This window comes from Aythya ferina (genome assembly GCF_964211825.1).
Source record: "Aythya ferina genome assembly, chromosome: 5".
Classification (NCBI taxonomy): domain Eukaryota; kingdom Metazoa; phylum Chordata; class Aves; order Anseriformes; family Anatidae; genus Aythya; species Aythya ferina.
This window is the reverse complement of record NC_140301.1, coordinates 23,825,494-23,969,672: the sequence shown is the minus strand read 5'-3', so window position 1 is coordinate 23,969,672 and position 144,179 is coordinate 23,825,494. Positions and strand designations below refer to the sequence as shown.

The 144,179-nt window shown below is 36.2% G+C and overlaps 1 protein-coding gene across 3 annotated transcripts; it reads right to left on the bottom strand.

Moving 5' to 3' along the window:
• Window positions 1-29,207: 29,207 nt before the first annotated feature.
• Window positions 29,208-139,928, bottom strand: STXBP6 (syntaxin binding protein 6). 3 transcript variants are annotated; one of them, XM_084520492.1, is made up of 6 exons: window positions 139,546-139,866; window positions 100,609-100,792; window positions 50,672-50,802; window positions 48,743-48,908; window positions 37,400-37,557; window positions 29,208-32,383 (listed from the first exon to the last, which is right to left on the bottom strand). In XM_084520492.1, the coding sequence occupies exons 2-6, from the start codon at window positions 100,760-100,762 to the stop codon at window positions 32,360-32,362; spliced, it is 633 nt and encodes a 210-aa protein (XP_084376618.1). In that variant the 5' UTR covers window positions 100,763-100,792; window positions 139,546-139,866; the 3' UTR covers window positions 29,208-32,359. The 3 variants fall into 3 exon arrangements, with proteins under 3 accessions (XP_084376618.1, XP_084376619.1, XP_084376620.1); XM_084520493.1 differs by lacking the exon at window positions 139,546-139,866 and adding an exon at window positions 139,052-139,179; XM_084520494.1 differs by lacking the exons at window positions 29,208-32,383; window positions 37,400-37,557 and adding an exon at window positions 41,639-43,494 and having other exon boundaries at window positions 139,546-139,928.
• Between the last annotated feature and the right edge of the window lie 4,251 nt (window positions 139,929-144,179).

The following is a 144,179-nucleotide window of genomic DNA, read 5'->3' as shown; positions in this document are numbered from 1 at the left end:
ATGAAGGTCATCTTAGACAGCAATTGAGTTAGTCCTTTGTGAATGCAAACTGCAATTTAACACTGGACTTTAACAACTAAGAGATATTCAATTGTTCATCACCACCACCTCTTAACGCTGTACATTAACAGCTTCTTCCACCAGGTGGAAACAGTGCAATTCACCACTGGGCTTCTTTCCTAGTCTTGCCTGCAGTGTCTGAGACACCTCATGCAACATGCCCTATTTGAATAAGCATTGCATTCTGAATTAGACTAAGCAACTAGCTTTTTTTTTTTTTTTCTTCTTTTCTTTTTTTTTTTTTTTTCTTTTCATAAATTACAATAAAAAAGCTGGATGACAATATACTTGCTCTTCTGTTTTACACTGTTGTTTCTCCTGTTCTCATGTCTTTAAAAGCAGACAAATACTCATAAAGTCACAAAGCTGAGAATTTTTGAACTGCCATCTCTTTTGTAATTTTAGGTACAACATGTCTTTTACTGTGTTTTATACTAATTTTCTTATTATGGGATGTTCTTTTTGAATTATTAACATAAAAATCTGTCAGAATCAAATTGCTTGCTTTTCTCAAGATTTTTATCACAGCTGAATCATAGAGATGCATCAAAGTAATACTGAAATCTGTGGACTTATTCTAGTGACTCCAATATGAATTGGATTAAATCCAAGGAAAATAACTTTTTGAACAAGAACTTCAGTAAGATTAGAAAAAATTACTTTGTCACCACAGCTGTCAGCTTCTAGTTACTCTCACTTACAAATAAAATATTCATTGAATTCTCTTTGATATCAAGACTTTCTGTGACAGGTAAATTATTGCTTATCCTATCACTTTTCCTTTTACAAACCAACAACATTTTAGATCATGTGATATAAGTACATTGTTATCAATAAAAAGATTTTTATTTATTAACTCACAAGAATGTCACATTTTCCCATCTCCCAAAAACAGGAAATAGCTCTACTGTTAACAGAAAAAAAAGAGCTGTCAACATTTTTTGAAGTGATGATGAGCTTTGCTACAGAATACAGCAGAAATGGACCATGAGTAGAAATGTTCCTACATTTTCTGCATTATTTTGTATTTATTTTTATAATACCTAAGAGGTATTATTCAGACACATACTATTCCAACTTTGACATTTAGCATGGTGGAAGCATGTATTCCAGTCCTAGCTCATCTTCTGTTCATTCAGTCTCTACCTACAATCAGATTTATGTCTTATAATCCCACCTATCCCCTTGCTAGACTTCACATTGCTTCTATATATACATAAGTAGGAGCTTGGGCATCTGGAGGATGACAACTTGTTACAGGAGACAGTGTATGGTTACCTGCCCTGTGATTGAGCAGTATCAGCTTTGTGAACCATTGACATTAGTGAGATCTAGAACAGAGGAGCAGATACAGGTCACAGGTTGAAGCTTACTTTCTACAAGAGGAACAAAAAAGAGAAGTGCTGGCAGAGAGAGGCACATCCCAGGTGAGACAGCTCTTTTATCTTTGGGCTGGTGCATGTCAAGCAGATGCTTAAGCAGACCTTTTTGACTTTGAGAGGGGAGAGAACAGAGGAGCTTCATGCTTATGTAGTTAGCATTAGTCCCACCCAGAAAGCTGTAACTCTAATGGAAGACAGGGCTGTCTCCCAGCTGTAACCAGGATGTCTGTGTCTGGACCAGAAGCTTGCCAGGCCAGAATCCAAAAGAGAGACCCAGATCACATAGTGAAAGTGGTGTTAAAACAGATTGTAGTTTTTTAGTGAAGAAGAAATAGAGCAAGAATGAGGCTGGTATTATGCTTTTAATGTATATACAAGAGAGCATTGAAAATGTTCCAGGGACATTAATTATTCAGAAGCAGTTATAATACATTAAAATGAAATGAAATGAAATGAAATGAAACGAAATGAAATGAAATAAAATAAAATAATAAAATAAAATAAAATAAAATAAAATAAAATAAAATAAAATAAAATAAACCACAACAAAAACAACAAAATGAAAATAAAAAAAAAATCTGTATTCAACAGTTACTTCCTGTTTTTCTCTGCAAGAGACAGTATTTATAATCAGAAACCATCTACTATTTAATGAATATAAAGAATATGCTCAATCATTTTATTTTGTTCATGTGTAGGTTACATATCTAGTCAAATTATGCTCATAAAAGGTAACTTTCTGGAACTTTTAACATAAAGACTCAAAATTATCCACAAGAAAACTAAGTCTTTGAAAGACATACTTTCTCTCATCACAATTATTTGTCTTCTGGAACGCTGAACCAATATAGAAATATATATGTATACTTCCAGGTATGGAAATAGAAGTGCAATATTTCCCATAGGTAATCATATTAATAATTAAACCCAATATGTTGTCTATTTCTATGGACATAACAAGAAATAATTTTTCACTTTCACTGAAACAAAATAGTTGATAATAAAGCAACCTCCACAGTTTCCACTCTGAAGTAGGCAGTTTAAGACAAATATTACTGTTAACTCAGATGTTTCATTTAAATATCTTTACATTACTGTTTGTTTAAACATTTTTTCTCCAGTCTTAGTAACTAGATTTTAAATTTCTCCAAAGAGTTACAGATTTAACGTAGTTTTCAAAAAGCAGTTGGGTGCTGTCCATCATCTTCTTTGTAATTGTAATGTATTAAATAATTTCAAATGAATTTGAGTCAGTTGGTATCAGCTGTCCTGGTTTCTTGTGCACCCCCAGTCTATTTGCTGAGGGCAGCATGAGGAGCAAAGAAGGCTTTGATACTGTGAAAGAACTGCTAGCCATATATAAAACATGGGTGTTATTGGCATTAAAACCGTTTTGGTCACACATCCAAAACATGACATCATACTAGCTGTTCTAATGAAAATTTACTAACTCAGCCAAAAAGAGTTCAATGGTACAGAAGTCAATAAATTGATTTTGTCAATGGCAGCCTCAAGGTTTCACAACAGTGAAGCAAAATTAATGATGACAAAATAATAAATACCTGCTTGGACTTTCTGACCCAATGTAGCATGGCTGCCTGAGGGAAGAGAGGTGAAGGAGAGAGAGGTCATTCTTCACCTCCACTCTGGAATGTTCTTTTGCTGCCAGACCTCCTTTGTCTATCAGCAGGAGGATGAGAGAAAACCAAGGCCAGGAGGAGATGAGCAGGGTATGTTTTCTCATTATTGAGGCAGAGAATACAGTAGATATAAATAGATAAGTAGATATATCTCTGCACAGCAGATGGTGCTTTGAGTAGTTGCTCTGTTGTCATTGTGATTTTGCTGCCTCTCTGCTGCTGCCTTAGGCAACTATTTGGTCTGGACCTACAGCTGCCCCTGCCTTGGCACATATGCTCCTTACAGCTCCTTACAGGTCTCATACCAAGTTTAGAAATTCAACCTGGGAGCTGTCTCATGTTCAAATCATAATATAAATCTGAAAAAAAAAATATTTTAAATAATTATCAAACTCAAAAGTTTTGTTTTGTTTTGTTTTGTTTTGTTGAATATAGAATATATCACTAATGCAATATTTTAATTCAACCATCAGTGAAACAGTAATAAAAATAAGATAAAATATAAATAAGTGCTTATGTTAGAAGGCTGCTTTTTTTCCTGACACTCATATTGAATTTAAAATGGGAAATTAGCTACTCTGAAGTTATTTTTGTGAATGTTTAATCAAAAATTATTTAAAATCTATATTGAAAGGAATAAATGTAACAGCTATATCAAACAAAATTCTAAAGACTATATGCTAAAAGTGTCAAAAAAAATGTTTCACTTACAAGAAAACATTCTTGAACATTTCACTTACAAGAAAAAGTATAAGTGAGGATGTGCCAAATGTTTGTAAATATTGCAAAGGTTTTAGCAAAAGAGCTCCTTGTGAGTGCATGAGGTATGAGAAAGGAGAAATAAATTAATATTTATTCATATACATTAAATATAAATATTGTTACGGAATGACACTTTAAAAAGAAAAAAATATATATGTTGACTACCAGTGAAAGATGCACATTCCTGAAAATACTAACAGATTTTGAATCTATGTGCCAAGGAAAGTGGTGGGACCAGTCTTGAATGATAATAATTTTGTCTTGATAATCTATTTCTGGGCAGCCAAGGGCCCAGACAAAATCCTCAGGGCATATAAATTAGGACCAAAATAATTGACAGTAACAGAGGTTTCAATCATAGGATATAATGTATGTGGAGAAACTGGAAAAGTAGTACACCTCTGTTTCCACTTTTCCTTCTCAGTGAAATGAGTACTTGGCAAAGACCTTTTCCTTCCTTTAAATGGAAGCTTTTGCTTTTAGATCTACAAATTTATTAAAGCCACATCATCTTTTTCCTTTGTGTCTCAGGGCCCTCAGATGTAGAAAAAATAGCAAAACCCAAACTACTTCTGGCATCTTGTTCTGCTGACTCAGAAACTTGACACAAGTAAACTGGAACTTCTAGGGAAAGAAATTATGGAAGAAGCAGACCTATCTGAGCAGTCTACAGCATATGCAATTCCATCATTCATGTTTACAATCAGTCAATGCAAGAAAATGTACCTTTTGTCCACAGACCACATTCCCTCAAACCATTGCAGTTCTAAAACTATTTTGAGAACAAGCAGGACAACATAAATACAAATAGATGGGTAGACAGGAAGCATGCATGAATTAAGGGACAGTGATGGCAGTTAGGTCATAATTCAAGCTCATACCATTCATGCTCGGAAATTAAAAGACCTTTGATCTAAGGTACCCCACAGCAGATGATGAGAAATGTGAGGATGTAAACTAACTTACTCAGTCCTCTTTGATTTAATATAAAACTTCTTGTGCACATCCATTTTGGTTTAAAAAGGGACAACTTTCACTTTATTCTAAACTGATTTCATCCCATGTTCTCTATGGGATTTTGTTATAAGGTGGCAAATTTTGATAAGTTTATTTCAAGGGAGAGATTGAGCGACAAAGTGAATCAAAACATATACACTATATATGTATATATGGCTACCAGACCACTGATGCTAATGCTTGTGGTGGAGAATCCAGAAATGGATAGGCAAACAATGGTAATGGAAGAGACCAAGGGTTGGTTATAAAATGTACTGACCTGAATCAGAACTTAATTGCACTCTTCACTTTGATGGTGTGATGACCACAAATTCAGGATGTTCATAATTTACATGTGACTGTGTTCCAGTGATAATATGCACATTATCCTTCCATCTAGCAGACAATACATTGAATTGAGAAAATGTGTTCATCTGAAATTATTCTACCATCTAAAAGCAACTGGAAATTATAAGAAATTCAAAACAGGGGAATTAAACTGAATAAAGTCACTGAATAAATGGCTGTTCAGATGGCCTTGATGTCATAATTCTTATGACATAAAAAAAGCTTACTGTGTTAGTGCCTGACAAATACAGAGTAACTTTCTGTTTCGAGCTTCCCTGGTGAGTCAGTGTGCCTCTTTTCTTTATTCTATATTACTGATGTGTTTAATTTGATTGCAGTTGTAACTTTGATTTGATAAGGGTATTGTTCAATTTTGTTCAGCATAATTTAAGTAACAGAGGATAAATTAAGACATTCATATGTTTAAAATCTGATTATTTATTAACTTGAAATCAAACTCATGAAAGCATACGGGTTTATCTTTTCTATCAAAATTTCAGTAAGATTATCCAACCCCACAAGGTTAAAATGATATCCTAGTTAATGAATCTGTAATCTGATACTAAATTGCTTTCAAACTTTCATGTATCTCCTTCAATTAACATATTATCATCATCATTCTTTGTCATAAAAAAGTAAATGTTTTGCTTTCTTTGTATTTAAAAATCTACCAGGTGAGATGTAGACGTATTTGCATTGGCAGAATTCTCTCTTCTTCAGATACCTTGTTCTCTCCCTTTAGCTTACAAATCAAAAATGTTCTGTTTATTTAAACTGTCCTATATCATAGAACTATATCTGCACTATCTATATATCTATATCTATATAGCACTATATCTGTTCATGCTGAATGAAATGAAACACAAAGTTTTTCTCATGTTTCTTCATGTTTCATGGGATAAACTGAGAGTATTAATGGAGTATTAATATATATATTGGAACTTGGCATTGCTGAAATCTGCAATGGCCACAAGATTACTGATTAGATTATTCTAAGTACCTTAGAAAGTAGGCAGTAAATAATCTCTGCAGTTGGAAGTGTAATGTTTTGTTTGTTTGGTTGGTTTTTACCTGCAGAAACAAAATGTGATTTTAACATGGACTTCAGTCTTGTTGAAAAGACTTCACTCTACAGGCCAGATAATACTTTTTCCAAAACAAGTGCAGTAGTAGAGCTCAGTGACACTAGAGGATCCTGTCAAATTGTACCTGGATAGGGCCATGTTCTTTTGTGTGCAATGGCTATGATTCTCAAGAATAGCCAACATGACTAAATGCATAAGCTTAAACACTGACACAGTCTTTTTCAGAGCTGGGCTCAATATGATGTAGAAATTAAAGACAAACTATTATTTGCATAATAACATAATTTACTCAAAAATAGCTATGTGTCAGGTTTGCTTTCACTATTTTAGACAAGTAATACTGAACTGCCGTTTGACTCAAGAAAATAGATGTTTTAAGTTTTTTTATTATTATTATTATTATTATTATTATTTTTTAACAATACTAAAGCATCTTTTGTTATTTGTTTTTCACAATATTTGATCCCCAGTGATTTCCAGCTCTTCTGGAGAAATATCCACTTACATGTCAGAATTTGACACCAAATTCAGAGATTTACTTTATTACTCCTGGGCTTACAATCTTTATTTTGTTTTGCATTGACTTTCCCCCAAGTACATCTCCAAATGGATTAAAATCGAATAGCATTATTTGTGACAAATCTGCTAATGATGGAATAAATGCATTTGAAATGACTGCGTTTATTTTTAATAATAAAATAATCATGGTTAAAGTGGCTTCTGAAAATAATATTCGCTGATTTAAAACTTTTGGACAGAATTACATTAATGTACTTACAACCAATCTCTCTTGATGATTGCTAATAATATTATGATGGAATAAGCTGGGGGAGGAGGGAAGAGGCCACATCAACTTTCTGAAGTCCTTTTGCTGACAGAGGTTGTGGGAGTGAAGTGAAGTTCAAATTTACCTCATTATCTATTGTCTCTAGGGTTCCTTTAAAGACAGTAAAAAGCAAGACTGCCGCTCTAAATCATCTTATATGGAGTCTGGACATGGTCTTGTCACACATGTCCACCTGGGATCTAGAAAACCCACACTCTGCTTTCACACACTCTCCAGTTCCTGTTCAGGGTCTCAGAATCACACCAACATACCAGCCTCCCACCTTCTACTTTTTTTTTTTTTTTTCATTTTACAGATTCACAAAAAGGCCGTTGAAGGAAAAAAAAGAAAAAAAAAAAAGAGAAAAAAAAGAAAAAAAAAGGCTTCCTCCCATGAAACTAGAGTGTGATAACATTGGCTAGCAAAGAAGACCACTGTTGTCAGTTGTTATCCCAAACCACCACAGTACACACTATGCTTTCAACATATAATATACTGCATAATACACAATATGCAAAGTGTAAGAGAGTTTTCCTCTATATATTTTAAGCAGTTACTGTTTACATATAAGATCTTTTCTTTCCTCTCCAAATCACTGTTTTTTCTACTGGCAAAGGAAGGTTTTCTTTAGAGTAGAATTGTTATCACATGAGAAATTTGTGTAGTCGTATACCTCAAAGTTCCAATAAATTATGTAACACTTTCATACAGATGTGGTATACGACTGATTGTTGAATAGCTGGATTAGGATTTCTTACTTTCTCATGAAGGTAAAAGGGCCAAACTTTACCATAAATTAGGGAATTATGAATTATTTTTAAACTATCACATAGTTTTCTAATTTAAATTCAAAGATAGCCTTAAATTTTTCAAAAGGATTAAAGCTCTCCAGTGTCCTTTTCAGAAGTTACCATTTCAGCTAGGGCTATATCAACAAAAAGCTGTAAGTATCTAATGTGGTTGCATGAACATTTATTGCCAAATTTTACGTATTAAATTGAGATGCATAAAATTTCATGCCCTCTTCCACAAGGCCTGCCTCAGTTAAAATAATTCTTGCCAAATGTAAATAACTACAGCTATAACTCTCTTGCCAAACATAAATAACAGCAGCTATAACTTTCATCTAGCCCATTATGACATTCATTAATAAGATGTATAGTTCATTTCACCTGTGGTACTGGTACTGGAAGTAGCTGGCATTCATCTGTCTAATAAATGTGAATGAGAAGGGGATTGTGATATCCTTTTACCACAGAGCTTAATGGTTACCATAGGTATAAAAATTCCAGCTTTGTATCTTTTAACTGTTGTTGCTTGGGTAAGCTTGATTCCACATTATCCTACAAGCAGAAAAGTTACTGTTTATAGGCAAAGGAACACAATCTTTCTTGGTGAAGACATTCCATCTTGTACATAACAAATATCACTGCAACAGGAACTGAAACGTAAGGAAGAAATTTTCACTGGTTTGCTGGAACTCTAAGGTGTCAAGATCCTCCTTGTACTTTCTCTACAGACAGACAAAAGGAGGTTTAAATGCAAAATGTTAATGCCATTGTAGAATACAAATCATAGTTTTTAGCACTTTAAAGAGAGAAGATGCAAGATGACTAGCCCAAACAGGAAAACAATTCAAAAAAGTTGCTGGCTTGACTGCATACAACTTACAGGCAGCAAACACTGCAGTCCTTGCAGGTCCCCAGGGAGTTTCCATTCCCTCAGCTCTGTCCAGTCCACTCCCAGCTCCTCCCAGCAGCTCTAAGATCTCCTCTTGGCCTTTCCTCTACACTGCACAAGCCCTTTCTCATACATTCTGTGCTCCAGAGCCCACCACCTTGGTTCTAGCTGCTGGACTTGCTTCAGAACGTCAGTAAGTGTAGGTGTCCCAAGGAGCCCAGAATGAGACACAGAACTTCTGGTGCAGTCTCACAAGTGTCAAAACAGAAGAGAAGGATCATTTCCCCAGAGCTGTTTCCTATATTTCAGCAGCTTTTTTATTTTATTTTATTTTATTTTATTTTATTTTATTTTATTTTATTTTATTTTATTTTATTTTATTGTATTGTATTGTATTGTATTTTATTTTATTTTATTTTATTTTATTTTATTTTTATTTTTTTTTTATTAATTTTATTTTGTTTTATTATTTTTTTCCTACTTTAACACATTGCTGACTAGTGTCCAGCTCTTTATTCATCAAGACCTCTACGTCCTCTTCTGCAGAGCTGTGTTCTAGCTGGTCAGTCTTCAGTCTGTACTGTTACATGGTCCTTCATACTCTGGGGAATGTTTGGCAAGTTGTTATATTCACAAGATTGATATCAGGCCTGCATTTTGGGAAACCGTAAATGGTCTTCTAAGATTACCTCTAAAACAAAGTTACTGATGCACAAGAGGGCAGTATGTCACAAGAAAATCTGGCATTGAATTTATAAAGTACGCGTTGCTGCTGCTTCTAGCATAGGAATGTTTTGGGGCTGATACGTCAACTCAGTTATTTTAAAACCAGTCATTGAGCCAATTCAATGAACCCAAGGATATGAACAAATTAAACGTTTTCCTGCATTTTCCAGCCTTTACATCTTTATTGACTACACAAGTTTTGTATATATTATTTCATACTAATGCATAAAGGGAATTCTGCCAACAGTGATGGTACTATTACACTGCTGCAAGCTGCAGCCAGCACACGATAATGGCAACAATTGACTCAGCAGCATGAGCTATCTCTGACACTCCAAGGTCACCTTTAAACAACAGCAAAACAAACTTCCAAAAACATGTTTTCAGACACACTGAGGAGTCTGGAACAGAGTTTCTCCTTGGGTGGAATTTTAGGAGACATGAAAAAGATTTGTGAAGAATGTCCAGACATAGTATGAGATTCATATAATTTCCAGTGAGATTTTTTTTTTTTTCCACACACTTTTGCGCTTATCATTAGAGAACTAAAACATCTCACATAGAGAACTTCTAAAACATTTTCAAAACCACTTTGGAACTTCTATTAGTTTAATTTGGTAAATAATATTAGAAGATACATTTATTTAATATCAGGATTAATTTTTCATTGTAGGACTAAAATAATCTGACATGAAATATTTCAGAAAGGCTGTCATAATCTGACTGCCCAGCTCCTAGGTCTCACTCATAGTCCTCCTTCCCAGAACAATCTGTATTGAGAGCCCAAGGCATTAGGCCGACAGCAGGCTCAAAATCTTGAAAGGTGTGAGGGCTGTAAGATCTATGAAGAGTCTCTGCATCCCAACAGTATACCTGTGAGAAGTTTCAGTCTGTGCCACATGAAGTCAACATAGCTTTGTAGGTAAATTCTGTTTTGCCAGCCTTCCTGACAGTATTATACTGACACTTTTAGCGACACATTTGCTGCCTGTGCCTTTTGACTAAGTAAATAGTTTCTGAGCCAGTTACAGGTCAGATAGCACCTATACCAATTGTACCAAGTTTTCTCCCTGAGTAGTCAGAGCTCTTGAGTCATGGATCTCTGATTTTGAGTTTGAATTCTTCATTGAAGAATTCTTCATTCTTCAAGAAAATGTTTCAACCACATGACACAGGCAATCCACTAACTGGCACTAACTGGAGTTAAACAAAAAACTTGCTTAGCCTGCCTATCAAGCTCGAAACAAGTTTCCTCAGGAAACCCACTCAGTGTGAATAGCAGATGGCATTTATCAGAAGAGATGCTCAGACAATGGAGTAGGACTGAACAAAAAAAGGCACACCATTCATAATCATGAATCCATAATCAGGTACAATTCCTGTCCCTATTTTTTATAGCAAATTATCCTTCTTTGTGGTAAGTTCCAGAGACAAAGGTTTTGTCTGTGTTAATACATCAAACAAAACAAACCAACCAAACAAACAAAATCAGGTAAATAAAAGCTGAGGAATTGAATGGAAATTGCATATGCACCATGATTTCAGTTGAAAATGCATTGAATGAAGGAGGAATTGTGGATAAGGAGAAAGACCATAACTCATATATGTTTGTTTTACCTTTTATTTATTTTATATATATATATATATATATAGTTTTATTGTTCGTTTTCCATTTAAAAAGGTTGTGGTAATGTGCTTTCAGAAGAAGAAAAAATGACACTTAAATGATCTGAATATTCTATTGTAGAAAACAAAATGAAAAACTGGGCAGAGAATGGTTCATGAATTTCAAAAAGAGCTCATGAATTTGCAAATGTGTCTGCTTAGTGCAGATAGTAGAAACACCTCCTCAGACATCATGCTCCATAATGTACTTTGACACGGTCACTCGAGAAGCAGTAAATGAACTGTAGTCCTTGTCCAGAATGCATGATCAAAAGGGAGCAGCCCCGGTTGTGCCAGGCTTAATACACACGCACACACACACACACACAAAATAATAAAAATAAAAAGGCCTTAAGGAACCAAGGCAAGCTTATCCAGTCTCTAAAAGGATTCCATGAACTGTTCAAGGACAGCAGCCTTTCCAAAACAAGTAATCCAGAGGCTGCAAACCAATTTCAGAGAACAGGAGACATCTATCCTTTGAACCATCTGGGCACATGAAAATGTTCAGTCTGAACAGCTATTAGCAGGATGTCAAAGTAGATTGTGTTTCAGAATCTTCACGCTTTAGGACTGTATTTCGTAATAAAAAGTATAGAAGTGGACTCTTTCTTTGTACAGAAAAATATTAATAGCCCAATTCAGCTTTTTTTTTTTTTTTTTTTCTTTACTTGATGTATTTAGATGAAGTATTAAAATATAGCTCTACATCTCAAGAGTTTCTGAACTATAGCTCCAAAGCAGAACAGAAAAATCTCAGATGTCACTCACACCAGCAAACTCTTCCTTTCCTAATGCCTGACTTCTAAGGTAATTACTTTTTTATTTCTGAGCTCTAATTTCTTTATTAATAATACTTTTCTTTTTAAAACACAGCTTCCAGACTGCAAAACAAAGAATTACATGTTTTCAGAATGTTGAGACTTACATGTAAAACAGTGACATTTAAATGTAAGTAAAGAAACGTAAAAGTATGACTTGACTCTTCTGAATAATTCTTTTATCAGTGGAACTCCATATACTTCTGGGATTATTTATAACAAGATTAATACAATATATAAAATTTGTAATAAAATTTGTAATAGTATCTCACTTTGTCTGCTCAAAATGAGATAGACTTATCTCATTTTGTCTGCTACTAGCATGATAACTATATAGATGTTACTCTGTGTACATTTTTTTTTATTTTTTTTTGGTCATGGAAGCTGATCCACATGGAAATTTACTGGTGTTGCACATATACACCCATGACTTTTCAGGATCCAGCTGTAATGTACAATAGCAATTTCCCTTACATTATACAAGTCTATTATTTTGGTGAAAAAGAGAAAAAAAAGTAACGCCATTAATTTTTGTAAGAAAACATTCAATACATCTTAAAGTTATGTATGGTTGCTGTAGACCTGTGATTATGAAACGATTTTTCATCTTTCCTTCTTAACACCAGTGTAACACACATGGCTGTGAAGAAAAGGTTATATGTATGACCCGGTTTTATGCTGACAGTCCAAAACCAGTCTCAAAAAAGTAACAACCATGTCTCACTGTAACAAACATTTCCTTGCAGATCTTACATACTCTGTACTTTTAAAAAATGCATATTTAATATTTGTCATTTAATTGCATACAGGACAGTATTTTACTTTTTTCTTAAATTATTATTATTTTTTGATGCAGAATCCAAAATCAGAATTGAAATAATATTTCTAAGCTGTGATACCATCAATTAAGGTGAACAAGAGGAGAGCAGACATGTAAATATCTCTTGAATATAATGGCAGAGGATGAACTTTACTGATAGTAAAGAAAGAACTCAGATATTATGTGAATTAATTTTTATTAACAATGGTGCACTTTCTTGTACATCACCACCATTTTACTGTATTTGGACACCATTTGGATCCCATAGATCTGTTATTTCCATGGTACAACAGTTGTGATTAAAGTTTCTGGAACTGATATATCTAGCAGGATTTTCTAAAGATATTTAAACTCTACATTATTAATATTGTATTATGCAGAGGAAAAGGAGATAAAAGATATGTTTAATTACAGTTGATTTTTCACCTTTAAAGAAACAGCTATCAAAGTAGCTAATGGCTACTCCAAACACAATACAGGTAATAGCTTGCATTAAAATTGCCCATTCGGATTAAAAGGCAATAAAATAGAAATATTTAGAGATTAAATTGTTGACTAAATAGTTGAAGATCCATTCACTTCAATATGGCACTTCAATTAAATCTGGACTCAAATTAAAATGAATTTTTTTTCAGGAAAATAACTTCTGTTTTTGAAAGAGAAAAGTTTCTTATTGCACTATCAAGTTTACTGTTTTCATCTATGTTTATTATTTTCAGGGTTAATGAGACAGACTTTTCTGAAGGTAGCTACTGATTCATCAGGGCTACAGCACTTTTACTGCTGTCATTAATGTCTATATTCTTAGGTTTCGTGTATTGGTGGGAATGACCGATACAAAAGGAAATAAATAGAGTGAAAGATAGAAGGGGTTAGTGTCTAATTTGCAGAAGTCATTTCCTAGTATTGCTTAACCTCTGCCACTGAAGAAATGAAGAACATAGGCAGTTAATTCCTTATATTTTCTTTCTTTCCTGTCATGGCTCTTAGCTTTGAAGGAAAACACTAGGTGAAACAAGAAGAAATAAAAGTTTTATTTCTTGCATTCTTTCTTAAAATAATTATTTTGTAGCTGAATGCACACAACATGTACAGAGAAAATCAGGGGCAGTATGCATAACTAATACACATCACAGTCATATATTAAATCAATAAACTTTAATTTGACCATTTTAATGGCTGTTCTTCGATACAGTTGCAAACATATATATATTTTTAATTGTCCTTTGTTTCAGAAAACAAACAACGAAACAGCAATTCTGATTTTTTTCATCTCAGTGTGTATCATGTCAGTCCATACCTTGTGTGTTATCCATCATTCGAATACTATTCTGAACAGTGAGTGATGAGTTTTGCTACAAGTTCTCTGTGGAATTTATCCCTGTACAAAATCCAAGTCCTTCACAAAGAGTATTGATTTTCACAGTACTTACTATACTGTGAAACAGTATTTCCCACTTTGAAGATGATAGACAAAAAACATCATTAGCTCCAGGTTCATAAATTGGAACACTTACTGAAGTTGAATTTTTGTGCTGCCAAGCATTTTCTAATACCTACTGTTGCTGAAGTAGAGCTGTATCTGTATATAGTTGGGAAAGTGCAACTCAAGTTATTCTGGGTATCAGAAAGGAACACTGTAGGAACAGAACTGCACTATCCAGGGAAGCATTTACCTGAAACCGTTTACCTCATTTTCCAGACACTATGTTTGTAAAAGGCCAAAAAGACGAAGTTGGACAAGGCTGCTACCTTTGCAATACTACTGTACCTGGAATTAAGCCAAGTTGCTACCTTTGCAATACTATCATACCTGGAATTAAGCCAGAGATCTGTGGAGAAAAAACAAGTTGGTGACATGATTGCAAAATACTGAATCACAAGACTAAGAACATCAGTTTCAAAATGACAGTACATAAAGACACTGTCCCTTCCCAACTTTTAAATTATTGATCTTAGATATTTAGTGTGCACATGGATAGATATACACAGACACGTACATATGCTCTACTTATCATAGAATGGCTCGGGTTGGAAGGGACCTTAAAGATCATTTAAATCCCCCTCCCCCAACCATAGGCAGGGATGTCACCCATTAGATCAGGTTGCCCAGGTCATCGTCCATCCTGGTCGTGAACACCTCCAGGGATGAGGCATCCACATCTTCTCTTGGCAACCCGTTCCAGTGCTTCACTACCCTCAGGGTAAAGAATTTCTTCCTAATGTCTGGTCTAAATCTATTCTCTTTTAGTTTAAGACAATTCCCCCTTTTCCTATCATTACCTACTCGTGTAAAGAGTCCTTCTTGATCTCTTTTATAAGACCCCTTTAGGTGTTGAAAGGCCACAATGAGGTCTCCAGAGCCTTCTCTTCTCCAGACTGAACATTGCAAGCTCTCTTAGACTTTCTTCATAGGAGAGTTGCTCCAGGCCTCCAATCATCCTTGTAGCGCACTTCTGGACTTAAGGTCCACATCTTTCCTGTGCTAGAAGCCCCAGGCCTGGATGCAGTACTCGGGGGGGGGCCTTACAAGTGCAGAGTAGGAGGGCACAATCCCTTCTCTTGATTTGCTGGCCACCCTGTTGCTGATGCAGCCCAGGAAAAAGTTGGCCTTCTGGGCTGCAAGCACACACTGCTGGCTCATGTTGAGCTTTTCGTCTACCAGAACCCCTGAGACCTTCTCTGCAAGGCTGCTCTCAATGATTTCTTCAGCCAGTCTGTACTCCTGTCTGGGATTGCCCTGACCCATGTGCAACACCTTGCACTTGGACTTGTTGAACCTCATGTGGTTCACATAGGCCCACTTCTTCAGCCTCTCCAGGTCCCTTTGAATAGCATTTCTTCCTCATGATATATCTATCTATCTATATATTATATCTATATTTCTCTCTATGATTTCTCTCTATATATCTATATGATTTCTCTCTATATATCCATATTATATATCTATATCATATTTCATATATATATGCATTTATATGCATAAAAGCATCTCAAGCCTAAAAGTTTTCCCAAACATTTTGACATAATTACTATTAGTTTACTAGTATATATGTTTTTTATTTAGTTTAAGATAGGAGAGGAGTAATATTACATGCAATTAAGATTGCAAAGATAATTTGATCAGAGATACTTTGATTGTGGATTAAGATAAAGACTACTGAAGATGACAGCTTTGCTTTTACAGACTGCACACTGGGAACTGTACTGAACAAAAGTGGTCTGACTCCATCTTGAATCTCCTGTCTAAATGCTACATTTCTCACTATTAATATGTATGTGATAACTACAGTGAAGTTATTTAAGTAATTGAATAGAAAAATATTAAAGGAAACAGCAAGACAAATTGTCATACTTCTTATGTTCAACATTTGATCTACATTTTAATTGTATATGATACAAATGTAGAGTTTTCTTTTGCTTCTGCACAAACAGCCAACTAAGAGGATGAAGTTCTGTTAATCAAGATATCTTAAGCTGAACTTTCCTCTCACATACATTAGTGTAAATGCAGTTACTGCATCACTGAAGATGATATGGAAGTGGTTTTAATGATGAACACAGATGTGAGCTTAGAAGTACTGAGGTGATTTGTCTGCAGGATTGAATTAATACCTTATCCTAAAAAGAAGGATCTGCTTTCTGAAAACAGCGGGTACCAGAGAGTAAAAACACAGGATCCAGGAATTCAGTATTATTTGACCAAAATCACCCTCCCTTAGATAAAGAGTTTTATCAGGTACAAGTGTAGCTCCTTAAGCATACTTCCAAAAATATCTTTAAAGTGTTATCCTTTTAAATTTGAACTCCATGGTAGAAAGGACATTTTTTTTTTTTTTTTAATCCCGTTTCTTTTTGATACATTCTAACAGGAAGAAGAAAAATAGATTTCAGCAAATGCACCCACTGTTCCAATCACTTGCAGAACAGTAGGAGTTATTTTAATGGACATGATTTAAACTAGACCTTTACCAAGCATGACCTTCTATTTAAACCTGCAAAGTATAATGTAAAAATTCTTATGCTAAAGTATAGCAAAGAAGAATGAAAAAAAATAAAGGTGAAGAAAAAAGTTTAACTAATTAACTGCAAGCATAATTTCTTAATACAATATTTTATTAATGTAATTAATCATGTTTCAAAAAAAAGTGAAAAAATATCATGATTAGTAATTCATTTCTGAACACTCTTGTTTTTTAAAAGACAAAACTAGCAATTGGATACATATTTTCAGTTTAATCTTTTGATATGCAGTAACAACAACACTTACTTCCTTTCACTGGAGTTAAGAAATGGCCTATTTGATCACTGATTAGAACCACAGGTATCCTCGCAGGGTTAATCTTGTTTAAACAGAAATGCAGCTCAAGGTATATATGTGAGCATCAACATTCAGGAAATAAATGTACAAGATATAGACCAAAGTCTGTAGGACTGAATTAAAATAATCAACAAATATTTACTCAAAAATTTTGCATGTGTTTTAAGAGGCCTGGGAACTGGGTAAGACGCAAGCATAATTAATAAAAAAGAACAAATCCTAATATTGGGTAGAATGTATTCAAGTAGATTTATGTGACTATTTCACAAAATTTGCAGAAACCACAGTGTAAAACCTTCAAATGCCTGGAAAGTTTGCAATCTATTTTTCATATTTACTTTAAAAATGACTAGTATGGATCATATGGTATCAGACATGAATTTCTTCAGATGGAAGTTCATTTATTTGGCTAAATAACAGATAGATTATAAGCAATTTTAGTGGACAATCTTCCAACCTCAGTTCCTGAAGGCCTGTTGTGTTGTTATCTCTTCACCTTACCTCTGTTAGTTGAGGTAATGTGGTCTCCAACTATAAAATCAAATGACTTTCAGAGGCTGCTGGGACTGGGACAACCTCTAGTTCAAACAAGGAGGTATTCCTTACCATCACTAGCTTTTGCAAAACTGGCATCAGAACTCTTGGACCAAAATGGCTGGCTCTTTACTTTCATCCCAGCAGGCAACATGAGATACTGATTTGCACAACTTCTGTGTGATTCCTAGAGACATTTATTGCAATGGACACAGCTCAAGATATTTAATATTGATATATAAGCTTCAATCTTATCTCTGTCTTTTGCTCTGGATGTTTTGAAATATAACACAAAAGAGTAGTTTTTCAAAATCTTCTGTAGGCAGCATAAAATATGTGTATGTGCAGTTTATTAATCACTTTCTGAGATTCTTTGCATTTATAATTATATTTCTTCATTCATACTTAATAATAAATATGAATAAAATAAGAAAAGAAACCATTGTAAAATAACACACTAATTCTGCTGGGTACAAAGTTGTGGTATTTTTGGTTTCTGTGGAGCTATGCAATGTTGCTTGATTTTTATTTTATTTTTATTTTTCACTTTTTCGACATAACTGTTCAGTTACACTTACCAAGATCTTAACGTGTCAGCCTTGATGAAAGACAACTGAGAACTTCAGACCCTGCTTACTACATTCTGTGACACAGTCCAAGACCATTTAAAAGTGTGATAAGGCAGTCAATTTTACTGTTTTTCCTTTTCCTCGATCTTCATATTTTTAATTCCTCATAGTTTTTCATAACTTTTCATTTCATTTTTTTTTTCATAATTTTCAAGGTTCCTCAGAACTTCTCTGCATAGAGAGTGAAGTACTTCAGAGTAACCTGAACAGATTTTTCTACTGTGCCCTATACTGAACTGACACTTTAAAGCAGTCCTCAAGGAAAGGTCAATTACAATCTAATTTAAATCACAATGTAATGAGTACATTTAAGGAGCCAGTACAAGGATAATGATTACGTAAAATACAGTTTGACTGAGTCTATTTAAATGAACAGCGAATAGAAAAGAGATCAGAATTCACAGAACCATTAATACTATGGATAAAAAGGATATTGAGGTTGCCTGCCCCCAAAAGAAGATAAATATATCTCTAGCATTTCTGGTTTCAGAACTCACACCATTTATTTTGTAGTCTTCATCTCTGACAGCAACAATAATCAACACTGATGTGAAAACAATGGCATCTAATTATTGCCACTTAAGTGGACTGAAGTGAGCGTGCTTACATTTATATCTAATAAGAAGAGCCAGGACAACCTCATGACACAGCAAACCAGTATCTTGCTTTGAAATAAGTTACACTCAGAATAGTGTTTTTTTTTAACAGTTGTCATTTACTCACAACTAGATCTCAGCAATCACAGAACCACATCTTAACTCCACCACCAAACCCCAAGCAAACATTGTTTGTTATGCTAGTACTTGCTGGAAGTTAAAAACTATTTCTAGGCTCTTTTGTTCATCAGAATGATAGCAAAATCTTCGGACCTCAGAGTATTAGAAATGGAATATAGGAATAGATGTAAGACAACTTCCATTGTCAAAATAGAAATTCTGAACACATCAGACCTAACATTTTGAAATCTTTAGAGGTCTGAGATACAGGCATATCATATTGTAAGCAGGAAAATAGAGCCCTTATGACTACTGGTTAAATTCTTTTCTTTGTCTCTCTCTGTGGATCTTGAATTATTTCAGAAATAGCAAGTCTATTAACATAGTCATAATAAAATATACAATAAATGAACAGAAATGCTACTAACTTTGTCTTGGTTTAGTTTTGGCCAGGGCGAGGTTTTGTTGTTTTTGTTTTCCTTTTTCATATCTCTACACTTGGTGGAGTGCTATCTGTTAACTCCTAAATTACACACCCAGATGAGAACACATTGTTGTATCAGAGAGAGAATACTGCTCTTTTTTCCATACAGGAACCTCTGGTGTCCAACTGTCATCTACCTCTACTGTCTTACAATGTATGTAAACATGGTATTGATATTATGATGCTTTTTAAAGAACAGTACAGACTCCTCTTCATTTTTTTTTTTCTTCCTCAGATTAACATACAGTTCGAAGACACTTCTGAGATACTTCCAGGACACAGGTAACTAAACCACTTCCAGGCATTTCTTACTCCTCTTTCTCGATGTCCACATTTTCATGGTGCGTAAGATTGGCTGACAATTCAATATCCCACTGTACGTTCTCATTATTTTTTTAGTGACGTATTCAGATATCATTGAGCTTAATAAATGCTACTTGAGTGTTCTTACAGTTATATTATTCATCTTCTGCCCTTTATTTATATTACTTGGAATGTGCCATTAATATCTTTTGTTGTTGGGATTTTTTAGCCTGTTTCACTCCCAAATACAAACTTAATATCTATGCATTTGAACCAAAAAGCATTTTGAGACTTACCATATTCATGGCTCTTTTTTCCAAGAGACAAGACTCCTTTACTACTTTTTCTAAGTCAAGTGCCTTGTCTGCTAGATATGCAATACTGTCAATATAAGTTTGTTATGACTATGTCCTTTGCATTGTATTCCTATATTATTTCTAGCAACTTTATTTAACTTATTTTTCAAAATAAATTCAAAATCAATATTTCAAAATTGATTTTTTTTTTTTTTTTTAATGGCAGGAATGATTAACTCTTCTTTGTGTAACTTTGCTTACCACATATAGCAACTTACATAAATGCCACATTTATCTCTGAAATTAGATAAAATATCAATGTAATTGTTTGGGTAATTAGAGAATATACTTCACACAGAAACTTGGTTTGGCTTCTCAGCTGAAGGTCAGAGTTATTATCTCCTTGAACTGCATCCTGCACATCCCAATCAATCTGTCAGAATTCTATGCAGCCCTTTGCTGCTGCATAGAAGTAGAATTTAACAGAAAGAAGCTAATCAATAGTAGATATGTAAGGCAAGGTGAAGAGCCACATTACTTGTGAAGAATGTTTAGGAAAAAATAGTTAACTAACTCCTCTACCTGACTAGCAACCTCAGTTTTGAAGGACACTTACTACATTATAGTTCAGAGATACAACTGAAAGAACAGATTAAATTTGGATGAAGAAACCACTCTATTTTTTCTACATAAAAAAAGTAACTAATGCATTAACTTAATTCTATTTTTTTGCATATTGCATTTAGAGAGTAAGAAATATACATATTCAAAAGAATTTAGGGATTTTAGAGCTTTGTTTAACTTAAAATTTATATCCCAATAATAGGCAATCAAATTATGTAATAGATAAGTATGTTGATAAGTATGATGATTTGTCAGTTACAATTAGTTAGCAAGAACAATCCCAGATTCCTCATGTTTCTTAACAAAATAAATTTGTTTCTATTGTTTCTCTTCATATTTTCTTTGTTATTGTAACATAGAAAAAAACATTTGTCCTAGCTTAACGTACAGAATGTTATTGAAGAACTATAGAAAAAAAAATGCTGTTAGAAGATGGCAGAGCATAAGCTAAAACAGAAGTGACAATGTAAAATAATTGCATCTGAAACAGAATGACCATGAAATAAGAGGTGACAACTACAACAGTAAGTTAGCTGGTATGGTCATTAAGTTTTCCCTTTTTAATTTAATTTTATTTTATTTTCTACAAGTGACTATCCTAATAATTTATACATTAAATATTGTACTTGGGAGAGAAACAGCTTTTTCAGAACCATATAACAGACATTATAACTGTCTAGCATAGCTGTGGTGGTTGTTAAAAGACCACTGATAAATAGAACTGTTTATCAGTTTTAATTACTTCAAAAGACAATAGTCATGATTTAATAATTCCATGTAAAAAATCACACATACTGATTTAGGATGAAAAAAGAAAAAAGGATAATGAAGCAATATTATTTTTGTATTTTTCAGTTTTTTCTTCAGGTAATAGTCATGCTCAGAAAATTAAGGAAAAAAATATTTATATTTGGCAGCTGACTAATTAAAAATAGTTAAATTTGAGAATTTAGTTTACATTGACATGAAGTGGATAGCCTTAATCATGACTTTTCATTACTTTAAAGTATATATGATCATTCATAGCCTCACTTTAATATTTCTCACCAGAAAACAGTATTGTTTTGGATCCAGTATCGGACCAGTCACGTAGCTTGAAGCAATAAACTTAAAATAATTTATAAATCCAATTGCATAAAAGGAAGAGTCTAGTCTCTGCATATACATGGATACTTGAGGCAGTTTCAAAATGTCTTGAAAATATCCAAAGTGCCATTTCATCAATCTTGAATTTGATGTCATATTGCACCGCATTTTTGTTATAAGAGGTCAGATCTGATTTTTTATAAAGGTAATGAACTAACTGTTGATGGCCTCACTTGAATAATTTTATTGGAAGGCTGTAGGAATATTTATATTATTTCAATTCCAAATGACTAATAAATATTAAAAACAAAACAAAACAAAACATATACTACATCAATATTTTTATGTTTCAGCCCTGCTCCATTATTCTAATTATGCATATGAAATAGGAAAAGAGAAAAACTCATGAGGAGCTTGTGGAAGATACTGCAGAAGGTTGACAAAATATGTCTAATACACACAGAAAGTCATCATCAGCAAAAAAGCAATTAAACACATACTATCATAAATGAAAATATTTCAGAGAATTTCTCTTAAAGCAAATGGCTGATGAACATGAATGCCTACAGCAGAAGTCACAATGAGGGTAGGATACACCTTTTCAAAGAGGGTTTGAAATACTTGAAAATATGTAAATATTTGTTGAAGAGGAACACATCTTATGTAAATTTTGACACACATACTTGACAGTATATGTTACATTACATAATAAAAAATGTTGAGATGATAAATCAATAGAACTAGAGTGAGGCTGTTAAACTAAGGTGGTTAAAAATATAGTAAAAAAAAAATAACACACAAAACAAACCAAAACAAAAAAACACATACAATTTCTTACCACTATTTTTTTTCTTTCTCTGATACTTCATAAAGGAAATAATCAGTTTCTCACTTGACAGAGCAGTTTTCCATATGTAGCTTGCTCAAATAACTTTTAATCTCTGATAAATTATAAATTTCTAAAACACATTTTGCACCCTTAGAAATGAGAGTATAGTTGTACACCCTTTCAATACCAACAACTGAAGGATCAACTTTTTTTGTAGATAGCACTTAATTTAGGACAACAAAATGTCACTATGGCAATATATATTTTTTCTAGTTAAGAGATTCCAGTTATTTTTGGATTCTCCTCTAGGATCCCATTGTCTACATAGTACACAGGGAACAAAGCACATTATCGTTATTGCTCCTATTAATCAGCATGATAGAATTATCAAACATTATAAGAAATTGCATTTTCCTTTTCATTGTAGTAAATAGGCCAATTAACTCAATAAGTGCCTTTTGACAGTAGAAATGGTACCTACTTATGGTATTCTCTCTTTTCAGCTCAGCATACTTTCTGCAGAGAACATTGTTCCTTTCTTTATTCAGAACTGTTCTGACAGGGTCTTGAAAAATCCACAAAAAGACTAGGTTTACATGGTTAAATGGAATTTACTGCTTAAAACACAGAAAAAGCTAGATACCTACATGAGCAATTTAAGCACATCTGTTTTATTAGTGAAGCCTAAACCCAGTTAGTGGTCAGAATGTAACTAGGGAGCTCATTAAACCATGGTATCAATTGCTTCTAATGTACCTATAACATCTTCCTAGGGATCAGCCACAACTGATAGGGTGAAAGCTGTATGATTTGCACCTTCTTGCTGGAAAATATTCTTGTATTTGATTTGAACATATGAGTATTTTTATAATGAGTAGTTAACCCACAGGTATGTCTGGCAAATAGGCATTTTCATATAATAATATGTTTTTGCTAACTTGATCCATTAAAATGAATTTTTAACGCTCATCTGTACATGTAGTCTAGTCTTCAGTAAAAGACACGTTAAAAGTGTACCTGCATATTTTCTTTGTTTTTAGAAGCATAATATGAAATCTTTGAAGGTTTACCTGGATGGCATGTTGGTTTTTACAAATCCTATTCAGAGACTCAGAGATTTCAGGACAATGTACTATACTGAAACTCACAGAAATCTCAGAGCTGAAGCTGTGAATCATGTTCCAAAACCAAGGGACCTAATTCCATGGTCTATCCATCAGTCTTCCTGGACTGAACAGGATTTAAGGAGAGATTAAGTTTCCCTTGACCTTTGTCTTGTTTGTGTAGTTGAATGTGTATGTTCAAGGCAACTGCAGTGCAAATAACAGTGGAAGATTATCAGTATCCTGCCTGAGTTTCAACTTTTCTATGAGTCTATGGTAAAGAAAATGAAACAGTAGAGGCATTGCTTTTAAGTTGTACATGTGGCAGGAATCTGTAACTTTATATAGCATTTTTTGATGAAGCACAAAAATTGTCTAGGGAGTCTATGATTTTTACAAACAAGCCTACATCCAATCGTTCATACAAAATAACCCTTACCTATTATTCACTGCCTAGAATGCTTCTGCTCAGTGCTCTCTTGGGATTCCAACCAGTCATTCTCTTTATTCCTTTCAATTTTAAAAAATAAAATACCTTATTACTACCATTCCCAAAGCCTTTCCATCATTGTTTCACATTGACTTTCTTAGCAACAAAAATCCTGAAGGTATTTTACTTGGAGAGATTTCTAGAATTCCCTGATGCACTTGCAATCTTACTTGTGGAATTACTGCCTATCTGGCATAATGCCAGTCTGCTGCTTTACAGTCCTTGCATTGGTGAAATAATGGTTTAAAACTCAATTTTTAGCAAAACAAAAAATAATATTTATTTATCATTATAAAGAATTTGATTGGAACTTGGCAACACCACAATGGTTTGATAAATCATCGGAGAAATACATGAGCTAACAGTCACTAAATCCACCATGCACTCATATAAAAACTGTTGTAAATTAACAAAAAGGAAGTGAGAGCTTTGTGTCATTCAAGAAGTAACATTTTTATGAATCTCAGAACCAAAGAAGTCTGAAGACAGGAGATACTGAAAGTTTTCACGTAACCTCACTACAGGACAAGGAAACAGCAGAGCTGGTGAAACAATAAACTATCAACACTGCAAAGATATTTTTGTATGGAAGGGATAATATTTTTGACCAGTTAGAATGAAAATTAAGACATTTAACCCAAATGAAAGGTAAATGTTATGTTAGCATTTGATTAGAAATGGAAAACGTACCAACAGTTTAGTGCATGTAAATTGAAAATGGTCCAGTTAATGTTGTTATGAGTATAACTTAAAATGAAGCCCTGCCCTGTTCATTAGAGACAGCTAAGCTATTATAATAAGATAAGCATTACCCACTTTTCTATTTGTAAATATTTCTGCAAGATCTTAGGAAATTTAACAGTACATGATTGCCTTATTTCTTTCTTGACAACCATAAATCACATCCTGTTCACAGACTGTCACTTCTTCCCTCAGATATAGAGTTTTGCAGCCCTTTGAGAGCCAGGTGTTACAGTCTATCCTAATTTGTTTTCCATAACATTTTGCCACATTTTGTTCACTGCATGTCTGCCCTATCGGGCATCATTCACACACAGGTAGTGGTTAAGTCTTCTTTTCTATGTTGTGCTTTCATAGCACAGTGTCTTTCACTTCAATTCTCAATCCCAATGCCTTATTTCTCAATTCCAGAAGTAGGGACAGGAAAGAATTTGAACAGCTTTTTAAATTTATTCATCTGAGTTAAGAAAACAACTTAAATTTGTCTTCCTGAAATACTGTATGCAATATGAATTGCTATGGCACATACCACTACAGTATTGCAGAATATGAATATTTTAAATATTTATTAGGATTTGGCTTCTTTTCCTTGAATTATATTGTCCATTTAGGAGGGAGGGTTCAGTGTGCTTCAAAAGGGCAATATTTAACGCAAGTTGATACCAACAATGCAGTCTGTGTGGCTCTGACACAGATGCTTTTGTCCCTTACACTAAACCAGCAACTGTCAGAGAACTGCTTGAGCAGTTCTTGTGGTGCTTGTAAAATCCAAGTAGAGAAGTGATGCAGTTTTACTGCCTTCTTTGCCCAGCCTTCCCTAGTGTTGCGACCCCCGGGTCTCTCTCCAGAAAAAAAAATTTGCAACAACTGGTCATGCTTCATAGGCTTTGCAGAGTGCATACTATGAAAGATATACTGCTGGAGCAGGAGAAAAAAAGAAAAAAAAAGGAAAAAAAAAAGTCTTTGCCAGAAGCCTGCTGTTATTTCTGATGCACAAGAGAATCTGGTTTTTATATTCTCGGATCCCTATTATTATATTATCCTGACCATTATTTTATTTTAAATTACTTGCTTGCAAACCTTAGTTTATAATAATAAAATTATAAAAAAAATAAAGATGATATTTCTCTTTGAATTGTTACAGAAGGGTGAAAAATGTTACATTGAAGATAAATATGTTGTATTATTACAGCCTCTGCCCAGACTTTGGAAAAAACCTTTAGTAAGATTAAGGAAGAGCATGACTAGCCTAGCACTATGTACATCTAACATTTAACAAATCTTGTCCTCCTCAATCTTTCACTACAACTTTGCCCTTATAGAGAGTTCTCATTTTATGTGCAATACACATCTCCGTCTTCATCTACAAACAGTAACAAACTGCAGTCAATAAATAACACAAGAGCTGTTAAACACCAAAGGGCAAGCAAGGGCTAAAGATCATGCTTCAAAATGGTCTTAAAAAAATGAGAGGCAAGCCATGGAGCCACCTCTTTGGATGAGGGAGTTGCAAGTGTGCCAGTAAGAGAGAAACATGTTACTGAATATGGAAAGACTGTTCAAAGACTGTTTACATGTAAAGACAGAGGAGTGCGTTCTGTGAAGCATTACCTTGTCAATGAACATGAAAACATACCCTACCACGCCCCACCTCCTTTTCCTCTTTCAGTGCTGTTGCAGAGATTGAATAGAGACTTCAGAAGAAAGGATTTTAACACTAAGATGAGGTAATTGGCAACATCTAGCTGTTAATGATGCTTCCCTCATGAATGGATGCTAAGGGTTATGAAACCTTGCCTGGCAGATAAATGGTACCTTTCTCAGCCATCTGTCTTACAAATGATCCTGTATGTACAGCTATTATTTCAGCCAGACACTGGCAGCTCTATGACTGTTCATGTTCTCCATGAAGAATAGTACCTGTCATCCTGTTTGAGTGCTCTGACTTAAAAGACCTGTTTTCAGCTTGTCGGAAATGCTGAAGGACTGCACGTGGAAAAGCAACAGAAACGAACAGACGAGATAAAAACCCATGGCACTCATTTCTCAATACATAGGTGTAAAGACTACTTGGGAACATCCTGAAAGAATTTTGCTAGAACTGGCTGCTAAAAGCACAGATGGTTCTCTGCTGACTTGTGAGAAAACACTAATGGCAAGCTCTCCACCACTGCTGTTCTTTTTCCTTGGAGATGCTTGGCTCACTTGAGCTCACAGAGCTCACTTGGCAGTTACTTTATAACCTCTCCTGACTTGCTCAAGATGCTCCTCATCTTGTCCACTCTCACCTCAGAATTTAGCTGCTCTTGATTTGCAGTATGAATAGTACTCATACTTTATCCCTAAAAAGCAATATTGGAATGCTTCAGACTGAGCTAAACTCTCTTACAAGGCTCATACAACTGAATGTAGCAATTTATTATTAAAGCCAAATGCTTTTTATCAGAGGGCCAACCATAGCTGCATAAAGGATCTCACAGCTGTTGTAAATGTTAATAGATGTCATGTTTAATAAAACTGGTAAACATTTTGGAAAGAAAGATGATTCTCATTAAAATCTTAATACTTCCCACAAATACTTTTTTGTAGAAATCCTTCTTTTCTGATCATGCTATAAATTTATTATGCAAGGAAAGCTTTCCTGTATCTTTCTGAAATGCGATGGGGGTGGGGAAAGACAAAAAAAAAAAAAAACTGACTCATTGATTTGACTGGAAACCAGCTTGTTAATTAATTTTAGTTCCATACAAAGATTTTCATTTTGATATATTATGAAACATTACCAAAATCTGTTTTTTTTTCCAGGTTTCCTTTCTGTTCTATTCAGAAGAGAACACTTATGATCAAACAAAACTTTGTCCTCACATCTTTAGCAGCAACGAAATTCCAACACAATATGGGCTAGAACGTCAGTTCCCCTGCAAAAGCAACTATCATTTTAGCTACCATCAGAGAGCTGTGAAAGGACTTAAAACATCATTTGGAATTTTGTTAGATATCTACCTTCTGTGTTTCTAAAGCCATACAATTTCCCTAGCTAACAAGTTTACTTTTATACCCAGAATACTTAGGCCTAACATTGATGATGAATCAAGATACATGAAACAGTACGCTTACACTCAGTCTGGAGTTACCCAGTCATTGTGACAATACAGACTTTATGAGACAACAGCAAATAAAAAGAAACACTCAGAAAAAAAAAAAAAAAAAAGAGAGAGTCGAAACATATAACATCATACAGTGCTTCATATGACACACAAAACAAGCTGAGGTTATGAGCTACGAACTGGTTGCTCAGTTTTAGAATTACTGGAAAAAAAAAAAAACAATTTTTAGGTAAGTCCATGTCCTTAGCCCACTGGTAGTTGACCACTTTCATGTGATTAGTTTTGAAAAAAAAATTAAAGCAATTTCTTAACCTGAGACATCCTTAGTGAATATTGGTTACATCTTACTGATCTGCTCACCACTGTATAGAAAAGAACTTCTTTACATTGGCCAAATTATGATTTGTTAATTATAATAAAATGCTCTTCTGATCAATTTCTGTTCTGATCCACCAGAAATCTATTTCTTTTTAGTAAAAGTTTCAAGCAGTTTGGGCACTGAGCACATACTGTGTTCAACATCAGACTTTTGACAAGCGTTCTAGCAAATTTCTCTTAGTAGCTGAAATAGTAGAGACCTTGTAAAAGCCTGGAAAAAAAAACAAACAGATGGCATCAGAATCAGTTCATACTTGATGTAAATCTACAAGCAGCCCTCATTTTAATATTTTGTTAATAAAATAACATTGCTTCTCTGTGTTTATAGAAGTTTAAGAACACAGCCTTTATAGCTTTATTCCCACCGGACAATCAGAATTGCTTTTATTTTGATTAAAAAAATATCAGTAAAAGTAGATGAGCAAAAGAAAACAACAATTTATCAATAAGTATTTTATAGAAAATTGAAATAAAATTTAACATGGAATTCTTTTCAACCTGCTTTTACGTTGGATTCTTACTTGTGTTAAGTATGGTCTGGAATCTCCTTGGACATGAAATCATTCTACCTAGTTCCCATTACTCTCCCCCCCCCTCCCGAAACCTTTCATCTTAGTGGAAACTAATTTTTTGTTCAGTTCTGCTAGAGTGAAATATAATTCTCCTAGAGTGAAAGAGAAAGATGTTTTTTAAAAATCATTTGTATTTTGAATGAACAAATTCTAATAGACATATAGAAAAAATCCAAGGACAGCTTTCTTTTGATCACAGTTAAAGTATTTAATGACAAAACTATGGTTTCCAGTAATTACCCTAGAGAGCAGGTCCCACTCTTATTTATTTTTTTACCCATAATGGCACAAAATTTCTACATCTCTGAGAACTTCTTGAGGAATTGGTTACAATAGATACCAGCAAGTATTACAATTCTGCCATATCATAGCAAAACCTTTAAGATCACTTTTTAGAGAGCACATTTTGGTTAATATTTCACATAATGCACAACTTTTGCTAGACACAAAAGTAGCCTTTTAAGACAGAGTTTGCAGTACAGTAGTTTCAAGTCTAACAATGCATTATTTTTATTCTTTGCAGAACTTTAAAAGGATAAAGAAACTATTGATATTGTTACAATTTACAAATACATTCTTTCATATGAAACATTAACCTGAATCATAGTATATGTTATGTACATGACTATCTAATACTATATTGTATACACTACAAGCTAAGTTCCAGAAGGAAATTGCAATGCTCTAAGATTTACCTTCGGATAGACATTTATACACCTCTAATTTTTTTCTTCTAAAAACTACCAAATATAGTAGTTTAATGAATAGCAAGAACAAAGTGAACACACAAATAACCCCCTTTTCCTTCATTCAATAACACTAGGTTACTCAGAATTCCCACAGTAAATGGCTTTTGATGGTGAGATAGAAGTCCTGAGTTATGATACATAACACGATACATTTTACTGGAGGATATATAAAAAAAATATCCTGAAAAACTATCATTAAGATTAAAGCAATGCCTTAGAACAGTTCAGCTCACAAATGACCTAGAACTTAGCAGTGCAGCTGTGACCTTGACCTGTTCAGCTGATACTCATGTAAACACCTGAAAACCTATGCCTTTTTATATCAGTTTAGACAAGTAATTCTTTTCAGGTTTATCTGATCTGGGGTTTCAACATTTCTTCTGAATTATTGACAAGCTCAGAAGGCCAGCTAGGTGGCAGCAGTTCAAAGTCTATTCCTTCTCTCAGGAGACGGACTTGGAAGTTAGCAGCAGGATAAAGTTTAAAAAAAAAAAAAAAAAAAAAAAAAAAAAAAAAATTGTGGTCAAATATGTACTCCCAGACTGAATTCTAATGCAGCTATTTTTAAAAATTCATCTAACATTTTGTTTCTAGCAGAAATTTAATTTCCAATGAGGGACTGTTTTCCTGATTGATTTGCAGAAATATCCATAGTCATTACAATGGCACTCAGAAAGCTACTGACATGTCCAGGGCAAGCATTAATTGTAAGTAACTTGACTGAGTGTGCAGAGCTCATGTTGTTAATGAGCCTGTTCTGACTTGTAACACAGAGCTGGCCAAACTCCTTTTCAATTGACAGTGCACAATGTGGTAACTGTTAGAGCTGATGCTAAATCTGTCTAAATGATCGTATGGTACTACACAGATGACAAATTTATGCCTTCTGTCAATTCCCACTGTGATGTTAAATAACAAGCTTCATATAAAACAGTTTAAAATACATGAAAAAGTAGACGTAAAGTTTGAATGCAATCAGTTTTAACAATGTGATGTCTCTAAATTCATATAAGAATGTTTCCCTAAAGCCAAACATCTTTTAACGATGAGTGTTTCCAAGACAGAATTTAAGTTGCTTCAGCTTACAGTAACCAAGATATTCTCAATGACTACAGCAGCTTTTATCTTTCTTTCAAGCACTGCTCTGAAGACTTTAGACTGTTTAAAGTGTCATTAATAATGCAAATATCTAATTCTACATTGAAAATGAAAACTACAGTACATTCATTTAATGACAGCTTTCTGGATCTCTGGTAAGATGAGGACAGAAGATTCTGATGTGCATTGCTTTTAAAGAGCTGCGTCTCTGGAAGATGAAGGCTGAAACTTCTGCTAGGATTTCTATTTCTTCCTTAATGGTGTAAAACAAACAAACAAAGCATTTTTTATTATTATTTTTTTTAATTTTAAAGCATATTAGAATGTTTTAAAAATGTTACGAAATCATCTGTGAAGTAAAAAAGAAAAAAGAGTAACCTGCTTATCTTTGTAAAAGATTACAGGCCATATATTGCATACAGTGCATATAATATGATGTATGAAGTCACACTTCCAGCGATAATGTAAATGTTGAAAAATGAAGCAAACTAGAAGGTACGATTCTAATATACTGAGACATGCTTTTTCAAAGCCTCCATTTTAAAAATCAGATGATTAACTAAAGACAGAAGTCATTCTAACCAAATTTCTCATGAGTGTTCCCAAAAAATCTTACTTTATGAAAGATTATGAAAAATATGATGTGGAAAATGAATTCTCAATTATGTAGGCCTTTAGGCCAGAGAATCATAGGTATAAAGAAAATGAAACGTTATTTTACAGCAGATTGCTAAATACTAGACTGAGGCACAGCTATATGTGTTTAGACGCATAATTTACTTCCTTTCTCAGTGTTGAAACTTCAAGAATACATTCTTTATGTTTCACTCTACTGCTCAAATAATCCATCTGGAAGGTAAAATAGGAATATTCAAAATGCCTTCAAATGATTCCCCTATGAAATTCAAATATGCATATCTGAATGCTGGTGATGGCACATGCAAAACTTCCTACACTGGGTAGGATAAGAGTGTTTTCCAGGACAAAGCAGTAATCTCCACCATAGTTACAATCTCAGGTGATCAACTCCAACATTCAAATTCTGTTTATGCTACATAAAATGAAGGAAAGTGTATCCCTTCTTTGGATTTTATTTCCACACAAACGTCAACACCCAGTTAACAACTTTGCTATACAATATCAGGAAAAAGTATCATACAGTATCAGGAAAGAGTACTGGGGAAGAATATTATTATTTTAATCCTGATCAGCTTGTCATTTGGTCCAGTTCCCGTTTGCTTTAGGCTCCTGTAACAACAGAAATACAGGTACAAAGTACTGCTGGACTGTGTAGCAGTATCACAAAAAAGGAACAAAATGTAAGTCAAAAAGGTAGAAATGCAACATTTTTTCCTGCACAGAAATTTGAAAGAATGCATTTCCACTGAACTGGAAGGAAAAAAGCACACAAGTCTTAATCTCCTGTAAAAACTGCTGAATCTAGACTTTTCAGTTTCTCTCAGGAAGATTTCAGCATTGGGCAGTATCTCAGCATTTGTGCTTCATTGCAAGCTGGAAAAAAAAAAAAAAAAAAAGGAAAAAAAGAATTAGAGAGGCATTATTTGTACCAATGGCTATATAAAGCTAACATGGCTGGTTTGGATCAGAAGAGTTTCTAAACTGGATTCTCCAAAAGAAGCCAGAAATCGTGAACTTCTTTGCACAGAGATAGGCAAACAAATTGTCTCTGTGCTAGATATCTAAAAGTTTCCGTTTGCTATGGTGAGGAGGCAGAATTTATCTGTTTTCAGAGCTATGTCTCCCAATGTTCCATTATTTTGCTATGTGTGATGAGAACTATGTGGGTAAGCAAGAGCCTAGATACAGAGACATGCATGTAAGAAAGGTCATTTAGGCCTAATGATTTGGATTATTACAATCAGAAATTCTAGAGAGTTTAAAACACCTGTTCAGCAGCTCTGCTTTTACATGATGATGAAAAATTAAAGATTGATTTTAAGGATTTTTTTAAGGATTGTCTTTCTACCTCTACAATTACTGAATAGTTCAAATAATTAAAAATGGACTGAAAACTAGGAATAAGAGAGAAGAAAGAGCTAAAGTGAGATAAATCCTGTATAAAAACTGTAGGCAAACTGACTTTGCCAAATCAACTAGAGAACTTAGTTTTAGACTCTGTATAATATAAAAAAAGATATCTGTAGATAATAGCATGCTATATAAAGCTGAGATGAGTTGTCTAGAAACCTGAACTGGTAGGTGCAGCTAACATGTCATTTGCTAACAGTGAAATGACGACTAACAAATAACTCAAATTTAATTGACACGAACCTTTCATACTCAAGGATCTAGCCATAAAAGACTAGGGAAATAGACTAGGGAAATTGTAGGCCCTCTCCATAAGGAAATGGGAGACTTGGTTACCTGGGATATGGAAAAGGCTGAGGTACTCAATGACTCTTCTGCCTCAGTCTTCACTGGCAAGAGATCCAGCCACATAGCCTGGGCCCCAGAAGGCAAAGGCAGGGACTGGGAGAAAGATTAACTGCTCACTGTAGGAGATGATCAGGTTTGAGATCATATAAGGAACCTGAAAGCTCACAGGACCTGATGAGATAAATCCATGGGTCCTGAGAGTTGGCTTGTATAGAACTGCAAAGTACCAATCCAGGACTTCTGGTCCTAATGCAACAAAGCAGCAAAAGCCCGGTGGTTGAGATAACATTAGACTCTTAATGACGAGGCCATCAGGAATATAAAAGAGTTTTGAGGGAACAAAGAAGGGTGATTCAGGAGACTACAAGCAGTCTCAGGGTTTCTTGTTCTCCAGCCATTGAGGCATGGAAGTTTCTGGGTGTTTGCTGTTGTTATTACATTCAAAGTTGTTTGATCAATGAAAAGTTGTTTTGAAAAGAACTGCTGTGGAGAGAAGGGTATAAGAGGGGAACCTGCCTTCAAGATTAAAAAAAAAAAAAAAAAAAAAAAAAAAAAGGCAGCACGATGAAGTTACATCAATAAGGGAGCAGGAAAAAGAAGTGAAGAGGAACAGGCTCACAGAATGGAGACCAGGACGGAAACAGGCACTTTGATTGCCTCATGAAGATAGGTTCGGCCAAACTCAGCAAACTGCTCAGAGAAGCTTGTACAGAAAGTCGCTGGAAATAGGCGCACTGGAGCTGGAGAGAAGCTCGAGCTGAGAGAAGCAGACCTGCGCACACAACTGCCCCTCGCTGGTAAGCAGTTGTGCATTACGGGGAATCATACGTCCTTAGGAACAAAGACTGTCCTGGTAACCTTACAGCTTATTCTCCTTATTAAAAATTGGACAGATTATGAGCCTGAAATATGGAACCAAATTGAGGTCAAGGTGTGGGACTCTGCAACTAAAAATGGCAAGGTTGCAGTGGGACTGCTCGGCACCTGGCGAGCAGTCTCTGAGGCCTTAAAGAGCCATGTGGGACCACAGTCAGAAACGTGTGGTTTACCAGACAGTGAGGGAGCTGCGGGCTCCTTTACTGATCTGACTGCTACGCCATGGGCCCCCCACAGCTACTGCCATCGAAGGCTTTTGCTGTTATGCCCCCTGCTGACCTGGACGTGCCTTTTGACCCAGGCCCAATTGGCCTTGAAAAGGAGATGGATATGTTTTTCTTCGATCCGGGAAGAACGGGATACATAAGGCCTGAAGACTGAGTTGCTTGACAACTTAAAGCAAGACATACTGTTCAAAGGGAATGGAAAATGGAGACTTGTATGTAATCAAGAAAAGGAGTGGAAAATGGAGACTGTTGAGTCATGGAACTTGGAGGATTGTTTGTTACCTTTTCTGATGATTAAGGAGGCATTGGGGAGGCAAGGACAATCCCCAGACAAGGACTGTATATCTCAAAACAAGACACTGGAACTCATGATAAGGAAGCGACAGATGGACAGAGAAACAAATGTAAGGACTATAAATCTCAAAACTGGACATTGGAATTCATTATAAAGATACAACAAACGGAAGAATTAGCAACAACCAGCTCTTGCAATTAAGAAACCTGCCAACTCAGCAGATTCCTGGCCAAAGGTGAAAAGTACACTGTGAGGAAGACTCGGGGTCTTCCTCCCAAAGACCCCTGCCCACAATTCTTGGGAGGCTCTATGCAGGCGCAAGGTGCCAAAAGGCTAATTAGCATGAGAAGCGAGGGAAGGCGGGGATAGGTGATGAATATGTATAGGCGCTTGTAGAATATTGGTTGATTGTATAAATTCAAGACTGCTTTCTGCTTTGGGTATGCACGATAGGTGGAGAGATGCCCCGTGCATCCAGCGCTGCAATAAAGAATATACCACTTAAAGGAATTTCGGCTTCAATCTTTGAATCACTGAATCACATATGGATAGGTGTACTCAAGTTTAGTAAGTCATGAAACTCAGAGGATTGTTTGTTACCTTTCCTGATTGTACGTATGTATAGGCATACTTGTGTTTAGTATGTAAAGCAATGTTCTGTATATTTATAATGTTTGATGTTTGTGTGTGTGTGTTGGTGGAGCGTAGACTCCCCACACACCCAGCACTGTTTACTTGCCTTTTATACCTTTTAGAAATATATTTTAGAAATATTTGTTTTATAAATATTACAAAATTCAGATTGAGTTGAGACCTCATTTATAATATTTAGCTTTTTTTTTTTTTATTATTTTTTTTTTTTGAAAAGCATTCTGCCTGCTGTGGATGTATTATAAAGTCAACAAATCAAATTCTGTAGATGCCCACAACTTCTGTCACAGAGATAGATGGAAGTTGAACACCATTATGCACATGCAGAAGCAACAGGCACAGTATTATCAATATCTTCCACAAAAATAGGCAATACCCATATGTTCCTGAGATGGAACTGTTACTCAAAATCCTCATAACATTTGCAGATATAAAAAGATACCTCTTCAGAAACAGTCACAAGCCTATGACTTCTAATCAAAGGTGGATTAACAATAATTTTACTGTATTGCTGCACGCAGTGTGTTTTTGCAGTCTGTACAGAGCCGGACAGTTTCACAACAGTTTACCGATACACAGTTGAATTTTAAAGCCTTCTCAACACTAGCATTATCTCATTCCATATGCACCAGATGTTTAAAAAAAAAAAAAAAAAAAAAACACAACAAAACGAATAAAAAAGCAAACAAAAAACTCCCCATAAAAAAACACCAAAAATATGCCATAAATTATTGCAAAGTTTATATCTGAAATGCAGTTATTGATAATAATTACTGCAAAAGTACTGATTTCTTTTTCCTCTGATTGTCCTCATCCTCATTTTTTTTCCTATTGTTTTTGCCATGGCCTTTTAACAGATGACTTTTTAATCACTGTAATGTTAAATTTACACTTAAGGATATTCTGAGCAACCTAAGATATTCTTATATCCTTACATAAAAGGGTGTCGTGGTTTTGTTATCATTTATCAACATAGCACTTAATCAGTTTGAGTCATACTGAAAAGGAATATCCTCAAAACTTGGTATATAAATGAGATACAATAAAGTAAAATAAAACAAAAATAAGACTGCCAAGAAGCAGATTGACTGGAATTTTTACTAGTAGTAAAACCAAGATATCTTAAAATGTACGTAAAAAAGGGGTGGGTATTCACATCAATGTAAAAAGGTGTGTCTAGACACAATAGGTGTGTCTAGCTGCTCTTCAGATTTGCTCTTCCGTATTACTCTTTTTTCCCCTACTTCCTCCACTGTGACATCAGGCAGACATTTAATATATGACTAAAGAATGTCTGAAGCCTCAGTGAAATGTTTCTTGACCACCAGCTCATTAATTTTTTTGTCACACTAATGTAGCAATGAACTGCTTCCCTATCTAAAGCTAAAAAATAAAAAAATAAAAAAAAAAATTGCCAGATTAGAGACTGGGATCAGAAACTAATAGATTAAAGAATCTATGCTCTGAAGAAGTTAGTTCCTATTTTGTGTGAGCAGCATCATCAGCATTTCTGATTGTAAAGCAATCATTCTTGCAGGAATAAGTAGCTGTTTCCTTAAATCAGAAGGAAGATCTATCTTCTCCCATCTCAGTGTTAGAAGGAAGCATGAAGAAATTCATACTTAATAACAGAATTCTGGAAGAGCATCCAGAATGCTCTTTGACAGTATTTGTTACTCCCTGCTCTCCACTTAATCACAGAACAGACAGTAGAATTGCAAAATTGGATCCTAATATGGAATATTTTTTGTAGCAAAAAAACCCACACCAAACTAAAACAAACAGCCTGAAGGTACCAATTGTTCCTATTTACAACGTCTTATAAAAGGAGTGGAAAGATGGATTTGAAATATGCTTCAGAAAGGTTAGGACAGGTAGTTTCATTTCAATCCAAGTAGGAATTCAGTAAACCTCAGATCCATTCACAGAATTTATAAATCAGAAATCAGCCAAATGAGGAACAATTACAAGGAAAAGTGTATGCTGTTTCTAAACAGCGACTGACTATATTTCTTTCTAGAGCTTCCTCATGAGAAAGGAATGTGTGACTTGGAATGTGAGAGCCTTGTCCCAAAGTCCTACCTTGTGTGCAGTTTCTGCAAACTGCTGAGCACTGTTTTTCAGCTCCTCTGTCTTTTCTTCTGCTCGACCTAGCCTTTCACCACGCTCATTCAAAGCTTGACTTGCCTTCTGCACTGCACTTGTCACACTGTCTGCTGCTGAATGGAGTATGCTGTTTCCTGCAATATCAAAATAAGCTGTTAAAATACACAAATGCAGATATACTTTATATTACACACAAAGTATAAATGTAAATAATATATTTTCATTTATAATGTTCTTGAGTTAACGTGTTATCTGCCAGTTTGTCATGTTTGTCATCTAGTTCAGTTATTGATACGGGGATAAGTTACTGTTTTTTCAATCAAATTGTGTCATAAAAAAGACAGTATTGCAACGTAGTACTTGGGAAATATAAGGAAACAGGTTTTTTTGGACTTTTTTTTTTTTTTTTTTCCAGTGTTGTGCTCTTACACCATTTCAGGAGCTTACTCTATTATATCCATGACACAGATTACAAGTGCACAGCTTCTTCCAAACACTCTTATCTTTATATAGAGTGACTTTCTTTGAAACAGTCACACTATGTCCATGTAGAATAAATGAAAAACTCTGCAGGACAATTCTGTAGGAGTGCACCGTTTTCTTCTGTACTATAATCATAATAATCATCTTTCATTTACAATTCCACCCAAACACTATTGCTACAGTCATCTTATGCTGCTTTGATCTATCTTCATCCCTTCTCCATGTGAAACAGTGGTTATGCTCCATGTCACAGCATACTGAATTAAATTGAAACCTTCATATTTAAAGCCAAAGTAAGACTCAGTATCATCTAAACCCTTAGCCTTATCGTCCACATCTGCTTAATAATTTATCTGATTCTTCTCTGGCATACAGTGTAGGAGCCCCAAGAAACGGCTTATTCTCTTTCTTGAAGGAACTGACAATGAATGTTAACAACACATACAACAGTACAAACTGAAAACTCCTTATGTAAAGTTGCATATCATCAGCATGAACTGGTATATGTATTAGAACCCATGCATAACAAAAAATTATGTCCTATCCTTTATTCTTTTCAGCAAAAGGACTAGTAAAAATTAAACTTTCCACAATACGGTAGTATGAGAGTTCCTTGGTAGCTTTCATTAGAACTCCAAAAGCTTTAAAACAATCTACGTCACAGGGAATCAATTATCTGGACATATACAAAGGCACTGTGAGAGTCAGAAAGCCAATACACAGAGTATTAACCAGGAGGCATACTGTCACTGCTAATTTTCTGAACTAGAACCCTGAATGTTACATTCACCCAGATCCCTTTTTTCACAGAATTAAAAACAAATATACAATAGTTAAATGCATTATGCTGGTGAAACTATAAAACTAGTTCAATACACAAAACTTATGTGAGCACCACAGCAAATCTGTGTTACAACAGTCTGTTATTCTTACAGACATACAAAGACAACTGAAAATAAACACCTACCTACTAATTTTATAATTAATCTGAAAAGTGTTTCTACTGAAAAATATTCTCAGGTTAATAAATAAAACCCCAAAATTATTTTTGAATGGTTATTTTGCTACTAATTTTCATGAGGAAAGCCAAGAACAAAAGATCCATTGAGACTAATGTTACAGATAATACTTCTTTCCTTCGAAACTGCAAACAAACAATGAAGAGTGAAACCAGAATTTGCTCCAAGTAGCCTATGATACAGCAGCGCAAGCTACATGCACTAATTCCTGTGAAAAAACAATATCTTCCAGATTTATTGAACTAAATAAAAACTATTACTAAGTTATTGGGAAGGGGGGGGAGAAGGGGAGGAGGTGGAAGGGACCTAAGAACCTACACACATTGACTCATGAATGATGAATCAATTAAAGAAATATCAAGCCAACACTTGATAGGCATGCCATGCGATATCATGCCTGCCAATGTTGTTACACTATTCACATTACTAATTAAAAACACAAAATGTATAGGATGTGGAACATCTCCAGATGTTTTTATTTATTTACTTCAAGTAAGGAAAAAATAAGTTGCGTTTAGAAAAGAAAATTGGCATTAATACTGAAGAGATGAATATTTAAGAATACTGTGTGCTGGAATTTGTCAAGATGGAAGTAAAACTTGATCTTTTCAAGTGGTTTCTCTTCAGCCCCTGAGGAGTCTGACAAAACCAGTGAAACCACTTTAAATATCATGCACTTTCTTACTTCAACAGTTCTTCAGTCAGTCGTTACTTTTTTCATAATTTGCTTGTTTAAAGCCAGTTCCACTGATTTTTCTAAGAAGCTTATTTTGGCTTTTGTTCAGGTCACTTTTCCTGTAAACACATGTACTGGGCAATAATGCATTGGAAATGGTTTCCTTTTTTTTTTTCATGGCTTGATCTAAAATCAGCATTAGTTTTCTTGGAAAATATTTCTAAAAGCTCCCAAACACTGGATTAACTCTGTTGGTACTTTTCACAACCAGAAAGCTGCCACTGAATTTAAGGGAATCAAAGTGTGTAGAGAGCTTTATAAAACTCATCACCATCTTAAGACATCGTCTTAAAATTTGTTGGTGAATATTAGTTAATACAGATTGCTGAGCTGAAACATCAGCAAACCAAAAAAATAAAATCCATGCTAATCTATGAGGAACACAGAAATCCATATCTCAGTAGCCTACTGAATTTAATCAGTGTATTTCTAGAGCATATGTAGGTGGTTTCTGGTATGATTGACTCTCCTTACATTTGTATCCCTGAATAGCAAAATTTGTACTGGATATATTGGAGAATCATTCCTATGAACTAATCACATAGCATTCTTCTTATAACTTGTAAAAAATTCAAGCTTTTCTTCAGGAGGTAACTACATGATGCAAAATTTCTAGAGAAGTTAGTTCTCTGACTGAATACCAAAACTGCCTGAGCTGTACCCACTTAGATATAAACTTCTCCCCGTCGACTGACAATCACTTAAAAATAAATAGATAAATAGAGTAGTAGTCAGTACCTCTTTCCTAGAGTCTGGTAAAACTGTCTTTCATCCTTGCTTAGTTTCTACTGATGTGAAAACTATTAACATTTTTTTTTTTTCTGTCTCTTTGAAGGTTTCAGGTCTCATCTATTAGATCAGATATAGAGTCCCCTCAACAACAGACTTGAAACCCCTTTTCATGTAACATCTTCTCAGGAAAGAGATTTTGTAACACTTGCAAGTTGAGATAAATATAACCAAAATATGTGTATGGATCAGCTGATGTTCTGGGTTGCTTTTAGTAGGAGGCCACTTGCATAATTCCCAGAATGTTCATCTAGAAGGTCCTGTGTTTGCAGATTTTGCATGCCTACAGTCTTCATTGTATGTAGAGTCACATACTTGTGGTGTTTGTTCCCCCCCCCAACCCCCCAACCATGGTATGCATAAGTGTTCCAGTTTCTGAAGCATATGCAACTTTCTTTAGCTGTGTAGAGCAGATCCCAGCAGTTAAGACTACAGACTTTTCTCTTTCAAATAAACAAGAAAGGAAAATAGAGAAGTAAAGATACTTCATCATTTTATGAAAGGGCAACCTGTATTTTTAACCCAGCAGTATTTGCTGACTCATGCACTAGGTGGAGCAAATAAATACTGCCAGATGACATGGGGAAAATACGCATTTATATTGAGTTTAATCTAAAGAATTAGGTTAATATTAATTTCAAATATCAGCAAAATGTGTATGTTTAGGTCAATTTCAGTCAAACTAAAATCAAGAAAGATGTTGGATTTCATTCAATGTTTTTCAACAGTATGTTTGCTATATATAAAAGCACAGAAGCATACTACTTATTTTTAGTTACTCAAATAAGTGGCTTAATAGGGTGGCTTTTAATATAGCTTTCTTTTTTCTCTATGATATTTTGTCCTTTTATCTGAAATTGTCTTATTTTCTGACATTCAGATTTCCAAACTGATTAATAGCTACACAGCTTGGTAATCCAGTTTGCTTAGCAAGTCAGACATTTCATTTTGAATTTCTTGTAGCAGAATATGAACTGCTGGAATTAAATTCTCCTTTCTCCTTCGAAAATTCTGTTAGTGACCTGTACAATTATACATAACAGATTGGGCCCAAAGATGCAGAAACAATGGAGAGGCAGAGTGGCCTTTGGGAAAGTGCTTCAGACCAGTAATTCTGGAAACATTACTTGCTGATGGACAGAAAAACTGAAGAAACAAAACTTTGCAGGAAGCACCACACAGCTCCTGTCAGCCTCATTTATAATTTTTATTTTTCTTCTTATGATCACAAGCTGCATCAGAGAATGCACAAAGAACATTCTTAACCTGTCATACACAGTACCTGAAAGATAAACAGACACTATCATCAATCAGTATGGAAATTGGTCTATTTAATGATGAAACTAATTGGGCTCCTGAGATATCATTATTGCAGTTTGCATGATCTGTTTTAACACACATTCATAAAAGGTTCAACCCATTCTCTATTAGCCATATAAAAATTATTTCAGTTTAATCCAGAGCTTTATCTGTACAACAGTGATAAGACTTTACAGTGACTGATTTGTAAACACAAGCATTTAATTTTTAATTGCACATGCATTAACACAGCATTTAGCAATTACCTTCTGTTTCCAGAAGGAAATAACCATGAATTGCTATGGTAATTAAGAAGTTCTGTTCATCACACCAAAACTATTTATATAAGAAAATGAGCTATATATTGTTCCCACTGAATGGCATAAAACTGGAGCTGCATCAATGAATAAAGTACAGTTAAAAGTATAACAGCAATCAGTTCAAATTTATTAACAAGACCGCCTGTATGACAATGTATGATTTACACTAGGATATACTGTTGTCACTACAAGTTGAACAGAAGTTTGGAAACAAAGTGAAGAATGGCTTTCCTTTATTTTTACTGTTTTGTGTTTTGTTGACTGCACTGATCACCTAAGAGCCAAAGGCATTGTGTAATTATAGTATCAATACAAATCTAAGGGTCTTGGGAGAGAAGAGAAAGATATTGAACAATTTGCAGATAAAAAAAGAATTTTTTTTTGTAAGCAGTAAAATAGTCTGAAGAAGGGAAGAAGATATACAGTATAGTGCTATTTAGTGCTGTTTTTCCTTTAGAAAGCACTTAGGAAACATCTTCACCACCAAATTCTCGCCCTCCCAAAATCACCCCCCCAGTTAGTCTCTAGATAATTTCAGTATTTAAATTATCAGCCAGAAAGGATGACCAAGTGTTCTGAAATACAGAACATTCACTAAAGTAGTACCTTTACTAAACTTATTAATTTAATTACAATTTAAAATACTTGAATCAGCAGACTGACATCAGAATATTATTTTCTCAATTTATCTTTGAAGAATAATGTTAGGAGTGGAAGGATATACTATTAAATAATCTGTTCAGGTCAGAACAGCAATGACATTCCTAACTGCAAGCTTAAGAAGACACTTGAGAGAACTGTACTTTCAATACCTTCCTGTCCAAATCCAAAACTGGCTTTAATGCACCATTTCAGCTTTAGTCCTCTAGAGGGAGGGAAGGAGAGGAGAAGGACAAGAAAAAAATATTGGTTATATAGATACATACATACATGTAAACCAAGGTTATGTGCTGGTAGGCCTTCCCAAAGAGGCAAAGAAGTCATTTGATGTTTATCTTGTCAGAGGTCTGGCAGTGCAGATGGAATAGAAAATACTAACGTAAATTCATCAGCTATGTATCCTTTCATTGAAGAAAAATTTCTAGTGGAATGTAGAGATGAGACAAATTACTACATAATTTGTTCATAGTCTGATAGTAGCACAGGATCTGTCACAATTAGCAGGTGAAACTGGTCTTGCAGTAGTTTGGACCAGCTTCTCATTTATACCTTCAACAATGGGAGAGTTAGGTGTTTTTAGTGATTGTTATTTCAGACTTGATCTGACTCTGCCCCTGGAAATCAATACAGCGATGCCAGTATTGTGCCTCTTATCCCCACAAGGTATTCTACAGCTGCAGAGATGCAATACAATGCGTTAGGTCCATATTGAGTGAAGGTGATGCAAATCTGATCTGTTTTGAATTTTATGAGGGAGTTTAAATACTGTGAAGACAAAGACAGAAAATCAGTAAATTATACCCTTAGAAAACTACTGTCATGCTACAACGGGCATTCTGAAATGGCTATCAAATTAACTTTTCTTCAGCAATTTTCTTTAGAAATGTAAAGCAAATCTCAGCTCCCCAGAGGGAGTACTTCAAAGATGTTCCAAAGTTCTCATCAATGACATCATTAGTTTGAGTCCGGGCAGTTGTATTTTATCTCAGATACAGTAACTTTCATTACAACTGGAGGCTGTGATCTCTTGTCTTCACTGAACTGCAACAGTGGAACCACACAAGCTTATTGTTGTCATAGATGGAGCTGTGACACTACTTCGTCCTGGAATCAGATTCCTAACATGACTGACATTCAGAAACTGATTTCTCTGTCAATTTGATTTTACAGACTGTTCACTTTCTTTCACACACAAGCATTTTTTCAAGCAGAATTCATGCCAAAAAACAAACAAACAAAAAAAACCACAACACCCAAACCAACAGTACAGTAACTGTCAAGCCACAATAAACAACACATTCAGTTTAAATGCAGTAATTTCCTAGGGAAAAAAAAAATCACAACAGAGGCACAGACACACAACAAAACAAAATACAAACAAGCTTATGGCTCAAAGGTGCTGGAACATATTACAGATAAAATATAGCAGTTCAGTAGCACTGCATTATAAATCAATTGTATTTGATTTATAAAGGAGAGAAAAACAGCAAGTAAGTAAATATAATTGTCAGAGTGGATCAGACTTGTGGTCTGTGTACTTGTTTATCTACCAGTATGCATTACCACCTTCTCAAAGATATGTAGTATTGCAACAGGAGAACTGTAATAACTACACACAATGAGGGCTCAATAATTACTACTTTTCTTGATGATCAGAAGAACAAGAGCATAATAGATTACTTCCAAAGTTTGCATATTAATAAAATTATTATATTCATATCTGTGGATAGCTAATATTTTAGATGTTTTTATATAAGCAGCTAATTTTATAAGAAAAAAAAAAAAAAAAAGCAAGTGCCTGAAATGGTCTCTGACAGTAAAAAGAAAATAATTTATAATATTTCAGTCTCTAGACTGACATTGACCTTTATTTTCTTGGCAAAAAATATCTTAACTCAATGCAAAGAATTTTGCAGTTCCCATAAAGAAAGATTGCTAAGATTAATCAGGTCAGTAATTTGAAAATACCAAAATGCTGCCAAAATGAAGTGATAGATTTTTTATTTATTTATTTTTTTAAATTTAGATCTGTCAAAGTCACTTGCAACAGAATTAATTTACAAGTAGAAGTCTGTAAGGGTAATATGCTCAAGCACACATTTCTTCTATGACTATATCAGGTAAGAGGTGAAAAAAAGTATCAGATATGTGAAAGGAATGAGGCGGGGGGGGAGCAATAGTCTTTCTTCCTATCCTAATTCCATTTGTCTCATTTAGTTATTCATTAAGCTTGCACAGTATGGTAAAAACTACTATATGTTTACCGGTCCCAAATGTGGTATTCTACCACATATCATCCACCACAGGAACATCTCTTTCAACATACAGAAGGTTTTCAGACAACATGAACAAAAATATTTTGCTTTAAAGCTTGTAGTTACTAGCAAACTTTAAAACCTCTGTGAAATCTGCTTTCCAAAATACAGCCTTGCAATAACTGTTTGTCCTTGTTTTTATTTGGAAATAAGACCCAGTGGCCTACTTTCTAAAATAGTATAGATCTGCATTATAAAACTGAATGCAAACTGGCTTTTTCATGTAGAAATTTCATCTTCAAATAAGTCCAAAGAATTAATGAAAACATCATAAAGCCCTATTCCTAGATCGCTGAAGCTAAGATGCATCAATAGCTTACGAAAAAAGAAACTCATTACTATTCTCACATTGGCAATATATTTTTGGAGAAGAGAAAAAACGATCCATTAGTAACTCTTGCCAGCTGTCCTAGAGGAAAGGTTAGAGGCAAAGATATCACTACTTTGAACTTCTAAGAATATTTTAATTAAATTGACAGGGTGACCAAAGCTTGTAGGACAAAGCTTAAAACAAACAAACAAACAAAAATACAGGAACATATCTTCCTTCAACCTGTCTTTCCAAGGATTCTGCACTTCTGATGTGTGTCTAAAGGTGGCAGCAACTGCTAATTGTTACTGGCACAGAATCTGAGGTTTCAAACACTGTGTCTACAGGGTTCTACCCAGAAATATAAAGACCAAATGCATTCTTAGTATCAGCCTAATATTAGGTCAACAATTAAGTTTTTATAATGATCATAATCTGTGAATAAAAATATTCAGCTCACTGCTCACCTCAAACTTTCTCTTTTTTATTTTATTTTATTTTTTATTTTTTTTTTAACATCAGTAATGTGTCTAAATAAAAAAAAATGATTAGCTTAGTTACTTAATTAACATAACACAACAATGCCTCAGATTAGACATATGCCAGTATTGGAGCCAATACATCAGAAAGACATGGAAGGAGAAAGTTTTTCCTACTTGAATCAAAAAAACCCTCTTTCCAAATGCCTGTCTTCCACTTCCCAAAGCAACACCTAGAAATCACATGTAAGCAATAGAGAGGCCTCTTCCAAACAAAAAATAAACTATTTCATACAAGATAATACAGGGAAGAATCTCATTACAGTCTTTACAAATTTGAATTTGTTCTTTGTTCTGAGAATTAGCACCCACTCCTGTCATCAGTTCTCATTATCACTATAATTAATGTCATTAAGCAAGTTACAGAAAACAGCGTAGACTATGTAATTCCACAGACTACACCCTTACACCATACTCAACACAAAAAATAGTTCTGGAAAAGAAGAATCAGGCCAGTAGGAGGAAGTGTGTGTGTGTGCACATGTATGCGTGTAGTAAATTCAGGAAGTCAATGAAGAGGGTCTCCAGTTCCACAGGATGACACCTATTCACTTAAGGATAAGCTCTTAAGCACTTCCTGCAGAAACAGCATGAATTTCACTTTCTTCACTTGCATCCTTTAGGAAGGACTAAGGCTCAATCAGTAAGCTTGTAAACAAACCCTTCAAGTTCATTCATCTTCAGTTCTGGTTGGGAAGAAGTTAGGTCTTTTTTTTTTTTTTTTTTAAGAGAATATGTATAGTTACAGTTACATCTTTGATGTGCATATCTAGAACATTACGTAAGCATATATTGTAATAATTTATTTAAAACATACTGGTTTGGTATTAGAAGTTAAACCATCCAAGAGGAAATTACTGTGCATATCCCCCAGAAAAGTCAAAAGAATGTCACTTAAAATGAAGGCTATTTTAAAACATAAAGGGCACAAAGTGACAAGCTCCCTCCATAATCTGACAGTGCTAAGGTTTCAGAATGATTTGAATCTATTGCTTTGGTTAGTTACCAGGGGAAAATGGAGGGGAAGAGTTGCAAATTCTAAACTGATTGTAATGTAATTCAAGATATATCCTCAGGTATACATTGTTTGGCTTGCTTGGCTATACTGATGCCCCGTTTTCTCCAGTGAGGATGAATTTGAAATCTGTTACATACTTCCCTGTATTTTTCATGCAGATCTCTGATACTGCAGGTTTCAGACTAACTGGATTTTGGTGTGTTGTTGGCCCATCTCTGGGCTTACCAGAACTAGCAGAACTGCAGATGCTGAGCATCTGAACCAGTGAACTAACAGAAGAGCTTCTAAAGTCAATGAATAGTGTTATTTCTGGTCACTGAATTTCTCTGTTTGCCTCAAAGTAATTGACCAACTAGAATAAACCAGTAAACCGAACTAACTTCATGGCACTAGATATCATGAAGGAGGGCTGCCTTTAACTGGAGATATTTCAAAGTTGCAATGACAGTTATTTGTCTATTTTTACTCAGCGCAGGAAGCATGCCTCTGTAAGATAAACACATTTTGAGGTTTTAAATATAATGTAATCCAAAAGCTTTTGAAGATGATGGAAAGAAGATTAATGGAACAGGAAGGAAAAAAAAAGGACATTTAGAAGAAAATTTTGTGCCTTTTATCTTAGTTTTAGAAGACACTAAAAGCAAAATATGATTGACAGAACAGCTCTGACTGCAAAGTTGGTGGTAACCTCAGTGTCACTACCCAAAACGTACGCGCCAAACTGGAGATGATTCCCCCCCCTTCCTCAAGTTTTACCATTGGTATTTTAGAAGAAAGGTATGGAAGACAAAGTTACAGCAAAACTTTGCTGTAAAAGCAAAGGTGGGTGCACAAAATGTACTTCTGATGGTGTACTGGAACAGATACTAGTTTTATAAGACAGAACTACCAGAAAGAGTTGAGTAAGGCTGGCAGTATCTGTATTTGATATCTTGGGGGAAAACAAACAAACCAAACCCCAAGCCAGCCTGTGCATCTCTGACAGTTTAGAGATATCAAATGTTACAAAACTCAATGAAAAAGCAAAAGTAACTTTTTATTCCAGCTGAGTGGAACAGAGAAGGCATAAAAGGTTTTAGAAGTGTTCTGGTTTAGAGCAGATAAAAAGGTGACTATTTTTAGAAATAAGGTAACCTACCTTCCGTAAGCTTTATTTTCCCAAAGAATATTTTGTGAAATAAGTGAAAAATCCTTCCCCAAAAGTAGTGTTTGTGGTTCATGAAGTAGATGGTAAACAACAATTCTATATATCGACCAGATGGTGTCCCCCTGTGTCTGCCCTCTCCCTTTATTTCTTTCTTTTTAAACCTGATGTCTAATACTGGATAGACATCAGACGGATACCTTAGGATGAACAAATTATGAAAATAAAACTTAACTGATTTCTGTCAAGATCAAAGTAAATTTCAAAAAAACTACAGGAACTTGGTAATAAACACTTTTGGGAACACTTGTTAGGAAATGACCCTGTAGAACAGATTTTGGGTGGGAAATATTCCAGGCAGCCCAGAAATATTTTTGGAAACAAATTGAATGCTACTAAGAGTGGGAGAAAAATGACTTCTCACAAGGGAGGTAGTGGATATTACCTCTAGAACTAAACATAAGAAAAAAATATTGTAAGAATTTGAAGTGGTGCTTGATGGAGAAACTGTGAAGCCTGTATTTCACCACTGTGAAATCAGCGTATTCAGACCCATGATTTCAATATGTAGATAGGTAGCAAGCTCATTTGGACATAAAATAACTCAGGTGCAAATCATTTCATGTCCAACTGCATGGTTGTGTACTCCAGCTTCAATTGTAAGTACTCCAGCTTCAACTGACTTACCTCCCATAATTTTAGATTGGCAGTTGATAAATTCTGGTTTCTTGTCTGTCAGGTATCGCTGACAAGTGTGATGAAGAACCTGAAAGAATGTGCATTTTTCTGAAGCTGTGCTTGCTACCCACTGGTCAAAAGCATTTTCAAATAGTAAATCAAATTCTGGGGAATCCTAGAAGAAAAAAAAACGAAACATTACTACTACTTTGGTTTTATTAATGATTTGGAAAAAGATGTAGAGCTGCCATTGTTTAAAAAGCAGTTATGTAGGAAAAAAAAGACAAAGATCATGCAACTAAAGACCATCCTATGATTATTGTTCTTTTGCACATTTTTGGATGAAAACACAGGCAGGATATTTTTTCTCGCAGATATTTTTTTTCTTTTAGTGAGGAATATTCAGCTATGAAAAAAAATACCTGAAAATAATGGGTTTTAGACCAAGGAATTAGAAGTTGGAATCTCATAAGAAATCCTTTTTAGCTACAGATATATAGTTACTATGTTTCTTCTGTATTAACATAGGCATTTTTATTTTAATGTGTTCAGCCTCTCAGTCTCAAAATTGCTCTCGCAATGTATTATAGAAGATGTGGTTCTGCTCTTTATATTCACCCAAAAAAGGAAAATAAATAGCAAGTTGCAGTTATTGTATTTAACTTATTATCATAAACTGTTGTATAGATCTCAAGATAACAAGAACAAAAGAGCACTGCCAGAATAAAATAACACCCCACCTCCGTACCATGCATCAACAACAAAAGTAAATGGATTCTGTAAGAGTACTGCTGCTATACATTTAGTGATATTTGCTAGAATTCATTTCGTAAACTAATACAAAAAACTATTTTGAGTCAGTGGCACTAGGAATCACAGGAAAACAAGTCCTAGAGGAATGCGTATAAGTTGAAGAATTTGATAGGACTTTCAATGTGAAAGTATCTCAAGCTGCTATTTAGAGAGCTGCTTAACAGTTGATGGGAAAGGGCCTAAAACTCATATCCCATATCTGTATTATCATTGCTCTCATTTTCAGTGCTCCTTTACTCAAAGAAAATTCCACAAAACTCCAAAGGCTTCATTTTTGTTAACAAGACTATACTGAAACAGCAGTCTGCACCACTAAGCCGCTAAGATTTAGGCAGCTGATCAGAGCACAGCCCTGAGCAAACCAATGGAGTTATCTACAAACATTCTGCTGTACAACGAACATGGTTAAGTTGCTTTGTGATCATTTTCTGATTTGTATTCGTAAGCTTATTACATATTTGTGTGGCTTTGTCAAGACAGCTCAAGGCACTCTGTATATTCCACATTAAAAAAATATGTTTGAGGCAAACTTTCTGGAAGGAGTTCCAAAACACTTTGTGGAGTTTTGTTTGCTTTAATTTTTGTTTTAAATCAAAAAGAAAAAAATTGCTTTAAATTTAAACTAGCAGATAAACTACATCACAGCCCTTTGTACAGAATGATAAAAACTGCAGAAGAATCTGAGGAGAGGACTGTCCTAGAAAAAAAAGCAAGATTCAAAATATTTCCATGCACTTGAACCTCAGTAACCTCTCTTGTCTTTGCTTCTGCTTACTTCTCTTACAACACAGCTGCATGCCAAAATGGAACCCGAGAGGCTTATAGCTGAAGACAAGACAAACACAGCTCTTATTTTTCTTTACAAAGAAGAGAGTGAACAGGAGGAAGAGTAGGGGAAGACAGGAAGGAAAGAAGAAAATACCTGATTATGAGCTTTGGCCTCCTCCCATCTTTCCCATTAAAATCTATTTCACATACCACACTAAGTTATTTCTTTTTTGAGAGTTTGCATTTAATCCTGTATCTCATCATTCCATCTGCCTTTTGAATAATGAAAGATGTAACTGATTTGTGAATCAGGTGTTAAAAGTTCAGTTTTCATTTGCCATAACCGTTCAGACTTACCCGGTTAGGATCTATACCATTGACCTGGCGTAGCTGCTCGAGCATCCACTGCGTTCTCCTGACAAAAGATGTAGAGCCTTCAAATTGCTTGACCTTCGTAATAGAAGCTTGAGCTGGTTTCTTGTTTGTCACTAAACATATAAAAGAAAAAGCATGCAACTGAAATGGGTTTAATATTTCAGAAACGTGTTGTTTAGTTCACCATATCAGTAGCAATTTTGACAGTGTATTTTCTATATGTGATGGTACAATTTCACACAAGCGTTATACAACTCAAAATTAGATACACTACAGCCATTATCAGCTTTATTTCCCAACGGTTTGTAAAAAACATAACTAAAGCTGAGCTCTTCCTGTCTGCATTTTTACTGTGACCTTAGTATTTTTGTTTCACCATGCTAATTAGCTAATGTTTAAGTACGCTTTGAATACCTGATGCTGAGTTAAAGATGCTAATTCTCAAATACAGCCTCTTATTTGTTTATTTCTCTCTCTCTCTCTTTTTTTTTTTTTTTTTTTTTAAGATAAGAGAACAAACATGACAACTGTCCATATACGCATGAATGTATTTATTTAACTATTACTTTGGACTGACTTCAATATTGGTGAAGCACTGAAAAAGCTACAGGTTTCTCCAGTCTTTTCATAAGATGCTACATGTAGCTCTCATTCATCTAACATCTATGACATCAATTCCCATGTTACAGTCAGACTTAAGTATACACACCTACTGCACTAAGATAGTAAACCCACCAAACCAAAAACAGCCTGTGGAAATCGTTCCATCCTGTTCCTCCAAATAGTAGGTACCATAATCAAAGCCCATAAAAAAGAACAGTCTTGCATGTTACAAACAAAGTACGTTAAAAATTATAAACAATGGGAATAAGTCATACATGAAAGTTCTGCTTTTGGGGGAAAAAAAAGTCAATATAAAATACTCAAAATAGTGCATCTTTGACTCAGCATCAGGTATTCAAAGCGTAATTAAACATTACAGATAACTTTTCAACAGCAGGAAAAATGGCTTCCTGTACTATACTTTCTCTCTAAACAAATGCATTTTCTTTTCATCAGTATAACTACACATACTTTAAACCACTGCAAATTTGTTTAAAACAATTTTAGGTGTTTTATATAATCACACTCACTATTACATTCATGTTATTTTTCTGCTGATGTATGTTAAGTCAACTTCAAAACATATTTTCACTCTCAGTGAAAAAATAATTTTTTTTTTGAATGATTGTACCACACAGTATACTAAGGCTAGTGTGTTATTTGTTTTCCATGCTAAGATCTATTTCCTAAAATCCTTTTAATCCATATGGCCTTCCAAAAAGAGTAGTATTGGGAATGGTTACTTTCCTCTTTGGTTTTAGATGCTGGCAGTTAGAAGGCTTCTTAAATAATCAAGACTTATGTAGTAAGGATTGCTTCTTTTTGTGCACTCACTTTACCCAAATTACCAGGAAAACTAACAAGCTAACAGGCTTCTAAAGCTGAAGACACATACTGCATACGCTTCTGCACTCAGGGGCACAGGTGTACAGTAACTAAATATTGATGTAATGCCTCATCATTCCACATGGTGAAAAGAGCTAACATTGCTTTTTAGGATGAAAATTTACTATTGCAGAGGTCCATGGCTTGATGTTCAATGTACTTTAGAACAGAATTTCTGATTAATATGATAAGTTCTTTTTCAAGATCTCAGATTTATGTGTTTTCAATGTATGGCTATGGTAAAAGCTTAAGCAGCTTTACGGGAACTTAATTTGTTATTAACAGAAAATTTATTTACATGGAAGATTTAGTACATTAAATCAAATCAGATATTAATGTTCTACATGGTAGATAATTGTTTCTGAGAAATTACCTCAGACTAGAAAGCACAGCTGGACTCAATAAATTGACAAGATTATTGATGACAATATAATGAACACATTGCCAGAAGTCTCTTAATCAGCAGCTGAAACACTGAGAATCAAATTGACATAGCATGTGATTCAGAATCGCAGGTCAAATGTTACAGAACAGGGGAAATCAACACAGTATCAGAAAAGTAGCAGCAAACTTAGATCAGAATAACTATTGAAATGCAAAGACTAGAAGTGAGTGAGATGAGTATTAAAGATTCAGCGATTGCTCAATGGTCTCAATGCTTGGACCTCTCTGAAATACGAAACTTTAGTTCCATACATTTTCTCTTATGTTGGACTCAGTTCCATATATTTTCTATGTAATACTAATAGTAGAAGGCTATCTAAGAGTGGCTCAAATTTTAGGATCTCTGGTTTATTCCTTCTGTGGTTTATTCACTTCTATGAAAATTTACACAATAATATACAGCTGAATTAGACATGTTAAAAGTAAAAACATGCATACTATATGTAAGCCACGTATAAAATCAACACCAGCAGTGTTGCAAAACAAAGCATTTAAAAATAGGAAGCACTAAACAAAACAATCGTATAATCAAATGTTGTTTTTTTTTTTTCTCAGAATCTTATGGATAACAGATTGTGAGATCTACAACCCTAAATTTGATTTCAACAAACTTCTCACTGCTCTGAAGGCTCATACGTGACATACATTCTGGTGTTTTTGCAAAACAGAGGTAATTTATTCTTTCAAGGTGAAAAATATCAGATTTTACAGATTTGATGGTGAAACAATGTCAAAAACTCCATGTATTGCTTGGCTAAGTTTACATTTTCCTATTTGAATAATCTAATTATTTAAATTTCTTTGTATAGCACTTTTAACAATCAATGAACAGCAGCTTTCTCTTCAGCTGGAGCTGCTAGTAGTCAGCATTTCAGCAAAAAGATCACATTGAGTGTCTAAGCTTCAGCAAGTCTTGAAAATTCCTATTAGTGATAAAGTATAAAAACATCTTGAGTGGAAGAGTGGTCCTATATCATCCACAACACACTAAAGCTTGGAAAGGCTGAGTCCTACGGAACTTACAAGGCTCTTGAACATCTCAGTTGTTGTTTTAGATAAAAATTTGGTCTTAAGTTAGCTGTTGTGCCACTCCTGGAATACCGGCAGTTTGCGTTAGGTCTCTCATTTGTAATTACTGTCTGCAGCAAAATAGACTTAGTTGCATTTCACCTTTTGTGTCTCTGTATTAGGGGAAAAAGCTAGATGTTCCAGAACATTCTAAGCACAACTACTAACAAACCCACCAAACATGCTTTAAAGCCTTCATTTAAAGCCTCCATGACAGCTTGACAGTAGCATGGAAGTCATTAAAACTCTGCACAGACTCCCTTGAAGCTGGAAAAGCCATCCTCACCAGCTGCTCATTACATTGCTTTGCAAACTAGAGCACTTTCACACAAGCCACTGAGTGGGTGTTAAATTGCAAACATGTAAGAAGTCTTTTCATAGATCTGAAAAAATTTGAAAAAAATTGGAAGCAATTACATGCTCCTAGCCACACTTTCTGACAAGTCATACAGATGTGTTTGCTAAAATCTTTATCTACCTTAATAAGAGACAATGTTAAAATTATGCTTCAATTTTGTGTGTGTGTGTGTGCGTACGTGTGTGTGTTACTGTTTGCTTTTGTTTGTTTGCTTTGGTAGAAGAACATTAGACCTTGAAAATATGAAGTTGGAACAGTGCGGACAAAACGTATTTGCTTGAAAATCATCAATAGATAGGTCCACACAGTATTTATGTGCATCTGATGATGACACAGGGAAAACAGATTTATTTATCTGATTTCTGGGAATATACACGTAACGTTAAGTTAAGAAAGAATGTGTGAAAAGTCAACTATAGCAATTTACAACTGAAGACACTGAGGACCTTTCCTTAAAAGAAAAGAAAAGGAAAAAAAAAAAAAAGAAAAAAACAGTATACAGAACAGTATATTAACAAATAACCAAAAAGCACTGAGCCAGAAACAGCATTACTTCTGGGATTTAAGACATTACTAACTCTTTTGTGTCATAAATAAAAATAAGACACAGCATTAAGTTTCAAAGATGTTGTTAAAGTTTAAGGACATGTATTTAAGTAAAACACTCTGTTTCAAAAGCAGATCAAAACTAAGAGGCAGAAATAATTAAGTTTAGATCATGTTGTGACAGTTAATAAAGTCACTGCTCCCATAACTTAGAGCACACTAAAATGAATGTATTTGAACTCCAGACCTAAGCTAGAATCCAGTGCCACATGTCACTAGAATCAGTGAATCTATACAGCTCTTCACACAGAAAGAAAGCTAAGGCAGAAAAAAGTCACAGTCAAAATTCATTGCATCTGCAACCCAGAATATATTTTTTTTGTCAGTTTTCTGAAATGTACATCATGTACAGAAAAGACAAAAGGATGAGAAGTGATAATTTCTTAAATAACTGCACCAAAATTCTTCAAAATAAATCTTTGGTGAGGAAAATGTTGAACTGGATACCATGGCAGTGTGATGCAAGTTCATTGTCACTGCATCTAGAATTTAATAATTCCTACCTTGTTGTAGAATTGTTGCCCTAAAGCAAAAACTTCTCAGAGTTAGATGCCAAGAGTTTTCGAAACTTTTCAGTTAATCACAATAAAAACAGTAAATTTAAAAGAAGCAGCACATTTTTATTAACATAGTATTTAATATCAGATACAGATTTTATACATTTTTTCTAATAAATAAAAATGACTTGGCACTTGTGGTAGAAATGCTTTCTTTTTAAACCCCGCTCCTAAAGAAAAAAAAAAGTAGGTTATGAACAGACCGTGAAAGAGGTAATTACTCCTCGATATTTTTCAGTTCTCCAGGGTTACATATTGAAAAGCTGCCTTTTCCCTCCAGAGTTCTGTTTGTGCAATTAAATCTAATTCTAATTCAACAAGTCCCTTCAGTACCAGCCTCCAAAGGAACAACCGTTTCATGCGCTTGCAAAAGCTCATTGACTAAAATTCTGACAGTCTTGTGCAGAATTCTAGCAAGCTATGGCTACTAGTTAGTCAGGTGATCTGTAGTTTCTGACCTTCAAAAGAACAGTGACCTTTCTTTTCCTCTGTTCAATTGCTTCTCCATTGCACAAGTCTGAGGTTTTGTATTCAGAGAACAAGGCAAGAGTAACTGATGGAAATGTCTCAAATGTTTAAAGAAACACACAACAGATTTCATTTTGGAAATGGACAAAGGCTCAAATAAAAGACTTCCCAAATTTCCCCAAATAGCGTTTCAACAGTCAGACAAATAAAGCTGATTAATTAAATAAGGTGCATTCTAGCATACTTAGGTACTAAAGAATAAGGACCAGATGCATGAAATTCTCTTCGCATACCATGTGTATTTCAGGAAAACTATTTCTAGGCAGCTTCACATGACAGTTGTGAGCTTTGCTATGAATTCCAGTTTTCAGCATTTGCAACTAAATACTGATTTAACACAGGGACCAAATTAATTCTTGTAGAACTTTGAGCATTACCACTGTGGTTGTCCAACTTCCTGCAACCTTGAGACCCGCCACTGTTCTTAGACCTCAGCTACTAATACAAAGAGATGCTCTGAGACAGCAGTGCTACTAAGTAGCCAGGTCACCTCCAAAATTAATTTTAGGCACAGGAAAAAAAAAATAAAAAAAAATGCTCGCAACTGAAAATAGGTAGTCCCACTAAGAGTTCTATGCAGATACAGTTCTTCGGAACTGCATATAGTTATTTGTATATAGTTCTTGGGACTAGTTGTACTTCTGCGAGCACTGTCTGCGGTTTTGCAGCTCATTTCTACATCTTGCTTCTTAAAAAAAAAAAAAAAAAAAAAAAAAAAAAGGAGTTTTTTCTGGGGAACAGGTTTAATTTAAAAAGTGTGTGGGACAGAAGAGATTCCAGGTTAGATACCTGAACAACATAGGGTATTAACAGAATGAGAAGAGAACATATGCAGGATCTTCTGTACTTTTCCAGAACCTTACAGACTTTACCTCTCCATCACCTCCCCCAAAGTCACAAAATACCTACTAAACTTTCACCTCAATATTATTCTCATCCTTATTTTGCATTGGTAGTTATCACAAGCACTGCACAAATTAAAACTTGTGTTCTTGGTCTTGCACTCCCACAAGTCCTGACTTTCTGCATCTTGCACTTCCTATTTACTCTTCCATTCAACAGTGTGAGCTGAGAAAGACTTGAATCCTTACCAAAAATAAGCAAAAGGAGCTAAAAATGAAGCAAGGGATAGGGGGCTTTTTTAAATGCCTGCTTGCTCCTCAAGGGTTGCCAGGTGTCAAAATGGCTTGTAAGTCACTTCATTTCTTAGAATTGCATTTCCTCCTTTTACCCATTTTCCTCTTTCCTTTCTTTGGCAATTCTGCTTTTTGTCACCATCAGAAATGTAAAGAGCTAAAAGCATAGAACAGCTGCATAGCTCCCATCTTCTCCACTTACTAAATAGGGCAAGTGGATGTCAATGACCCTAAATACACAGCAGTTTAATCAAAGATGAATTTCTTCCATTTCTTCAGGCATGACAGTACGTTTTGACACCAATTTGAAAAATACAAGGAAAAGTTTTCAAATGCAACAGAGGCAAACCAATCCTAAGTTTAAACACATACTTTTTCCCGGAGTCCTTCCCAGAAGGTCAAACAAAAAACAGTTTTTGTTACCCACCTGCTTAAATAAACACCTTCTGTATTACTGTCCAGAATAAGATGCCAGCCTCACTGCTTTTCAGATAAAATATATGGCAAGGGAAGCAATATGTATCTCTAAGTAAGATTTAATCATACATTGTTCAACATACAATTTAAGGAATATTTTTGTTGTGTCTTCAAAGGAAAAAAATACTTTGGGTTACAATACATACATGAAAACACAGTTTATGTTGTGTAAGACAATGTGAAGTGATATATGAGTGCGTGTATGCTTTCCAAACATACCACAAAGTGCATTAACAGCAAACTCTTTCCCATTACCAGTGCCCTTCCCTTCAGTTTTTCACCTGGTTTTCCATTTTTTATTTTCACAGAACAATGTATATACATGCCCTTATAAATGCTTTTCTTTATGCCTATTTAATCACTTTAACCCCCCACTCCCATAACATCATATAAAATCCAGCCACTGCAATTTGACAGCCTCTTTTTTTACTCCTACCAAACTTTTAAAGCTAGAGAAGTAGAAGCATTACAGTTATAAATTAATGGCTTTTTAAAATTATTCTTTATATAGTTTAATGTATTGATACCAAAGTAATTGTTTTTCATTCTGGCATAGTTGTATAAACAGATGCAGTTAATAGTGGAAAGAATGGCAGACTTTGTTTTATAGCCAGAGAAAATGCTTCTGCTTAACTGCAAATATTTGGAAAGGAATCTTATTAAACACATATTCACTTCCAGAATGACGACTGAACTTCCAGGTTTTGTTGGAATTGCCTTTTACTATTCCACATTGCAGAGCAGCCAACTTTCAAACTCTTCCCACCTCCTTTTTCCTGCACACAGATAGTCAACTGCAACTCGAATTATTTCCATTCAAATACAAAAAAAAAAAAAAAAAAAAAGTAAAAGAAAAAAAAAGTTCTTTAGATGTTTTTAAATTAAAATCTAGCTAAGAGGAACAAGATAGTGCTCAGACAGATCTATCTACCAAGGCATTGCGGCTGCACAAAAAGGTATTAGGTATGTCTGCCATGTCCCAGGGAAGAAAGATAACTTCCTTACAACCCAGGGACCAAAATCATCATCAAAGACCTCTCAACCAGCCCAGAACTACTGTTGATCCTGGCTAAAAGCATTCTGCATTAGCATTTTACCTCATTGAGCATGGTGGAGCCTCACCTCAAAACTAGAAGTTATTTGGTGACTGAGAATTAGCCTGGATCACTTACAGTTTCAATATTATTCACTTTCTTTTCATTAAAATGAAGACGGCAACCTACACAAACATTGCCGAGGATACTTTACGTAGCCTTGCAAACACTCATGCATACTTCAGGAAATCTCACTTCAATCTACATTAGAAATCAAGTCTGAAAATATTGACCACATTGAATGTCCATGAAGGTGTCTCGAGATATTCTTTTTGCTACATTCTAGTCATTTCAGCACCAGCAACTATGGTTAAAGACAATACCACTTAAGTACTTCTCTTAAAAAGTGGAATTTGGCATAATTCCCATACAATTTAACAGATGTGCATCCGCATGCAGGGAGTACACTAGGAATTACCTCATCAGCCTGAAAACAATGTTTGAACCTCACAGCAAGTGTCCTGAGGGGCAGGAAGAGGCTCTGGAAAACTGAAGTTCCAATTTGTTCTCAGTATCTCACAAAAAGTACTGTATTAGGGAATAGTTTTCCATTTGTAAGTTTGCTTAGATAACTGGACAGTCTTCAGGTGCTGGAATAAATTGCTCAATGACTTAAGATTCTAGAATGTAAAAGGAACCATTGCAACAGAATAGATATTTGCAGGAGGTTTTTTTTTTTTAAAAAAAATGATTTTTAAAACTATGCTTTTTCCTTGATTTTGAACTGAATCAATGACTTGAAAGACAGTAAAAGAGACTACCTGTAAATACTTTGCATACAACAGATGCACCTAAGGATTCTACTATAACTGTTCAATACAAAATCCTTATCTTCTACTACATAGGAGCCTAAGACAGAACCTTGGTGGAAAGATTCTTGCATATTCATGACTAAGTTTCTGATGACAATTCTACAAAAAAAAATCACATTCACATGTGGCATGATAGCATCCAGTTCTCAGTATAAGCAACTATAAAAGTGCATTTCAACCATTTCAGATTATGAAGTTAAATCAAACAAACAAAACCAGAAGCCAAACCAAACCAAAAATTCACAAACACATCTGTGAAAAAATACAGAGTGTTACTGAAGGAAAAGACCAAGTAGGAAGAAAAACGAGTGGTCCAACAACTGCAGTACCAAGTTATCATCATACAATTTTAACTGAAGTCAGTTATTTAAATCTTATCCACTCACTAACAGAAAAACAAAAAACAAAAACAAAACAAAAACAAACAAAAAAAATAAAACATATCTCAACCTAGAAAGTACTTTACCAGAGTATATATAACCCACAATGCATTTACACAATAGAAACCTAATATCCATCCCTTCTTGCATTTTATGCCTAGAAGTGTAATAACTGCAATGAAGGGACGTTTTCACATGCTGACTTTTTTTTTTTTTTTTTTTTTTTTGAGGTCTGAATTATTTTCTGCATACAACTAAAATGAATACAGCAAGCAACACCCACATTTCACGTAGCGCATTGCCTGAGATGTAAAAGTAGGAAAATCTCTAAAGTGAGTATAATAATGAACATTCTGAACTTGTATTAAGTTCATAAAAATATGACTATCACCACTTCTTACCACCAGCACCGCTACTACTAGATTTAGGAGAATGTTCATCTGTTATATGTGTCTTCAAAATATCCAAATAATATTTTACGTATCAATAAGTCTCATTTTGATATCCTACCTATCCAACAGTATTCCACAGAGTAGTGTGTGTATGCGCACTTTTGAAATGCATTCATACCCGGCAATTTTTAACAGCTTTAAGAAGCATGAAAGCAACAAAACAACATTAGCCGCCAGTCTTTGCAAATTTACTTATTAAACGCTATTGAGATGGTTAAGAGGTGAGACCAAAAAACTCCACAGTATGGAATACTGTGCAGTGTTTTACAGACAGTTCAGCAGACAGCATCCTTGTCACACTTCGAATGCCTATAGTGCTGTTCTTCTCCACCCACCCAATAAGTCTCTTCAATCCTTGCTCTTGCAAACACCAAGTTCAATGGCGAAGCCCTCAACTTTTCATTGGGTATCAACCAACACATATTCTTGACATGAACCACTAAATCAAGACTTCCTAAAACCTTCACAAACATTCCCTACAGTTTCAGTTATCCGAATAGACATAGTATTGATCCTTGCCAAGATATTCAGGCACTATTTCCTTTTCAACACCATTTCAGGGTCAGAAGTCATCACCACCTATTTTTATTCCAATTTAGCACTTTGACAAAAAGCACTTTGAGAGCAAAAATGATGGAAGGAATATTTAAAAATTTAAAGTCTTAAAGAATACAAACAGTGATTTGAAAACGAAGAGGAACTGAAAGCTATGTTCAAAAATGCTGAAAATATATTTTCCAGAAAAAAGTGTCTTGCTGAACTAGGGCCCAATGTTTTGGTGAACTAGGGCCCAATGTTTTGGCCCTTCATCCCTTTCCACCATGCTTTATGTTCATGCTCCATTTAAAATTTGTGTAACAGTAACATTTTTAAACTTTATTTTTCTTTCACTTGATTTATCGTAGCTACCCACTGAGATTGTTTCAGCTTGCAGACATGAGGGAGAAAATTGAAGTGCCTAGAAACTGAAGCACACCTGTACTTTGGTACTTGTGCTATACCAACCCACACTTAGAGACTGAGCTAGAAGCCTGTAATTCACTGCACTGAAAATGACCAAGGAGCTGCAGACAAATCCAGAAGTGAGTGATAAATACTGACTGCATGTTCCAAAATAATCAACATGCCCAAAAAGCAAGCTTCTGAGTTCCTGATCTCATTAATTGGAAGTGCATCTAAGCGATATGATTTTTGCGGGAAAGAAATAATTAGATAGCCAGTAAGACTTCAGGTCAGTGAATCAAGTGATACACATCTTCCATTTTCATACTAAAGGGTTGTAAAGAGAGAGCATAGAAGCATTGCTAGTATATGAACTAAGGAAAAGTATTCTATCACTAGTATGGATACAAACAAAAAAAGCTCCCCCAGAAAACTCTGCAGAATTCTTAGTTGAAGAAGAACAATATTTTGAAGAGTGTCCTACTTCAAAAGCAAGTTAACATCTCATTTCCTACTACACAGATAATTTATACTACACATATATTAAAGACTGCTTAGTTACTTCAATAGTTACTTCATAGCATTTGCTGAAATTAACAGCAAAACATGTTATGAGAAATAGTTTTTAGACATCTGGGATTACAGCACATCAGGTCTTACATAAACAGCCACTCATTTTTCTTAATACTTGGATCCTAGGTATGCTTAAAGATCAAACGCTCAGAAGGAATCGATCCCTCATGAGACTCTAGAAACGTGTTTGAACTGCAAGAAAAATTTTCACTCTACACTCTACGTTACAAATTTCACAACTATGCTGGAGTAGATTTTATGTGAAGGTGCTATGAGCAGATAGCACTGAGTTACTGCATGTAGTATTTTAAATACTTGGAATATGAAATACTGCATATGGTTACTTTTATTAACATACAGGATTTCTTTGTAAGGGGCTAGAACATCTACTAAAATATTTAGTGACTGAATTGTTATTGTAGTTCTTATTCTACTCTCTCTAAGTCCTATGCAAAGCACTGAATCTCAGAGCACCACCATAAAATAAGTAGTATTACCATTTTATAGATGATACTCAGAGAGTGAATTTCTCAAAGTCACACAACACAGAATGATTCTCACGTCTAAACTTTCTGTAAGACACAGGAGTAAAAACTGGGAAAAGCTCTACCAAAAATCCTCTCATAGGGATCCTGAAAATAGTAAAGAATTGCATGTTGCTGATTCAACACAAGCAATTCACTTCATACATAAAATCCACACTCTGAACTTCCACCTACCTCAAGGAAAGACAGACTGTTATTGAAAAACTGTCCAATCCTAACTGAAAATATATTTCTTTGACTGTAACATAAAGTATTATTTATATATAGATTTAGCATCCAGTGGTTTGAAACATTCAGAGATTTAACATTAAGCTGTTATAATTTTTTCTTCCTTTGCTCAGGTACCAGTGCTTATTACATTTTTGCTGGAGGCACTTCACATTACAACAGAAAACAGCAAAAATTTGGTGATGTAAAAGGTTTTCCTGAATCCATACAAAGCTTTTTCCAATGCACCACCACTTTCTGGCAACAACAGGTGACAAAGCATACCAGTAGCATGAAAAAACAAAATCACAGGAAAGCAGTTCAGAAATCAGTGTTACAAAGAGGATAAAGCTAGACTTTTACAAGTTAGCCAAATGGCTCATTTAAAGTTGATGAAGAACGCTCAAGATACACGCATACAAAGAAAGCTGGGAGAAAGAGCATTCACTTCACGCATCAGTGCATACTAAGCTTACGTATTTCTAAACTGGTTATATGGAATATATCCTTCTTATTCCATTGCATTCTTTGCATTTTTGGAAAAAAAACAATGAAAGAACTGCTGGCAGAAACACTAAAGAGAGTAAACTGAACCGTACTACTCTGATGACACTGTTTAAACAGGGGTTTGTCCCTTTCATAGCTTTTTCTTGTACCCACAGCTGTGGTGAGTTGATCCCAGTCAGCAGTCAAGCACCCAGACAGCCGCTCACTCCCCCACCATTTCTCTCTCCTGTTCTGCTAGGGAAGAGCAAAAACAAGAAAACTCTTGGATCCAGATAAAGACGGTTCAATAACTGAAGAAAACAACAGAAAGTGACACAAAGGCCCCCCATCACAAGTAGATCAGTGCCCAGCCAAGCCACAACCACGTTGGAAGACAGCCCCCTGCCTTTCTCTCTCTCTACCCCCAGTATTATGGCTGAGTATGATGTTATATGGCACGGCATTTATATATCTGGCCAATTTGGATCAGCTCTCCCAGCTGTGTCCCCTCCCAACTTCTTGCTTACTCCCAGCTCACTTGCTTGGCGTAAAGGAGAGGAGTGTAGTGGGGAAAACATGAAGGGCTTGATGCTGTGTAAGAACTGCCCACAACAGCCAAAACGCAGGTGTTATCAACACCATTTCATTCACAAATCCCATACACAGCACCATACAGGCTGCTCTGAAGAAAATTTTCTATTGCAGCTAGAGTCAGTAAATGGATCTAATTCTTATAAATAAAGACGCTTTTATTTGGAAAAGACTGAAAACAGAAAACTTTCAGTTAACTATTGAGAGATGAACTTTAAGTGCACATCATAGATTCCCACTGGCAGTAGAAGGAGCTCCTGTGAAAACAATTTCAATTTTATTTATATTCATTAAATATAACCCTCTCATATCTTCCCATTTTTTATGACAGTGAATGACTGCAAAGGTGTTTTAGAATCAATTTGTTCTGTAAGTAGGTGCTTCCTTCTGTACATACGTTGGGGGAGGATCCTAAGAAAAAGTATCTTGTGATGCTTCCAGTTGAAGACATTTCAGTTTAAAGAACACCAAACATGCATCAACTGCCACTTTTACGTCTAATAGTTTTATTTCAACAAAACTATTCTCATATGCCATTGCACAATCTTGAAATGGCAGGGCTGAAAATTTGACTTAAGTGATAGCTGCAGTCATCACTATCACTTTCTCATCTGTACTGTTCATCAGGAAAACTTTCACAGAAAGTTTCAAAAAGCATCAGTTGCCTCTCTTTTCCAAGGATAACAGAGAGCCTTCCTAGCCGTTAAAGAAAAACAAACCCCAGAATCTGGTGAAAATTTGTTGTAGAAAGTAAGACATAGATAGATGCCATCATCCATTTTGTGATGGGACAGAGTTATGTGCACATAGGTCTCATTTTGATATGCAGTTAGAAGATGGCTGAAGGACTTTCCTAACAACTTCCATACCCCAGAATATTGACTAGCCCTAGTTTAAGGTGAAGACCACTGTCACAGATTGGAGGATTACCTGAGCCATGTCTTCAAAAATTCACATAACAGGCTAACTTCCTGAAGTCACATAGAGGAGTGATTGATGACTATGTATTTAAACAACTATTTTGAAAACTTACTTTGAAAAGGTACATTCTCAGACTGCTCAAATTATAATAAATGTTGTATAGTAAATACAACTTCTTTTTTTTTTTTTTTTTATGTACATCCAGCTAATTACCTTCCTCGCTATGTTTGCATATGGGCATACATACAAAGGTAAGACTAAACAACTCAAGTGCATACCACCAGCTCCTTTTTTTTTTTTTTTTTTTTTCCAACTTTGCTTTTCTTTTCCATTTAAGGACTATTAATTTATCTATTTTAAGATGTATAGCTCCTTACATTACAGGATTATATACTGCTGCTTCATAGGCATAGTCCTCATAGGAGTATATGCCATAGAGTCCTTATTGGCCCCTAATCTTCTTGCCATTAATATGGAAGACTATTGTCTTCTGTTTATTTATGAGTCTATCAATTAAATTAATTTTGGTTTCAGATTTAATCTCTTTACTGCAAAGATACAAAGACCTAACCTGAACTTTGTCCTGACCATAACATAGCACATGACACTTTAAACCAAAGAAAAAAATCTAAAACAGGTTTAGGATACAAATGACTTGTGATTAATGAGAAAAATGTTGATATACTGCAGACACAAATGTCTCAAAAGCCCACAGCAGAATGCAGAAATAACTCTAACATTTTAAGCAGAAAATAATATCTTAAAAACCTTAATAATTTACTATGGTAATACAGCATTAATTTTTCATTTGTGGTAATGTATTTTACCGTTCATAGTAGTTCTTCTGGAAACTTTTCCTCTAAAAACTGCTCCAAAAAATAAACAATCTATGCTGTCAGTGCTACAAAGGAAGTTTTCTTCATTAATTTATTTTAGAGCATAAAAATGAGCAGCTTAACCTTACTTCTTTGCACATTATAGATCTTGATAGCAGCTGACATGCTGTTCATCAACCTTTTTTTTTTTTTTTATTGTACTGTACTTATTGTACTGGGCTATTATGGGGGAAAACATTTTTTAATTACATTTCAGAAAATCAAACAAAAATGATTCTTAGTATTCCACACCAAATCCACCAAAAGGAACACAAACTTATTACCACCCTAGAGACACATTGGTTGTAACTGAAAAGACCTGTTTGCAAGTAATTGCCATGATCACTAGCAATGTCTTTAAGATCATAACTTCCTGTATCTTTTAGGATCATAACTTCCTTTACTTTTTTATCAAACAGGTTTGCTGAAATCCATATGATGTGACTATATTTCACGATAAGATTTGTGCATTCTACATCAGACAGGCTTCATTGTTTGCTCTTCAGTGGATTAATAGTTTGCTACTGCTTTAGTTGGGTTGCATCTATGCCTACCTGTGACAACAACTATTTTTTCAAAGAAAAACTGAAAACAGTAAATATCTCACTGGCAAAAGTACTATAACCACCCAAACAGATTATATAGTTTCTTGTTTTTTTTTTTTTTTTTTTTTATTTTACAAATTACTGTCACCATGTTGCTATTCTCTGTACTTCATTAAAATAAATAAATAAACCCAACAAAACCCACGTACTTCTTTCTACCACCAAAGACAATTTAAGACTGTCAAGCAGACTTTACTGATATATCATTTTTTTCCTGAAACATCAAAAAAAAAAGCCACTCTCCCTTTGCCAATAAGGTATAACTAAAAAACTCCTCCTCCTTCACAGGACAACTTGCCATTATTTTCAACATCTCTCTTGCATAGATACTAGTACTCTGCTTTTAGAGGCTGAATGATGGAATCAGAACATAGATTAGTGAAGGATACCTCAGAAGCTGAAAAAGAAGACATCGACAGCCATGTTTTATGAACAACTGGGGTGGCCTTTGGAAGGGCTATTAATCATCTTTACACAGGGTCAACTGAGCTGAAGGTTCTGGTCCTCTACGTCAAGGTATATGGACAGGGAAGGAATACTAATGCCTGGTTTGAAACATAGCAGCAGATTAGTGTTTGAATACAATCTCACTTTAGATTGGTCTGCTGTGGCAAACAAAGAGAAAAAAAGTCTTCCTCAGAAAAATATAAAACATCAAAACTCTAAAGCTCAATTTACTCATAAAATTTAAGCCTATGCATCTGCTTTGCTAAAAACCCCACACAAACAAAAAAAGCAGCACCAAAAATGACCCCACCACCAAAACTGAAATCAAACCTTGACTGTTAGAAGTACTAGTGTTTTTTTGTTTTGTTTTGTTTTTTTCATCATTCTTCAGACTGTTTCTGTCCACACAGATAAATGTGAATTATTTGAAGAAGGCGTGTGTTTTCCATGACTGAATTAGATCAGTTTCCTACCGGAAAACAACCAGTGAAAGTGTAAGTGAATGGGCAGTAAACAAGAGACAAGATAAAGGAAACACATGCACAGGATTTTATTTTATTTTTTAAAGCGATATCCATAGTGTTTCCAGACACAGGACTCTGATATCAGTCCTTGAGATGGGAAAACTGTATGTTTTCTTTTACAATTTGTGTGCATGAGTAATACATTTATATTTATAGCCATGGAAAGGAAAAAAAAAACAACCTCAGATCATGATTTCATTAACCTTCGAAGGTTAAAACTAAAGATATCTTGAAACAGATAAATAAAGGCAACAGTTGAAAGACTTCAAAAGTGAAATGAATAAAAAGGGCAGATCTGAAAAATGAAGATATAGATCAAAGAAATCAGGAATACCAAATATTCAAAAACAGTTTCACTATGTTCGCCCCTATCAAGGGGCAACTATACAACTAGGACACAAACTTTGGGCAGCAGGTATGCCTTTGTAACTTAGAACCACACTGTGATTGTTGTTATGATAGCTACAGAGGTGTAGAGCTATTGTCCTGATGTTTTGTTTGTTTGCTTTTAATAACAGAGGAAACTAGTACTACTGCAATTAAATAAAAAATGATTTATCCCCACAAACAAGCACCTTATCAGAAGAAGAAAACCACAGTGCTCCAATACTGAAAAAAGGTCCTAGTATGTGGAAGACAAACACCTCCCCGGCCCAGGGAGAAATAGAGTAGGATCACTTTAAACAGCAAAAAAAGTTAAGAATCTGGGTATGCAGAAATGCTGCCAAAAATAAGCAAACAAACAAGCAGTGTGCCATTAAATGTCTCATCACATGAAACCGAAGTCTGAACATAAAGAGAACAAGCTACAAGCAACACTGTAACACCTTGCAGATTTGTTCCTACTGTTGTCACTATATAATCATTGCACATTGCAATTAGTGCGATTTATTCTAAAATGGATGAACTGCTCATTATGCCTCCCCGTACTTAATTCTTCTGTCCAAATTATAGCTTCTCTGTGGTAAGAAATGAGGTGTAGACCAGCATAAACTTAGGCAAATCTGGTAACTGGCACTGTTAAGATGTGATAAAATGCAACAAATTCCAGAAGATTTTCTAAACACGTTTGAAATTATGAACTATAATTACAACCACCCCTAAAGAGATGCACAACCTTCAAAGTGAAATCTGACAGTGCAGTTTTCTTGCCTCATGACATTTTCTTGTCTCATGACGAACTTCTTTTTCAGTCCATCCTAGTGCATTTGAGGTAACAGCACAGATAACCTATAGCACTCCACATATCTCACAAGAAACCCTCTCGAAGCATGCATTTGGTTTCTTCCAACCTGGAACCAGAAGAATCAAACTAGGCCAGGTCAAAATAATTATTCAGACTTCTTTGAAAGAGGAGTCCTGAAATGAGACTACTTATATTTTGTGTCCACAGCAATATAGTCTCAGTACGCTTGCTGCAGACATCACATGGAAAAAAATAGATTTGTGTTCAGCTTCATACGCCTGTTGCAACAACACTTAACCTAAAGCACACAACCTTAGGTCCACCTGTTCTACATTGAGGTACATGAACACACTAAATAAAACCATGTCTAACCAATAGCTTCTCAATGAATACAGGAAAGCTATAATTGTAAAGTAAGCTTCAATTATCAACTTCAACAAATAAGAAATTGCTGTGGAATTTCCTTAAAGGGAGACTAATTGATTTGGGAAGGTTAAATTCAAGTGCCATTTCTCTCACAGCATGATATTCTTACAGTCTTGCAACACTTCACTACTAAATGTTGAATAAGATAATAAACAAATTTATGACCCAGCAGCAATACTTTGGACAATAGTTCTCAGGAGCAAGGATAAAATCACTTCAGTTTTGTCGTAATAGAAGCTTCCCTCTCTCTAAGTGCTCTGCATTTACTGGCATCCTAGTTCCTAGGTAATGCACCTGTCATTAAAAGCAGAGTTGATTCAGGACTTGGAGACATCTCCAAACCCAGTCTTGAGGAAAAGATGTCCACTGGTATCAGTGACAGCCTTGGGCACTCTGTGTTTGCCTTTGCTGAATGTCACAAGGTGCCCGTCATCCCGTTCCTCCAACTAGAGGCAGCCTGTTAACAGTCCTATCCCCTCCCCATCTATCGACTGTTCCCCTCCAGTCTGGTATCATCTGCAAACCTGAGGGAAACACAACACATCCCATGGTCCTGGTCATAGACAAGTGCATGAACTAGGATCGGCCTCTGCATAATATCATTCACTGCTGGACGGAGGGACTCTGAGACACTGAGGTCAGAATCACACCCTGGACCCCTATGGTTCAGCCAGCTCTTTCCCTCACCTTGCAGTCCTGATGTTCAACCCAAAGTACCTATTTGCTTGCAAGGATGGAAAGGCAGAGAATTGAAACCTTTGCTAGTCTTCTATGTGACTGCATTCCCATAATGTCACTATTAGATTTACATCAAGATTTATAAATTCCACTCAAATCAATACATAGATTTACTGTTGTAGTCTGAAGCAGTGAGCTAGTAATCTTTTGCTTTTGGTATGAGTTTTGCATAATATAAATTTTTTACCCTAACCAATAGCCTCTTTCAATGTTACTTAATTACAGCAGGCTACAGGCCTAACACTTAAGATCAGACCAATTATTTAACACCACACATTGAGTCTAAGAGCCTTACAGTAAGCAGAGAATTTACACATTTCAACTTAAGTAATAGTTACATAAGCCTACAGTGAAAGCTCAAATGGACTCTAAATGTACACATAATTTATGTACCTACTAGTCAGAAATAATGCTGTTATTCAACTACCTGCCATCTTAGCATCAGCATTTACTTCTGTTCAAATACATTCTATATTCTTAACGTTTACGTCACAACTATTTTTAGTGTGCTGACTAGTCTAAAAACTGCAGTTACTTTGAAGTGAGAGAATTAAGTAAAAGAAAAACAAAACTCCAGAACATTTCTACCAAATTACTTGTTCCCCCGCTTCTCCCCATTCACACTCAAATTCACATCACAAAACTTAAAAATTTCCAAACACCAGGTCTAACTGAAATGTCAGCATTTAGCAAACCAACCCCTATATTACTGTTATGAAATTTATTACCATGTTAACTACATGCATTTTTGTGTCTATATTTGCCTTTTTAAACATCATCACTTGGTTATGACCCTTTAAGGGTTTCTTTTTTGTTCCCTGCTTTCATACCCCCTAAATCAGACGCCATCCTGAAAGGAAAGAGCCTAACTAAACTGATACCACACATATAAGAGAACATTTTCTTGATCTTCCTATTCTCTAATACACTGTATTAATATATTCTGTTATTTTAAACCTCATTGTTCAAAAATTTGCTCCTACCTAATGTATAATTTACAGGTAAAAAATCAACAGGAACGGTGGCTTGTCTGCTGTCTACACTATGAAGGCTTTCCTATAATTACCCTCTTAGCCCCATGCCTAAATACTCATGGATAAAACCAGTAAAATGGTGCAGCAAAAAACAAAATATATCTGCTGTCCTTACTGTAAATTACTTGGTTTATATGTATCAGAACATTTTTCAGTGGCTTAAAACTACATCAAAATTTATTATTTAAGATGTGAACGTAACTGAACTACAGATTGAACTATATAGCTTGACCTTGAACTATAGTGCTGGCAGCAATAACTCCATAGCTTTTTCAGTTTCTTTAAACCATTATGCTATCTGAAATAAAACTCTTTCACAGCTTGCTGAAAATCGTAGACATATCAAATCCTAATAGTAGTAGCTAGAGACCCTAATAATTAGCCATGTTCTCCTCAAACACATAAGTTTGCCCTTCTAAAATAAAAAGCTTGGTATAAAATGTATTTGAAGTATATAATAAAGTTATTAAATACTATAAAAAGACAGTTGCATCTGTTAATTTATTAATACCTGTAGAAAACCCTCAAAAGTGGGACTGTGTCCTGAGTGATGTGTTCATGAAGCATATCCATATTACTGAACAGATGCGCATGTATTCAGCTGTAGCAATTCAGAAAAAATCTGAATATTGATCAAAATTAACAAGACATCTAAGAGGTGAGATGAAATATTGATGCATTTTCTTATGCTACATAAATTGAAAATACATTTTAGAAGAGGCATAAGATATTAAGTTTATATAAGAAAAAAGAAAGCTATTGGACAACATCTTCTGAAGCTACATTTGCTATGTGGTATCAAGACAAACCAAGCACTTACAGAGTGAAGGCAGTGGAGGAGTTTAATTCCTAACTTTAAGGATGGCAAGAAGATGAAGAATACGGAAGAACTACTCCCTTTTCTCAAAAATTCTCAAAGTAACAATAAGGCATCAAATTAGTTTAATAATAATAATAAAAAAAAACAACACTGTATTTATGCACACAGTTCATAATTAAACTGCCCTTTTCTTATATTTGCCTTCCAAGTATTATTAGCCAGTATCAAGGAAAGCAGGACTAGATGGCTGTTTCTCATTATTGCTACACTGCGTACACTAGCCATAGACAAACTACTTCTTCCTTATAGAGGAGTATCAATAAAGCTATTCAGACAAACCCCACTATACTACATAATGTAAACATGTTTAATGTGTATTTCCTTGAAAGATAGTAAATACTTTGTTGACTCAGAGAAAAACAAAAACCAAACCAAAACAAATAATACTGAGAGAAGTATTTCTTAGCTGCTTTCTCTGAAGCCCTTACAGGACTAAAGGCTTAAGCAAGATGCTGAGCTGAAAAGAATACTACAGAAGTCTTGGGTATACTGGTACAAGCAAGGGAAAGTATCTTTCATCTAGAAAAAAGGTTATTTCTTTTACTGAGCTCAGCTGTATGCCGTTCCCGGAAGTTGAGCTGGGAAATTCACTGTTAGTGCCCAATATATCACTGTTTCTTAACGCTTAACTGAACTGCACATTTTTATTATATGCCAGTACTGTCTGCAGAGTTCAGACTTGTAACACTTCCCTTTCCTATCTGAGTCCTGCAACAACAGCATGACAACTTTCTTTAGTCAAGATAAGAAGAGAACAAGACAGGAAGTTTTGGCACAATCTTTTTCCTTAACGGTTCCTCTTCTGCACCATTTCACAGCCAGCTATCGCCAGCCAACATCTCTGGCTGATGTTTCAGGAGGAAAACAGTTCCAAGCCACTGTTCTATACTCTTGGCCTAAGGCTAATTTCTTGTTTAAACTGAGAAAAATTTCAACCATGCAGTGTCAAACCATATCCTGCTTCAGTCATAAATAACTGCTTTGATTTGCTCAGCCTGGAAGAACTTGCTGCACTGTATCAAGTCCTGCTTTATTACCATGTTACTATGGCTTACAATTTATGATTGGCTGTAGGAATCAATTTTGGTACAAAAAGTTCTTGCCTAATGAATCACTTAAGAACTTTGTTTCCTGCAGATAAGCACACATTTTCAGTGGACAGAGGTAATTCAAAGCAGGTCAAACACGGTACATCTATAGCTGGCTTCTACCTCTGCTCTTCTCAACCCATTAAGGAGGTACAGTGTGCTTCCATACTTTCCTTCTACAAAAGTCTCATGTAGTACTTATTAAATTTATCTGAAAAGAAAAAAGCAGGACAGAAACACTGTGACAGAACTTCCATTAAAGAGAAACAAGTATTCCACAAAAGCAGTAAAAATATTAATTTTCACAGATTGATCCCTGCAAACACACACCTTATTCAATGAACCTTTACTTTCCATAATAGATTTTTTTTCCCTTTCATCTTCGTTGAGTATACAAATTTCAATTCAGAACAGTGTTATGAACCAGAAACAGAACTGAAAGGTAAAAAAATAGAGTTGAAAATGCAAAACCCCAGCAACTTAAAAGTTCTCTAGGTATTTAGTTCAGTTTTTAGTTTCACATAGAAGAGCCAAAGGATTTGCTCCACACCATAAAGATTCATGTTCGCATCTTTGTGAATTTATAGTAGCATCATATTTGCAAGAGCTACTGTAGCTCCTGCAGGTTGGAATCCTGCCTCCCATGAAAACTAACCTGGACAATCAGTGGGAAGTTTGAGTCCCAAGCCTAAGTAAAAAATATAAATAAAAAAAAAGAAAATGAGCAACAAAGCCATTCTAATTTTTAAGCTGCTTCAGATTAAGATTTAAGAGAGAACACCACCACAGACGTCTCCTTGAAATACAAGTTTTAAAAATTTTCCAGCGTTCAGTACTTGAGTATGCATTAATAGTAGGAATAAGACATAGCATCTTAAAAGAAAAAAGAAAAGACCAAAACCAACCTACCCTTGAGACTAATTCCCTTAATGAGAAATCTTTCATTGTTTCACAGATTTCTGCTTCTTCCATCCAGTAATTATTCCTAGCTTGTAACCTGCTTAAAATATTGAAGTTTCAGTACAGAAAGAGCATTCTACTGCTGAGTAAGATGCTTTAATAAAACCAGTGTACTTTGCTTCCCTTTGAAATAATCAAATAAAAATTGAAGAAATAGGACCCCTCACTTTAAAGGACTTAATACCCCCTCTCAACCTCTTTATGTGAAAATTTCAGAAATCAAAGGGTAAACAATAAAAATTATGCATAAAAGCAAACAAACAACAGTGAAGCATTATTCTTAGAATATTCTTTCTTCCCTGGCACCTTTTCTGTCATTACATTTTCAAGAATCAACAAGTTTTGCTTCAGAATCCAAACTGTTCAAAAAATTATAAATTGGACATCAGGATATCTGCGAAACACTGTGATAAAGTAATTAGCATGCATAACCTGACTTCTCTAACTACTACACAGCTGTCTATGATATTTGCTGACAAAAACCTCCCATCACCATGGTAAGGGACAATCAGTGAACCTTGCTGTTCTCTGCCTAGGGCTGAGAATACTGAAATGGTTTACCCTTATATGAACTAGAAATCTTAAATCTACAGTTATCTGTGAACCTAAATACATTTTGCCAGCTAGAAAGAGTACAAGCAGTATGTTGCTTTATCAATTGGTTTAATTTTTCTTATGCAACCACATCTGCATCCCAGTTCCAGGGGTTATACAGACCCACTTCTACCATGACTGTAAAGAATATGCTATTTGAAACAAAGAGAAATAAACATTAACCCAGAAAATTTATACTGCATAAGGACAGGTATTCAAGCACTTAATTCTCTGGCACTGCTAGAAGTGCAGGAATATGTTCCTATTAGCATGTCAGGACAAAAACTAATGGTAATGAGGCCTTCAAAAGGCTCTTCAGAAGTCAATTTAGCCTTGTCAGAGATTTACTGAATGCAGTATAATTGCAAAGACACAAGAAATTTAATGTGATCCAGAGTAAACTGAATAGCTACAGAAACTACAAGTAACATCAGGGAAAAGGCATTTGGATTGAAAGGATGCAAGGACTAAGATTACAGGGGAAGGGCGCTGAACAGCCCCATCCATTTTGAAAGGGTTTTATCTCAATCTCTCAATCTCCATTGTCAAACTCAAAAGCGTGAAGCGTAACAGCAGCTACGGTAGGGATGAACAGAGTGCTTAAAAAAGCGTCTCAATAGATCACAAACGCTCAAAGATTACTGGACAATAATACAGGAATAATAAGGCTTCTTGTTTTTAATTATAGCTTAAAGGGATGTCTCATACTGCTGTTTTTTGTGTTGAATTAGGATGTACCTTTCCCAGAATAATAGGTATTGTAAGTGGCCAGAAGAAAATAACTGGGATCAGATTACTTTAAAGCAAGTAATTGAACCACATCAATTTCTTTTAAGCAAAGGTGAAATGCATCATCAGTCAAGTGATGATTCACAGCTACATCACCCACACACACTGAACATTAAAGAAGTGATCTCAAAAAATGGCAGAAACTTTTCCACCCTTCTGTGTTTGTGAAATTGTCCACAAGTCACTGATTTCATTTTAAATAACCTACTGTTTTGCAGGAAGGTCTTCTGTGCAGTAATAAAAGTCCTTCAAGCTATATAACTTTCTTTTATACCCATGGAACACGTTAGCATCATGCTCGCAGATAAATGCAGGACAAGAGATGTAATCTGAAGCAATACTTTTGCTTAACAAGGAAACAGTTCTGTACTTGTATTGTACCATGAGACATTCAAAAGGATTAGAATGTGACAACAAAAGTAATAATGCCAGATGTTCTCCCCGAACTAGCCCAATACTGGCAATCAAAACATTTATCCTGAGGAAGATGAGGATGGAGGATAATTATACAGTGACTTTTCCAATAAATACAAAATTAAGATATTGCAATAAATTATAAATATGAAGATTTGAGACCACCTACAAACAAGGTTGATACATACTAAATCTTAAATTAGTGGCAAATAAAATATAGCCCACATTTCACATAAATCTGGCAAGGTTAAATGCCTATATGACAGGCATCATCTTCACAATGGGACACACGCAACAATTGCTGAGATGCTTTGAGAGGCTTGAGTGACCAGCTTGGAATACTTATTTGGGTTGTGAACAACCCTTCTGTGGCTGAGAATACTGAGCAGCTTGCCCACATCGTCTTTATTTAATGGGCAGCTGTGTCCCTTAGCTCCTTTGGAATACATATAGTAGTATATATGACAAATTGTTTAGAGGCACTCTCTGCAAACTACCATTCTAATCTTTGAAAAAAGCACATCTGAAGTAAATAATGATATAATGGTTATAGCTACTGCTTAGGAAATCTCCTTGCCTAATACCTCCACCATGTGAATTTCACTTTGTTCTTGTTACAATTTACACACTATATATATATATATAATTATATATATATATATATATATATAATTTCACTTTTACACGTCTTGTTTATCAAGGACCTCACTTGATCTTACTAATCTCAAATACAGCTCTGGACAAATGACTGGAATCAGTTTGTGCAGGATTTGTAGCAGCACCAAGAGCTGCAGAGCAGAGACAGCACAGAGAGTGGTTAGAAGCTCAGTAATTCTATGGCTTAAGTCAGGTACTGCTGTCAGCTGTCTCCTCCCGTTGTCTCAGCATTTACTGTGTCCCATACTGCGGGTTTCACAGTCACAAAAGGAATCATAAGTGAGCAAGATAAAAAAAATGCATGAAAAGAAATCAGTTTGCAGTTGAGTTAGCTCCTGTAGGTCAGTACGCAACTACACAAACTGCAGTGCCATCGGAGAGGGAGAAAATTGCAACCCCCAGAGCTACCATCAAAACATTAAGAGTGAAGACTCATGCTGAAAGACTTGCTGTGCAGGCTCCTTTCAGACCTGTGTTCTTTGCATTGAGACGCATCCCCCAATACACTAATACCTCGCTTTCCATGACCAGGACTGTGTCAATCAGTACCCCCTGGATAACAGATGACTAAATTTCAATTTAACATCAGGGCAATATTCTGTGACCTATGCTACAAGGAGAGGACTAGACAGACTAAAAATTGGGCTTCTTGTGAAGCTGCTTCTAAAATCATGACAGCTTAATATACGAAATTTTAAAAGGGGACTATTTATTCCAGCAAATAGTCATGTTTTGGAGCTATTGTTAAGTACAATTTTTGTTCAGGAGGAATATCTAATCTACCTTTTACTACTGGATTACCCAGAAGCTACTCTCTTTAGCAAAAGCATCAACTATGAAGTGCAAGAATACCCCTTCCCACACCAGAACTGGCAGTTAGGACTTGGACCTAACTGCCGCTAACAATGCCAAAACGTAATATGTAATTAAAGCCTTACAACCTTGAAATCAATAAGCATCAATGAATATATTACAAAACTCATCCAAATCATTACAGTTAACAAGAGCATAAATATGTCAGTATGTACCTGTGTCAATGCTGTGGCAAGTTCTCTGGGTCATTGCTAGGGATATTCTTGTTCAGATAGGAATGGGAAACCCCACTTATATAAAGTTGCTTAAGATATTGTGTTTTATGTATGAAGAAAGAGGATCTACTACATGCATGATCTACCACAAATTTATTGCTCAAGTGAGATGAGGAGATTGAATAATACCCCAAGATCCCAAAAACACCTGTACAGTATATGCATCGATTACATGCACAAAGATCATAAAATGTACTGCAGGACTTGCAATACATGTGCATTTATACATGCTGGTCTGGAACTACTTAGAAATACAGGAATTCTGCTTTAGGTTGCCTGGATTCCTCCTCAATAGGACAAAATCTCATCTGAGTATGCCTTTACTGAGAAATATAAAGAGTTATGAGAGCTGCATATATTCCTCTCAATGGAGCAAATAAACATGGATTCAAAAGCCCACAGGATTTTGAATGATGCATACCAGATAGCTCAAGTACTCTAAGCAGAAACAAACTGATACTTGACTGAAAATTATTTACATTTTTTTCCTGTTTGTACGTGTTGGAGAAAAGTCAACCGTCTCAATATCTACTTAGAGTTCCTGGAATTTCTTAGCCTTCCACACATGCAGCGCAGACCAGTTTTTGTGCTGAACAACTCTCAGATAGGGTTGTTTCTTTAGAGATTAGAAAATGCATGATATTATAGGTAGGGTTTTGCAGAGGGGTGGCTCTCTTGTTTAGGAGACTTTCTGTGAACACGTAATAAATTCTAAAGATATGTGGATTTATCACTGGTTTATTTTTAAACTACAATCTCATACTGTAACTACCACCATTGTCCTCAGATTAATATTACCCTGAGGGCTTCCTTTTGCCAATATAGTATAATAGTTAACTTCAATAAGAATCCCAGCCTTTTTACGAATTCATTGTACCATCCTATGAAGCTCAGCTTTAAGAAGTTTAATTTTAGAAGTTATATAGCACATTCATAGTGGATTCTGGGTATATTAATAATGCTGAAATTTAAAATTGATCATAGTATACTGGACAGTACTACACAAATTGCAGTTGTTTAGCCCCAGACTTCACTCTTGCCATTGTTGCTTAACTTATTCAAAGGAATACGTAATGAAAAGGATTTAACAACATAAGCAGCAGCTGCATCTTGAAAGCTTATACAAATGTCACCAGCAGAGATCTTGTGGAATACATAATACAGATGAGATACAGCCAAGAATGACTATCATGTGGATGACCCTGTAGAGTTAAAAAATACAACAGCATGTGAGCAGGAAATTATTAAATTTTATTACTAAATTATGATAAACAATACTTATGTAATCCATAACCTCTGACTAAAAAGATCTTGCTGATGAATAATTTACCATTACAAGACCACAGTATATTGTTATCACAGATGGAGGTTCTAGATAACAGGATTTAGGTCTCGGGGCTCTTTTTTCTTAATGTTTATATACCACATACAACTGGAAGTAAACGTTTCCTTTTCCTACGTGAAACAGGAATCAGAATGGCAGGACCTTACAGCATACTTATCCAAAACCTTTCAGTCTTCAAAGGAAGATGTTCCATACAGTATGTCAGAGTACACTGAATATCCCATTAGTTGGGTGAAGTAGTGGCTCAGAACTCCTGAGACTAGGAATTTCTGTTGGGAAAATAATAATTTCTGTTCTCCTGCACCATATCAAAACATTTATATGAACAAGAGGTCAAGGTTTCCTAGCAAAATAAATACAAATGCTTTATCTTAAAACAAAACAAGACAACAACAACAACAAAAAAAAAAAACAAACAACAAACACATCTCAAATAGTGTGCTATTATCCTAGCTAGAGCTTCTGTGGAACAGCAATAACCAAGTTTGAATGCAATCAAACAGAAGGTTGGACACAGACACCTAAACATCTGTGTAATAACTTTAATGACATTCTGAACAAATGCAGCAAAATAAAACAAGACTTGGTGGAACCAAGGTAATATTCATCTAATTTTATAGGTTGGCTGTACTGTCAGCAGGATACAGTTGCTGCAGATATGAACAGATATGCTGCAGCTCTCTTCTCTTTCTCCACTCCCCTTTGTCTGGAGTATGCTTCTTGACACCTCACCAACTTCCTTTGACAATGTACCTCAAACAAGTGTTGCACTGAAGCTGGTAGAAAACCATATGAAATTCTTTAGAAGTCTGTTATCAGATACTGTTATCAGCTGTATGTCAAGCACTACTGGTACAAGACAAAAGTAATTTCAGGCAAAAATGACAAAAACCATTTAAGAATATTTTCTGTGTTTCAGAGCAACAAAACAGCTCTAAAGATGTCCAGGTAAAAAAAAGGACAATATTCATTACACCACTTAGTGTTTGCTTTCCAAGGACACACTATTTCTTAGAGATATGTACAACAATTACCTTTTGCTCCTCAAATATCATGACCCTGTCCTGATCCTAGAATCCTACCAGCACAGGTTTTGTATGTTTGGATATTAATCAGTTTAATAAATCAATCTCCTTTTGCCTGCCTCAGTCTGCTTGTAGTAATGTAATTAGTGAAACATTAAGAATGCCTTCCTACATGTATATCAGAGCACAAGCCAACCTCTTTGGGTAATATGGAAGCAGCATTCCCTGTGTAAGGTGGCCCTGCAATGGGCCATGTTATGATCCCAAGGTTCTTCTAACATATCTCATGGTACTTACAGTCCAGTAAGATAAAACTGATTTCCATCACAGTTGTATCCACGTCAGTGTCAAACAAGAACTTGAGAAGTCAGACAAATACATGTATTCTTAGCTTTATACCAGAACCATTAAAAGTGAGCTGTCTACTTCTTGTCCTTACAGTACTACTTACCCCTTATGCAAGTTTACAGTCACTTAGCAACTTGGTGGTAACTGTCTTTGTTTCAGGAATATTGATAACTAGGCTATGAAACTACTGGCTCAGTAAAAATAACATCTTAAATAAAGGGCATGTCAGTCAAGTTATTCCTATTCTAGGAAATTCTATGTGTACTCTGAGTCAGATTGCTTTGACAGATGAAGCATATAGTCAAGACATAGCCTGACAAAGTTACATGTGCACTATTAAATATCCAGAATTTATTGAATATAAAATCCATCCAGTTCTTGAGGTATTTGTATAATGCTAAAAATGAAAGAAAACATTTATCCTTTCAGAATAATTTACATATTTAGGTAAAATAGTTTTATTTAATTTTAAATCAGCCCTCAAAATGATGCATTCTTGTTATGGTGTAAGAGAAATTATCTGCTTTGGCATCACTTTAAGGCCCAAATAATTTGCATTTCTTTTATTCTGTTTTCTATATACACACAGATGTTTGACAAACTGTGTTATTAACTTGTCACACTATCAGAGAAAGCATTTTATGGAAAAAATTAAGTCACCATATTACTCAAATTTTATCTGCAATCTCTTTCAAGAAATGCTGTGAGACAGTTTATAACAAACAGAGGAACTATGACTGAAGTTAGCTTTAAAATATATGAGGATGGATGTGTCAAGAGATCAATTTGTATTCCTTTCCTGTGTTGTTCAATGTAGCTTCAACACATGGATGATATAACATACCTTTTTTTCAAAAAAAAAAAAAAAAAAAAAAAAAAGCGTATGCATTTATTTATGCAGACCACTGTGCAAAAAGAGGGGAAGAAGCTGTGAATTCTCTTTCTCTTGAGATTCATATGCAAAAAAGAAGGAAAGCATGAACAACTGCAGAGCCAACAAAAGCTCTCTTTGCACTGCTGGAGGATTTAGTAATATGTTTTAACAAGTGAAAAGGAAGACAAATCAGAACTAGCTATGTTAGAAACTTACAGCTGAATCAAAAAAAATAAACAAGAGAATGTAGCAGTTGTTTCCAATGATCCATCCACACAAGCATGTCCTAATGACCCACTCATTCAGAGTTGAAAATATAGATCAGCAAGATTCTTAATTTCTTAATTCTTAATTTCCTAGGTTTTTAAAACCAGTCTCTGTGGTCAAAAATAAACGTCTTTCAGGAACAACCTCTCTGCCCTTCTGCTACATAACCCCCTATACAGAGCTCATGAGACAGGACATTAATTATTACACAAATCAACTGAATGATACCTTTTGACCTCAAATTAGAGGCACACAATCAGAGCATGGAATTCACAGAACCCAACAGAAAACAGCAAACATCCAAAAGTGCTGAAGGCAATGAGTGCACGTAGAAGAAGGAACAGGAGTTCTAAACTCCAAATGATTCCTCCTGAGCAGGGAATGATGCCAAGTGATAGGATATCAAATTTTCACAGAACTGCTATAACGGAAGCCTGGGTTTGCAGCTGTAGCAGGATTCTAGAAACAAAGGAAAAGAGAAAAACAAAGCAAAGCAAAACAAAAATATGGTCCAACGGAACAGAAGTAGTATTGAGAATTAAAGAGTATGGCTGTAAGACAGAAGAGTCAAAGGAATGGACTGCTTTAAAAGAGCAAAGAAGGTAAAAAGAGATGGAATAATCACATGACATTAAAAGACAATCATCAATATTACTAGTCAGGGCTAGGAATAAGAGAGGTTGAGATAAGCAATGGTTGAGAAAGAAAGAACAGTGCTATTTCTGTTTAAAAAAAAAACAAAAAACAAAAAAAAACCTTAGACTCTTGTGTAAAGTTCAACATCTGGAAGTTAAGTTAAGCAGAAACAGAGGCAAGTTGACAATGGCATGTTACTAGTGAATAGTCACATTCAGGAAGGAAGTGCGCAAAATTAAAATGAGAATTAACTTGAAGTGAGGAACTATGTTTAGTGACAGAAATTTCTCCAAGAAGGTGTTACAGTCTAACACAATCACAAAAGACGATCAGGTGTCAGAAAATAGTTAGAAAGAGGCTGCATACATATATATATATATATGGTAGCAGAAATAATCCAATTAATTAGCCATGAAGAAACAGAAAATTTAGAAGTAGAAACAATTAGGAAAAACCTTGCTAGAGTTATTCATGAATAAGAAGACTAAAAGAAGCTGTCTGCAACAGTTTTTATAGAAACTACTCACATAAAAAGGGCATTTCAAACATTTTTCAGCCTTTGAATGCATTTTAGAAATGGAAAATGGGAAGGACAGCATGAAATCAAATTATTCCCCCTGAATCAGGAATCGAGGGTTCTGAAGCCACACAGATTTAAAAATAAAAAGGTAATTAGAAAGCATAAATGTTTGAATATGTTCACAGTAAGCAAAGAAATGAGAACAGCTTTTATGAAATTTATTAAAAAAGTGACCAAGACTGAGATGAAACAGTCTGAAACCATAGGTTACAGAAAAAATACTTAAAATAGGAAAAGCAGAGACAGACAGAACTCTTTTTTTTTTTTTTTTGAGTACATTAGACAATTTAGCATCACATCACACTTCATCTCTTCCTAAAGAGATTTAAATTTTACGTGTCATTTGCATGAAAACACTCTTACACAGATCATTTTTTTTTTTTTTTGCCTGCTATATTATTGGGCCTTCTATTAACATTTCTAATAAATAGACTTGATAAGAAAGTGAACATCTATTTTTATTCTGAGAAATGTCAGTGAAACTTTGACTTATCTTCAAAGGGTTTCTGAAAACAATTGTATCTTCTGATACTTTTCCCCTCAAGAGTAGTATAATGCAGTTAAACACATCCGTGGAGAGAGATGTTTTGATACATTCCAAACTAATGGAACAAAATTAAAAATAACAGGACATACTTGAAAGAAGGGTGGTATTTTTGTCTTTACCTGGCATAATCTTGCTCTACTCATTTTCTTTCAGAAAACAATAGCTGTGCATAATTGCTAGATAGTAGAGAAAACAAATAGGGTTTTCTTTTCAAAAATAAACTTTTAAAATTTGCCAGAATATTTGATACATACTATGACTGTCATAGTTCAAAATAAATTTTTAAATTTAAAAATTTAAAAAGCTTTTTTTTTCTTTTCTTTTTTTTTTTTTTTTAATGCAAACAACTTAACAATAGTAATTGCCTCACAAAACAAAAACTAACTCAGTTTACTTAAGGTCTACCATGCTGAAAATTTAAAGTCTGACATGGAACGTACCTCTAACAATTTTAAGTGACAGTTGCACACAGGGAACAGCTGAAGTCTACCTACCAAGCATGAAAATTTCAAACCAAGTTTTGAAACTTGACTTTCTGGAAAACGAAGTGGCTTCCTCTTTTTCTAGAAGAGGTGTCAAGTTCATTTCCTCACTGTTATTCAATTTTACTTGCAGCTAATGCCAGAAAAAAATACCACTAAATAACATCAACTACAAAAATCATTCCACTGAAGCATGCTGATGCAATTATATTGCAGAAGTAATCATTCTCCCTCCTCTCCAACAACCTGTCTCTTCTGTAGTCATGAAATCTTTCTGTAAAGTCATTGTACACCTGTCTGAGTGAACTTGATAAACATGATAAGCCCAGGACAAAAGATTTCTGCTCTTGTATAAGCAGACTAGTCTCCAGACTTGCTGAAGAATTCGGTTAGAGATTCTATGGGGTGCAACTTAAGCTCACACAAATATTCCCTAGACTGATCTTTCCTTTTAAATATTCAGAGATCCTTATTATGGGCTCAGGAAAGTTTGTTGAACAGGAAGGAAAATGACAGCAATAATTGTCTGACTTCCATCAACACATATCCTCGTATTTCCTATACATTTCAAGATTTATAAAATTACATTTTCCCTGCTTTTCAAGACAACTTACTTCCTAAGTTTTATAGTGCATACTGGTGCTGTCTACCCAACAAAGCTGAATGATGTTAACAAAAACTGGACTGTACTCTTAGTCACACGGTCTAAACTTTTGGTAGACCTGTACGGTGCCAGGAGTTGGACTTGATGATCCTTATGGGTCCCTTCCAACTTGTGATATTCTGTGATTCTATGAAAAGAAAAATACCCATTCCTCAGATCTACTTACTGATTGCAAGAAAGATGAGAGTGGAAAAGGGAAACTGATAGAAAGAACACAAGAAGAAAGCCTGAAGAGTCTGGCTACTTTGCCATCTTTCCCCCTTCCCTTCCCTCTTTAAAAAGGGAAGTTATGTATATTTACATACTGTTTGTGTCCTTTGACAGAATATTGACACAAAAGTCTCCCAACTAGTTTCCCAACTCCTTCCTGCCACTAATGGTTTTAGCTTAAACTAATGGTTTTAGTTTAAAACCATTTCCCCTTGTCCTGTCATTATTTGAGCAAAGAGTCACTTCCCTATTTATTTATTTATTTATTTATTTATTTATTTATTTATTTATTTTAATAAGTCCTCTTTAAGTGTTGAAAGGCCGCAATGAGGTCTCCCAGGGGCTGAACATTCCCATCTCTCTCAGCCTTTCTTCATAGGAGAGGTGCTCCAGGCCTCCAATCATCCTTGTAGCCTGGACTCACTCTAAAAGGTCCACATCTTTCCTGTGCTAGAAGCCCCAGGCCTGGACACAGTACTCTAGGCGGGGGGGCCTTACAAGTGCAGAGTAGGAGGGCACAATCCCTTCTCTTGATGTGCTGGCCACCCTGCTGCTGATGCAGCCCAGGACAGTTGGCTTTCTGGGCTGCAAGCACACACTGCTGGCTCATGTTGAGCCTTTCATCCACCAGAACCCCCAAGTCCTTCTCTGCAGGGCTGCTCTTAATGAGTTCTTCTCCCAGTTTATAATTCTGTCTGGGATTCCTCCAGGCCAGATGCAGCAACCCTGCATTTAGACTTGTTGAACCTCATTAGGTTCACATGGGCCCAATTCTCAAGCTTGTCCAGGTCCCTTTAGATGGCATCCCTTCCTTCTGGTGTATCAACTGCACCACTCAGCTTGGTGTCATCTGCAAATGTGCTAAAGGTACACTCAATCCCACTATGTCATTGATGGTCTAAATAGATGTTACTAATGTCATAGATGGTACTAAACTGGTCCGAGGACAGACCCCTGAGATACACCACTTGTCAGTAGCCTCTACCTGAACATAGATCCAGGATTACCACTCTCTGGGTGTGACCTTCAAGCCAATTCCTTATCCACTGAATGGTCCACCCATCAAATCCATCTCTCTCCAGTTTGGAGGCCAGGATGTCATGTGGGACTGTTGTCAAAAGCCTTGAAGAAGTCCTGGTAGATTATATCAATTGGTCTGTGTTTGTCAATTGACGTAGTCACTCCAATACAGAAGGCCACCACACTGCTCAGGCACGATTTGTCCTTAGTGAAACCATGCTGGCTGTCTTGGATCACCTCCTTGTCTTGCATGTGCCTTGACATTGTTTTCAGGAGGATCTTTTCCATAATCTTGCCAAGATTATTCAGTGACAGAGACTTTTTCTACAGCTCTCATGGGATTTCTGTAAAAATTTCTAATTATGAAATTTTCTCCATTCAACCTCGAGTCCAAAGTGGTACAAAGCAATAACACAACCCTGATTACTCAAGTCCTGGAGACATGTTCCTGTTATTTATCTAAATGAAGAACTAATACAATTCTTGACAATAATTCTACTGATTACACTGCTGTTCTGAATCATTTAAGAAGACTACTTGAATGATAATTGTCTTACTACACACTAATTTTTTGATACACTATTTAATTAGTGTAACAGAAGTACTGAAATATCACTAAATAAAAAAAGTAGGTTTTGTAATGTTTAAAAGGTAGTTAGAGCCTTTAATGAAATCTATGTTGGTTCCCATGAACTAGATAAACCAAAACAAAAACAACAACAACAAAAACAAACAAACAAAAAAAACCAACAACCCACTGCCACTGGAGGTTAACAATTAAGTGCTTTATTTCTCAGAGGATTTCAGAATGGATTGAACGACCTGTTTTTCAAAATGCATCATCACATTATTATACGTTATTAGGGTCAAGAGAAGTCCTTATTTCTACTAATTTGTGGTTACACAGTAACTCTTTCTCTTCTGGTCTTCCCCTCCTAAACCTTTCTTCCAAGAAAAGAAGCTATTTGACATTAGCACAAAAATGCTTTATTAGGCTACATCTGTTTCCAGCTAAAGAAAAAAAAAATCTCTCCTTATTAATCTCCTTATATATTAATATATATCAATATATATTATATTAATTATATATATTATATATATTATAATATATTATATTAATTATATTTATATATATTAATCTCCTTATAATCTCCTTATTGTTTTCAACAATCTGATATGAAACAGATCAATATTTATTTCAAGAAGCTGATTCAAAGGCAAGATTTTTTTTTACATCTTTTCTTTTTTAATTTAGCAAGAAAACATTTTATTTTAAAACCATGGTGTACTGCAAATTTACTAACAAATTAGAATGGTGTTTGAGAGTCGAAATGAATAAAAATTAATACTTCATGACTTTCTAATTAGTGAAATGCAGTGGTCTATCTACCAGTTTAGAACCTTTCAAATCCTCTTTTTTCAATTCCTTACAAATTTCATAGCATCTCTTCAAAACTTTTTCAATTTTATGTTGTCCATAGTTGAGGCTTATTTTTGTCCTTTTGCTTCTCAAGTAGTTTCAATTACACAATGATCACTGGGTAAACAACCAGCACTTCATCAGGCAGATGGTACAGTTGATGGATAGTTTGTGTGTACTTGTATGCTACGTTTATGGGGGCTAAATATAAGAAACCTATTCTTAAAAGAAACCATGACATCTGAATACAAGAATTAAGGAGAAAATCATTCCAGAACTTTTTCAAAAGTTCTCTACATAGGCTCTTGTTGTTTCCAAGTAGATCTAACAAGTTCTAGCTGTCAAAAAATCCTACTGGACAATATTTTAGACAACTTTAAGAAAAAATAAGTGCTTGAGCCATCAATAATTCTTTAAGAATCTGCCATGATTGCAGATGAATGTTATAACTGGAGGTTGAAAGCTTTTGTTTATTTCAGCTTTTATTTTTTTCACCTCACTCTGGAAAAGCATACTTTGTATAAATTATGCAAGAAAATATTCTTTTAAATCAAAAGTTATGTTCTCTTCTGGACATTGATCCAGTCACAGAAAACAGCTCCTATAATCACTACTGTTTTCCAAAGAGTGACAAGAGGCAGAGATTTAAGATAACTAACTCAGCAGGGGCTGATATCATATTATCCACGAAAAGCATTTAGTAGTTATTTCATCCAGCAAGAAGTTTATGTTGCAGCTTCTCTTCCAGCTGAGCCTGTCCTCTGAACATCTGAGGAGACAATACAGATGGACAACTAGACTCTTCAAGCAATTTTTTAATAGCCACCTAGTTTTAGGCAGATAAAATTGCCTAAGGAACTTCACCATGTGATGCATATATTCCATAATATTATAATGGTATCTCAGACCAACACCCTAAAAAGGGGATTTACCTTAAATCTTTTAAGGTCCTTCATTAGCCTAAAATACCTCAACAGAAAAGAGAAAAGACTGTGTCAAGCAACCTTCAAGAAGACCAAATAATCAAGATATAGTCCCCTATTGAAAACAGCTAAATTTGCATGTGTCTCAAGCCAATGCTCTGACATAGTAAATGAGATGTCTGTAAAGCAATGAAAAAAATTTAATGCAGGTTTTCTTATATTCACAGATATTGTAGTTTCACAGTACTCATCTGCTTAGAGAGAAGTGATCTGCATTTCAGAAGAACCATTCAAAGATGAAGGTAGCTGTTTAAACTACTATAATGGAAAATGAGGCCAAAAGGCTACGAGGAAAATTTCACCTAAATGAGGCATTCTTCCAAACACTAGTGTTAGAAAATTTGAGCTGCAGTACAGCTGTAACTCGATCATTCCCTGAGGCTACAGAAGGTTATTATGTACTGTTGAGCTCTAATAAACACAGCAAAAGCACCACTGAAAGGGTGGGGCAGACTTTCTCTATGAAGCAGTTCCAGCTAAACAGCTACTAGAGATTGTTTTAACTTGGACAAATGGGTAGATCCTCCTTGATACAGGGCCAACAAAACTTTACATAGTTTATATTCTCTCAGCCTCCCCACCCTTCATTTGTTGTTTTTTTTCCCTTCTTGTTAGGATATGCATAATCAGATTACAAAATCCAAGTTATGTAAAAATCTTAATCTAAGCAGACTGAAAGGAAAAAGTTGGCTGCTGTAAATACAGAACATTTATTTCAGATAGCACATATGCATACATACATGTATTGTTACAGTTGGAAATATTTGGATATTACACCACTGAGGTAGAAATGGACAGAATTAGCTCAAACCTCCTTCCCTACAGGGTTTCCTAAACGGTCTGCTACTTGAGCAGTATTGAAGGTCCTGTGGCAACAGTTTGGATGAACCGGGGATGCAGGCAAATCACAGCAGCAAGCCAGGTTATTGGTCCTGACCTGTTCTGTTTCTATTTAACTCACTTCTATTATTATTTATAAATAAAATTCACAAACAAAATATTTAGAGAACAGGACTGCATTAGTCATCTCAGGCAAAGCAACAGTAAAAGCAAAAGTAAAGAGCTGGATGCAATATTCTAATTGGCTTTGCATTGTTTTTTTTTTTTTTTTTTTTTTTTTTTTAAGTACTTCTTATGGGCTGGTCTACACTGAAAGTTATTTGATTGTGCAGAATTCAAAGAGCATAATTATGACAACATACTGGATTCAATTCCTATAGCTTGGAGTACTATAAAAGGATAAGATTTTAATCTGATGTTTATCTGCTCAAAGTCTGCGACACAGCAATCAATGGTCAGGAAGAAAGAACTTACAGCCTTCTTTAGAAGCTACGAAGAGCAAAACTACACAGTAGTTGGCAGAAATGCTTTCCGAAACGCAACTGCAAGGAAACGATCAAGATACTTTCGACCCCATATGATTAAAGTTCAATAATTCACATCACAAGGAGGCGGAGTATTGTAAAGGCCGCTCTCCAGTACCATGAAAACTAAGAAAACTGTTTAAACTGAACCCTCCTCAAAGCAAAACACACCAATTTTAATTGTCATGGTAAAATGACAACCGTTTCCTCTAACGCTAGCAGTTAGCAAATACACAGGTCTTATGTTCATGGTTCCATACTTCAACCTGAAGGAGCAGTTACCACAAAATACTGTTCAGTGTATCCTTAATTCTAGTTCTGCATTTTTATCACATATAAGATAGCATTAACCCCTGCCAAAAACTCAGTTGGACAACGAATGAATGAACCACCTCCAAAAGACAACATGACATTCAAACATTTTAACCTGGCAGTAAACTTGATGCAAGCATCTGCCGTGTTCTGGGCAAAACACTGCAGTGAAGTATGTTGCATGTGCTGAAGGAAGCTACTTCCAACTCTTTAGAAATGCTAACCCTCCCAGCATAAATAATTCCAATGAATGGATAAAGGAATACAGTTGCCAACCTCCTCTGAACATGGAAGGATGGGAAAAGAATGCTGCAACTCAACCACTTGCTGTAAAACTTCCTAGTAATTCTGGGATTCCTCCATGGAAGGGCTACAAATTCCAGCTAAGAATAACCTCATTAAGCTTCAGTTGTGATGAACAGGACAACATACAGCTTCCAGTGTAAAACTTCCAACATACAGGTTTGTAATTTACTGCATCAATATATGCTTCATATTTATGAATATTAAACCAAAAGGGATACCTTTTGATTATTACAAAAGTTATGTCTGACTAAAGAAACAGATTTGATTCCTTACTTTTCCCACCGTGTTTTCTGGATTTATATGGTTTTGTTTTGCTTGGTGATTTTTTTGTGTGTGTGTGTGTGATTTTTTTTTTTCTTTCTGTTTTTCTCCCTTCCAAAATCATCTGATTTGGTATTTTGGGAGTTGTTCCAAGGAACACATGTGTGTGTGAGGTGGAGGGAAAAGCAACTCCAGAAGTTCAATTCTGAGTAAAGCTGAAGGTAGTATTAGTGATACAAGTTCCTTGGATCTACGTATCATTTTATAAAACAAAGTGATGCACAATAGGTAACTGTCAAGCTTCAACCTGCTACGGTTCTATTATGAAAAAAAAAATAAATAAATCAAAGTGCAAAACCGCTGGCAATTGTGTGAAACATCAAACATCAGTCAGACACAGAACTGCACACCTTTAGCCTGCAATTTAGAAAGCATTTCCTGCATGTAAATTAGACCAAGTAGTGTACTGGGAGGATGTATGCATGGGAGCATACATACATTATTTCTCTGCTTTCAGAAGAAAGGAGAAAAACAATCTGACCAGATGCTTTTAAATAGACAGTTCTGTACATTTCCTGTAACAAGATTCCTTCTTAAGCAAAATTCTTATGGAAAAAGAATTGGTTACCTTAAATTGAACAACTGGACACAGTCAGAAAGGATCATACCATCAATGTATATTACAATATTACTCTGAATACGATCAATAAATTAGCCTACCTACCAAAGAAATACATTAATCTTCCTTCCTCTATTTTAAATAAATACAAAAAAGATTGATAATGAAGAACAGAAAGTTAATCCAGCTCCCACGTAACAGCCACCAGTTTTCTACCTATGTAATTTGATCACGGGTAAAGATTTTCAAAGACCCTTACATGAATTAATTTTTGAAATTCCTTTTATTTAATGGAAGTTGGCATTTATCAGCATTAAGAGAAAGTGGTTTTTAGACTTCTAAAAATCCTTTTGAGTACTATGGAGTTAAAATATCAAAAATACCTATTAAAACCAAAACAAATTCTGATAAAGGAGAGGCTTGGCTAAGAACTCCATTCAGTATCACAATTTATCACAGTCACTATTGGAAGTAGATGAAGGTAATTATATTTTGACATTTTCATATGAGCTGTGCACCCACAATGTCAACATCTTGGCAAAATCATGAGGCTGTGATGCAACAGGGAAACTGGTTTTGAGAGGAACGTTACCCTTGTCAGTGCTGTCAGTCTTCTGAGCTACCATACAGGCTATGTTTGAGCACTATCAGTTAGTATCAACCACCATTACTGCAAACAACTGCTGCTACATTTTCAACAAGCCCTGAGGCTAGTAGCTAAGCACAGATGAAAACTTCATAAGTATGTATACGTATGCATACGTATGTATGTATTCAGTGTATATTTATACAGATTATACATATATGAATACTGTCTGAATCCAACCACGTTAAGCAACAATTCAAAAATATCTGTACTCTCCTTTACCCAACTTAACAGTCAACACAGAACAGTTAATATAGGTCATTGAGCATAACATCAAAGATACACATTTGCCCTATAGGTATCTAGAAGATTAAACCTTTGTCTTAAAGAGGACATTCCCAAGATGGGATGGTGATGTTCAGGAACATTTTCCTTTGAAGAACTGGTAGGAAAAGAATCTTGTTTGTTTTTTTTTGCTTGCCTTTTTTTTTTTTTAATATTATTATTGTTATTAATTTCTGTTCCAGGTTATAGAAAAAAAAGGATTTGAATTTGCACCACTAAGCACAGTTCAAAACTGATGTTGATATTATTGTTTAAAGCAAAACAAACCAGAAAAACAGCTAACACCTTAACACGTGTATTGTTAAAGGCTCATGTTAGAGAAGACAAAGTCTAAGACATCCCTTGTAGTTTGTTTCATTTGAACAAAAATATCATCAAGGCTGTAATGGTCCCTAGTTTACTCAATAAAAAGGCTAATGTTAACATTGATAACATTATGCCTCTGCATAATCGCACTTCTATTTAAATTTTAAAATACTTCAGAATTAACAAAATTTAAATATTTTCAAGAGTTTTAACTCAAAAGCTGTTGATGATTTTTAGGTAGCTATTATAAAAGGTGAAGTAAAGGCAGAGAAAGTGTCAGAATTCATCCAAATTCCTAAAGTGGTTAATCAACGTTAAAAGAAACCCTAGTAAAGAAAGGTGGGGGTATTGAAAAGACCCATTTGCTTCAATTCTACAGCATTTAAAAGGGATTCTAATTCCATTCAGATTGACTTATGAAAAAACATTAATAAGGGGAAAATGAAAGCCCATAATCATTCTTGCATATTTGATGGTATAAGCATGTTTTCTAACTGCAAATTTGTTATGTAGAAATTGCTTTCATATCAATCTTACAGGTGTCAGTAAGCCTGTTCCTTTTTTTTTTCATAATAGTATTAAATCAAAAAAAAAAATCATTAAATATCAGTAGAAATAACTTTGCTAAGCAAAAAAATATGAACACCAGCCTAAAACACACTAAGTGGTAAAGAAAATAGAGTTATCTGTCATGTACACAATCACAAGAAGGCATTATCTCCTCACTCAAAAGTAGAACAGAAAGCATTGGAATGATCAAACAAGATGCCTCTAAATTAATGAAGCAAAGCAAAGAAGAAAGTGTAATGAGCCTATTCCACCATGCAGACACTCAAAGTTTTGAAGCAAAAAACATACATACTGAAAAGAACATGGTTCTCAGCACTTTTCAATGTTTGCCATAACCTCCTAACTTTAAGGTATTCTCGCAAATGCCCTTAAATTTTATGTATATGTAGCTTACATATTTCAACTTGCTTCCTAGAAAACTTCTTCAGTAAATTAAGTATTTCCACAGGAAAGCTGTTTTTTCGAGACTGATCCATGGCTAGAAGGACTAAAAATAAATATACAAATTTGTCTTCTATAAGCTTCAATTTTCAACTAAGTATTATATAGTGTGCTATATGCACCCAGAAAATTATTTTCCAGATATTCAAATTTGAAAGTATTGAAAATGGAAATATGGAAACAAGATTTATATGCCATTTCATATATCATATAAGTATTGACTATTTTCTTCTGCCCTGAAGCTACTCTGAAAAATGTCCTCTATGCAATCATGCGGTCATCAAAAAAAAAAAAAAGTGTCTAGAAGTAAACCCAAGTGATCTCTCAAAGCCTCTTTTTCTATCTTGAAGGCAAAATCTGTCACCTTTCATGCAACTCCTGGCACAATTCTACAGCTTCTTCCCAAAGGTCTCCATGACAGATTATACATTTTTTCAAAGCTGTCTACACCAATTATTTGCTATTCTTACTGTCTAAAAAAAAAAGTTTTCCTTGTAGCATCTTCCTCATTGTACTTGTTTTTCACAACTGTAATGTTTGCCTAAATGGTTTCATAACAATGCAAGTTCATGAAGTTCATGAAGCAAGGCCAGAGAGCCTTGCTTATGCATTTGCACCAGCTCAGCTGCACAACTAATGACAAAAAGTTTCAATAAGCTGATAGTCAACTCACTATATAGATACATGAACATCAGCGTAGGCACCACGAAGGCAGTGAGAGGCATCAGCCCTCAGAATTCCAGAAAAAACACAAAGCAGTTGCCATTGAATTGCATATGTTGGAAACCACAGAATGCTGTAATAGTAACTCCACTCACACTAGCAAATTATCATTGACTTGTTCAACATGAATGCAGAAGTTGCACAAAATCTGTATAGGTTACACCTGAGTCTAATTGGAAGCAAAAGCAGGTACTGACTACACACAGAGGGTTTAGAGGGATCAGTAGTCAACAGGAGAAAGTCTCCAATCAATCTGTGCTTTGACATAGAAAGCTGCCAATACAGAAGGAACACTACTTTCATTTTCTGCACAGCAAAGTCCTGTCCATCGAATTCAGCACTAGTTTCTCCATAGGCCATCAGAAAGTTATCAGGTATCATATAAAATGAAAAAATGTTAGGTGAAGAACTGGAACTATGCTTTTCTGTAGTGATGGTTAGTATCCAATGAACTCATCCAAGATAGAGGAATACTTAATATTCCTCTTCTCTGACTGTGGTGGCTTCATCCTGATGGCTAGCTAGCTAAACTCCACCACAACTGCTCTCTCACACCCCTTCCTCAAAGGAAGAGGCCAAGAAAATACAATGAAAAAGGGCTCAAGGGTTTGGACGAGGACAGGAAGATCACTCCCCAGTTACTGTCATGGGCAAAACAGATTAAAGAGAGATTAATGTAATTTGTTGTCTATTAGAAACAAACTAGAGCACTGAGAGACTAAAAGCAAACTAAAAACACCTACCCCCCCCCCTTCCACCTCCTCCTCTCAAGTGGTGCAAAGGAACAGGGAATGGGGGCTGCGGTCAGTCTATAGCACTTGTGCGCTCCTTCATGGTCACTCTGCCGCTGCAACACATGGGGTCCCTCCGACAGGATGCCATCCTTCCCGAACTGATCGTGTGGGGGCTTCCCACAGACAGCAGCTCTTCAAGAACTGCTCCGATATGGGTTCATACCATGGGGTCCATCCACCAGGAGCAAACTGCTCTAACCTGGGTCCCCCATGTGCAGCACCCCCAACAGATAATCTGCTTACTCTTACACGGACTCCTCTCCACAGACTCCAAGCTCTGGCTTGGAACCTGCTCCTGTTAGGGCTCTCCATGGGGTGCAGGCTTTATGTGGCCACAGCCACCTGCTCCATCTGCTCCTCCTCCATGGGCTGCAGCATGGAGATTTGCTCCATGTGGGACCCATGGGCTGCAGCGGGACAGCCTGCTCCGCCAGGGGCCTTTCCACAGGCTTCAGGGGATCTTTGGCTGTGTGCCTGGAGCACCTTCTGCCCTCCTTCTGCAATGACCTTGTCTGCAGTGTTGTTTCTTTCTACATTTTCCACTCCCCTCTCCTAGCAGCTCTTGCCCAGCAGGCTATTATTTTATTGTATATATTTTGCCTTTCATAAATCTAATCTCCCAGAGGCACAAACAGCTTCCCTCACTGGCTCAGCTCTGGCCAGCAGCGGGTCCCTTTTGGAACCAGCTCTTGTCTGACACAGTGCAGCTGCTGGGCTGTGTTCACAGATAATACCCCTGAAGCCCCCTGCTACCAAAGCCTTACCACATAAACCCAGTACGCTGGGACACAGAATATGAATTTTTACCTTAAAGCCATGATTTGTAACTGGCAGCCCTTGTGCTGAGTACAGCTACCAGAGATATCTTCCCTGATCAAACATACATACCAATACATGCCCAGATGCTCCACCTGTTGTACCAACCTGGAAATCTGTGGGGTTAGGGAAACCACCACAGCTGCTCTGCAGTTGTCTTCAAACAGCTGTCCAAGTCACACAAAACTTGAAGAAGAACAAACTGACATTTAGTATTCATGTTCTTCTGAGGTGGCTGAATCTCTCATGTAGATGATGTACTACTTTGCATAAGTAATTAAACATTCAGTAGAGGGCCTGACATCCATGGAGGCCAGACCCACCTCCAAATTGAATGCACTATGTCTGACCATTAATACTGAAGTATCATTCTCATTCCCCAGTACAACATTTAAACAGAGGAAACTGTCCCAACAAATTACTCATTACACCCTATGATGAGGTGAGTACAGCATTCTCCTTGAAAGCAAACAGAAAAAGGAAATTCACTTTTGTTTCTCACAATCCGAGAAAGAAACATGAGAATCCTCTGCACTACAAGATCCTGAAAAAGGAACATTTTCTTCAACATGAGAAACTAAATTGGGAGATGGTCACTTCAGTACAGGACCAAAACTGACAAGAAAAAATGAGAAGATATAGGAGAAAAAATGAATTATTTTGATCTGAAACTCCTTCCCACTACTTTCTGTATGGTCACTGAACTGAAAATTGGACAGGTCAATTACATATAATCAGCACTGGAAATCCCCATGAAATTATGGGGAATTTCTGACTGTCATGTCAAGTTACCTTCAAAGGAAGAAGAGATATAGGCCATTCCTAGGTAATATTCTATTCCATGAGCCATCTGTTTAGAAGGAATAACAAGTTTATATTTGGAAAGACAACTTTATGGCTCTAGAGACAAAAATAGAATACGATGTTTATGTTGGAAGCATAACCAAGCAGTGTGGTTAGATATTAGCTGAAGTAAATGTGGTGTAAGAGCACAAACTGAGGGTATTCACAAAACTATTTAAGCTAATAAGGTAGACCTGTCTCTCTGTATACTTAGAAACAGGAAAAAAAAAAAACAAACAACACCTCCGCATACTGTGGTAACTGCGAATAGCTTTTTAAGCTATTTGCTGCCTGTTGTTTGAAAATAACTGTGACATGGTCAATGAGGTTAAATTTTAATGAAGAAAGAAAAAAAATGAATATATGTTATATCTGTATGTTGTTTCTTAACAATTTCTGTGCACTTTTGGGGCTTTTTTTTTTTTTCCCCATCACTCTCAATTTACTTTCACATAAAGCCATCCAATGTTAACAATATATTAATTTCATTTGGAGACAGCAAAGAAAAAAAGGATTCCACTCCCAGTTTTAAACAGTATTAGCTTTTAAAACTAACACTCAAATTCCAAGCTTTTAACTAGAAGGACTAGAAAAAGTGGAACAGCTAAGTGTTATCACACACAGGAATTCAGGTTCAAAAGGAACAATCTGGTTCATTCAGTTTATTGCAACAGCAATACAGTTTTAGTCCTGAAAAGGTCAATGCCACATCCATACGTATAAACTGGAACACTTCCAATGCACTATATGAAATTAAAAACCTTTTTAATATTAAAAGTTACTTAGAAGCCATAATGATATCATGTCAAAGGAAATAACACACAGAACTGCACACAAGCAGCTAGGAGAGATGGCCAGCATCCTGTATCTCTGAAGTGACCTTTTAAGTATTTCATATTTAATTCAGCATTCTAAATAAGGCTAAAAACTATTTTAAACATTTATGTTTCAATTACATAAGACAATGGTGACAAATTTAAAACTTAGATCTGATCCAATAACTGTCACTAGGTCTGCTAGTGTGGAGGAGGTGATAAATACCCACTTTCAGCTCTGAATTTCTTGCTTCTTCACTGTGTCAAATTCTTTCCTACATAAAAAAAAAATCCCAGTTTTCTTCTTCTCTGTTCTGCCTACAGCCTCTGTGTTTCCCATCTGTCTACTCCTTGCTTGCTGTTCTTCAACTAAATATCTCTGAGAAGATCTCTCTTGGCTATGCTGCTTCCCAGTCTAACTTTGTCAGCCCTGCCACTACAATGAGCTCCAGGTTGCATGTCTCCACAGTTGCAGTAAACAGTCCTTCTACAGCATCCTTACGTTAATCCACCTTCAGTTGCAGCTGACAGCATTATGTACACATTTTTGGAGCATCAATAGGTATTTCCTTCTAACCAATTCAATATTTAGTATTGTCAAATATGAAGCCCAGTACATACTTCAAATAAAAATTTGAAATAATCATTCTTACTCTCCCATCTCACTGTTTTCATCATTTGACTCTTCTAATGCTTTACTATCCCAGCTATTTGAGTCCTACAGGTGGCAGTGATACAGTCCCCCTGCTCAGGATCTCTATCCTCATTTACAAAAATGCGGGTAGACAACAGTTGTGATATAATGTATTTTAAATTCAAAAGAGAAAAGGAAAACAACTGTTAACAGTGTAATTTTTTCAGCTACAAACAGTAGAATGTAGAAATAGCTTTTACAATGGCTGACGTCTAGATTTCTGTGCCCTATCTTGAATGAAATTATAAGTAGGCAGGACATTTTATATCCCCAAACATTTATAATCCTCATAACAAATTGGTTTCTAAGGGGATTCTTTCAACTGACATATTAAGCTCTAGCCTGTAAATTATCATATTCCTTCTAGTAAAGGCCACACAAATCAGTCTAAGAAAACTAAGAACATATATATTCTACTCAGTACATTTACCTAATATGTCGCAAAACCTGGGGAAAAAGTGGGACAAGAGTAAAGGGCTTATAAAGTTGTTTCTAAGATAGGTGTTGCAACACAGCATTAAAGCATACGTCATTTGAAGTGGAAACTAATATCTAGAGCTAGCCGTCGATGCTTCTAATAATTTGCACTGAATCACAGAAAAAATGGAAAGTCACCAAGTACATACTTTAACCCCCATATATAGTTCATCTTAGACCATCTGGGGACACAGCACAACTGCCATTCCCATATATCCTTACTAAATTATATTTTACTTTTATTTATTTTTTAAAAATATAACAGAACTACTCGTTGCAGCTAAAACCATTATCACTTCATAGCCATTGGGAAGAGCAAAGCAGTTTATCCTTGTCACAATTTCCTTTAACCTCAGTGGCAGAAGCATTTTTTCCTCACCCTTTAGTTTTGTGCTATTGATTGTTCTTGACTAAATAACTAATTGCACTTGACCCTATTGCATTACATTAACTTTTTGATCACAGAATCACAGAATTTCTAGGTTGGAAGAGACCTCAAGATCATCGAGTCCAACCTCTGACCTAACGCTAACAGTCCCCACTAAACCATATCCCTAAGCTCTACATCTAAACGTCTTTTAGACTTCCAGGGATGGTGACTCCACCACTTCCCTGGGCAGCCTGTTCCAGTGTCTAACAACCCTTTCGGTAAAGAAGTTCTTCCTAAGATCCAGCCTAAAACTTCCCTGGTGCAACTTAAGCCCATTCCCCCTCGTCCTGTCACCAGGCACGTGGGAGAACAGACCAACCCTCACCTCGCTACAGCCTCCTTTAAGGTACCTGTAGAAAGCAATAAGGTCACCCCTGAGCCTCCTCTTCTCCAGGCTGAACAAGCCCAGCTCCCTCAGCCGCTCCTCATAGGACTTGTTCTCCAGGCCCCTCACCAGCTTCGTCACCCTTCTCTGCACCCGCTCAAGCACCTTGATGTCCTTCTTGTAGTGAGGGGTCCAAAACTGAACACAGTACTCGAGGTGCGGCCTCACCAGAGCCGAGTGCAGGGGGACAATCACCTCCCTAGCCCTGCTGGTCACACTGTTTCTTGTACAAGCCAGGATGCTGTTGGCCTTCTTGGTCACCTGAGCACACTGTTGGCTCATATTCAAATTGATCACTCTGGAATTCTGAATCTGTCCTCAAACATGAACACAGCCAGGCAGTCCTCTCCCAAGCCTCTTCAGTCAATTGAAATTAATGATCATACATTATGTTTGATAGCATAGGCTTTATTATTATTAAATATTTTAATAATAATAAAGTCTCATTCCCCTGCAGAACCTCACTAACAGCAAGCCACACAAAACTCTCCTAGTTCAATTATGCAGCTTTTCAGTGACCAACATACAGTAGTTTTATTTGGACGCTGAATATTTCTCTTTGTCATTAGTGAGAAACTCTGCTGAAATCAGGACATCTGCTGTTTCTTCCCTACTCATTATGCATTATCCTGTTGCAGAATGGCATTAGATACATCTAAGATCATGTAACATCTTCAAGACTCTTAAAAATTGACTGCCAAACGAGTAAGAGTTGAGCCTTTGCTTCAAAACAAGTTAGTGATCTAAACATTTATTTCAAAGATGGAAGACCTAGATTCAGCTTCCTTCACAACCTGAGGGAATTGAGGCCTGCAATCCTTACATCTTAAAAGGGTATCCAAACCACAACCTTAGGGAAAAGACGAGGTGAATCAAACTCTTCCTTGAAACTACTGTACCTGGGAAGAATGGCAAGCAGAATACTCCACAAGAAGTGTTCAATCTGTTTTGTCTTATTCTCCTCAGTGTGTGTGTACAGATACTCTGCAGCTTATATTTAACATAAGTACTTGTACATACATATACAAACGTTATTTGGCAACATATTTAATAAATGTATATTTTCTGTGCATGTGTGTGATATATTAACAGCTGTAGAGTCACTGAGTTTTACACCCTACATTTTGAAAGGTTAAATATAATTTTCCGTGGAAAGAAATTTGACAAAGTCCATGAAACATAATCTTTCATTTACTTCAGAAACAGTATCAGTCTTCCGAACTTCGCAAGAGCACTTCTTCCTGTGACTGCTAGTTTTACTTGCAGTGAGATACACACCCTCTAAGGAGGCAACTGATACTCAAAAATATGACTAAAGCACCTTAGGATATCAAAGATAATCACACACACTCACTTGGCAGACACAGAAACTACAGGGGGACTTCTGCATTCCTGAGAGAGAGGTACCTGGAGGAAGGGCTGGGTATTTCTAGAAATCTAGAACTGCACTGAATGCCTAACAAGCAACTGAATTCCATGCTAAGTTTGAAAACAGGTGTAATCTACAGGCAAACAAGTGTCACAAACAACTGTCCAACTGCTTCAAGACATAATCCTGGTAAAATTTATCTTACTTTCAATTATAATAACCAGAAAGTATTCAAAGAATAAGCCAAATTACATTCTTAAAAGAAAAAAAAAAAAACAAAACAGCCAAAAATCTGTGACCATAGTTAACCACAGGTTACCCAATCAATGAATTTCATTTATACACTAAAATAAATAAATGTACATTTACCTTTATTAGAAAGGGTAAAAATATACCTAGCACAACATATGCTAAACAGACACCTACTACTACATAGTCTGTTCCACAAAACTCAGACTTTCATTGGTACTGGTTTGACTTTGGAGAAGCTCAAATGAATTTCACCTGAGCACATTAGCAGCAATAGATCATTTCCCTGTTCCCTGTGAGACCTCAAAACTGATCACTATACATCATTTTCTTCTTCAAACCAACTATTTCCTTCTTCACCCCTTTTAAAGTCAGGAGATCAAACACAACAGTGGTGCTGTGTATCATTGAACTGAAAATATTTTAACTGAAAGTTGCATATTTAAAGGACACAAAAAGTTTGTAACACAGGTGCAAATATGAAAAGAACATATTTGCTTCAAACCAGAAATTTCAGGGCATAAAAAGCAGAAACAAACAATATGAAGTTCAGCCCTCCAAGAAAGATCTTAACATCAATAAGCAAGGACTGTTTCCAATTACTCTATTTGTTCATATTCTGCAGCTATGCTGTGAGAACACTTCAGTTTTTGAACAATGAAACCACCTGTTCAATGTATTATATGGTATAAATATTAATAGCCTGTATTTCAAGTGCCATTATTCTCTGCTTCCATTATTAAGATTCAAGTCACCCAGCACCTTGCAGCTATGGGATAACATCTAATCAGTTAATCAAAAATACCAAAACAGACAAATGTATGTCCAAATCTTTAATCTTACCTGACAGGCAGATGTATGTTAAATATTCACCCTGACCCCCAGTAGCTAGAAAAGGAATCTTTTTTTTTGTTCTTCTTTTTACTTGGACAGCTCCCAGCATCCTTTCATCATGTGGGGCAAATATTTCTTTGTTGATTGCAGATTTGGCATTCATTGTAGACCAGATATAGCAGACTCACACTCTCTAAAAATAAAATCATAAGTAAAAGTATTAGGAACTACTCCAAAGCTACATGGAAATCCAGCTGACTTACATTAGAACCTCTGAACTTCAAATAAAGTCTTTAATGATTTAAAGAATTTACAAGAGAATTTCATATACTGTGATGCAGAATTTTCAAAGTAGTCATCCATGAAGTTATTTGTTGTTATCCACACAAACTCTCAAACTAGCCTATTTTGGGCATGAGCAGTCCATGCTAGCACTTCAGTGTGATCCAAATTCTTCACTGAGAAGATTTTGTACCTAAATTCATTCTGCATAAAAGCTTCATTAATTCTTTCTCTGGTAACTGGTGGAAAATTCATCTGTCCCATGTACACAGGGACTGAACTGAGCCTGTGGTCAAATTCATCAGCTTCCACTCTGAGCTAGGTCATACCGGCAGTATAACTGCCAGTATGCAGCATAAGTAGCAGCATTCACAGAAAATACATGAAGCCTAAAATCTCTGTAAGACTATTCTTTCAGGACCATTGCTTTCAGTGACAGGGCTTCTCCTTAAGCAGCTCCTGCAATTCTTGCAGCTTTAATAACTTATCCCCTCAACTCCTCTGTAATTGCCAATTGGGCAACTGCACAGGAAAACAGCATCAGAAAAATCAGCTTAGACAAAACCACACCTCTTCATTTTTGCCAAGTAATTTTAACCCAGGTCAGTTCCTCAATTTGTTTCATCACGTAATAGCGCAATCAATTTAGGAGAGACATTTGGAGAGAAAAAAAAACATAACAGGGAAGGAGCAGGAGGAAAGCTGCATATCCAGGCACGTCCAGCAAAAGAAATGTGCATCTGAGCACAACTTACAGAGGAACCTAACAAAAGAATAGAGAACTCAGTCACAGAGCTGATATAACTCTGATTTTATGATGACAGAGTTTATAACTCAAAATAACTCTCCAGGGAAATATGTTAATAAGTATGTAGGTCCCACTAACAGACTGCTAAATCTAAAGGAACTTCATAGCCAGAAGCAATCCTCTTTTTTGATCCTCATATACTTTTTAAATCACTTGCCCTATATTATTTATTCAGGGAAGTTTAAAATGAACAACGTTCGTTTTGATGTCTCAAGCCTAACTTATTTTTCACTCTGACCATTTTCTATTTGCTCAATGCCTGTCCTAACAGGAACATTCCTTATCTCCAAGAATCACCAGTCCCATGCTGACACTGCTACCTTCAGCTTTCTCCTTACTTGATCTTTTGTTTCCGACTCTAAGTTCACTTATATAAACAGAACACAAAATGTCTCCAGTATATCTTTTTCAGACACTATGTAAAACACATTACAAAATTTAAAATAAAATAATAATAATTAGAAAAACTCATAGAACCTCTAAATCTGCATCAGAAATTAATGAGAGGTCTCCTGATACATTTTCATTTTTTATTACACAAGTAACGGATGCATGCTTTTCAGGCTTTCTACAGGAAAGTTAAAGATGGTCATTCAGGTCTCAACTAATGAAGACATGAATTCTACCTGTGGGATGATATTGGCAGATGATATTTGCCACAATTTAATCACAAGAGAAACACAAATTCTGGTCAGATTAGATAATAAATCCAAGAGAGTCATGGAACCATCATATTAGTGTACGTAAAATAAGCAAATGAATTGTCTTAGCATTTTCAGTTTCAGCATTTTGTTGGTACCTATTTATGATACTGTTATGGTTTTGTTTTCAATACCTGTGTTCATGGAGGTGAGAGAACACAATTTGGTCCAAATCAAGTTAACAAGCTACTTATTTTGGGTGCAAATAGAATCCTTTGCCAAAACAAAAAACAAACAAACAAAAACCACACAACTGCAATAACACTCTCCAGTTTCAGAACAGTTAACCAACATTAGAGCTGTGCAAATTCTGACAAGTCATAGCATGAAGTCATTTTACATACATTCCTACCAAAAAAAATAATAAATCAATTTAATTTAAAAGTGGCCCCTGTAAAAGATAAATCTAGACCAATTTGAGAAAAAGTTTTTTTGCAAGAAAGAATGCTCAGCTCTCCAAAAAGATGTGATTTTTTATCTGCTACCATGAAAGTTACCTATCCTTTAACAACAAATATCAACATGGAAAAAGAATCAAAAAGATTTTTCTGTAAGTAACCTGTAAGTTACTTAAAAAAGGCTGTTTTCACATTTGTGGTCATTGTACCAGAATTTTCCCCTGTTCTGTATTATGGAAATAACTACAGTATACACCAGCATGTGAGCTGTTGGCACGTTAGGACTATTTTATTTATTTATTTAAAATTCAAGGTTGCTGTTAATAACTATGATTTTAATCACAAAGAGCTCCTTCTGGCTGAGATAAAGACTGATATCTTTACCAAAATAACTTCAGTGTCAGACCTTCACATGCTTAAACTATTTCTAATAAGTGGTTCTATGGGAAAACCAACACATTCTCTCAGGTAAAAAATAAACTTGTGTTACAGAAAAAGGTTCTCTAGCTAGCCACAATCTGAGGCTGTTAATTCTGCAACTAGACTGTTGGACCACTGCTGTTCTCAGACATTCTCAGATTTATGCACTGCAAAATAAGCATGATTTCAAAAACAGTCTGTGATGTAAAAGGTCTCCTTGATTAAAAGAGTATATATTTATAAAGAAAGGAGTGATTGCACTAAATTCAGTGCCCCGTATTTTCAATTTTTCTTACCTAAAGTTGTTTGTAGCAGTAAATATTTCTTTATAGCTTCAAAGCTTTCATATAATACTTCAAGATTTAGTTTAAGAATCATTCTCAACATATATAGCTCTCTCAAATGCCAGAATAACAAGATTAATCTAATACTTGACATGATTTCTGAGTCTAATATGGAAACTGACATTAGCACAAACAAAACAAACAAGAAAAAACACCAACCCAACAGTTATATCCTTATGTGTTAACAGACTTCTGAGATTCAGCTGTCAGTAAGTATAGTTTGTATTGAATTGTTTCTCATAGTTCAAAAACCAGCAGCTAGGTATAAATAAGTAACCTTCTCCATATTTACTGGTGGATCTATGTAAAAGACTTTAATATAACCTTTGGTTAAATATGCAAAACATTCCAGCACTCCTCTTTTTCAAAAGCATTTTTAGTACAGTATTTTTATTTGTTTTACTAAAAAAAAAAAAAATAAGGAAGACTTGCTCAATGAATACGCGTAACTCTCAATTTTTTCCATCCTCCAACAAAAACCTCTTAATTAAAAAAAGATGCTGGCTGTACATGCAATACTTCATGTAGTACATGCAGATTTATTTATATAGTAGTGTTCTTGGCATTAGCTCCATGAAGAATTCAAATCATTACCAGTTTTCCACTACTGTGTGGATTTCCACTGTGTGTGAATTCAAATACTTTGGAACATAAGTATTTCTCCCCCCACTTTAACTTATGCTATTTTAACGAAGGTTATTTTGGCCACCAGAAGTCTACTGAACTTTACAGAAAAGCAATCTAATTACAACTGAGAAGAAAAAAAAAAAAATCTCCTTTCTCACAAAGCATAGGAAATTATTAAGAACGCCAGGAAAGCAATTCATCCCCAGACTCTTGGTGTTTGACTTAATATCAAAGCTCTGCTGAAAACTGAATAGGGAAAATTCAGCTTGGGGGGGGTGGGGAGGGGGTAGATAATAATAAAAATTACTCAGCCTCCTGCAGCAGCTTTTTTCTTACCTTCATTTTTAATTACCTGTCCAGGTCATAATTTTTATATGTCTTTGTGTATGTATGTATATTTTATATATATATATATATACACACACACACACACACACACATAGATGTAGAAATAGTTGAATTACTGCATATTGACTTTCTATTACAATTATCTTTTTCAGTGATGGAAAAAGGAAGGTAGGCAATATTGCCTGGATTAAAATCATTAGTATTGTTATCATTATTAATATGTACTGTATTATTGGTAACACATGACTGTATTATTAAGCACGCATTACTAACTCTACGAGGATTTCAAACCCTGAGCTTACTTGACAGAAAGGCCTATGCAACTCCTGGGGCAGGGAGCGTCAATAGATTAAAAACTAGTAAAAGGCAAAATTAAAAATATATGGATAAACTAAAAAATTTAAGCCATGATGTGATTTTTTTTTTTTTCGTATCAGTTCTGGACCGTTCTTATTTTACTGTTTAACAATATTTTGTTGTCCTTTTTGTTTGATACAAAGAGAGAGATTCAGAATGCAGTTTGGAGGATGGAAGCCATCACTATCAATTCCAGACATCAGCCCCCTGTGAATGTAGAGACAGATTCAAGCATCCAAAATATGAAATATCTCTTCTCTTTCTGGATTCTCTTTTGGATAGATTTGGAGTGGTGGTTCCCTTTAAAATGGATTTGTTTCTATATATGACTCAACATCCACCTCTCTGCAATCTATCCAAGAGGATCCAACTCATAAATACACATCTGAGAAATTTTAGGCAATTTATACAGGGCTGTAGAGTGATCCTTTTTAATCACAGAGTCTCCTCTGAATTTAATCGCATAGGTCTTACCCAATAGTTGGGGGAATCATAATAACCCTGAGGGACTGAAGCACTGACCTCTATAAACCATTCCTTAACCACCTGACTTGTGGTTATAACAGGACAACAACCTGATCTGAAGGAAAAAAGGTGCTGGTCTCAGTATGTACTTATCTAAAGGCATCCTGGATAAATTCACATTTCCTTCAGAAGTATCCATTTCAATATCTAGGACAAAAAAGTAATTCTGGAAACATGCTTAAATATAAAATGCCTTGAAGTAAAAAATGTTATTGCAGGCTCTCTGAGCAGTGGGAAGGCAGAAGAGTTTTTGCTCAAAACATTCCTGACAGGGGCAGGGCAGACCAGCCTCTAAGGCCCTACCCTTCTGAGGCAAGGGGGATTCAAGTATTTCAGTAAATGCAAGAGTCTTAGTAAAGAGCCCACACTAACCTACCTCACACACTTCCTTTGTTCTACATACTTGATTCTGCTCAAATTATTCTAATGATGCTCTTGGCTGAACAAAGAAAATTCCATTTTCCTCCTGTGGGTGTTCACTCCAGCCATTGCAGTCCTATGGAGCAGGATGTCTGGATGCTCACTGCACCCACAGCACTACACAAATGCCAGAGAGAAGAGGTTTCCATGCAGATTTGATCTAGTGCCTGATGTACACTGCATCACCTCAAACCCTTCTGTGCTACAATGCTTTCCCATGGCATTTGTATCAGTAAAATTTCCTCCTAAGAACAAGCTGACCAGTCCACAGTATATGGAACAGAGGAGGAAGTAGGAATTAAAGGTAATTTCTAAAAGTATATTAAATAAAATTAAGAAGATACCTGAAGAGATCCCACACATTCAGAAACAATGAGCTTGAATAGTTTGCTGGTCAGCCAAAAATTCAGACGGCTTTCCGGCAGCCTGCCAACATGCACCTGACTTATCTTTCCACCCAGATGTTTTCTAGGGCCACGCAAACAAGTGCAAAGAAAAGGAGTTGCAATATCCATGCTGAGGTAATGGTACACAGACACACTGGGGAAACTAATCCTCAGCATGCAGAACTTGTAAGTCAGCAAGAAGAAATAAGAAACAAGAGAATGAATGATTAAAAAAAAAATGTTCAGCATGTTAAGTGTCATTACGTGCAAAGATACTGTTTAATCACAAGCAGGGGTGGGCTTGCAGGACAGGGTAACCACTGCAATTCTGCTTACAGCGTGCAACCAACTACTGCTGATAGCTTTAACAAGCACTTAAATTCGCTTTTAGCCATCCTGACGGAAGACCTCGACTTCAGACATCTTTGTAAGACAACATTATTAAAGGCCCAGCTTCTTCTATTCTGATAATTATCTGGTATTTACTTGCTAGAAATGTTGAGACTATGTTTGATCATTTCCATTCATCAAAAGTTTTGTATTTCCTGTTGTCTCGAACAACTAGCTATTACATCTTTGGAGAAGTATAGCATCATAGCACAACAAAGACAAATAACGAATAAGTGCTCCAAAACCAAATGTTAGAACATACAGTTTCTAGAGCTGGTCTGCAGTAGATAATTTTAAGTTAACATTATCCTAGAAGCATAACACCTAGTTTAGTTAGCTCTGCAAACAAGGATTAACCAGTAGACCAACTTTGCTTTAAAACTTTGAGGTAAAAATCTTTAAAAGGATTGAAATAACAGATCAGAGTATCTTCTGTGATCCCTCCATTAGTGAAAACAGAGTTTCTTTGAGAAATTTTTAATTAGCAGAAACCATTGTACAGGCCAGAAAAAAAAAAAAATCTATTACACCCTAATAACAAAGAGTTCAAGGCTTTTCCAAGTATTTACTGGGCAGGGGGAGCACTCTCCAGAGCTTTTGTTTGCAGTCACATTTCCAATTTACTTTTTCAAATAAGCTCTCAGTGTGACTGGTTCATCTGAATAAATTCTAAAATAAAAATTAATTCTAAAATATGAAAATTATGGAATTGTAAACATATTTGTGCAGCCAGCAAGTTAAGTGGCAATTCAGTCACACAAAATGTGTTTTTACTTAGCAGTATAATTACTAAACAATCTGCCGGCCCAATCAAGCTGAATTGGACACGAGCAGACTGGAGAGCAACGGCTCCTAAATCTAAAACAACAAATCAACAAGATACATCTAAAACAAAAGATAAACAACAAAGAAGCCCCTTAAGTGAATCCCACAGATGCCAGTCAAACACATGATCCAGTGTCTGGTTGCCATACTGCACGTCAGAATTACAACCCTTAACTGTTTTTTAACCAAGCTATGGATTGGTTACAGGTGTTCAACAGAATCCCAGCATTCTTTTTGTTTGTTTGTTTGTTTGTTTGTTTTTGACCCCAAAGCATCCTGCTTTGAATGATCTATGACTCTCAAAGGGCTTCTAGAATAAGTTGAATGGTTGAATGGAATGGGAAAGGACATGCTGGGTACCATACTTCATGGCTTGAGAACATGTGATGCTTTTAATCAAGGAAAAAAGAAAAACAATACACAGGAGTGGCAAAGTACATGGTTGTAATATTTTAATGTCTAATAGAAGCAATAAGCAACTAAAATATTAATGTTTGACATGGTTCTTCACCCTAAGCAGGGTGAACCTTTCATTCCAAAGGAATATGATTTAAGTTCTGTGAAACTTGCAAGGAGCCACAGCTCTAAGAAGACCTAAACCATCAAGAGTTCTAAATGGTATTTATAAAGAAATGGGTACGCAAACCAGAAATGTACTTTTAGTCTACATCGTCAAGTGCCTCAATCTGGCAGACCATAACAATCTTTTTCAAAAAGTTCACCTAGAAGCTTTGTTTACCTCCCTCCATCACACACACACACAATCTCCAAGCACGTACTTACAATGAGAGATTACCATGCATATCACTGGAATTCTACAGGTGTTTAAGGAGGACCACATCCACTTTTGTGCACAAGACAGAGCAGCCGTTTTCATTCCTGAGCTGTGCCCCAGTCTATTAAAACTGAGAGCAAGAGGGATCACACAACATCAATTACTCTTACTTCCTCAAGTCAGATGTTAGCAAAAGCAGAAGATGCAGGATGACTGTGCTTTTTTTGAGACTGTGTTTGAACTCTGCCCAGAAGGTATACAAAATTATATAGGAGATGGTACAAGAAGATACATGGGTGGATACGGGTTACTGTATTTTCATATTAGAAGAGTCCCAGGACTGAAAGTCACAATTGTTTGAGGAAGCACAAGTTTGAAAATATGAAGAGAAAATACCACATTAAGCAACACTATTCAAAGCATGAACTGTTTTATTAAAGGACAACCAAGAACTGGTTTGGAATACTGCCCTTGGAATAATCTTTTTGCAACAGGAATGTTTTTAACCTCACAAAGAGATTCACAGAGAAACTCAGGAACTGCCAGATGTTATAACAAAGCCCCAGAGATACCACATTTGCGTTTGTGGGAAGTTATATTTATTACTTCAGGACATCAGGACATTCATAGCAGCAAGAGCTACTACTTCCACATAGCAACACTGAAAATCATAGTCTTAAGATGTCAGCTTAATTTTTATGACCTTTTAGGCATTTTTAGCTGTTAAGACCAGTTATTAAATCTGCCTTTAGACTTTGTAGGCTGTTACCACAGTTCCTTCTGTCATTCCTCACAGATTTCTGCTTCCAGACACCTGACCTCTCTAGACTCCCTCCCATGAGCTTACATCTTTTTTGGACAGCAGTCCTCAAGCTTCTTTTAAGGCAAAGTCAACTGGAAGCACTTTTCCAAAAGATCAGCAAAAGATGTAGATGAGAACAAAAGCCATTGTCTACTACATTCTTCAGATCTTCTGAAGAATTACTACTACACAACTTGTTTCTCATTTGACATCTAAGTAACTCATTACTCCCACTTAACAAGAGATTTCTGTATTTACTACTTTTAGGCTATTTCTTCAATACTGTAAGATCATTTTGAATTCCAAGTCTGCCTTTCCACATTTGCAGATCTCTCTGGATTGACACCCACTGAAAGTTAGTATGCACATTCTGTGTTCCATCGTTTTAGTCAGTAACAGTTTGGGAGCTAACGCAGCCACCCTTTACTCCTCCAGTTAGAACAAGAAAGATACCAACTCCTCTGAAAACAGTTCTACAATCATTCTTCTGTTCCTACATCTTATGCTATTTCCATATAAACTGCATTTCTCTAGTTCACTCGTGACTCATATCACATGAGACCGTATCTAAGGCATCCTTAAAGTTGTGATCTATCTGCCAGTTCTAACTTACTCACATGGTCTAATACCTTATCATAGAAACAAATCAATTGAGATCTCTCTAGTCACCCTCTAATTCCTTAAAAAATAGGTTTTATTCCATTGTTCATCGAATTTATCTGGAAAGAAAAACTATTAAAAAATGAAATTTAAGAACTGTGGAGAGAAAGAGCAGCCCCCTTTCCCTAATGAAAGAAAAAACAGTTTGAAGGACTGCCATTTGTAGTGTTCCAGAGCTTCTTTCAGAGGTTTCTGTTGTTTCACAAGTAATTTATGCCCACCTAGTGCATCTGTGCTGTCAGAAATGATCAATTTCCCTGTGCCCTTTTCTACCTTAAAGAAAAAGTGCTTATATGGTAGTGCAGTGAATTAGACAAGAGAATTAATCCAGGTTTAACCCAGTTTAAAAGAAGAAAAATAGTAATTAGTTTTGGTTTTACTCAGATCAGCTCCCTGACTCAATGCACTACACAGCTGATTGTGACAGCACAGGGGAAGGAAAAGCAGGGATAACACTGGGATTGCCTTAGGCACCAGCAGTGTTAGCTTGTACTGATCAAGAAGCAATGATTAAAAGACAGATTCTGAAATGTCAGGAACTTCTACCAAACTGATGGAAGTGTGAAATTGGCTGGCTGAAGACAACCTAAACATTTTTTTTTCAAAACCAAAACTTGCAAAAAGGAATCCACAGAATTGAACCAAATAAAGAATGGTGAAACACAGGACTTCATAAGAGGTTTCTCATTGATAAGAAAGGACATGTCTCAAGATAGGAACAAATTTCTTGGTGTACTGATTCTATTATTTGTTGGGCAAAACAGAGGCATGGCAAAAGGGAAAGCTGGAAATTAGGCTCTGTTAGCATATACTCTGATTTCTGCACTAAAATCCATCAGAACCTGTTGCAAATGAGAATATCCAAAAATGGTATGCAATGCTATTACTGCAGTATGTCCCATGCAACTAGAGCACATTAAGTCTGGGGAGCTACTCTGGCAAAGATGTCTCAGAGGAACACAATTTTCCCTTATTAGCATGAACAATCACAGCTGCTCAACAAGGACAAACTCTGCAAGTACTGTTTAGCTAATTACTGAATAACCAGGTGTTAAATGGACTCATAATTTAGCATACAGGTTGCTAAAAGAGAGGAAATTACTGCAGTGTTAGTTGAAGGTGTTTTGAAGAAAAAACCTGCTTCAGCAATCTTACAGTGCTTTTACCAATGGCTTACTACAACCAGTGCATTTCATACACTCTTCCATCATCATGTTTCCAAAAACTTCAGTTTTATTTCCACTCATACTGATGTAACTAGTATTGGTATAAACTGTAAGGTTTTTTTTCACATTGCCATCATCTATTAAATCAAATATCTCAAAGAGAAGCCAGAAACAAACTTGGGTCTCTCAGGATCAATTTTCAATTTTCTAATCTGCAACACCCACATCTTGAGGAAAAGGGAAGTAATCTCAGTAAACTCAAGGGATGTTCCTTTTATATGACTTTTAACACCAGGGAAAAGTACAAAAGCAGAGCAATACAAGGGGATGATACATAACTCCAAGTAATTGAAGTGTTCTACTTCACCCACACAAGGTGAATCAGCTTTTTCAGGTAAATAAAAACATTTTTTCAATCACTCCAAATACGTCAGCAAAAAATCACTTACTGACAAAATATATAATTCTTTTAAGAATTAAATATATCAGTACCTACTGGCTATTGTCAAAAGACTTCTTCCATCACCCAGTTCTTAGATACCAAAATCTTTGTATGGGCAGAGAGACCTCTGTAATGCTTTAAGCATTACACCAACATTTTACTTGAGTGAAAACAAAAAACATGCAGAAGTAGTAAACCATCTGTTAGTAGTGTCCTGATATATTCTATCAGTTAACTATGATTTTCTGGCAAATAACAAGTTGAAGACATTTCTGACTTCACATACTACTTCCCATGAATCCCCCAAGCGTAAGTATCACATATTTCAAAATGGGGAGCCCAATTAAGCTTGCAAAACCCCCAGAAGACTTACAAATTGAAGAAAACTAACAAAAAAAAAAAAAAAAAAAAAAAAGGCTTTGTTAAGTGTTTTGTTCAAGGGATGTTATCTCAGAAATCATTAGAAACACTATCCATTCTCCCTGTCCCCCCTCCAACTATGTTGGATTGACTCTGCACTCCTGACAACATTAATGGAAAAACTACTGCAAACTGACCTTATACACTTAAAGAGTTCTTTTTTAAATGAATATCTTGTTGTTTAGTCTTACAGAAATATGAGAAAGCTAGAAAGGAAACTGTTGGCTTTTTCCTCTCCCTTGATGCTTTCATAGTTCTACCACTGATTGCAACTTAGCATTCTATTTTAACAGATAGAAAATTTCCATTAAACATGTAGGTGGCAGCGAGAAATCATCTTGTCAGGTGATGATAACCCTTTGGAAACCAGATTAAAAAATATATATGTGTATAAACACACCACGAGGTATCACAAGTGATTTCCTGAGGATATGAAAGTTTTCATCAAGTTTATGAATCTACATAAAGCAATAACTTTTAGATTAAAAAAAAAAAAAAGAAAAAAAACTCTTAAAGATCAGTGCTGTGTTAATCAGTATGTGGATACCTGTACAACACACTGTAACATTTTCTAGTTTTACACTGAAATTACAGTACAGAGATGCACAAGAGACAGGAACCTAAACAGCCCAAACACAAAGCAGTAAGTTTTCTATCATGTTTTTACATTTTCCCAAAAGAGAGATGGTAGTATACCTTTCCCTCAATGCTTTCATTTTCAAGGATTATGTTTTACATGTCTAACTACAATACAGCATGGCATGAGAAGGTACATTGAAACAATTACACCTACACTTGTGTAAAAAACATTGGGGGAGGAGAGGGTATTATATGAGAGGTCACACAACACAAAAACCCTGCAACACTCATTTCAGAAGTTTAAGAATGACTCTATGCTTCTTTCTTATAGAACTTACATTTATAACTCTTAGGCATCTAACCATTTAATGTGTCAATGCAGGAGTGCTGCTTTAAATCAAACCAACGGCATTTTTCAAACTGATCCCAGCCCAATCAATGCATCAGATATCCTCCCACTCACAACTTACCTATGAATAATTTACATTCTCTCTAAATGGTGGGCAGTTATAGACCCTAAAGCAACATCTCTCAAAACATCTTCATAGGTTTATACAAAGATAGCCATAGCTCCAGAAGTACATCGAGTTTAGAAATATACATTTTCATCTGGATAAAGAATTTCTCCATATCAATTTCAGAAGTATAAAAATTAACTACCACAGCAACAGACCCTCTGCAATGGTTCTGTGCCAAAGTCAACTTAATACATCCCATATCTAGTGCTGAGCTGTAAACATTGATATTACAAAGAAAACGACATCTCCAGACTTTTTACTGCCAGGAACCATCTAACGAAAACACCAAAAGGCACACTCCTTAGCAACACCATTAGATAAAACTGCATCCAATTGAAAGAACAAGCACATAACCCACACAATCTTAAGATTTTTATCCAACAGATACTTTCTGACAGAGTAACATGAAGAAATAGATTACATCTTTAACAACTGCGAGCCATGCATCCTCTACCACGGTGTCCAGACTACAAAAGGAATCCAAGTGAATACATACATGCTTATCTTAAACGTAATATTCTTCTTCCAGCATAAACAGCTTTATAAAAAAAATCCTCCATGTGTGCAAAACCAAGCTACCACTACGCAAGAGTATCAATACATAGAATAGCTCAAAGTTAGACATATCCAATTACAGGTAGAAAAACTATTTCACATAGAAATCAATTTAATCCTGTCCTCAGCCAAAAGCTGCTTTTCAGCACCAACTTATGCCAGTTTAACTGTGGGATGCTGCCAAATGAAGTGGTCAGCCTCTTTCATCTCTCAGCTTTTTGTTGATTCATCAGAACACTAATCCTCTACTAAAATTTGCAGCTGCACATCATTAGTATCAACACTGGAATTCATGAGAACATGTACTACTTTGGGCAATAATCTACAGCTCACTGTGTTAACTCAGTTTTGAGACTACACTCTCAGCTCTGTAGATGCCTTTAGAAACAAGCCTGAGAACTACACTCAGGAACTTGATTGCTCTTGAATCCTCATCGTTTCTGAGGCATCAGTTATGATGCCTCAATGCAATGAACCTATAGACTCCTCTCCACAGCTTTTTCTTTTTCAATACTCCACAGGACATGTCCGCTCTAACTCTACTCACACCAAGCTCTACCCACTGCTATTAGACTTTGATATATTACACAAAGTAATCTTACTTTGCTGTAGACTTTTCCTTTCATATATTATGGGACAGAGAAACTCAAGACAAAGCAAAACAAAGGTATCAGTAGCATTACCTCCTTATACTAACTCCTTAAAACCACCCACCTACAAAATCAACTACAAGAAAAAAAAAAGTTAATATAATAATGAATAATCCAAGTCAAACTTCAATTTACCTTTTACTTTACATTTTTTTCCACATGGACAGTATTTAAATAAACATGGTTCCAGAATCCATGGAAGAATCCAGTGGAAACTTGTCCACTCATTAGACTAAAACACTATGACAATTTATTTCAAACAAGTTCACTTGATAGTGGCTACCAAGATTTAGCAAAGAAATTGAAAAACAAATTACAAAAGTTCCAAGGCTGACTTCCAAGACCACGGCTCATTTCAGTGCCTGATTCATCCATGTTACAAAGAGCAACACTGAGTACAAAATAAAGAAAAAAACCACTACAGCCACCTTAACAGGTTTGCAATCTAGATACTAACGAGGCATGGTTACATGGAAGGATAAAACAACTGTATGTTTGTCAAAATGGTGTAGGTAAAGACAAGAAGCTTACAGAAGAGGGCAATCCCAGCTTGCAATAAAGAAAGGAAGAAAGACACTGAGAACATCTACTGAAATATCAATTAAAAAACAAACAAACAACAACAAAAAAAAAAAAGCACAGTATAATCCTAAATGCAAGAAGTGCTAGATTAGAAAGTTCTTGGTAGGTAGTACAGTCGTTAAACATTTTGCCACAAGAGAGTTAAAAACAATCTTTACATTCAAGATGAAAAGGTAAAACTTCCCCCCCCCCCATCACCATCTCCTAGAAGGAATGAGAGCAGGCTAAGACAGAACCCACACTCTTCCAGTGACAAAACAAAATGAATGGGAGCTATGGAAAAAGGGAGGCAAAGCCCTACTTCTCAAAGTGCTATAACATCAGAACAGGAATAAATAAATTGCACTAGGTATACATATATCCTCATTTTGTCCATTCTCTACAGCTCTCCTCTCATGCACTGAGAAAGTTCTTTCATCACAGAAGGTAATCAGGTTGGTTAAGCATAATTTACTACAGTGGGGTCTTCCTACTTACCTTCTTGTCCTTCATGTACTTGTTAATAGTTTCCACTGGCAAAACACAAGGGCCTGCTATGAATTCTTACAATTAAAGAATTTTAATTTTAAGTTAAATTTACAGTTTACAAGGTGGGGGGAGGAGAAAAGGAACGGATATGGGGTAGGTATTCTTTCATGTTGCTTATTACGTCCCCTTCGTTATTTCTCAACTGTGATCCTCTGCATGCCCTACCATGGTGAACTCTAGGTTGTTTAGATGCTAATGTTTACTTGTTTTACAAAGAACATGCCAATGGCAGAAAGGCTTGGTCCCGACAATGAAAAAAGGATGGTACAAATTCCAGATAAGAAGGATGGATCTTTAAAATATACGCAATAGAGTTGATGAACATTACATTTGCTTGCTGCATTCTTCCAGATTATGGTCAAGGAAGGGTAAGCATAATATGAATCATGGGGTAAGCATAATATGATTTGGCCTATGCTTTTCTTGAGAAAATACTCTTGCGAGTATTTTCTATGAAACACTTAGGTAATTCTACTTCTGCAAGACACATGCACAGTATGTTGCAATTCCTGGAACCAGTACTTAACCACAGAGAGTGTATTCTGTAAGCAAGAGATGAAACAGCTAATGCTGGTGACAGTTCAGAGAACAAGTCTGTGTACAGTTACTGACACCGTTTTGTTTCATAAACTGTAATTTGCCACATGCAGGCAACAATGGCTGCAAAGCAGAGAACTTCACTGGGGGTTATCCTCACTGAATGACTTCTCAGTGAAAAAATAAACCCATTGTTTCAAGACTGTTCACTTGAAATATTTTTTTGGGGCAGGGAGAAGAAATGTCCTTTGTTCCCTGTTTCCCGTGCAAGCCCAAGAATTTGAGTCATTTTCTTCTTCCACCTGACCACTGGTCTGAGACAATCTGACAGCATCTAATTCTCTAATCCGAGTGCAGTCATACTTGCTCAGAGCCAGGAAAAGATGGCTCTGACCTTAGGCACTGCTGCACAGAATGCAGAGAATACAGGGATGTAGTATCCTCACTAGCCAGTATTTCAAAACCTAATGGATAAAAAGAAGGTTTTACTGACTTCACAACACGTTTTTTCGTCTTGGAAAGCACAGTGAAAACCCTCAAGTCTTCTGGTGATCTCACCGCACGGAGACTAGCACAGTTCCCAAACCTATGACTCATTCTTATCCCCAGCATTTTTTCTTCCATTTTTTTTTCTTCTTCTGGGAGACAGCTGTTTTGTTTATGATGAATTAATTACTTTAGTATGCCTTGCTCATAAAATATCAGGCTTCATTTTGTATGCAGGAAATAAAGCATGGCAGAAACCTCAGTCATGCTCCTGCCTTATCCTTTTTAACACTATCGTCTCAAAACTGAAATGGCAGTTGATGCTGAAGATGTTTGAAAAATTTATTTAAGAAAAATAAAACATTCTCTTGCCAATAAAGAATTACTTCCCCAATTATGAGCTGCAAAACTCTGAAGCTTCTAAATATACAGGTTTTGAACTTTAAAGTTTATTTCCATAGGTCTTAGGCGTCAAAAACTAAACATTAAAATAATATTTTGTTATTTTAATGTCACAAGAAGCAAATAAGACCCAAGTACAGTTTCTCAAATAATTGATAACTTTCAGAATTGTTTAGTTTGATATCAGATCTCCAAACAGTAGAGTGTTTTCATTTAGAAAAACTTGTTAATTTTTTAATACAGTGTTTTTCGTTACATACTGGCCTAATATTGGTGGAGTTGCATTAACTTAAATTAGGAACCACTACATGGTGTTTGCCTCCTCCCTCTGTAAACATTTGTTTTTGTCTAACCCTAGAACGCACAGAATCCCAGCATTAACCAGTTCAACAGAGATATTTACCTGTGTATACGTATCTCCTCCCCCACCCTGTCATCACTGTATCCTCCTTTGCACATGGCTCATTGTTTTCTAACATAATACTTCCTCCTTTTTATCCGGTTTCTTTTGCAACACTACTCTAAGGTGTGTCTAATTTGCATTTCAGTGAAGAAAACCTGGCAGGTCAAAACATTAACAAGGTCTGAGCACTTATATCTCAGTGAAATCCACAGGACTGCAAATCAGCTCCAAACACCTTCAGAAACTTATAACTCCAAAATATCCTATTTATGCTTAATATATTACTTTCCACTAGCATCTAATGGGATCTCTGTTCTTTATTCATTGCCTTAGATAAGGTTCAATCCTAAAAAGAAAGCTTCCACCCCCCCCAGCTTTTCATACCAAATGCAAGAGGAGACATGCATCCAAACAGTTGAAATGCTGAAAATCTGCAACGAAACCCTCTGGCAATTAAATAACAAGAGCATACTTTTAATGTGAGATACAGGAGTAGCCCAAACTAAGACTAATAATTCTGATCAAACAGATGGAATGTGAGTTGGAGACTTAAGAATTTAGTACCACTGTATGAGGCACCCAGCAATTCCTTAGTAAAATGCCTATTTTGATATGACCAATACAAAAACATTACAATCGCCACTTCTCTACCAGCCTTTATTTTCTCTTTTTGCAGCAAAGCAAACGATGTGTGACTGTGACATTCAGGTCTGGTAACTGCACTGCCAGCTACCTGACAAAGATGCAAAAGGCACAGAACATAATAGCTACAACACAGCTGTATTGTGCAGAGTTCAGGACACCAGCATTTCCATCAGCAGATCACTTCCGGATAGCCAGAGAAGTACTGGCTTTAGAGATGTAATTTTGTAATATGTTCCCATTTTATTCTCCCCAATAAGAATCAAAATGAATCTAGTTTCAGAGCTTTGAAAGGCAATATTGAAATTATGCCACTCTTTGTCTACCCTCTACCTTAAAATAAATCAGAAAACCATTTCTTCCAAATGGAGTAGGCTGTTCTGATACATCAGATAAAATACTTCCAAACTGTTTCCTTTACACAGTGTCCATAACAAGATAAATATATACCATTACTATCTTCTTCTACTTAGATACTGCTAGCAGCAGAAAAACAAGTCTTGTTATACAAAAGAAATTTAGGATACTCATGTCAAAAGATTTGGCTAGTAAAGCATTTTAAAGAACTATGGTTTATGTTTTCAAAAAGGATTACGAAGTTGTTCACAATCTGTGTGTTAAAAAAAAAAAAAAAAACCAAACAAAAAAACCAACACACAATACCATCAATCCAGCCTCCTGCACAGCCAACAGCCACTGGTGTTTCTGCAATCCTTTACTTTTTTAAATGTAAAGCAAACAAAAAAACTTCATATTTAAATAGGCATTTTGAATAGTCTTAGCAGTTATAGGACCATGGGGTGCCTAGGCAGTTCAATCAACACAGAAAACGTAAGAGTGGCTCAAAAGTAACTATTTGCACAAGGACAATGTACATCAGCAACAGCTTGAGCAAATTTACTAACAAACAAGCAGGATCCAGAGTCTATACTGGATCCTTTTGTTATCACACAGCTATTTCAAGTCTCATTGTGACAGAGAACGGGAAAAACAAAAGAAGGAATCAAGCAAACAGTATTGATTTTTTACTTGCTTTCAGAAGGTTTTAAATAACAGACTGCAAATCACCTGAGAGTGGAGGCTACCACGACATGACAGCAAACCAGGGAGAGCTGAGAAGCATGATGGAGGAAGCTTATCCCACACACACCTCAACACTAGCTTGCAGAGTACTATCTCCTATTCAGACACATTAGCCAGACTGAGCTGTTTTTCATTTTCAAAGAAAAAAGCAATTAGGTAACGGACCACCTAGCACAGCAGCTGAGCAGAGGGAAGGCTGTTAGCACGCATCACAAAGCTACATCAGTGAACTGAAAACTTTGTGCTTCTTTGTGTTTAGCAAGGGCAATAAGGACCTCAGACCTGCAGATACAGATCTTCAGAGGGAAGACTGCTAGACTTCTGCAGAAGGACAGAGGCAGCATGATTTGGCTTTGACTGAGAAAGGCCACACTGTCTCTCAGCCAGGATGTTTTCTGTAGGAAAGTTGGAAAGCACAGAATAAAACTGAAGGATGATTATCCTCAAAACACTCTTCAGCATCATAAGAACGTTCTTAGGCTGACCAAGTCTGTGCTGAAATTTAGTGAGAAAGAAAAAGGACACGAGCAACTCTAGCCTAATAACAGCATGCTAAAAAAAAAAAAAAAAAAAAAAAAAAAAAAAAAAAAAAAGATAAAAAATGAGACAAAGGGCCTGCCAAGCCTTGCAGCTCTTTCACGTGAAATCAAGATCATGAGATGGATATCCCCTCTAACAACAGTATGGTAATTACTGAGCCTGACACATCATACCAGTGTCAATAAAAATTCCTTCTTATTCAAACACAGGAACAGTTCAAGCATAATATAAGTAACTGCTCAGACTGTAACAACCCTTATCAATATTTATCAACATCTTCAGAGCATAACTCCATCCTAGGAGAAGATAAACCAAGCAGGCCTGAAAGGAGAATTATGCAAGAAACAGTCTTGCTTCACAGTTCAATATGGTTCTATTTCAGTATAGGTCAGTAACGGCAATCTTCTGAATGCCAAGGAGACATAGTCTTGGAAACTTAAAGGAATTACAAATAAATAAATCAATAAATAAATCCTTGCAACTATAACCACATCTGAACAGAGAAAAGAAGTTCAAATAGCATAGCTCTTTGACAAGTGAAACAGTGAAATTAACATTTTGGTATCGTTTTTTTCTGAGAAATTTATGCAGTTAAAAAATATTGCATAGATCACTAGTAAGTAACTATCGATAAGACAATGGTTACAAATGTTAACAGATTAATTAACCTCTCAAAATGCTGGCTATACATAAGAGCATTTCCATGAAAACATGAGACTGTAACTTCCCCATGAACAATCATATAAAGTTTTGACGTTGAATTTCATAATTCCACAGTGAATTCCTTGGTGACCTTCAAGGATTTCATTATTTCACACAGGTTTTCTCTGCTTTTGGTTTGTTTGTATGAAATGGAAAGCATAACTGCCCATTGTAACCAATATATATCCACTTGTTGATAAAACAAACCTATTCTGCTTATCTCTCTTGCATAGAGAAGCAACACTGAGATTGCTCTATTGCTATTTTCTCTTTTTAAATGAACTAGCACCTATGCCAGGTAAACTACCCATGAAGAATTACTGATGGTAGAAACAATCAGATGGTAGAAACTGGAAACAACTGGCCAACTTCTATTTCTGGGAGGTAGGACTAGAAGACTGTGGAAGTTTTTGCTCCAGAAAGCAGCTGAACTCATGGAAATTCTGAAAAACAGGTTTGGAAAGCACTTCAAAAGATCCAGTCCCTCCTAGGGAGGACTCCAGCACACATTTACAACTAGTATTTGTCCAAAGTATTTTTAATGCCACCCCAAGGTAACCTCCTTGCAGAGGTATTTTTTTCCTCCAGGATATAAAACCAGGAGTTTTAATATCTTTTTACCCCACTTACCTACTAATGTCATTTGTACTGCTTGAGCCACCTGCAGTAGTTCAAACTCACAACCACCACCAAGCTGCATGCCTATGTGACATGCACAGGTATCTTAAAACGCAGTAGTAGGATTAATAAATTGGCATTTAAAAATAAGAAAACATTATCCTTGTGCTGATCTTAAAATAGTTTTATTCAAATTCTGATTAAACCTACATCTCAGTCTTCCAAATCTACATTTAAAAAACAAAACAAAAAAACTTTTCTATTTTGTACTTGATAATCATGATTTGGCCAATCAAAACAATAGTCCAGAAGACAACCATCAGTACTAGATGCAGAATATACAGTCAATGTCTGAAAGATGCATGTGTCCTATTTGCACCACACTTAATTAAACTGCTCCACCAGGCATTCCTCTCTTACATACGCATTCTGTGTTATGCAGTGGAGTAGCGCCCGTGCCTGTGATACATAAGCATGAGGTAATTTCAGTGCTTATGCATAGGGTAGAGGTGTCCAACAGACTCACATGTCACATGTGCCTAAACTAGAATAGCTCAGCACTTTCACAGCAAGAAGTAGATGGCTTGCTGTACGGACTGTAAAAGGCGATGTTGATAAGTGTTATAAAAGACAGACTCTTTTCCAGCTGCTACAAGACTCTATGAACCCATCAGAGCAGTGTGACAGCATTAAAGCAATCTACAAGAATCTGAACAAAAATCTTAGGTGTCTATTTGAAAATGGATTCAAAAACTGCCATTTACACTAAAGTTGCCATTTTCGTATAATTAAAAATCCACAATGAGAGTCATCAAATATCCAAACAGAGAGAGAGACCAGAGACATGGTTAGAGCATATTCATGAAGAAAGGTTAAATGAAGTATTAAATTACAGTACCTCTTCAATAACAGCTGAAATCAAACTAAAAACATAAGATTCCAACTCATGTTGAAGTTTTCCCTTTAGATATTAATTTCTTCAAACACAAACCATGTATTCCTTCAGTTACAAAGTTTTTGCCTTGAGTCCAGACAGAGACAACACATCAGTTTTTCTTTTTTCCAAAATTAGGCTTAGACTGAACAGAATTACTGGGATCATGAAACATGCTTAGTAAGCATTGCCAAAAGAGAAACAGCCATAAGATACCATACATAACCTCCACGCAGTTTCTTGTGATATGTGAATTAATTCCCTTAAAGAACAGCAAAGGAAATTCATTAAAAAGCATCCTTAAATTTTATGGAAAAGCGAGGTGCCAGTTATCACCTTCTGGCACCATCACACAAAACAAATAGGTCACCTATGAGCAGACAGCATATCTTTTTCTGTAAGGAAAAGGTACAAAAACACTACAAACTTGACTGATAAACCTCAATACTTCAGCCTAACAGGTGGCTTACTAATAGAAACAAGATGTTCCAAAAACACCCCACAAAACCACAAAACGGAAAGATCAATCTTAATTAGTTATAATTCTGTTCTGAGTGAACACAGACACACTGAAAATATACTGAAATAAAACATTAGACGTGGAAGTTCATCTACTTTAGCATCTTTCTGCTGACCTGCATCAGCACCCCTTCTCCCCTCCTGAGACAGTATTTTGACAGAGTGGTTGTATGGTTTCTAGCCAGTATGTTATTAAGCCAAGAAGGAAAGAAAAAAATAGTATGCAAAGGCTAGATTGGAAATATCCGGGAATATTCCCATGGCTACTCATAGAAAACAGTGGCCAAATGGGCCTTCTTCATTTACTCTGAAACAAGGATATCACATAATGGTTAACATTGTAAGGGACCTCTGGAGGTCCCCTGGCACAACACCCTGCCCAGGCAGGGCAACACGGAGTCCACTGGCCAGAAACCACGTGGAAAAACAATTCAGAAGAATGGGGTTCTAAGATTGTGTGACGTATCTGCACTACTAATGAAGTCTAAAATTTAGAAATAGATTTATGGAAGTAAACTCCATTAAACAACCACCACTGGCATTACAGAAGCTTCAATATGAAACCAATGCTTCTATTAAAATTCAAACAATCATGAGCTTGAATCACTGAGATTGATGTCTACTGACTCGTAGATCAAAAGACTTAAAAAAAAAAAAAAAAAAAAGTGGTTGCATTGAAGTATTCACTTGCCTTACAAGAGTGAATTTTTAGAGAACCATATCCTGGAAGTCTCACTGTTGTTCACATTAACAGAAAATTTCAGAGATCTGCCTTTATGAGGCACCACAACCTCCACCTCAGAAAGGAATAAATAAATAAATAAATAAATTCCCCCAACTAGCTTTATCAATATAATTCCTTCTAGCGTCTGCTGTTTGTTTCCTCAGTGCTACTGCAACATTGCTTCTTATTATGTAGTTTTAGAATAAAGTTAGCCTCTATGCTAAATCAGCACCAACATTCTGTACCTTTTGCCATTATTATAATCCAGACACAAAGGAAATACAATTTTTCACCCCGAGTAGTACATTCTGTTCAATATCTCTACTCCACATCAGTTGAGCTGTAACTCCTGACCTGTGCTTACTATTTAGATACACTTTTGAGGAATGCCCTAAGCAATCCATATCCTTTAACAAGCCTCAGCACCAGTTTCCTACCCATTGGCTGACAATTTTTTCAGCAGACCCCTTTCCATAAAGGACTACCTGTACATTGTATTTCAATACAATTCAACCCCCCAAATTTCTCTCTATGATCTCACCATACAGGAAAGAATGGATAGCAACTTTAGTTGATATAGGTGAATAAATAATTTATCTAAAAGCCCAATTTATGTATGTAATTTTTCTTTTCTTTTTTTTTTTTTTAAATGTATGTAACATTTTTTTTCAGCACTTTGCAGGTGGTATAGAAGAAAAGGAATTAGGAGCAAAGCATTTTATCTGAATGCCATAACCTTGGAACATTACTTGCTCGGATCCACACTAGTCTGAGTTTATTGACTTTTTGGGTTGTGCTCCCTGAATGAGGTGCAGTAACAGAAAAAAAAAAGAAAAAAAAAAAAAAGTGTCCCAACTGCCATTTCTTACATAACTTTAATTCCAGGAAAAATACTTAACTAACCAGACTTTTGAGCCTATTTCTTCCAATTCAAATACGCTAGTAGACTACGTTTTTGAATATGTCATAAAATGAGAACTAAAAATCTGTTTTCTTTGAAGAAGAGTGTTTTGATGAGAGAGCAATCTAGCACAGTTTTAAGCCTTACTAAAATGGTCTTGTTGCTATTACTTGACAACATACTTTCAGTGAGCACAATAATTACCTTACTTTCCTGAGCGTTATTTCAGTAGGGAGGAGAGGTGAAGCCTACACATGTGCAGCCACTTATGAATGAAGCTCGCAGTAAAAATCTGGTGTAACTTCAACATATGAATGGAGAGGGAGTAGACGAGAGAAAGGGAGAAAGGGCCCCATGTGAAACACACACCCACAACCTCTTCAAGCTACTCGTGTTTCATAAACAAGATTAGAAATCCCAAAAGACCTAGAATCACATAAAATTACACTACCTAGTTTGCTTGAAATCAACAAGCAGTTCTGGCTACTACTGCTGTCCTCAATGACAACGAAGTCTGATGAATTGTATTTTCCCTTCGAGCCCATGTAATTTGATTTTCATTCTCATAAACTGAGAAGACCCCAAACTAAAGCATAGCACTGTTCCCTGGACATACTCTATCATCAGATTACAGAATTGTTTCTTACAACACTCTCAAACCTAGTTGTTGTGGACTCCACAGCTCTCACAAAGATGTTGCCCAATGCTCTCTTCTCCTTCCTTGAACTGCAGAGATGCTAGTTACATTTCACAGAAAAGCAGGAAAAACTAGGCCCTTCTATTGCAACTAGGTTTTCTCTGCCTTCTGGAAGGACAACTTGCCCTCCTCAGAATCTTATTTTTTAAGAAGTCAGGAGAACTGTGCCTACCCCAGTTCTTTCAGTAGTTCAAATTGGATTTCCCTGTTTTGCAGAGAAAAAGCTGTCAGTAACAGGGGTACTCCTTCACCACGCATTCCTACAGAACTTCCTATCATCTTGACATTGCCTACAATCCAGCTCAGAAGGATTGCTTTGCAGTGACCCTGTGCAGCAGCGTGGGTAAAATATATATGTTATTTTATAGTTCAGCTTCTGTCCTTTCATAGAAGGATAATATTCAGATGCTTTCGTACAGTTGTGTTCCAGCTGAGGTTACTAATGCTTTTAGTATACCAGCACATTTGGAGCCTTATAAGTTTATTCTGACACTTGTGAGCTTGTCTAAAGTAAAGGACAAATGTTTGCTAAGCATTCAAGATGTATGTGGTATTCCTTCTACCTTTTGTAAATACGTTAACTGCTGCAAGGTATTTGACAACCAGCAAATCTAAGGTTTAAAAAATAAAAAATAAAAAAGGTATACATAGAAACTCAAATTGCTCCTCACTGTAGAATTGCCCCAAGTTCCCCACTCTTCCACTCCAAAAGCATGAAGCCTTGTTAAATAAAAAATACACATCAGATTCAAGAGAAAACCCAAATATTTACTGTCCTTTAGCTGTCTTTGCTGTTGCACAATAGAATTTACTACTTTGGTGCCTTCTCACAACTGCAATAAGAACAATTCAGATCTAGTATTTCCATGTACGCAGTTCTAGAGCTGTATTCACACAAAACAATCGTCTTCTCTGTTCTCTTCTGAAAGGGAAGAAAAATGGCTCAACTCAGGGATTTTTGAGCACTATACAGCGAGAAGGGCAAACAGCTGTAAGAATGTAAGCTGAAGTCAAAACAAAAGCATTTTCAACTAAGTTTTCATAAGCTAGAAACTCCTAGAATTGTTAAAATACTATTGCAATTACTGTTGTTAATATTGTTTTGCGATCAATATTCTTCATCTTAACATGCATGATACTCTACATCATCTTAAACATCATTTGTGCTGATAGCTCAACACTCTTTTAATTTGAAGTTTTCTTTTTAGTAATAAAATTTCAGAATAATCATGCTGTAATCTGAGGAGGCATCCTGCTGCAACTACAGTCTTCTTAACCATCCTTTCTAAAGTGAGATTTGGTGAAGGGAGGGAAAAGGAGATAAAAGTAACTCAGTTGCATGACCAGGATAAGGAGAATGAAACTGGAATAGGAAGAAAGAAAAGAAGAGAACTATATTTTCCCAGGAAGACAAGCCTGCAATGGGGACAGGACAGACTTTTAAGAACAGAGAAATATCTTTCTTGGAGAGGAGGAGAACCCTGAACTATCATGCATTCATTGGAGTCAAATTCATCGTATCCTGTACTGTAGGAAGAAGTCTCTTTAACGTTGTCATGTTTTTGGCTAAAATAGAACTAGTTTTCTTTGCAGAGGCTGGTATGATGCTGTGTTTTGAATTCTGAATGAAAATAGTCGAGATAACACAGCAATGGTTTAATTGTTGCAGAACAGTGCTCACACAGAGACAAGGACATTGATTCTTGTGCTGCCCTGCCACTGGGGAGGCTGGGGGTGCACCAGGAGCTGGAGGGGACACAGCCAGGACAGCTGACACAGACTGGCCATAGGGATGTCTCACACCACATGGTGACATGCTCAGCAATAACAGCTGGGGGAAAGAAAGGAAGAGGGAAATGTCTGGAGGGATGGAGTTTGCCTTCCCAAGGAACCATTATGTGAGATGAGGCCTGCTTTCCTGGGAGTGGCTGAACCCCTGCCTGCCGATGGAAAGTAGAGAATGAACTCCTGAGTTTGCTTTGCTGGTGTGTGCAGCTTTTTCTTTACCTAGTAAACCGTCTTCGTCTCAGCCCATGAGTTCTTGCACTTTACCTTTCTGATTCTCTCTCCAACCCCACTGTGGGGAAGTGAGTAAGCGGCTGTGTGGTAATTAGCTGCCTGCTGGGCTAAAAGCATGACAAAGGTTAATGATGTTCTGTGCCCACTGTGTGCATCAACTGGAAAAATTCCTCAGAGATCTTTGGACAGATATTTAAAGCATCAAAGATAAATGTTTACATTTATCATCTCTTCCTAGTACATGTATCTTTCCCAATGCAAGGAAGATTCAACCATATTTTTTTTAATCACAGATATAATCATTAATATGTTAATACATATTATATTAATATCACAGTTGTCACTTTCTGAGATTTGATTATGTCAAGTTTTAAGAACAGAATAACTCTTCAGGTCTACAAAACTAGCCAGCTTTCTGAATTCTTCCATCATCATCAGTCAGAACAGAGCAAAACAGTGGGGGAAAAAAAAAAAGCAGCAAAACAACAACAACAAAAAACAGGAACTCAGAGGTCAAAATTGAAGTCTTCAAACACACAAGAAAGATTAAATGATTTTTAAATAAAGTTTATGTGCGGTGTAGATGAAGAGTACATATCTGAAGAGTAATGCTGAACTAAAATATAACAGACTACATCCAGCAGAACAACTACAGTGAGGCCACAGATGAATCACCACACATACAGACAGCCAAAGAACTTTCAAAATGAAAACCACTAAACATCACCCTTACAGGTCTGATACATGCACTTATCTATGTATGCTTTATTCCTTCCATTCTCCACTATCATAGCTGAGCTGAATTTTCCAGAAGTTCAGATTTTTTCAAGGTTCCAACACTGCAGGACACTCTAAAAAAGTGGGATACTACCAGTGTTACAGTACTTCAATATAGCTATTATTCCTGCTTAGTCAACTTCCCAAAATGCACTGTAAAAAAAAAAAAAAAAAAAAAAAAAAAAAAGCTTAGCTTTTTTTTTATCCTCAAAAAAACCACTAGCAACAGCAAAAGAATGCAAAAACCACACCCATTACTACATTTGCCTCAACAAAGGTACAAGTTTCATATGCAAAGTATACATGCCTTAAGGGCTAATGAACCTTCCATTTGAGAATCTTCTGTCTCTCCAAGAAAATTTCATACACAAAGTGTTGTTAAAAAAAAAAAAAAAAGACAGGCAACTCTGGGAAAATCGACATCTATAACACAAGGTATACACGAGTGCACGCAGACAGAATGATACAGTCATTGCTCTTGCAACTTCTTAAAAGGCTTTCATTTAATTTTTACAAGCATATCAATTTGTCAAAGGATTCATCTGTATGAGAGCTGCTTCTTAATCCACATGACAGAGAGATTTAGAGATTGAGAAGGACAGAGTTAAGTGCATTTTGTGCTTTTAGCTACTATGCCTAGTGACGTTTCATTCTCTCTTGAAAGAGCAGTCTTTTGTAGGGCCATCTGCACAGTAAGTGAAGAGAGAGAGATTTTTTCAAATAAGGATGATATCAGAAAAGTGTGGGTATGGCCCTAATAGCCAGATGCATACTTTGAATTCTTTGCAACTCATTATTTTAAGTTGCTCGCTCAGCTTGACAATTCTAGCATCATTTATATACTTGAGACTAGAGATTATTTGCTTGCTGTAGAAAGAACAATTTCATAGAAATCCCAAAGAGAACTGAAAAATTCCATCTGGAATCAAGTAAGGATACAGTGTTAATAAAACTTCAGAAAAAAATCTTCCAAAATAAATCTTCCAAGAAATACTTATTGCCTCAGCTTTCTGTTCAGTCCAAAGACAAAAAATGTGTCTTTTCTCAATCAACCCAATCAATAAATCCTTTACCAGCACTCAAATTATCAATCCAGAATTTATCTCAGGTTACTTCTGTTCTAAGCTCTTTTGTGTACTATTAATATTAAAAGTGAAGCTCTGCAAATTGACCATTGGTTTTATTCAGCTGCATAATCTATATAAGAGAAGATTTTTACAGATACCTAAGTTTAGAAAATCCATATTCAATATAAGGACTATTTTTCAAACTAGAATGAAATATAAAACACCAAAAATAAGTACATTATAGAGAGGAAAAGATATGAGTTTCTCTCTAAAAAAGCAGAGGTTTCAGAAATAGATGATGTCTAATTAATTTACATATGTATGGTAAAATAAATTGCTATGGGTAACAAATAGAAATTTTCTTAATAAAAATATGTAAGTATGATGAATATATTAACAGTGTTTAAAGTGCTCAGACTTCCTGGAACAAGAGAAAAAGCTAACCAGTGCAGGAGGCAGCTATTCAGTACCCTGTACCTTGTGATACAGATAATCTTACAATGAAATCAATTGCTCTTTTCAATGAAAGATTAAAAGATAACTAACGGGTCTATTTCTCTTGCCTTTACATCTGCATTAATCCAATTTTAGGCTTTATAGATAGAGAATACTCTGCGTGGTATTAAAGTACATACTACCTTAGACTTGTAAACACTACACTTGGAGGTAAAAAAAACACTCACCATCCAAAATTTGTCTTTTCCTTTAACAAACATTTATTTCTATTTTCACCTTTCCACAATAGCACTGCATTGACTTCTTTTGCTCCAATATAGCAGAAGGAACAACCATTAGTTACCTATCTAACATATCTCCAGGGCCCTCTGTCCATTCTGCATTCTCAAATTCAACCCCTTACTCTATATTACTTTTCCCAGCTTTTTGTTCAAGGTTTTTCTAGAAAAAGATACCCAGACCTGGATAACGGTGTTTATTTTAACAGCTACTATTTACTCAATGAGTGTAAAATATTTCACAACCTCCTGCCACAGTGTAGCAGATCTGGAAAGACACAGAATGTACCACAATGGTATTTACAGAACACTTGCCTTCCATCCCTTATCACCAACAACTTTGTTTCATTTAAAGTATGCAACTCCCACAAGAAAGAAAAAAAAAAATAAAATAAAATGTGAAAGGGAAGAGAAGTGAAAACCACAGAGAAACAAAGAGCTAGAGAAGTCACATTCTCCCCTTCCTAAAAGACAGCGTTAAGATAAGCTGAAGAAGTATGAAGAAGTATGGTGATTTAGATAAGGAAAAGAAAGGAGAGGAGAGGAGAGGACTAGCTTGTCAATGGAAGAATCAATCTCTAGTCAAAATCTTCTCTCCACAGATGCAGAATTTTATGCTCAAGGTGAAACACAACAGGGAAATACACACGTACAAAGTCCTTTAAGAAGGCACAGGGGACCACCAAATGAGGTCTGAAAGAGAGCAGGCTGATAATTAAAGACACATTCAAAAGACAAGAACAAAATGAAATGAGAACTACTGAAAGAGTAGTGAAAATGATAAAGGTTGAAGATGTTAAGAGCGAGATTAGACAGGGTAACATGTAGGCCCAGGTCATGGGAATAATCCTTGCTGAGAAGAACAGCTGAACCAGTGCCACTGGTTCATTAGTCAGATAAACAGCCCTACCAGCTTCCATAGCTCAGTGTGATAAAGGCTTCTCATGCACTTGTCTTGTGTTCCTGAAGTACTGAATTCTCACCTCCTTCTATCCTGGTTGTGTTTACAGTGGGACTGCTGTATTTTCTCAAGTCTTACAGTATCTCTGCCATTTTCAGAACAATTTATTCAGAAGAGCTTATTACAAGACATTGTATCACCATTCAGGTTAAACTTTTTTGATCCCCACTACTCTCATGTTAGCACACATAATGAAATAAGAAGGATATTTCTCTCTCACTACCAGCAAAAGTACATTTTTCACTCTTTCAGGAAAGCAGGATTCCCTTTCAATATTGGAAGGAGAGAAACTGTCACATCTTTCTCATACCACCTTTGTGGAAGGGATGGGTTTGAAACAGGCAGAAACAGATAAGAGCTCTCTTATCAAAGCATGAGACTAACTTCAAAACATGTTCAGGGAAGCCTGTGTTGCAAGAACATGACATAAATCTGCATAATGGAGGGAACATACAGAAGGCTAACTCTGGATTTACTGCTGTGTCAACAGCAGGAAGTGAGCAAATGCACTCCTTTAGTTCTGGCTACCAAATCAGGAACAAGTCACTAAGAAATACCCACACCTAAGTGTTCACATGGGTGGCTTTTACTGCTGCACCTGCGAAATTCATTTCCTTCTTGTGCATGGTATCTACACAAAGTATGTCAGACGACAGAGCAAAATACAGCAGGCACATGCAGGAAACGTAGTAGTCCATATACACCATTGCCTATTTTATTCTAGAAACATAAATAAGTGTTTTGTTATAAAATGGAAAGGGGCAGAAGTTTGTATTATCAACTGGACAAGGTTCTACATGGCATAAATCCACGGCTTCAAATACCAAGGGATTTCAAATGCTCACTGAGGTACACTTCAAGTCTTTTTCTGGATTGCTTAAAAAGATAAAAATGAAGTCTGATACACTGGCAATCTTTAAAAATGGAAAAAGAATGACGGATTATGATTGCAGTTTTATCACTGAAGTGGCATGACCCTAAACAACTCATGTAAGGTCACGCACTTCAGGAGTAAACTGGGGTTAACCACACCTAGCTCCCGGATGTATTGAAAAACTTGGCATTTGGGAAGCACTTGTGCAACCCCAGGTGACAGCCACTGATGAACACTCAGACTACATGTTGCACAGCTGCATTCCTCAGCCCCATTACTTCTTCAGAGGAGAGCTGTAGGGAAGGCCCACTTAGCATTCAAAGTGCTACCTGGACTGCTGGCAAAGACAACCCCCTCCCTCCACTTTTCCCAGTAAATCAATACAAAACAACAAATCCGAAACTGTACATAGCTAGCTTTTGAATTAATAACAATATTATTTCTGCACACACAAAAAACAGTACTTAAAGTCTCTCCAAAGATTTCAGGTAGATAATTTGAAGATTGCATATCATTCGCTTCAGCTATTACTATTCAAAACAAGCATCTAATCACATGGTAACTCAGCATCTTGACAGTACACTGCTTCACAAGCTTCCATAGGGGACAAACATCAAATAAATGAGCGTCTGGTATCACTGGAGAATTCCCAGTTTCATTTACCCAAACATCCACAAAGCAGTCAGCTCCCTAATTAGTTAGCGGTGAGGGAGGGGAAGCAGAGTTGCAAACATTCTTGTCACCCACCTAATAACCACAGGAGAGCATTGTAATTACACTCCAGTGACACGAGGATCAAGCTTTACCTAAGCCTAGACCTCTGCACACTCTCATGCATAAGTAGTCACTTCTGTAAGAAGAGTTAGTAGATTAATACACAAGTAACTAGGAATAGGATATTCTTCCATTCAAAACTATCAGTGGCTCTTTCACAATGACAACATTAAAAAAAAAAAAAAAAAGCAGTTTTATTTTACCTGTGACTAAGACTAATAAGTGTGTGTACACATATCACATGTACACTTTTTTTTTTCTTTTATAGAAAATAAGATGATAGTATCAAGATATTTGTCAGCTTTCAGCTGGTATCTTTAAAGTTCTCTTTTTAGAAGGCTAAGGCTCATGATTTCCAAATAAATTAAGCTACCAGTGTTTAAAATTTTAACCACATGCTGTTTGCCCCCCCAACTGAAACACTGCCTAGCAACTGAACAGAACCTTAATCTTTTACTTGATTCTTCTGATGATCTAAGGGTGTGCTATACAAAGCTCACATTTACTAAATTTCTTAATCAAAGTATAAGCTTTTAGTTTCTCACTCCTATAAGAGCTGGTATATTAATCTTCTGTCAGATAAGCGCTTATAGTAAAAATACCACAAGACACATAGGTTTTACTTTTAAATATTAAACATAATATCTGAAATCCCATCAAGGCATTAAATATAAATTATCAGTCCTAGTATAATCCAAAGAAGCTTCATAGATCAATGAATTCTCTTACCTTCATAAGGCTTTCCCAGTTCAAACAGAGATGTTGCCCAGCAGCGGATCCACAGGGCTGGGAAAAAGAACCACTCACAATTCAGTATCAACTTAGGGCTTACATGGAGAGTGGTGGGCTAACGTGTAAACAGGACAGCACCCAGTCCTTTCCAACCTTAATGATTCTATGATTATTCCCAACTCACATAAAAGCTATTTCTGCCCATGCTTTCTCACACTGCTTACTGAAGTAATGCCATTACTATTTTGTGAAACACTACAATGCTCCAATTCATGCCCTTAAGGCTTCCAACTACTTCCACTGACTAGACAGGAAACACAGACACCATAGACCTGGGGATAATTAGGTGTCACAGTATAAACTCATAACATGCAGGGCAAGACAAGGCCTGACATAAAGGACTCAAGTTTTAAGCACAGACTGAACCACAAATGCACTTTGTGGTTCTATTACAGGGTAATGAAGACCTTCATATGATACAAGTCATCATCATGAGAACAATCCTTAATCGTATATTTGGGCATTTCAAGAACAGATTACATAACTACCATCTTAGCATTTGAAAAATGCGCATCACTTAGTCCCATATTTACATACTAAAGCACTGCCTGAAACCTACCTAAAACCATAGGAGCTAGAAAAGTGAAGCAACTCCACAGGATGAAACATGCTCAGGTACTATGTTCAGTTCCCAGTCAAATCAACTACAGCCTCTTCTTTAATTTCCGTAAGAGTTAAGTCAGAATTGTCCACAACCAATTACAAATGTATACTTCAGGCCCTGGTAAACTGAAAGTGACCTAAATATCTTACCTTAAAGCAACCTCCGTCTGCTAACATAATGTACTCAGATTAGTTTGTTGTACAGAAAAAAAAAATTAAACACACATACATATTCACTTTGGGCTGCATTTTTCAAATACAAACCTTAATACATTACCAATGATGCAGGAAGTATCCAGCACCTGACACAGCACTGAACCATTCTTTGCTGCTCTGACACACACTTCTGAACAGCTGCAAGTATATATAGGCTACAGTGAAACTGATGTTTTTAAAATTTAAGTAAACTGACACATGGTTTCATTTTTGTTAGGTTGAATTAAAATCAGTCAAGAATAATCCTTCCCCAAAGGGCATACTGGAAGTGTGTTGATATTGTAATTGAACATCTGTACTGAATGAGATAAAAATAAATAAATTGTTTTTTTCACAGTTTCAGGTCTATTAACTAAGAACTTCATTCATTCTGCCTGGAAATGAAATCACTCTTCCACCACTTTTAATACAACATGGATTGTTAACGCAACCTCCTAACATGAGAGCAACGCATTAAGGTTGCTCTCATGTTAGCCACAGGGAGGCAGGAGGGAAGTAATATTACTGTTTCTGAAAGTCACCTGTGGTATAATGGAAGTTCCCAGTTTAAGATGGCTCAGAAAAAAAAGATAACTTCAGAAAGTTTCAGATCTGGTAAATTAAAACTCCATGCTGTTTGTGAATGCCTCCCTATCCTCAGTTGGCAATCTGTATACAAAGCACTGGGAAAAGAACAAAACAAAATCTCTTAGGTTTGTTATTCTCTCTTAACCAGTCAACATCAAAATTTACAAATAGCAATTTCCTTTCAACATCCTACAAAACAAACAAAAGCTAATCTTAGCACAGCTTTTCTTCTAAAGAGAAAGGTATGATAGATCTGCAAAAAAAAATTCCAATCATCTCAAAAACAACAACCAGTCGGGGGGGCTGGACAAGATGACCTCCAGAGGTCTCTTTCAACCCATCTGTGATTCTGTGATCTTCCTTTTTATGTTTTTAAGTCAGATTGCTTTCTTCAGGCAATCACTTTTGTGTAGATATATATTTTAAAATTAATAAAACTAAGGTGCGAATTCTGAGTTTTGATATCTACCTCTAAATCTGGCTTTCAAAGACAAAAGACAGCTGAAGATATGTTCTTTTATTGGTCATTCCCAGTGGAAAGATGCATACTGACCCCAGACAATTTTTTGTCTCTCTGCATCACATAACTTGCATTCAGTGAAGAAAGAACTGGTAATAACAAAAGGTACAGAAGCTGCGTATCAGCAAGGAGCTGAGGGCCACCACGAAGCCGGTAAGAAGTCCTTTGCATTGCTAGGAGTAAATGGAACACACCTCCTTTGAAAACCCATCTGTTCTTCAATGCAACAAGACTGAAAGACTAAGACCCCAACAGTGTGTCCCACAGAGTAACCAAGTGTTACTCTATAGTAACATAACATAACACTCTATAAGTGTTATCTATAATGTTAGAGTATAGAACTGTTTGTTAACCCACAGTGAATTAATTCCCTACAAAACTAATTGAAGTGTTTTATACAGAAATCACAAAGTTGCTAACAGACTAGTCACTAACCCCTGGGCATATCAGTATATTCAGTTGCTCTTTATTACAGCATTAGGAAACTGCCATAGAAGTTCAAGAAAATAAATGAACTCACAGAAATCCACCATCTGAAATCTGCCAGTAATCGATTATATCTTTTCTTTCTCTATACTAATACTAATGATTACCTAAGCATCTTTAAATCAAGAGGGCAAGTCGATGTCCTTGCATAATGGCCCACAAAACAAATGATTCAAGAGACAGCTTGTTAACATCCTTGAACTTCTAACTGCCAAGAGGGAGTTTCCAAGTGTGGATTACACATGGCCAAATGTTTGCTCTTCCCTTCCTCAAAATTACACCAGCAAGGTTGAAGTGGAACTGAAACACTTTCCAATTTTGCACTTTTACTATCCTGAAAAAAAAAAAGTAGAGCAAAATTAGGGAATTACTCTTTTCATTCTATAATCAACTAATTGCAAGATATGAAAAATGCTTTCTGACAGCCTGCATGTATAGCAAAGAATCACCTGTGAAAAGGAGTCTCAAAACCAAAGTCCATAAATAACAAGCTTGTTGACCAGCACAGTTACCAAGAAGAAAGGAAAAGCACTTACAGGACTTTTTTCCACAGATTAACTGCAGACAAACACTGAATTTTATAAAAATTGTATTTCTGACTTTACTTTACAGCAATGCTTCACGCAAAATGAACTGTTTCCAGCACAACTTTATTCACCACTTAACCAGGTTAGTTTTGATTCAGTTTAACTGGAGTGGGAGTTGGTTAACTCCTCTCCATGCACATTTACTATTTATTACTGAGGCAGGTTTAGCCGAACTGGTTTATGTGGAAACAAGACAAACTGAACCTACCTTGAAAACTGCTTTGCAAAGTCTCTCCATCTGAAGTGTTTCATACAGACATATATAATTTGCTTTTTCCCCCTGTCATTAACGAATCTAGCTGTAATTACATCACTTGAGTTTTATGCTACTTGGAAACTTCACAGATGTAAAATCACATGTGATCTCTAGGAAAAGATAATGAAGAGAAAGTGTCTAAAGTCTACCATGCCAGCTATTCTGCCAAGGCACAGGGAAAAAAAAAAAAAAAAAAAGAAAAAAAAATGAAAAGAAGAAAACTCCTGGAGCTCTCATGCCCACAGCAAGTATAGAACCAAGTTTAAAGGGCAAGAAAGAAACGCCTTTAAGTGCTGGACTTTGATCTATATCAGCTCATGACACTAAAACCTTTAATAACTCATGTTCATAACCACTGGTATGAATTTTGCTCCACTGAGCAATCATAATTTTGCTCCACTGAGCTCTCATAATCCTTATTTTATTATGGAAATCAAAATGTTACAGATCAGAAATGTCTAGATTTTTTCCCTGGGGTTACTGTAACTGTATTATCTGAAATCTGCATATAAAAATTCAGAAGTTAAATATGTTTGCTTTAACATTGTCAAAGGTAGATCTTCCAAGCATAAAAAAAATCCAACGTCTATGAAATCTTCCAAAGACTACAGCCCACCCTTCCAGGAGCACTGCAGTCCAAACTGCTCCCAAACTTGCAGCACTCAAGGACAGCCAAGATGCTTTTCCCAATACTATTTGCCTAATAAAAAATATGGAAGGGAAAGGAAGAAAAGAGAACACTCTTGAGCTAATCTACAGTCACACAATACTAACTGGCAAGGAATTAGGACCTCTCATACTTGTGACAAAGAAGCCCCACAGCATCATTCTGTGTTTCAAAGTCAAAGAACTCAGGTGCAGGGGATGTCTGCCTAAGATTGGGATGGAAAAACATGCCCAAGCTTTACCTTAATGTTCAGCTACGTAGTCTGGGCTGTCACAACAAACAGTGTATGACAAAACTCAACTGGGTCTTCAAGAAATGTATACAGGAGAAAGAAAACAGATTTCCAGAACATGACCTCTGGGGATGGCGGGAGGGTATCAGGAGTCTGAAAGAGTTTGAATGCACTGATTTTGAAAAATTATCTAGTCTCTGTTCTTCCCTCTATTACCCAGTGAATACATTTCACAAGTTTATTTCTGCTATATATAGCCTTAAAAATACATTTGCTTCCTGAGAAACCATCATTCATTTCTGACGTAGCACTTTAGTCAGAGGAGTGGAGAAAAAAAAAAAAAAAGGAAGAAAAAAGGCAGGAATAGGAGGCATTGCCCTTCCCTCGTCCCCTTAAACCAGTTTCCCCACTTACATGAGAGTTCAAATGCTCTATGACACTTATGCCTTTTCCGTCTCTTGTTAACATATTGTTTGTAATTGATGTTATTATTTAAGAAATTTGTCTCAGATACCAGCATACTTTTTCAAAAATAAAAAAAGGTTTACTTATTCTCAATTAAAGACTTGTAGAACCAAGTTAGAGAACCAATGTTATACTACAAACTACCAGAAACAATCAGGTGATACTCATCAGCACTGGTAAGATCCTAGTTTAGATTATAGCCCTAGTCTGTGTATCCTGACTCCAAACAACAAGAAATAAACCGAACAACTAAATTTAGACACTTATATACAGTTAACACAGTACTGCATGCTGCAGTCATATCCAAAAGTGTATTAATGAATTCACTGGCATATCTGGCTATGATAAAAATTAATGCCACAGATTTTCAGTTCATCTGTTTTTCAAATCCCCAACATCACTACAGACTGCCAATCAAGAGCATGAAAATTAAGTGTTCTCTTGAAGGACTTGATTTGTCTCTGTATACACATTAGCTAGAGCATTCCTGTTTGGTTAAAAACAGGAGAAACTAATTTGTCATCTATCATCATGTTATCCAAACACTGGCTTCCAAAACTGTGATTAAAACACTTTGTACAACCTTGGCAAGGCTAACTTACCAGCTGTACACTGAAAAGGAACGTTAAGTTACAGAGGATGAAAAGAGGAAGAAAGAACAAATGCACTATTATTCAAACAGCTTACCTCCTTCAAAAAACAGACCTATGGCTACTGCTCTATAGAATCTCTTTTTACAGGATTTTATTCATAATACAACACAGGTCTTCTGTCCCATATTTTTTAAAAACTGCACATTTTTGATAAAAGGTATTTTTAAGGTCTCTAAAATTTACGCTCTAATCCACTAACAACAGTACAAAGTATCTACTGAGGAATTCTTATTTAAGAAGTGAGCTTCTAGTATGAGTAGCCTACATAATGAACAAATACACAACTGGGAGGGGACAAAACCCCCTTCATACTAAGAATTTTACAGTTAGCTTATTTTCAATACATCCTTACTTCGTAAAAAATCACACATGCACAAAAAAGAGGTGACATGATCTGAATCCACATCTAGAAAAAAAAAGCCCTAAGCAGTTACTACCCCTGGGCCTCCCATGGCACACTTCAACTGCATTCTCATCATGCCTCCCTAACTCAAAGTGTTCAGATCCAGACTGCATATGGAGGGGACACTCAGGAACGCAAAGATAAAGAAAATGGAGATGTGAAATCAACGTGTGTAACTCAAAGCAGTCTCAGTCCCCACAGCAAACACTCGTACACAGTGGTAAAAGAACACCTACTTTCCATAGCACAGTTCTTCAAGACTTTTTCCACCTGGCAATTCCTTCATCTGAGGAAGCTATCACAAAATGGTGCTTGGGCTAACTCCCAAAGGAGTGCTTTCACCCTGCCCTGAAAACGTCACAGTGCTTCCTTTTTCCTTTATTTAATTTAATGCATCTTTAAAAGGTAGCATCCAACTTTTAAGGCATATTCTTAATGTAAATCAAGAATGTGCACAAGGGAAATTAATGTGGCACGACTATGCAGTAACTGCATCCCCCCAGGTAGAAAGGCCCTAAAACATTTTACTGAAAGAGAGCTTTTCTCCAGTAATGTATCAAGCAGAGTACCATCATCCCCAAGGAGGATCATTCTTCCTAAGGGCAAGAAGCTGTAAAACTGTATTTCAAGGGGGGACTCTTTAAACCAACTACACTCACTGAACAATTCAAGAGCCAAGGGGTGCTTGGAAATGATATAAGGAAAAGCAACCTATAACTTGCTAAAAAAAGAGTACATCACCACCAAGGTGCAATTTCAGTGCTGCCTGTTTGCCCCTCTCTTATGAGAGGGATGGCAGAGCACCAAGATCTCTTCCATAGCTAGATGCTGCAGCCTGGAGATGTTGCAATCCAAAGAGAACTGAGACACCACGCTGACATCCTCCAGCCTTGCTCAACAAGAAAGGATTGCTCCTGTCCTCAGTAATGCCAAACACAAAGAGATGCCAGATTATTCCCACCGCATGAGCAGGAACTCTTAAAACTCTTAAAAGGAATGCCACGGGGCTGTGGATCCCGTTCAAGCAATGAAAAGCTGTAACACTGTTTCTGACTCATAAAGGGAAAACAGCCAAGCTGGAGATATCCCGAAAGATCACTTACATTTATGGAAAGACGCAGGGCTTCTAAAAGGGATGCAACTCGCAAAATGCCAACTCCTCTGCCTGGCGGAGGGCAAAACGAGGTGAAAACAGACCCGCACGTTTCTCTAAATAAAGGTCAATAATATTTCCTCGAACTTCAGACTTCAGCAGCGGCAGTGCCTCGGCGATGCCGATAGAAGCAGCCCGGCGCTCCAAGTTTTACTTTCCCATTAACGGAGCCGCTGAGAGCAGAAAGCAGGGAGGGCAGCGGCGGCGGCTCCCCCGGGCTGTCAAGGTTACCCCTAAACCATCAGTTGGAAGCAGCCCAGCAGATCCCTCTGAACGCTCCCGGCCGGCTGTACACCGCCCTCCACCCCTCGGAGCAGCTCACCGGGGGTAACCCGGGGACCCCCACCGCCGGCGTTGCGCAGGTTTTGGGGTGTGCTCCGACAGCCGACCCTGCCGGGCTCCCCCCGGGGATCCCCCAGCGCGCCGCGGCCGCCCCCCGCTCACCTTCGTGCCGGCTGCGCTCGGCTCGGCTGGGTCCCGCCGCCCTCCTCGCCGCGGCCGGGTGCCGCGCCGCCCCGCACGGAGCTCCCGTGGCGGCGGCCGCCGCGCTGCCAGCGCCGAGGCGCTAGGGCGGCCCCACGTGCGCCGGCTGCGCCAATCCGCGCCGCCCGCCGACCGACGGACCCCCGCCGGCCGACAGACAGAGCCCCGCCGGCCGGCAGGCACGCGCCCTCTGCGCCGGCGCTGGCCCCGGTCCCGGCCCGGGCCGGCCTCGAACCGGCGGCTCAGCGGGCGTTGCGCGGTGGAGGTGGCGGCAGTGGGGACAGGAAGAGGCTCCGGGCCGCGGGAGGAAACCAACGCGCTGGGACCAAAGTTTGGGACCTGCCGGCGGGGAGGGGACAAAGGAGCCCCGCCGGGCAACGTCAGCGCCGAGCCCCGGCTGCAGGAGTTCGGGCGGACAAAGCTGCGGAGTGGAGTTACTCGCTAAAGCAGCTTTTTTTTTTTTTTATTTTTTTTTTTTTTTACCGAACAACTCGGTTAAGCAGCCTTTTAGCGCTCTCGTGAGTTTTGCAGGAAAACTGGAGCGCGCTCGCTCGCTGTCACAGAGTACCGGCGGTGTGGGGCGGGCTCTGCCTGCCCAAACAGCGCCCAGGTGGAACAACAGCACGGAAAGAAACACGGACGGGGAACCTCCCGTCGGGAAAGAATGGGATCGACTGCCCAGGCTCACACTGGGACCCTGAGGGCAGCACCATCACGTTCTGCTGGAGCATCAGACCCCGGCCCACAGCCAGAGATCGAGGCTGGAAAGAGTTTGTCGCCACACGCCCCGCTCCTGGTGCTATGAGGTGTCCGGCCCCATGCCACAGAGCTGGGACTGCTGCCGTTCTTCACGGTGGCAGCGCTGAGAACCCAGTGCCTAAAGACAATGTGCTGCCCAGTATGAAAATAAACACTCTCGATGTATCAAAATATTTTGGTGCTGTATTTTGCAGTGTTTATAACACTGTATTTTTGTGTGATTGTCAACTTGAACTGTAGTTAGTACAGTTTCCGCTTGTTACACAAAATGTACTGTTATTGGTTGCTCACTGTGTGTTTTGTCCCCATCATTTAATCCAATGGTTACCGATGCAGTGCAGTGGCAGTTGTTCACAAGGGCCTCAGTCTCTCAGACCATTACAGTCCGCCGTACTGCTGCTCCTTCAGGCCTCCCTTAAAAGTGCTCTGAAATCCAGTGAATGACTCATGTTAATTTCAATAGCTTTTGCACGGGTGTCTTGGAAACAGGCCGATCAACTTTTGTTGGAGGCAACAGCCACCCACAAACGCCTTACTTCCTCCTCATCTTAAATGTAAAGATGTTCAGCCCCCAGTGGCCTTCAGTTTTTAAGAATAAATTTCCAAAAGATAGATCTGTTTTGTGTGAGTGATCCCAATTGCTGTTACAGCTAAATGTCTCCGGCTTCCTGGTCCTGTGGCTGGATGCACAGCCCTGAGAAGGACGCGGGAACACAGGCCACAGTTCCAAGAGGCAAAGCTGCAGACAAGGTTACTCCTTCACATAGTAGCAGGGACAATCAGAACTGTTGCCATACTGAGTCCTTTCAAGAGTTCATGACTGTCATTTTTCAGAAGGATAAACTTGGGAATGTCCAGAAATGTGATCTATTTTTATCTAGTACATAAATACCGAGTCTTTTAAACTTTGCTAATGTCTCCACAACCACATAGAACAGTAACACAAGCTGAGAAGGTCATTTAATTGCCTAATGCCAGAAACCAAGATGAAAAAAAGCTGAATATGCTTTTGGGAACAATCAAAATGACACTTGTCAGCCCTTCAATGTTTATTTCCTTTATTCTTATTCTAGTGTGTTGTGGTGGTTGTTTCTTTCTTTTCTTTCCCTGTAGATTCTCTGCAGGTGATATATTTCAAATTAGAGCAGAACTTGAAATCCAGCTTTTAATTTCGCAGCTACTCTCAGGCCTTTCAGATATGTCTCAATTTTGCTCCCATCATCTTTTGATCTGATGGTATTTACTTTTGGTAAGTTAACTGTTGCTAGTAGAAATGCTGAATTATGTTGATGGACTTCAGTTTATGTTTAAACATTTACAGTGACTTGTACTGTTTCTGCAAAATGCCTTCTTCAATGTCCTTGGGCCTTGTCAGGCCAAGTGGCATATGTGTGCTAAGCCATTGCTCCCATCCTACAACTGAAGATATTTATTACTTAGATTAACACACCAAAACTGTCCAACAGACTTCAGCCTTCATGCCAAGGAGGTCCAGGCAAGTAAGTGCATTTACATGTACATATAACTCATACAGAGATCTGTCAATCAACCATGTAAAATACTTTGAGTGCCAAAGGGTTCTGACAAGTGATGTCTGGTAGAATTAAATGAATAAATTTGAGAGCCTAGTGCCCACAGCAGTATGCCAGACTCTTTCACAGAGGTTACTGTCTTCACAGTAGAACAGGTCATGCATTTGTGACTCTCCTACCCAAATCCATATTCTACTACCTCAGTGTTAACTAACCTCACTTCTGACCTAAACATCCTTTACAGCAATCTCTGGCCAGGAGACAGAGCTTAAACCTGGCAAGTGATACTGTCTTAAACCACTTTCAATAATTCTGCCAAAGCACGTCTCTTCAGAGCCACGAGAGTTGGCAGGGCTGAGTTCTCAGAAAAAAAGACACTGAGCTTCTTCTCCGTACATTCTGTGGTCCTGTGGGATCAGAAGGGAGGTCCAGATTCTGAAATTCCACTGAAACAGAGCTACCGAGATCTTCCTGATGGCTATCCGGGCCTAAGACTCATCCAAATATCCAAAAGCAAAATTTAGCCTTTTCTCCAGGAGCAGATGAGATTGTGGAAGTGGCTTGTACATGAGATAAACAAGATTCTTAAAATCAAATTTCGGACAATAAACTGCTTCCCAGAAATATTGCCTCCAAGTGCAGGCCTGGAAAGTAGGAAATCTATTACAGCTGTGCAGCTATACCACTAGAGTACCTAGGACTGTCACTGATAACCAGCCTGATAAAACAGTAATGAGCAGGGTGTCTGTAGTCCATCACAGGACTAACAAAAGACCATGCAGACACCTGAGTACTATATGGGAAATTGAGCAGGCTGGAAATGTTCAAACATAACATTTAAAGATAGATAGCATAAACTGAATGAACGAGGCTGCTAATAACAAGTGCTGGTGTTCATGTACATAGCTAAAGTCATTAGCCAATTTAAATGCTTGACAGGTGCAAGATAGTGATAACAACTCATAAGAAAGTGCATGGTACAATGAACTATGTGGAGGGGGAAGCTGTGTCTCAGGCATTTGGATTTCTCAGGCTGCAGCACAGTTAAAGCCAGAATTGTTTTCTGCAATCACTTGCATGCAGTGCTATTCTTGCTAATTGCCAGAGCCCTCAGATCAGAAAACCCCGCATAGCAAATCCAAGCTTGTGTTTACAAGTAACGAAGTGAGTCAGGGGATGTGGTAGGTGGCAGGGTCAGGCTCTAGAGCCAGTGGTGTTGCTGTTACCTTGTGGGCAAGCAGCCAGCCAGAAGAGTCACAGGTGGTGGCTGTGGAGGGCTGGCAGCAGTAGGGGTAGACCCTCACTCAGAGTAGATAAAGGCAGGAACTAGTCATCTGAAATGAGCAGTGTGTATCCTACAAAAATATAGCATATCCCCAGCGTGTTGTTTGAAGGACTGTAACTCTGCTTTTATTTTCGCTTCAGAATGAAATGAGCAGTATTGCTTTTTCTGATGATGAAAGAATGCATGCATAAGTAAGAAAATAAATCGGCAGGATTCCACCGGTATTTCTCAAAATATACAAATAAGTTTTTAACATAAAAATATAGTTTCTGTTATCCGTGCTGAATGATATTTTCTTCTGGAAGTGCTCAGTATTAATAAATATTGATTAACAAAAAGAAATTGTGTACAACCTGCTACACAGAATTAATAGGAATTATTAGTGTTCACAGAAAAAGCAGGTTTTTTCACTGGTATGTTCTGATGTCTATTAATTTCCTGTTTAGATTAAAAGTAATATCCCTAGCTGCAAACCCAGATCTCCCCTAAGTCTTATCTCCAACTGAAAATTACAGTGTTTAATTAAGAATAAACACAGTCCAAAAGAAATAGCCCTTGATTCAAATCTAATTAAGATAACATCAAGGTGTATATATATAGGGGTGTGTGTGTATGTGTAAAATCAGAATCTCAAAATACTAGGATACATTAGAACTGCTCAGCTTCCTCAAATAAACACATGAAAGTTTATTGTCACAGGATGTGCAGGGACCAGTTTAAAGATACCTACCTAAAAATGAGACAAAGAAGAATTGTCTTTCAATACCAGTGATATTTCAGAAAGCTTTGGAACATGCAGCAAGAAGCACAAGTGAACCTCAGAGGTCTTGGAAGAGTTTGTGACATTTTCCTAAAGTTCTCATGATGTCCTTTTCAAGTCATGCTGTGGGTTAGACACCAGTAGGAGGTTTAAAAGGTTTTGCTTAGTGCTTGGTTATGTGACTATGAAGACTGTAACATTTTATTAGACCTGATTGGCTTAGACACTAATTGCAGGTTTCTCTTGAACAGTAGATAAG

What these genes read in the sequence shown, in the direction of transcription:
- STXBP6 (XM_084520492.1), bottom strand. Translation starts at nt 100,762, where the DNA reads ATGAATGCCAAATCTGCAATCAACAAAGAAATATTTGCCCCACATGAT. An exon ending in ATGGTATAGATCCTAACCGG is followed by an intron (nt 48,909 to 50,671) that starts GTAAGTCTGAAC and finishes TTTTTCTTCTAG; the next exon opens with GATTCCCCAGAATTTGATTT. An exon ending in CCAATCTAAAATTATGGGAG is followed by an intron (nt 37,558 to 48,742) that starts GTAAGTCAGTTG and finishes TTGATATTGCAG; the next exon opens with GAAACAGCATACTCCATTCA.